Consider the following 144,179-nt stretch of genomic DNA (forward strand, 5'->3'; position numbering starts at 1 on the left):
TGAGGAAGACGAGTACGCGTGCCCGGCTGAGGGCGGCTGGTGTGTATTTGTTGGTGCAGTTACTGCATGCAGCTGGCTTGCGTGGACAGAAGGGGGACAGGAAATGTGCACATCGCGTGTGTCTGTACGTGCATGTTCACGGGCGCGTTCACCTTTCCAGTCCGTCTTGCGCATGCACATCTCCTGTCTCCCTTCCGAAGCAAGTCAGTAACAATAGATCTCGCTGGCGACAGCGCTTTCACGCTGGGTCGCAAGGCGAGACCTAAAAAGGATGTCACTAAGGCAGGAGTGGGCAGTGAGGACAAAGGGCGGGGTTGTGAAAACCCGGAATATGCTGAAAACGACAGGTCGGAGGAGACGCTGTTGGAGAACAGGAAAAGACACCGACTGCGGAGATCAATCAGGATGGTGGGTAGACCGAAGACACCGAGGCCCCAGAGGACTGGAGAGAGAAGTGATGAAATCCAACAGGAGATGCTCATACGCCACCGCATGTAGGCTTTTGCTGTTAATGCTCCTGACGGGGGAAGGGAGTTAGAGGGACGACCTGGTTAAATACGAGACAGGGTGAGGGTTGTGGGACGCAAGGGGACCTGCATACAGAAGTTTGTTTTATTTCCTTTTTTGGCAGTCATACTGAAGTTTATTAGTAGTTTATTTTTTTTCTTCTTTTGGGCCTTATTTATTATGCAATGTGCTCTCACTTCTTTGACGTAGCCCGGGGGAGTAGTGAAGATGAACTACTCTTGCAGCGTGCTTGCCAGATACCCCGCATAGTGTACGGGGGTGTCAGTATCAGTACTATCGATGCATTGGAAGGGAGTGAACTACATATCCTTGCTACTGATAAACTTGAACCCGCATCATTATTTTTTGGGTGTGTGTGTGCTAACCGGGAGAGCATATCTTGACAAGTATACTTTAAGGGCTGTTATTTTTTTGGGTTGTCCTGTAAATTATTTCTCGTGCCTACTCATTTGGTTTCCTTTTCCTCCCCTTTTTTCCTACCTTTTGGAAATTCCAGAAATCAGGAAAATAGGACTAGGACCACCAAAAAACCTGTAGAGTTATCTTGCCTATGAGGCACCATGCTTAAGTCTAGGTATCTATTTTTCTTTTACTCCTGGGTGTGGTGTAGGATGCTATCCTAAATCTCCCTGTACCAATTAAAGATACTTACCGCCACCTTCTTCTCAAAGAAGAAGACGACCTAGAAGAAAAGAAGAAAGGGAAATTTAACTCAGGGAAAGAAAACCTCCCATTTTGATTACCGCTTATCTATCCTGACTTCCAATAAAATACGCCATGATTGAGAAATACATCCAGCCTCCTCATTTCTTCTTCGAAACATTCCTCCCACAACCTGTCTTCTGAACAGGCTTTGGTCAATGGTTGACATCCACCACCCTTAATTTTCTCCTATGTACATGCTTCACCCATCATCCTCTGTCCTGCTTCTCACAATCTCTAAGTGTTGAAACATATGCAGCAAAAAAGGAGATCATTTGTTTTCACCAAGGTGACAAGAGTAGAACTGGCTAGCCAGTAAGGCATGAACTCCTGGGTGGTTGGGCAGTATTATTAGTAAGGCTAGGGGACTGCTTTCGGATCTAGATGGTCTGAACCTCCAGCCGTGACAATGTCTAATCTGGCTTGAGCCCTACGTATGCCAGTCAGCTGTTCAGATTTTTATCTAAGTCACTGGATAAAAAGCAACACAGTTTGACACTGTCATATAGCTACTTCTTTTCTACATACTGTGTTAAGTTAGCATGAGTTTATTAAATGTTTGCACGCCGTTTTTCATTCTTGCTTCACTTTTGCACACAACACATAATTGTTGTTTTAGCTTTCAACCCAGAAGAGCTTCGTGATTTACTAGAGAAATAATATGTTATTGCTCTGATATCAGTTTTGTTCTGCACTCTGTCTGCACAGCGAGTACTGAAGGCTACACGGATAACTTAACCCAGTGTTGTTGTAAGGTCTGATGTTCGCACCCCTATAGACATAACACACATGCTGCTGCCAAAATCTGGCTCTAGGCGAGTTTTATATTGTTGTGCTGAACGCACAAAATCACACTTAATATGCTTCGCATGCAGAGAGCTGGTGGAAGGTGATGTGATCGTCCTGCCACTGAGATTTTAAGGTAAGGGCCCGCCCTGCTAAAACCCAAATGAGACCTTCATAGATATAAATTACTATACTGAATAGGGAGGGTGTGAATTAGACATTGTTAATTTCTATTCATTTCAGCATATTAGTATGCTCTCACCATTCGCCTTTTATGGACTGATAATTATGCTGATAACTTTGTTGCTTATAATATGTTTGCTAGTATTACACAAGATACTGCGTTTGAGAACCTTGCATTAGTATATAAATATTTCAAACATGCACATGTCCTCTTTTACTCCACGTTCTGGTTTGTGATGATTATATAATGAAAGAGTGTTCATGTGTTCCACGATTCCTGAGGTACTCTAAGTTCATGTTCTGGTCTGTCTAAGCATTGGGAGTTTGTTATGACCAATGAGACACTGTAGCTAGCTCGGTAAGGGGATTTTGGGTACTGAGGTGAGTTTTGGGCCATCCTAATTCACTGAGGTTCCAGGTCTCTATGCACAGTTCTGTAGGAGAACGGAATTCCCGCTACATGGCGCCCATACATTGTTGGCCTTATATTATGACACTTGAGTAGTATATCATTCAATCCTTAACCCCTTCACTGACGTTTCCGGTAAACGGTGGTGTCGGAAAAACCTACCTATTTTTGAGATAGGTCTTTTCAAGCTTGAATCTTTCTATAAACGGTTTCCTTGAATTACTACCCAGTGGTGCTACAAAGTTTACTTTGTTTTTTCTCGTTCCTGTGCTGTCATGGCCCAACCCATGGACATTCCGCAGCATAGTCACATTGCGGTGCGGGATCATTTGCGGGCTTACAATGTGCCTTTGGAGGGCTTGGCTGTGGATATGGTGGAGAGTGCGGAACATGCTTACCCTTACAAGCTCTTTTATTCGTGGGTGACATTTCCGGCGGTGGACGCTAATTCAGGCGTATTCCACACATTCACTCCCACAGTTGTACCTAATGAGTATACTCCGTACAGAGCACAGGAAGTACCTATTGATGTTTGGCAGCATGGAGTTTGGTTTGGTGGCGCCCTACCCCATTCTTTAACCGCTCCGAGGTTGGGTCCTTTGTCCATTCCAGGCGCTAGTTGGCCTGTTTTGGCTGGATTTACTCCTCATCCTTTACACGGCAATTGTAATGTGGCTGAACTACGACGACTACATGTAGTCGCGATTGCCGTGATTAGAGCCTTAGTGCATTACATGGGCCGTAATCTTCCGGGTGGAACCCCGGGGGGTGCGGCGCTTCCGGCAGGGCAGGGTGGTTTGAAAATCAGTCCTGTCATGGTCAATGCCGTTATGGGCAAGAAGCCCCAAGAAAAGGATGATTTTCCTTTCCGGCTTGCCGAGAAATTTGACCAGCTGGAAGCTGTATTTCCTAATACGACTCCTGGTGAAAAACACTGGATTCTTACGCTTAGTTTGCCGAAGGATTTGGACCCTGAGCTTGTTGACTGTGAGACCTGGGGGAAGACTTTTGCGGTGGTCTATGCTCGGTGCTACGGCACCCCGTCTATGTCCGTGCTGTCTTCGGTCCTTAAGCGTGTTCAAGATGATCACGGACCGGAATCTGCGGTCGAGTTGGGAATGCGCCTGTGTGGCACCTTTGACGTAGTTTGCGATCTGATCCTTGCTAATGTCAAGGGGGATGCAGTGAACTTTCAGGTTGCTAACGCGTTAGCAGCGCTTACCGAGGCTGAGAAACCCCGTCAGTTAGCGAGGATTATTGTGGCGGCTTATAAAACCGTTGGTCGCAATAGATGGGGCGTTAAGCCTTTTTCTGTTAAAGATAAAAAGCAGCCCCAGGGACAAACTTCGGAGACTGAGGTTCAGCCCAAGTCCAAAAAACAAAATTGGCCTAAAAAACAGAAACAGGGAAAGCAACCACAACAACAAACATAGGTTTCTCGCCCTGCGTCTCTGTTACCTACGCAGTCGGAACGTGTTTATTACTTGCGCGACCGCGCGACGATTAAGACTCCGGATCGATTTCAGGCTTCTGACCAACGCTCTCCTCGTTCCTTTCAGGACTCATCGGCTCCGACGACCGGTGGTGGAGGGAGCGGCAGGGGTCGGGGTGGCCAGCAAGGACGTGACCAGCCCCGCCCGAGGAACGGTGCAGAAAAGCAGGAAGGCTCTACACCTAGGAGACCACAGTTTGCAAAGAAGAAAGTCGCAGCCTTAACAGCGCATCGATATGCCCCAGATAGTGAGAACGCTGCTTCGGAATCTGACGTGGGCTCTGACCTTGCTGGACAGCGCGGCGGAGATTACCATAGTGAGAGAGGCGCTCCGTCCACTACTGAAGGTGACAGCGACTGATACTTATGTTGTCATTGAAACAGCTGACACCAGAGTTGCTCCCCCTGATAGACTTTTTGAAATTGTCCTGTTAATTGAGGGTGACATACAACGAACCATTAAAGGGGTATTTTGGGAAAATATTTCGTCTACATATGACATTTTGCTTTCGGAGGCTGACTGGCCCCCACCTTTTGTGCTCGCAGCTCCGCGAGGGGAGGAGGTGATCCTCCCCAGTTTCCCGAACACGGTCTCGAAAGAGGATGCGCAGCATTTTGCAGAAGAGTGGGCTCTAAATCTGGCGCCGGCTGTGTACCGCAATCAATGTGGGTGGGATAAATTGTCCCCACGCCACGGGATACCTTTACGGTGTCAGCCGCAGCCTCAACCTCAATATCCCATAAGACATGAAGCAAAAGCTTCCGTCGCGTCAATCCTTGAACAATTGGAATATCAAGGTGTAATTGAAACGTGTGTGTCACCAATGAATAACCCTCTTTTTACTGTAAACAAGCATGACGGTTCGTATCGTTTGGTTTTGGATTACCGGCATTTAAACTCGCATTGCCGTAACTGTGCAGTACAGAATACTCACGGCTCTGCTCTTGTGAATAGTCTTGTGCGTAAGTGGTTTAAAACCACGCATGACATTTATAATGGTTTCTATGCCCACCAATTGGATGCTATGAGTTCCCAATGGACCAGTTTTACATGCGGCGGGGTCCAGAAACACTGTCAGCGTCTCCCTCTGGGCTATAAGAATAGTCCTGGGTTTTTCCCCGCCCGCATAGTCTCTCTTTTGGAGAGAATCGACCCGGATGCTTGTTCGTATGTGGATGACATCTATCTCACAGACGACGAACTTTGGGAGCATCTGTGTCGTGTAAACGGAATTGTTTGTACCTTTGCAAATTTAGGGTACAAATTCAACTTTGCAAAATCGCACATTGCAGAGTACACAGTGTTGTTTCTGGGCTACGAGCTTAACAATGAAGAAAAGGGATTGGCTCCACACTTCCTGGAGAAATGCGCACAATTGCGCACTCCGACAACACTGAAAAAATTACAATCTTTACTGGGCTTTTTGAATTTCGGGAGAACATACATTCCAGAATATGCCCAGCGTATCAATCATGCTGGCTGCCTGAGCATTCGGCTATACTGCAGTCTTTGCAGGCTGATCTGCTCGCTTCTAAATTCTTACTGACTCATGTTAATCAGACCAACCTGGTGATAAGAATTATCCCTGGGATGGTAGGTTTCATGTACCTGACTTTTAATGAAGGAGACACAGTACCTATTGCTTACAAGTCACACTTGTACACTTCGGCTGAATTGCGCTTTTCCACTGTGGAGAAATTTTTGACGGCTGTGCAGATGGCAATTCTTAAGGAACGTGCCCTGTCACAGGGAAAACGCATGTTGGTTGTTACCCCGTTTCCTGCCTTGGAGGCAGTCACAAAAGCCAGTGTGCCTAATTCTAAGGCTTTGCACCCTCGGTTGATTCAATGGGCAGCGTCCTTGTCATCTCAGGATGTCACGTTTATTTTTGACGCCACATTAAGGTCGCAGGAGTACTTACAGTATGAATTCGTTCATCCTGCTCCTTTAGCAATGCGACCCCTGGAGGATTTCCATTGCATCCTTTACACTGATGGTTCGGCGCAGGTTACGCATGGCTCTAAACACGCCTACGTTTCCGCTTGCGCCATTGTGGTCGGTGCCATGGTGAACGATGAGTTCAAGTCCAGTGTCGTGCACACGCAGACACTCGGAGACTGCACTGCACAATTGGCAGAGCTTCGTGCTTTGATGCTTGCATTGGAGTACGCAGATCCTAGGGTGACTACTCTAATCGTAAGTGATTCTTACTACTGTGTCCAGTCTTACAATGAGAACTTAACCTACTGGATTCAGAATTAATTTCGTGATTCCAAGGGTAGCACAATAAAACATAAAATGATCTGGGTCCGAGTGGCTGAGCTTAAAGAGCAGTTGCCACTTGTGTTTGTGATTCATACTCTCGGCCATCAGCACGAGGGAGTCCACGCTGTCGGTAATTCGCTTGCTGATGAAGCAGCGAAATCAGCAGTATCTAAATATTTAGTTGCAGCAGTTACACGGTCCAAAAGTAAAATAGATGATGACATCTTGGCGGCTGTTGCTGCCACTGAGAAGGGAGGTAAATATCCTGCGGGGTTCCCTTCCAAGTACACATACCACTTAAGTCCTGATAAGGTTCCTTACGTAAAAATTCCTGATGTTGGGGAACGTTTGATTCCCAACTCGGATCGCAGAGCTACTTTGATTACAGCGGCTCATGAAGGAGTGGCGTCTGCGCATGCGGGCGTCTCGGCCACTATAACTCAGCTACAACAGAGGTTCTGGTGGCGGGGACTGTACAAACAGACGCGTGATTATGTCCTTCAATGTGACATTTGCCAGCAGATCAAGCCTTCCACTGCTGCGAGTCCGCCACAGACACAGTTGTACATTTCTAATAAAGCACTAGGATGCGTTTATTTAGATCGCTGCGGTCCTTTCTCTTCTGATACTGCATATAAGTACATCTTAGTAGCAGTTGATTCATGCACACGCTTTGTGTGGGTATGGCCCCATCCAGCGCTGATTCACGGACTGTCATAAGAGATTTGCATGTCTTTGTAGGGATTTTTGCCTGTGGTACCTGCCATTCGGATCAGGGTCCGGCTTTCGCCTCTAAGGCGTATAAGGATGCTATGGTTTCGTTGGGGGTCCAAGTCAAGTTTTCGTCTCCGTACAGACCTGAGGGTAATAGTGTAGTGGAACGAATGAACCGTGACTTAAAGCAATCTTTGACAGCTCGAGTTATAGGCACTGGCAGAAACTGTCTGGCCCACCTCAATGGCGTGCAGCGTGCTCTTAATAATCTCCCTAGAAGGTCTCTGGGTGGGCGGACCCCGTACGAAATGCTCTTTGGTATCAAGATGTACATCCCTGACCTCGACGGTCTAGACTGCGTGGCTCAAGCCACGGCCTTTGACGTAGATGAACATTGTGCTGTTTTACAGGACCTACAAAAGACCAGAGACAGTCTTGCAAAAGAACATTTGCCCTCCACATCGGATGATGCGTTGCAGATCCCGGTAGTTGGCTGGCTACCCAAAGTTGCTGGCTACCCAAAGTTGGAGAACTGGTTCGAGAGAAGATCGATAACAAGAAAGAATTTGGTCCTTCCTATCGAGCACCGGTCCCCGTTCTTGGAGAGAAGGGCACAAGAACAGTCATTTTACCACCACTTCCAGGTCGTAAGGAAAACAGGTTTATCTCAATTGACAATGTCAAAATACACAGGGTGGCGGATTCTTCATAGCATGACACCGGCAGTCTTCTGTCCTTCGATTGTGAGAAATTCTGTTTTGGCCATTACTGCAGCTGCTGAGCCAGAAGTGGCCCTAGAGATGCCTGTCATTTCCAATCCTTTAGTGAACACTTTCCCAGTTAATAACATTGATGACCTCGATTATTCCTTTCCTGCTGATTTATCGATGCCTGACTTACAAACACGTTTGGCCACAGACTCTAGATTCTCATTTGACTCTGCTTCAGTGACTTCGACAAAACCCTCACGTTGTGCAATTTATGCCTCTTTGTTCAAGAAACATTTTTTGGTTCCCCCGTGGACATATATTTGGCAAATGCTTTTTTCAGTATACCTTTTTATGTCAATTGGTTTTGTGTTTTATTTTTTCCGTATCATGGATGGACACTATGTCGAGGAGAGAACATGCATTCGGCATCTTAATGGAACTTTGGCCCCCTTATCCTCTTCACATTCTGCACACAGACTGAAAAGAGACTTGAACTTTGTTAACATCACAGCTTGGCCGGTTCTTGATGGGATTGTGTGGGATGCAGTTAAATTTCAAATTCATGGCCCAACTGAAGTGGTTAATGTCCCAAATGTACTAAGAGTGAACATGGGGGATATGGTTAAACAAAACATACGTTCTGATGATTGGAATGTTCAGGCCGTAGAATCATTATTTACTGATTTAAAATATTATGCTGCCTTTGATGCTGAAGATTTATATTTAGAATCTGCTAATTATGGTGACTTATTTTGCTTTCAACATTTTGGTAACCATTTTCTGCATAAAACAAGTTCCAGAAGGAGTACTGTAAATTACACACAGTGGGAACATTGCCCAGCACCATTACAAGGCAGCTCCAGTACATTTTTGAAGAAGTACACTTCCTTTACCGACTTTAATCAATCAAGTCCTGAGTCCTTTTATTTTAAGATGACACAGAAGCCCATGTCCAAAGTTAGACTTACCGATACTAAATTGTTGTATTCGAAGTCCTTTCTAGACAAATTAGCTGTAGAAGGCTATGAGCTATGGAAGGAAACCATTGACCTTAAATCGGTTTGGGGTTCTAAAAGTTGGCAGGTACAAGGCACTGAGGCTTTGCACCGTGCATGTCTCATCCCGAATCACATGTTGTTTTTGAATTCTACTATTTCACAGACAACGTGCTTTGGATTGGCTACTTCAAAAAAGTTAAATACCCCTGCTGTCCCTGATTTGGAAGAATATTCTGGTTGGGAATATTACACAAAGTTTTCCATTAGAGAATTGCAAACATTACTAGGTAATGCATCCTTTAATGTGTCCAGTTTTGATCCAAAGGGTTGGCTGCTATGGCATAGAAGCTCTGACTCTTGCCAGCATCGCTTTCTGGGTTTAACTGAAGGTTTTACACAAATTAGGCCTGATCCACGTTTTGATCCTGACCACACGGTTACAACATACTCAGTTGGCAAATTATGTCAAAATTGGTTACAACATTCTACATTAGCTGCTATTAAATTACATCTATCTAAGCTGACTGATGAGGTGGAGATTAATGATTTCATTAAAGGCCCGGCAAGTGGTAGATCTAAACGTTGGACTTATGCTGCTTACAAAGAAATTTGGAAGCAATCACAGATTGAAGCTGCTGAGCGCCTGAGAGCAATTGATCAAGCAAATTTAGAAAAGGTGCTTGCAGTTGTGGATAACAGTATTAACATGCTTTCTTCCCGCATATACACGTTGAATAACATTGTTTCTTCAGTAGTTGATATTGTAAATGATGAGGTGTCTGTTTTATACCATGGCCAAAATCAACTGCGTTCTGTAATGCAGTTTGCATGGACTCTGCAGACTCTCAAATCTGGCCGTGTGCCCTGGAATTACATGAACGTTTCCTCTCTCTTTGCCCTATTTAATTTGACTGACAAACAGCGCATGCTTTCAATGCGAGATGCATCATTTTCCATGTTATACATTGAGAGGTTGGAATCTTTACCGTTCTCTGTTGCTGAGGCCACTGATGCAACGTGGCTTATCCATGGATTAATTACATTGCCATTCGCGTTGTACAAATTCACTAGTTGTATGCGACATGTTGCAATAGGACGTTATGAACCGCTAGGAGGTGCCTTCCTCCATGAAGCATGGTCTCTTCCCTTCACATATAGGTGCCTGAAAGACGGCAGAGAAGTTTATCTGAATGGGGAAGAATGCACAGAGTCCCCTGACCATTCATTAATATGCAGACACATTCAATTGCATGGTTCCTGCAACCAGGAACGGCCTAATCTGGCCTGTGTTTTAAAAGGGACTCCTGTACCCGCAATTGTTCCCACTTTTACACTTTTGGCAAATGGTAGTTATTTGCTGTTGAATAACGAGGAGTGTTGTGGTTTAATTGTCGGTATCGCTAATGTGGTAACTGTATCTGAACGTAATGTGTGCTGCAAAAACGTTATGTATCCCCCTACGCATGGGAATTCAGATGTTTCCATCTGGCCACGCATCCCAACCTTGAAAGCAGAGTTCAGTGGTATGACTAGAATAAGAGCCCTTTTGTCTCAGAAAGAGGTGGCGCTGAGTTCGGCCCGAGAAACATTCGTCCTTCAAATAGCTAACACACGCACAGAAGTGCAAGCGCTTTTAAATACTGATTTACCGTTACATTTCAGCGAGTTGGTTCATCAAATCTTTAATGCCTCCTCCACTTCCGGCCTGGCTCACTTTTTTAAATTAGTTTGCAGCAGTCTCGTGACTTCATTTGAAAAAATATTTGGGGTCATCCCTGCCTTTTTTCATTCTATTTTTCCGAGTTTGTTCGGAGGCTTCCCTGTCTTGCTGGCTTTAGCTGCAGGCGTTTTGGTGATATTTTGCTTTATTACAAATGGATGCCCATCCTGCATTAGGAGCAGAAGATCTCCTCCTGTCACTGTTGTGCAATTGGATGCTTGATTACTATGGCACCCTGCCGCTTGCGACTTTAAGCACGGCGTTTGGATTATTGTTTCGATCTTCCTATTTCACATGTGTCCAGCCTGTGTTTCATTGCCTGAGCTGCGATTTCCACTGGGCCCTTGATTTGTGTCTCTGCTTGACGGTGTCTCCTGATGTCGACTTTAATCATCTGATGAGCCCCGTAGTTGCTCACGAGTTGGTTTGTTCTGGCGAAAGGATTATGGCCTTGGCAGCGATGCATGGACTAATGGGTCGTTGGGATGTAATCGCAGCAGCACATGAGTTCTTGGCAAGAAGCTTTCTTGAGAACCCACTGAGTTGTCCTCTGATGTTAATAGAGGATCCAGTGACGGAGCAGCACGTATGTTCCTTCCCACTACTTAATTGGATGGCTGAACTGTTTTCGGATGATGACAGTGATTTCATATTGGAGGCTGTGGCTGCATATTTTGCTTATGCAATTCTATCGTGAGATGCCATGGAGTTTATTTTACTAATTTCGGCACATGCTTTTTATATTTTTGGACAGTGCCTTTTTTATGTGTGAACATTTTTTTATATACGCCCCAGACCTATTGACTTATATTTTCAAAGGTTGGAACAATTGCGCTTGGCCACTATAGGCCGTCATATATACTTTTGGAGAATAGATTAGTTCATTATTATTGAACTCTGTTTTCAGGTTACACCCCTTCGAGGTTCTGCCTTTACATGATTTTTGACAGTGCTCTGATCATTGGGGGGGGGGTGTCATATAGCTACTTCTTTTCTACATACTGTGTTAAGTTAGCATGAGTTTATTAAATGTTTGCACGCTGTTTTTCATTCTTGCTTCACTTTTGCACACGACACATAATTGTTGTTTTAGCTTTCAACCCAGAAGAGCTTCGTGATTTACTAGAGAAATAATATGTTATTGCTCTGATATCAGTTTTGTTCTGCACTCTGTCTGCACAGCGAGTGCTGAAGGCTACACGGATAACTTAACCCAGTGTTGTTGTAAGGTCTGATCTTCGCACCCCTATAGACATAACACACATGCTGCTGCCTAAATCTGGCTCTAGGCGAGTTTTATATTGTTGTGCTGAACGCACAAAATCACACTTGATATGCTTCGCATGCAGAGAGCTGGTGGAATGTGATGTGATCGTCCTGCCACTGAGATTTTAAGGTATGGGCCCGCCCTGCTAAAACCCAAATGAGACCTTCATAGATATAAATGACTATACTGAATAGGGAGGGTGTGAATTAGACATTGTTAATTTCTATTCATTTCAGCATATTAGTATGCTCTCACCATTCGCCTTTTATGGACTGATAATTATGCTGATAACTTTGTTGCTTATAATATGTTTGCTAGTATTATACAAGATACTGCGTTTGAGAACCTTGCATTAGTAAATAAATATTTCAAATATGCACGTGTCCTCTTTTACTCCACGTTCTGGTTTGTGGTGATTATATAACGAAAGAGTGTTCATGTGTTCCACGATTCTTGAGGTACTCTAAGTTCATGTTCTGGTCTGTCTAAGCATTGGGAGTTTGTTATGACCAATGAGACACTGTAGCTAGCTCGGTAAGGGGATTTTGGGCACTGAGGTGAGTTTTGGGCCATCCTAATTCACCGAGGTTCCAGGTCTTTATGCACAGTTCTGTAGGAGAACTGAATTCCCGCTACAACACTATTTGCTGTGTACCTTTGTATTCTTAGGTGGACTAATAAATTACCTCTGGACATCTGCTCCAGCAGTTTATGTTAACTTAATTCCCATGTCACAGACTTGAATGGGAAGCACACAGTAGGTAGTTATAGTTTGGACCTAGTTTCCATTGAAAGGGCATTTTTTGTTTTGCTTATAACTTTGGCGTTGTTTGATGAATCTTAATGAAATTTCCCAAACAAATTCTATGTTGATATCAGCTCCTGTGTTGAAAGTATGGGGGTGATTCGTCAAGGGGGGGCAAGAATAAAGGGGGGGTCCCAAAACGTGTTTTCTCCATGTTAATTTTCATGGGAAACTTTAGACAAGGCTACAGGTCGAACGGTTGAAAGGAATTACCCCAAATTTGGCAGGGATAATGGCCTTGGGCTAGAAAGCACGCTTTTGTTTATTTGGTGTAAATCCATTCTGTAGTTTTTGAGGAATTTGAAATTTACAGATATTAGATATTTGGGAATTCTGCCATCTGATTGGCTGAGGCGCGCTTGCTGCTTATTGGATGCGAGCCCTGCGAGCGGTTTCAAATAGGAAGTGTTGGCTGCCATTTTGTGATTCAGTTGAAGCGAGTAAGGGGAAAAAAGGGTGAAAAAATAGGAAAGAGAAGGGTAGGAGCGCTATGAGCTCTGTAGGTTGGTTAGGGTGTGCTATAGAGGGAGTGTGAAGCGAAGTATTTACCCTTAGCGGTGTGAAATTGGTGTTTTTCCCAGAGTGAAATGGTGATGAGGTAAGGTGCCGGTAAACTCGGAGATGAAAGAGTGCGCCTAAACCATGAGCTGAGTGCTGTAAACTGATGTGCTGAAGTATTTACCCCTACCGCTGTGAAAGTGCTGTTTTGACTAGAGTGCGATGGTGCTGAGGTGGGGTGCCGGTACACTCGGGGATGAAAGCGTGCGCCTAAACCATGAGCTGAGTGCTGTAAACTGATTTGCTGAAGTATTTACCCCTACTGGTGTGAAAGTGCTGTTTTGTCCACTGTGAGATGGTGCTGATGTGAGGGGTTGGTACACTCGGGGGATGAAAGTGTGCGCCTAAACAGTGAGCTGAGGGCTGTAAACTGATGTGCTCTGGGCACTGTAGCATAGTGGCCGCTGTAGCATCGATGTGCAGGTGGTGTTAGTATGCGTTTACACTATAGAAGGAGTGGGACGCAAACTACTCACTGTTACCTCTCTGAAGACTTGGGAATTAAACCGTGAGCTTAAGCCGTGAGCTGATTTCTGTAAAATTTTGTGCTGTGGGCACTGTAGAATACTAGCCGCAGTACCATACCTGTGTAAGTAGTGTTAGTATGCGTTTATACTATACAGGGAGTGGGAAGCAAACTACTCACCCCTACCTGTCTGAAGACTTGAATGCAGTGTTTTAGCAAGCAGGAATAAAGAAATAATCATGAAGAATATAATGCAGAATGTGGCAATGCCACAGAAGACAAATGGTGAAATCAGGTGTGTGTAAGAAAGTACCTGTGTGTAATAAAGCGATGGAGTTTGAAAGTTATATAACAAGTGTCTTAATTTAAGTGCCATAAATGGACCCACTAGTGCAATAGCTAAGGCATCCAGCTGAGGAAAATTGTAAGCTGTTTTGCTAGATTCAAACATAAGCTCCTGTATCACTGAATTCCACATTACATGTTACAGTTCCATGTGACATCAATACCCATTAGAGTTGAATGACTCTAAATTCTATAAGGAAAATAAAGGTAGGATTAGATTACCACATATATCCTTTAAGAAAACTAAGAAAAATAAGATTTTGTAAAATGTAATCATCACACTTTTTAGGTACCCTGGTACTGATTTCTTGTAACACAAAATTATCAACAGAAGAACAGTCAGGAATCTGTTGCACAGTAGATTCTATCTGGAGCGTGTCAAAATTGGTAATAGTTACCCCCACATTGGAACTTTTAGGAGGCATGCAAACATTGTGCTTCTGAGAAGCACATTCGGTACCCTTCTGGTCAAACCATACATTATTGTCTTCAGCTCTTTCAAAAAATAATTCTTGTGCAGAGAGCTAAGGCATGGAGCTGAGGCTAACACCAACCTCTTCTGCTGTATTGAAACCGAAGCTCCTGCATCAGTGAATTCCACATTACATGTTACAGTTCCATGTGACATGAATAATAGCTATTAGACATGGATGACTAAATTGTATAATGAAAATAAGGGTAGGATACGATTACCACACTGTGGCAACCAGTTCCTAAACACTGTTGTGTTGTTTGATCAAGATAGCCAGCTTGTGAGCACAGGCTGAAGAAAAGTGAATTTATGTGAAAGGGCTTTGTGGATAACAGGCAGGCAGAGAGAGAGACATATGCACAAAGAATAGACATGATTTCAAAATGGATGTTGGGTTTAGGCTAATTTAGCAAGTAGATAGCGTATTTGCATAGGCCATACATCACAGATCCCTGGTTAGAGTGGAGACGTAAGGGGTAATAATGAAACCAAAGTTCAAATACCTGAGCATACTTAGAAAGTTATTATATGAAAATAATTCAATTTAAGTGTATTAAAAAAATGTAAAGGAAAAAGTAAAACAAGTTGGAAAAAATCAATCCAAGAATAACGTGAATTTCTTACAAGTCTTGGAGACTGCAGTCCGGATGTTCTTCAGCGACTTGAGATGCATAATGTTTCAAGTGGTCATTGTTGCCATCATTCGAGTAATGCAAAGTGATCCAATTCATATCCTCGAAAGGACAGTAATGTTCCTCGAATGTTGGAGCGGCAATTTGAATTCACAGGCAATCTGAAATGTTGTCAAAGGTCGCACTTTGCAGGAGATCTTTAATGGCTGCGCAGAAATCCCATTCCGCCACAATACTTTTTGTGTTGCATTCGCCATTTCTCCACTGCCTGATCAATCAAGTTCATGGTTTTCAAGATACTCAATTACATGCTGGATATCGGGAGCGATTGTTGGGATGTTGGCAAGACATAGATCCATTCGCTAGTCAATTGGGAAAGTTTTGCAATAAAAAGATAGTTGTATGCAAATTGCATATGTGTACTTAAATGTCATGTTGTAGCTGGCTCCGATATTAGGGAGAAACAGGCAGCCGAAAAGTTGTTCAATTTTTTGACAGTATTGATGTAGCTTCACGTAGAGGCGTATTCTGTCGGACATTGTTGTTAGCACAGGGAGCGCAGCAATTCTTTAGAAGCAAAAATAGGAGTAGGATGGCCACAAAGAGAGCCAGAATTATGGGCAGTTTCCTGTTATTCCATAGATAATTGAATAAATGAAGTCTGGTAATATATTAAAAACGGTTTGAAAGAGTGTGAGAAGGCCGGGGGAGACCGTATTAAAAAAAAGTGTGCTAGACTTTGAGTGTGAGATGTGTTGAAAATTGGGTAAATATTTACAAAGTGTAATGGTAGGTTCATATTTAAAAGGGACTGTATTTTACCTGAAGTTCATGTTATCTGCAGTTGATAAATTTATTTTGCAGAAGTGAGGGACACTATTGTTCTGAACAAAATCTGTTTCAGTTTGGTTAGTTTAATGAAATCTGTTTTCAAAGTAGGTTTTGAAGGTCAAGTTGAAGTTTGGGAGTTGTTTTGTGTGGCTGGGAATAGACATTGCCACAGAAATTTACTTAGTTTGAAACAGTAAGGACAGACAGTATGCCAGCTCATATTATGTAGGAGTGCATGTTATTGAGAAGCAGATAAGTGCTGTTAGAAAGCTGTGTGAATGTTGGGCTGATTGTGAGAGTTGGCGTGGTTTTAAGAAAGCACGCGAGATTGGGGGCTGTAAACTTAGAAGCGTCGTGCAGTTGGACATTCTTGGATAGTGATGAACGAGTGCCATTGTGGTCGCACTTTTCACCTGTGAGAAAAAGTTCTGCATCCTCTTTAAGACACAATATGTAAATGGGAGAAACCACTGCTCGTGAATAAACGTGGTACCTTATATAATGACCTGCAATATGACAAACAACATGTACACCTAGCAGACACAACAATAGTAAGTACTGTGTGAACCGTGGCTAGCCATGTATACAAAGCAAACATGGCATGGCACCTCTGCCACACAATGCAGAATGCGGGGAGGGATGGGAGCAAAGTATGTGCAAAGGTGGAAAGTGATTCTCTATTAATAAAGTATACAATGCAACGTGTTGAGGGGATGTGGCCAGACAGACTTGAGTATGCAGAGCACAGACATGTACATGTGAACACACACTTATGGTCTATTGAGTGAAGTAGACAGTGGAAGCAACCATGATAGTACAGTCAGCAGGGAAGATTATGAAAACATAGCGCATACGTGCCCCCTCCCTCCCCAAATCTTTAGCGTACTGGGTTGGCTCGGCATACGCAAGGCTAGCGTAGGGGTATGAATAAAAGGCACGTTTGTGTGGGTGTGGTTTTGCTCAGGAATGGCGGACGTGTCTGCCAGGTCTGCGCAGCTTACACTGCCATGAGGTTGAACCCGTGAGGGAAGGTGGCTGCGTGAATGATGCTCTGAGCCTGCTGGCATTCAGAAATCGTCATGGCCGTTGCGATGCACATATGCCCCACAGTTCACCTTTTGCTACCACTATGTGAAAGAGGGCCCACCATGTGCCGGCGGAAGCTACTGGGCTGAGGTCTGGGAGGTCGTAAGGTTCCTGAGATCAACGCTGGCTACCGTGACACAGGTACACAGCGCCCAGCCTGAGGCCCAGCACTGTGGAGTGCTCTGTATACTACTAACACAGTAGTCCAACAGGTACGAACAGTGTCAGTCAGTCAGTCAAAACCACTTTATTCGATTAATTAACATCATAAAAGTACACATAAAAGCACATATCATAAACTACATTGGGGTGAGACAAGAATATTAAAAAACAAATAAATATCTCAATTAAAACAATTTCATGATTATTTAAAAATCCAATAAAATTCATATTTCAATCATTACTGGGCATATTGACTTCCTAATCCGTACAGCAGCTACAAGAAAATGTGCAATATTAAAAATGTTCCAGGGGTTATCCAATAATTTCAAGTACAATTAGGCTGGTTTGAAGTGCATAGTGTCCTGAATTGAGCTGCAATCACAGTTACCGAGTGCTGCATCCTCTGGTTTGCTCCAGCCTTGAAAATCCCCCAATAAAAAGTAAATCTGGTTGAAACGAAATCTAGTCAATAACCAGCAGTGGAAGGGCTTTGTAACTATTCTTAGGTAGGGTTTTATAGATGGTGATATATTTAATAAAAAGTGGGCCCTAACCAGAGGTTTTTTTAGTTCCTCACCCTCTCGTTCCTGCTCTCTTAAACTCAAGAAATGTGTTTTAACCCACTTGACATCAGCTTTCACGATTCCTTCCGGTGCTTGAAAAATTTATGGTCACCCAAATTTCATGAATATTCCCTTAATATAGGACAGCCACTGTATGTCATTAGCTCGTTCTAAGGTGACACAATCTTTTAAAAACTGGTGGTTTAACGATAGTTCAGGGTTCAACCATGTTTTTATCCAACAAATTAGGGGGGCCAGGGTCACCATATCAGACACATATCCCATCCCCAGCTCCTGATGAGTAGCAAAAGTTGGAGTCGATTGGGGGATGGACAAGAGTGAGCGAAAACATTTATTTTCAACCTTCTTGACCCCTTCCACTTGCTTGTACCCCCAAATTGCTGAGCCATATGTTGCAATTGCCAGACATTTCACCTTATAGATGGAAAGGATGGCTTCACAGGGTTTACCTCCTAATCGCCGTGCAAAACTGAGTTGGGCTGATGAAGATCTTCCTACAGCATTTTATTTTGCTTATAAGCTGGGGAGCCCAGGAGCATTTATCATCAAACAGGACCCCCAGATATGTAAAAACCTTCACCCTCATGACCTCGGCCCCATTACAATAAAAGGACCTGACTTTATTTTACGTGGTCCTATAGTCATAGCATGCGATTTAGCAATATTAACTACCAAATCCAGGGAGTTCATAAACTCCCCAAAGGAGTTCAGTAGTCTCTGGAGACCCAACCGGGTACGCGCTAGTAGGACAGCATCGTCCGTGTATAGGAGAACCGGAATGGTGTTGTTCCCTACACGCGGGACGTCCAAACTAGCATTCTCCAAGGTTTTATCTATGGCATTTATATATAGAATTAAAAGTAAAGGGGCCAGGACACACCCTTGACGGACCCCTCTACCGGATTTAAAGTGTCTTGTGCAATTGCCCTCCTGGGTCACCCTGACGGACGCAAACAAATCCCGGTGCAAATCCGCTAAAAAATATACCAAACAAGGATCAATACCTAAGTCAAGCAAAATGGACCATAGCCTCGATCTGTTCACCAGATCAAAGGCTGTAGATAGATCCATAAATCCCAAATAAATGGACCCCTTGGAAGCTACTGTATACTTGTTTATTAATAAATACAGATTGAGGCACTGGTCCTGGGTGCTCCTGCCTGATCTAAAACCGTATTGGAGGTTGGACAAGATCTCATGTTCTGTGACCCACGCTGGCACCTTAGCCAGGATCACTTTGCCCAACGTTTTAACGGAAGAGTTTATTAATGAAATGGGTCTATATCACCTAGGATCCCCTCTCTGCCCTTTTTTACAAACAGGGATGATGATAGAATGGGACCATGAAACATGAAATCCCTGGACAACTGTGGAGTTAAAAACATTAGTTAAACTTTTGGCCCAGAGTTTAACATTGCCCTTATAAAAGTCGTCAGGAACGCCGTCTGGACCAGGAGCCTTATTGCTTGCGGATTCATTTATTGCCCTCTCAACATCGACCTCATTAAAAACAAGTGGGGGCAAAAGAATACTGCTGTCGGGGTCCAGAAAATGTTCAAACACCTCGTTGCTCCCATAAATACCTTCAAAATGAGTCAACCACTCATCTTCTGGGATATTAATCTCCAATATACCATTCTCCTCCCCCGAAAGCAGTGGGCTATTAACAATAGTCCAAAACTTTGAACTATCCTTTAAGACTTCCTCAGACATTAAAGCATCCCATGCCTCTGTTTTGATTTCATTTTTACGAGTCTGGACCATTAATTTATATTCTTTTCTAAGCCTAGCTATAAGGCCCTTATCCCTAGGTTTAATTTTCAGTGCTTTTACTAAATTTTGATGGGCCCTAAAACATTTAGAGTCAAACCATCTTTTTCCTTGTTTTGGTTAAGGCTTAGAGGTAACTGTTAAGTCTGTGGCAACCTGTCTACAAATAGCTTCAAAAGCTGTAATTATAGAACCCTCCGGAGTAGAACAATCAACACATTTCAAGATGTCATCTTCAACCTTCGTACTAAGACTGGTAAGAAATTGTTCAGGGACTACTTTCGCCCATTTTAACCTCCTCCTTGATCTTTGGTTATCACGTTAATAGGCCCCCCGTATTAACTGAGGCATCTAAAAGGTTGAAGCCTTTATCTAACTCTAGTATAACGGTTTATGATCACTAAAGGGAGAGCATGTGGCATTATAAAAAAATACATGCCCTAAAAGTGCAGGGGATATAAATATATAATCAATGACCATCTCACTGTCCCTTGCCTTAAACGTTGCAACCCTCTCACTGGTGTCAAAAAAACCTGGCTCGCAAAGATCAGCACATAAAAGAAGTTCTTTAGAGGTATGTTCAAAGTGAGGTGGCGACGAGTAAGAAGGGCCATTGATTTCATTGATTCGACAATTAGAATTACACAAATGAATATTAAAATCGCCCATAAGAATGAAATGAACATAAGTGGTTTGCTGCACTTTATATGTTTCTAAAAACTGTGTCAAATAACAAAGGTGCTCATTGCTATACTCACTTTCCCCAGAATTGTAAAAATTAATTACCAATGTTTTAGGATGATTCAAAGTGGTAAATCTGGCTATTAGACAGTTAGGAGAAGGTGACTCTAATATCATTACTGAACCCTTTAATCTTACAGAAAAAAGGAACATCAGCCCTCCCTGAGCTCTGCCCGCTGATGTTGGGCGGGCGGGCAGAAAAAAGGATTTGAAGCCACCAACCCAAAAATTACTCTCCGTGTCCCATGTCTCTTGCAGAGCTATGATGTCACAATCTCTAATAAGCTTTAGCCAGTTCCGGTCATCCCTTTTAGACCAAAGCCCTGCGATATTCCAGCTCATTAGCCTAAATTTAACACCCACCTATGCAATGGCATTAGATAGATTAGGGATAGGGAGTCGAGAGGTAGTGGATATGGGCTCCAGTCAATCATTCTCATTTAACCGAGACAAAGGGGAAAACCTATTAGATAGGACTAGTGTCTCCTTTCTCCGGGTTATCTGAGTACATGGTGCATTGAGTGGTAAAGAGACTCTGGGGCTGACCCAACCAAAATGATGTTCTATGTCGTTATGGTTTGGGGTGCTGTAGGAGGCCCTAACTAAACTCCTACCTGTCTGTTCAGGATGAGATCTTACATCTACATTTGAATGTCTAGGAGTGGGTATAAGAAGCTCAGTGGTAGGGCCCTGATGCTTCCTTCCTCCCTCTTCAGATCTGAGGCATCCCACAACAAACGAACAGCAACACGGGGTTTATTAAAATTAACAATAACACAGTACCCTTTTAGTTCCTTTTGGGAGCTTCCCAACCACCCGACCCTCCTGGCCATTATGATACTAGAAGAAATTTCAGTGTTGCCGGAACAATTAAGATCACACCATTTTTTGGTTACTGCCATCAATGCTTCTGATGATTCTACCTCTCCAGCCACCAATGGAGGGACCCTTACAAGTATCGCAACCAGCGGGGCTGCTTCAGGGGGAGATTAATATTAGGTTGAGTCACTATTTTATTCCTAACCTGTAGGTCACTAGGGTTCCCTCTACCCCTAAGTTGAGCGGGATTACTTCGGGTCTCAGGGTTCCTTGCAGGGCTCCTCTGTAGCTCCCTATTCCCAGTACGACCAAGACATCCACTTGTTCTGGTGGGCCCAGGCTCGGGGTACTCTTCCATTGGGGGGTTTAGGATCGTGGTCCCTGCTCCCTCCCCCGTAATTATCCCAGTACCTGTTTTGGGTTTAGGGGACAGGGAAACCTGAACCGAACCGGGTACACAATTGGGCATTGTTAGAATCAAATTAATACGTTCACATTTTTCTAATATGCCGGCAATACAGATGTTCATCATGTCAATAATGTCTTTGGCAATACTGGTTAGAGCCGTCTCCAATCGAGAGGTAAAGATTTCCTCCACCAAGTCCCGTACAGTTGCCTCTAAAGAATTAGTTGTAACAGGCCCTTTGTTCAAAGGGATACCTTTTGTGACTTTATCCCGCTTATACAATCTCTTCTTTGCTTTCTCCTGGACACTGCCACTGCCAGTGAGTCACTTTCTGCCCCCCAATGCACGCTCGGCGCTCCGCGTTCTTCTAGCGCCTCCAGGCGAGGCGGGAGCGTCACGAGTGCGCCGGTCCCCGGTGCAGCTGGGTAATGTAGTTACCGCTGGCCGTTGCCCTCATGGCAGGAAGGATACGCTGGAAGCACGGCTGTTGCCTTCACGGCCTCCTAGACACTGCCACTGCCGGTGATTTTGTTTCTGCCCCCCCTGTCTAGATTCCACAATGGACGATGTTAGAACTGCATCTGAGACTGGAGATGAAGGTACTCCATTCGACCAGGTGTAACCAACTCTAGGTCCCAACAGTGGAACGGTGTCTTGATCCCACAATAGACAATGTCCGATATTACCTCCTGCTTGCTTTTCCCAGAACTCCCTCCATTGAGGTGCATCACACTCTGTGCTTTGGTAGTTAACTGCTGCAAATGATTATTGGCTGGGTTGATGGCAGTCGCTGGACTACACCGCGGTATAGAAGGTCCGAACAGTGAAACAGGGTCTTGATTCTATGATTGAGGATGTCAGAAGTTAAAGTCTGTGATCATTTTTATGTACCCCCTCTGACCAGGTGCAACCAACTGTAGTTCCCAACAGTGGAACAGTGTCTTGATCCCACAATGGACGATGTTAGAACTTCATTTGAGAGTGGAGATGAAGGTACCCCATTTGATGAGGTGCAACCTACTCTAGGTCACAACAATGGAACGGTGTATTGATCCCACAATGGAAGATGTCCGATATTACTTGTTGCTTGGTTTTCATAGAACTCCCTCCGTTGAGCTGCATCAGACTCTGTGCTTGCGTAGCTACCTGTTGCACATGATTAGTGGGCTTGGTTAACTGTAGTCGCTGGACTACACTGCGGTAGAGCAGGTCCGAACAGTGTAACGGGCTCTTGATTTTTATGATTGAGGATGTCAGAAGTTCAAGTCTGGGATTATTTCTGTGTACCTCGTCTGATCTGGGGCAACCAACTCCATGCTTTCGAATTCAACGGTACATGGCTGTGAGGCGGTAATGAATAGTGCCTCTGGCCTACACTGCGGTCAGCAGGGATCACAATTTAGATCAATTGGTGATTGTTCAATTACAGAATCCAGTAGTCAAGTAACTAGAACATCTATTGAAATATACACAATATCCTTTTAGTATACTTGCTTGAAGAAATTTTTTTAAATGACTTATAGGTTTACTACAATGACCAAATTCATCTTGCAAGTCCAAAGGAACACTGACTAGTCTACACTGTGGACAGCAGAAATCGATATTCAAATTGTTTCAATTCATTTACTGTAGAGTGTTCTGTAATTTATGTTGCTGTATTTTGTGAAGAGGAAGTGAGAAAAAGTATTCATGGTTGTCTGTGTGAGTACTGCCTTCAATTAACACTGCAGACAGCAGTGTTCACAATTCAGATCGCGTCGCTATTGTAGATGACGCAGTCCTGTAGGAAAAGACATTGCTCCAGTGCGCTCTGTCTGCACCATGCATATGTATCATTACAGGCTCCGCACACGCTTTTGTGGGGGTTTGTTGCTTTGCTTATGACAAACTGGGGAGCTCAAGTCATCGTTACGTAGCTGTGGGTCCTTGCTGACCGCTCTCTCTGGCCTACGCTGCAGACAGAAGTGTTCACAATTCAGATCGAGTGGTGATTGTTTAATTACAGAATCCAGTACTCAAGTAACTGCAACGTCTATTGAAATATACACATTATCCTTTTAGTATACTTGCTTGAAAACATTTTTTTAGATGACTTATAGGTTTAGTACAATGACCAAATTTATCTTGCGAATGAAAAGGAACACTGAAAGTCTACATTGTGGACAACAGAAATTGGAATTTGAATTGTTTTGATTTATTTATTGCAGAGTTTTCCGTAATTTATTTTGTTGTATCTTGTGAAGAGGAAGTGAGAAAAAATATTCATGGATGTCTATGTGAGTACAGCCTTCAATTAACACTGCAGACAGCAGTGTTCACAATTCAGGTCGAGTCAGTATTGTAGATGAGGCAGTCCTGTGGGAAAAGACATTGCTCCAGTGCGCTCTGTCTGCACCATGCATACGTATCATTACAGGCTCCGCACATGCTTTTTTTTGGGGTTGCGTATGAAAAACTTGGCAGCTCAAGTCAATGCCACGTGGCTGTAGGCCCTTGCTGAACGCTCTCTCTGGCCTAGACAGCAGTGTTCACATTTGAGATTGAGTGAGTATTGTAGATGACGCAGTCATGTAGGAAAAGACATTGCTGCTGTATACTCTGTCTGCACCACTCAAATGTATCATGGCTGGGTCCGCACATGATTTTTTGCTGCTCACAGTGTCACGACAAAGACTCCTTTTGAACTTATGAGTGGCAGGAAAGCAACCACAGAACTGTTTCCTTTTTGGACTACTAAGCTTTTCCCAAAGAACACAAATGTAAGTGAATCTTGGGATGTAGCAAGGTACAATTCTAATTTTTTTAACGCAAAGAGGTTAAACATTGGTGAAAACAGTATAAGCTGGCTGAGAGTAGGGGACTGGGTATGTGTCAAGAATCCTTGTCTAGCTGGGAAAGGTTGTTTCAAAAATCAAAGAACCAATAGCTCTTCATCGTGAGATCAGCCGATCTCATTATCCAAATGCGTTACTGTCTACACATAGTCTTTTTTGAATTTCTATGTTTAAAGGGCATGGATAGCCATCCTTGCTTGCTTGTGCTTTCTCTCCACTTTTAAGTCGATTATTCTCTCTGTATGGAGATGCAATATTGACCTGTGAGTGTTTATCAGACCGCTACGGATGGCTTCTTCAATTGCAATAAAGTTGGCGCCAAAGACAGAGCAAGCAAGCAAGGATGGCTATCCATGCCCTTTAAACATAGAAATCCCAAAAAGACTATGTGGAGACAGTAACTAATTTGGATAATGAGATCGGCTGATCTCACGATGAAGAGTTATTGGTCCTGATGAGAACCCCTCAATAATGTGGGTTTCAAACGCGTCGACCACGCATTATTCAACAACAAGTGCAGCAAAAAAGAAAAAGCCCCCGTATCTCGCTATAATGGCTGAATAAGATAGACTGTGCACTGAGATTCAGTCTTGGTGAGAAGAGGATGTCAGAACAATAGACACTGTTGTTTCTAGTGATTGCGTTTAGTGATATTACGAATAAGTATATTTTCTTATGTATTGTATATGTCATGTTTGTTTTATGTACATTGAATGTTTTTGCTTTTTATGTCATAAAGCCAATTGTGTTGTTTTTTGTATGCATGTGTAAAGAAGGGTGTGGGTTGTAAATATGAAATGTGTATAGCATACTGAGTATTTGTGATAAAAATCGATTGAAACATTTGAAAGAATAAATAAAAGAAAAAGAAGTGAATTCATCGTGTCACATTGAATCAGGGATGCGCACTATTTACAGAATAGGGAAGGAAATCAGTGACAGCATTGGCATTTCTAATGGTGTTTTGCCTTATGCACAAGGGCAGCGTACATAGGAGGCAGCACCAAAATTAAGACCAGTAATAACCTGGTCTTAAGTTGGCGAAACAAGGAAAAATGCATTATTTCTCCTTGTGTTCGCTTTTTCCATGAAAAATGTATTATTTCTCCTCGTGTTTGCTTTTTCCATGTGTGCTGCCTTGTGCAGCACACATGGAAAAAGCAAACTGCCATGATTTGTTTATGTGCAGGAAGTTCCCCCTTCCTGCACATAAACAATTTTTTTTTTTAAACGCTGTTTGCAACTTCTATGTGTGCTGCATTAAGCAGCACACATAGAAGTGACAAAATGGTATATCAGGATTGTTTATGTGCAGGAAGGGACACTTTGCTATACATAAACAATCCTCCCCTGCACACAGACATCCTTGTATAGTGCAAGGGTGCCTGCATTGGCGCTACACTGCTAAGTGTAGCGGCAGCGCAGGGGGAAGCAGAAGGCTACACCACATCCTTGTAAATATGGTGCAGCCTTGCGTTTCTGAACTGGCGGAGTCGGGCATTAAGCCATGACGTCTAATGCCTCACTCTACCACTTCCTCGTACAAATGCCCCTTAATGTGTAGGTGTATGAATCCGATTGCTAATGGACAAATATTCTCACTCGTCTGAAACATTGGGGCTTGGTCATGCCGCTACTGACCTGCACAAATAGTGCTCCATTGTGGTGTGGGCAGAATTGTAGGCAGTATGACATGGGCCCCAACAGAAGTAGGGAAATGGGTGGCCTGGCTCCTGTTTTAATTATAAAATACAACAATAATCAGGCGTCAGCGAGCCTCTTAGACCCCTGGACCCGGGGCCACAGCACATGCTGCACCAGGGGAATCTGCACCCCCTGGGTGTGGTCTCTGTAGTGATCCAGAATCACGGTCAGCAGTCTAGTGCTTTGTAAGCCAGCACACTGAACACCCACCCACCACTGATGTCACTGGTCAGGTGACATACCTTTAATAAAAGGGGCCGAGCGCACGTGCTCTGGGCCAGTTGCACTATGTAGCTGTTGGTGTCTGCGTCAGTCATTCTCTAGCATGAGGACCCAGGGCCCCCAACATTACATTGGCGACGAGGCGGTAACGAAATACCACGCGTGCCGCAGCTGAAGATCCCCGGAAAGAAGAAGGGAAGTGCCCATGTGCAGGGCACCCCTCTGGGGAAGCGCCGCCGGCCGCCGAGAGGCCTGCAGGGCGTAAGGCGAGCCCCAGGCCTGCCTGCGGACAAGAAGGTGACTGGGAGCCTACCCCACACCTTATGAGCCAAGCCTGAACCTTCCTGCATGAGCCGAAGGAAGAGCGGACCGACCGGAGCACACCCGCGTCGGCCGCGACTGCCCCCCTGCCTGGGGTGAAGAGAGAGAGCCGTGCAGAGCCCACCTGCATCGAGCGCCACTGAATCCGTGACGAGGAAGACCATCGCGGAGCCCACCAGCGGATCAAGAGAGGCCCGTCGGCCGAAGGTGAGCCCGTGACCTGCACACAAGCGGAGCCCACCCGCAACGGTCAAAACACTATAATGGCGGCTGCCAGCCGGCGCCGCCGAAAGCACGAAGCGGAGCTCACCCGCTATAAACACTAACTGTGTCCGTAATTAAAGCAAGGCTTGCGGAGCCCACCCGCGGCCTGCCTGCAGCGTTTCCCCCGCTGTGTGTGTGAAGGCGGCGGAGGGGTGAAAGACCGTGCCGAAGAGCACCCGCAGCGTGAGGGGAGCAGCCAGGTGCTTAATAGCCGAAGCGAAGCCCACCCGCATGCAACTGCGACCCACAATGAACAACTGAGCAAAGCAGCGCCAGTGGAGCCCACCCGCGGCCTGCCCGCAGAGTCCACCACCGCGTGTGAGAAGCTGCGGCAGCGGGGGGTGGATAAGCTAAAGAAGCACCCGCAGCGCGGTGAGAGCTGTCGGGCATGAGTATGGTAAAGCGGAGCCCACCCGCGGTAAACTTGAATGAAGCTCGCCCCCTTCTCCCACACAACGAGTGAGGCTGGAGACACTGCTGCGAAGGGGGGCTGTGTGGAGTGTTGGTGTGCGGCCCGCGGCCGCGAAGACAGAAGTGGCACGAAGGCAGCCGGTGTGTCCCCCCCTTCCCCAGCCCCAATCGACACAGATGTGTGAGGCCATAGCTCTACCCCCCACCCCGCGCACCGAGTGAACAGACTGAAGCTGCTGCGGGTGGGAGGAGAGCACAAGAGAGGACAGCGAGTGGCCCCCAGACACATGCCAGCCCCCCCCTGCGAGGCCGATCAGAGTGACTCCTCTCCCGCAGCCCGTGAACATTTTGCCTGCTGCGAGGGGCAGGGACCTGTGAAAAGTGACTGCCAACAGTGCCCCTTCACGCCCACAGAAATGTTTTTTCCCCGTGTGGCATTGCAAAGGAAATGCCTGTGCCGGCATGCCTCCTGAAAAGGAAAAAAAGGACCTACCTGTCGTCCACATAGCCCAGCACCGGCAGCTCAGCTCCATCTGAAAAAGATCCGAACGAAGCTCCAGAGCAGCACACAAAGACGCAGACTGCCAACAGGATCTATCCAGCCCTGCCACCTAGTGGCGAAATCGCAACACTGCATCCGCTGTACAAAATAATTGCACACAGTGTCTACACCCTGTCATGTCCCCAACACAGGCTCTGCCTCTAACAATAGACAGGGTCACAAGTGAAGCACCTTATCCAAGCCTGATTACCAGCAGTCACCCCAGGACTGTAACTACGCACGGTGCCAAGAGCCACCAGCCTTTTGCCACAGAAGCAACCTCAGGCTGCTGCGACCTACAGCAAGAGAATCAAGGCACCTCCACTGAAGCACAGTAGTGCACGAGTAAAAGCAAAACACGAAGTGACTGCGCATCAACACAAACCACAGTGTTCACAAACCCACCGTCACTGCCCAGTGACACAGGACAGCATAGAACTGCGCAGGAACTCCACACCTCAGGACCGAACAACACTGCGCAGGAACGGGCAAGGAGTGAAGGAACTCCACACCTCAGGACAGCACAGCATTGCGCAGGACCGCGCAAGGAGTGAAGGAACTCCACGCCACCACGACTGAGTGACGCAGGGATCGCGTCCTCTGAGACCTGTCAGTAGGTCACCGCGAAGATGACTTGCCAAAAAGTCACCGCCAGATGACCAGTCAGTTGGTCGACCGGAAAAGAAAAGGAGAAGATGACCAGTCAGTTGGTCGCCCGGAAAAGAAAAGGAGAAGATGACCAGTCAGTTGGTCGCCCGGAAAGAAAAGGAGAAGATGACCAGTCAGTTGGTCGCCCGGAAAGAAAAGGAGAAGATGACCAGTCAGATGGTCGCCCGGAAAGAGAAGGAGAAGATGACCAGTCAGATGGTCACCCGGAAGAAGAAAGGAGAAGCTGACAGTCAGAAGATCACGACTGCGATGACATGCCAGAATATCAAAGGCATAGTAACTGAACAGATCAAGAAGAGGGCCATGGACGGGACCCAGAAGAAGCCTGATGACACCGACCCGAAGTAAAGAAGGAGCGACAGGAAGAGAGGTGTGATGCCTGGTTTGGCCATCGGAAGAAGAGAAGGCGTGTCCTAAGGGTAGGACGCAACCAGGGAGATTCGTGTGGAGTGCACGCCACACGGAGATGGCCTGGGTGGTTGAAGATAAGAAATGGGACAGACCACGTCGTGAAAGGAATGGAGGAGAAGAAGGGTAGTGAGTGCCATGGTGCCACTAGAAGATCACAATAAGAGAAGAGATGTGACCAGCCAACTCACACAAACATCAGGAGAAGATGGCGACATGCACCAGAACACCGGAGTGCAGCGGAGAACAAGGCCTGGCATGAACACCGGCGGCACAAGTCAAAGATATCCACCTACAAACCATCCTTCAATGTGGCAATCGCAGAAGAGGGCAAGTTTGGACTGTTAACAACAATCTACCTTTGGGGTTGAGCGAAAGATTGGATGGCGAGAGTGCTCACACATCCGGCTGAGGAACTGACCACTCCACACCAACCCGTGGCAGCCCAAGAAGCAAAGGCCTCAAGGGACTCTGGTGGCAGCAAGTCCCACAAGAGAGAAGGATCCACGACGGTGCGTCTACAAGACCCACTGAGAGGGAAGCTTTGCGTGCAAGAAAAGAGTCAACAGCGTAACCTTCAGGTGGAACTAGGACACAACGGTGAAGATCGTGGAGCGCCCCGCTCATGGCACGAAGGCTATGGTGGAGCAACATGACCGACAACACCAGTCCAGTGGAAGCCTGGCAAAGAGGTCCTCCCGGACATCTTGTGAGAGAGGAATACCGGCGAAGAGGGGCATCCTAGTGAGAGGGATGTATGCTCCTACTCATTTCATCTGCCCAGAAATACTTTGAAGCCTGCCCAGAGACATCACCAAGGACCAGGAATGAAGAGGAGAACCGAGCAGACAAACAACACTCGGATCACGTCACCCTTTTATCTAAACTACCAACTGTCACCAGTAGTGCCAAGCAAAGGCAAGACCGAGAACAATGTCTAAGCGGCGCAGATAGAAGATAGGACCCGCTGAACAACGGCAAACCATGCCACAGTGACTCATGAGTCCTGGATGTAGCAACTACACCATCTGCGGCCTGCAATCCACCAAAGAGACTCACTTCAAAGTATAGAGTCCAGTGTTATTTTGTATGTACATTTTCTTTCCCACAGGTGGAACTTTGTCGTGTGGTTTTTGCGAACTACACCTTTCTCTCCCATAGGTTGGACTTTCTTTTGTTTTCAATTTTCCCCGAAGTTTGGGAGGGATGTAGTGATCCAGAATCACGGTCAGCAGTCTAGTGCTTTGTAAGCCAGCACACTGAACACCCACCCACCACTGATTTCACTGGTCAGGTGACACCGCTTTAATAAAAGGGGCCGAGCGCACGTGCTCTGGGCCAGTTGCACTATGTAGCTGTTGGTGTCTGGGTCAGTCATTCTCTAGCATGAGGGCCCAGGGCCCCCAACATTACAGTCTCGACGTCCTAGTACAACTTATGACCAGCATCCCTCTGTGGACACATTGTCTAGCAGCAGCAACCAAACATGTCAGAATATAGAAGATGAAAAGAAAGCGTCAACACTGGCTCCGCTGAAAAAAGAGGCCACAGAATAGAGGCCACCCTTTGGTTCACGAGGCACTCAGCTGACCTATTGCTTGGCCGCGAGCCCCAGTGGCCCCTCTTAAGTGGGTGCCCATGATTACGGTACACTTTTACACAAATGTTTGTTTTTTATAGTATACAGAGAAATATAACATGAGGGGAAAGTAAACAGCTGGAATCCACATTAAACAGACAATAAACATTATTGCCTGTGGTGAAGTAGTCACAGATCTGTTTCCCATGCATAAATGTCTCTTAACAATATTGATTGCTGCCGCATTTCCTGTGCATCTATGTGTCCCTTGTTTTCACTTTTGAAGTGTATTTCCAATAGTAAACGCTATGCTATTGCACAAACCAGACAGCAGAGGGCCTCAGTTAGTCATAATCGACAAAGATATATTTTTTTCGATAAACACAAGTTTCTCCATTCTGTGTACAAACCAGGAGGCGTCGGTGGTGGCAGAGCTATTTTAAAGCATGGAAACGGAACGAATTGATAAGCTGGTCAGGATACTCGGAAGACCTGCTGGAACAATGAGATGCGTAAAAACACAGATTGTTTTTAACCGAGAGCTGGGCATGCATGCCAATAGATTCATGTGCATGGCTAGCCAGCCCACAACGTACCCTCCGCACTCCCAGGGAGTCGGTAGCAATTACATTACACAGAAATAAATCTCTTGGTCTCGTGTCACTCTTTACTTCATCTCTTCTACCTCAATCATCCCTCTTTTCCCCTCGCTCTCTTGCCCAAGCACTACTTCTCCATGTACATTAATTAGTATTGCTCCATCCCAACTCTCTCTACCTCACCTATATCTCACCACCCTCATAATGCATCACTGCCCACCGTACCTCTCTCTCTCACACACCCTCACCTGTCTCTCTGCGACTCCCTGTACGTACCTCCCTTTACATCTCGGTCGTTGTATCCCCTCTCTACCTCACTCTTCTCTCTGTACATCACTTTTCTGTTTTCATCTCACTACACTGTATTTCTCTTCCATCTACTTCACCTCTTTTTCAACCTTATATCTCTCTTTACCTCACTTCTCTATACCTTATTTCTTTAGCTACCTCACTACCTCATCTTTTTAACTCCCCCTTTCTCTTTTATTCTACATCTCTTCTCTTTAACCCACTTCTCCTTTTACTTTACCCCTTTTCACTCTTCCATTTTTCAACATATACCTCATTTTTTGTGCCTTTGCAATTCTATATCTCTGTCTCATCTCATTGCATTTTCCTTTCTATTTTAACTCATGCTCCCAAACTCGACTCTCTCTCTTTCTACCTCTTCCTCTTTAAACAACTCCCCCACTCCTTTTTTTTACTCTTTCTCTCTCTCTCTACCTCACACCTCTCTCTCTTCTTCTGTATCAGCCTCACCTCACTGTCTTTACCTCATCCAAGTCTCTCCACCTCTGTGTTGAGCTCATCTCTTTTTCTCTACCCCATGTCAATCTCTTTATTTCACCTCTTTTCTTTCTATCCTTCACCATGCTCTCTCCCGAAATTCTCTTTGCCTCATACTCTCAACATGGCTTGTCTTTGTATAAACCTCTGTTTACCTTGTCTTTCTCCCTCTACCTTGCACCTCTCTACACTCTTCTCACTATCAGGGCTGAACTAGAATACAAAATCGCCCGTCACAGCAATTTAAATTAGCACCACACCATAGGGTGCTCTGACTGCTGTGACGAGGAAGGGTCAATTGCTACATTTTATCCTGCTCTGAAAGCAGACCGTTAAACTGTATCCCTGCAAGGTCAATGTGGGCAGTCGGGACAAACCCAAGGCTTTTATTTAGAATTGCCAGTTCGTCGGGGGCGTGGCTTGGACGGCACTGTGGACGGTCGTCTGAGTCCACTCGCTCCGCACCCTTGAGGCTAACTACGGCCATAACTACCCGCCAAACAAGTCTGACCAGATTAAGTGAACAAGTTTCACGCATGGGAAGAGCAAGGCTACAAGCGGAACGGAGAACTGCGCGACAGGAACAGTGCAAAACTGAGATATCGGACCTCGAAACTCCCGAGACCCAGTGAAGGAGCGGACTACAAAATGGCGCCCAGTGAGTAGGGAGGAGAAAAGCCACGGCGGACAACAAACAGAACGAGGCGGAGAAGCTGAAAGAAGAAGGAAAGGAGGCGAGCCAGGCACGGACACCCCCTACCCCCACCCCCCCACTCCCCCCCCCAGCGGGCTCTCAGGCACATCAGCCGGTCTGCACAAGAGCGGGAGACGGGAGGTGAGTGGGGGTAAGCGGCGGCGGATAACGGAGAAGCATCGCGGCAGCAAACAAGCGGTGAGGTTCGCAGAGAGGGTCGCCAAGCGGTGCAAGGGCTTACAGCGGCGGTTTGGTACTTACCGAAATAACCCATCGGAGCAAACGACGGACGAAAGCGAAACTAACACCATTCATGGGGGCCGCCATCACTGGAAACAGAGGGGGGTGTAAACAACAAGTGCCGGAAGCGGAGAACGCCCAATAGGACAAGGAAACGGGGAGAGGAGAAATAAGCACTGCGTCCACTATCAGCAGCCCAGCGCTGTGTGATAAAATGGCGGCAAGGTGGTAGAAAGAGCAGAACTCACCGCGACACCAACCCAGTGAGGAAGAGAAGGGGTGAGTCGCGCGCCTACACCAATATCCCCACCATCACCCAACCCCCCCCCCTTCGACCAGCTAAACACGCTAGCAGAGAGGAGCTGAGGGGCGAGGAAGGCAGTGAACAAGGAGCGGGGAAGCACGACCTGCGGCAGGTTCGGAAGAGGGAGTCTCTGAAGCGGTGGGCGCCCACAACAGGCCTCTATCACCGCTTACGGGAGACCACCGGCACCAACGAGCAGATGCCCACACTCACCAGCAGAGAGGCTTTTCAGTGGCGCGAGCGACGAGAGGTGAATGCAGGGTATGAAGGGGGCGGCAGAGGCGAGGGCGACACCCACCGCCACGACGCAGGAGGCAAAGCGCTAACGAGGTACAATCCAGTGCTTGAGAACACATCAAAGATGCGAATAAGGACCACAGAGGCAAACTAAGCGAGGTCCACTGCCGGCGAGCAGCAGTGTGCTCGGAGGGGGTGTTAACAAAGCTACCCTTGGAAGTGGAGGGGAACACCCAACATAACACAAGCCGCACAGCCACTCACAGCCACACACAAAAGTAGACGGCTTAAAAAGCCGCAAACGAGACAAAGCACACGCTGGCAGGTCCAAAAGCCAAGACCAGAACAAGACACATCAGAGAGCCAAGCAGATACAGATCTCAGGCATCTGCCCAGACCTCAAAAGCAACTCTAGCCGGTACCCCAACAGCAGCCCAAAAAGGAGGGCGCCTAGGCAGCATTCTGTCACGAAGAGGCATTGGAACAATGGCAAACAATGAGGGGAAAACTGCAGGAGACCAAAAGAAGCCAAAAATAGACAATCAAGGCTCCCCACTGAAGACTAAAAGCGAAACAGCCACCCTAGAGACTATCCTTAGGAAGATCAATAAAGGGAACGCGGTGGCGAAGGAAACAAAACTAAAGATTGAAAACATGCAACTAGAGTTGGCGGCAATAAGAGCCGATCTGCACAACACCAACACCCGAATGGAAGCAGCAGAAGGCCGCATAAGCTCTGTGGAGGATGCAACCGTGGAGAACACCAAAGCTATAGCAGAATGTCAGAAAGCCACGAAGGCCATACAGAGACAGCTGGCTGAGCAAGACGACAGGGCCAGAAGAGGCAATGTGAGGATCCTTGGTGTGCCAGAGGGAACAGAGGATAAAGCAGGCTCATGTGCAGCCATGCTGGAAGAAATGATCTCAAAGCTCACAGGCATCAACTTCGACAGGCGGTTCGAAGTACAAAAAGCGTACAGAGTACCGGCAGGGAAACCAATGACGGGTAGGGGACTCAGGCCAATAATATGCAACCCGCTGAGAACGAGCCATACTGATGCCATATTTGCATTCGCCAGGAAGAATCAGAACCTCACATGGGCAAGCAGCAAGATCGTGCTGACCCAAGATTACTCAAAACCAACGGTCGAGACCAGGAAAGGCTTCTTGGCCCTCAGGGAGACCCTGCGCAAAAGAGGCGTCAGTTTCAGTTTCGTTGGCCCGGCTCGTTTCAAGATCACGGACAAATGGAGAACAATGGTGTTTGATAACCCGGAAGACCTGAGACAGTACTTGCCCTTCTGACGAGGCCGCACAATCGGAGTAAGGAACACCACAAGCAGCAGGACAACACGATAGGCCCTTCTGACGAGGCCGCACAATCGGAGTAAGGAACACCACAAGCAGCAGGACAACACGTCTACCTCAAGCAAGCAACCTCTCCCAAGGGACAAACGGGAAATATGATCCATGGTCACAAAGAGAATGGACTAGTTTACATGCTCGGAAACAATCTACCTCAGTGCAGACAAGACCCTACATGGCGAAGAGTACCAAGCAAGTAGGAAGGCAGAGTACAGAGCTGCGGAGCATCAAAAGCCACGATTACATGTTTGTTCAAACCTACCTCAACACTGTGAAGGACTGTGAAGGACTAGATTGAAACCAAAACAAATAACCAAATGACAGTGACTGTGCCTTTTCTATTTTCAACGCTCTACCATCGAAAGAACACAAACTCTACCACAGGGATCATGCAGTGCAAAGGAACTTTGTCGTCGCACACCCACTCAGCAAGTAAGGGGGGAGGGGGAGGGGGGAGGGAGGGGTGGGGGGGCAGGGGAGGGAGGGGGGCGGGGAGCACATACATGGGGTTACTTTCTTTCACTATCTCTACTACTACTCTTTTTTCAAATTTTCCACACTTCCATCTAGGAGCAACAAGAGCAGGCGTTAGCACAAGCACCCACAAGCAAGCCAAGGGCTAGGGAGAGGCAGCCATAGCAATCCACACAGAGCGAGGCCACACAGATCGCAAGATGCACTCCACCACAGATGACACACAACAACCAAACAAACCTCTCAACTGATATTAAGATAGTATCCCTAAACGTCAAAGGTCTCAACAGCCCGGTGAAAAGAAGGAAAGTACTAGAACACCTAAGGAAACTTAAGAGCGATATCTATGTACTGCAAGAGACAAGACTAGAAGCTGAGGACATAGAGCGCCTCAAAGCCAGCTGGATAGGCGAAGTTAGAGGGTCAGCAGCACAGAACAAGAAAAATGGGGTGGTGACACTAACTAGCAAGAACTCCAAGCTAACAGTGGTGAACTCACAGGCAGACACCGAGGGTAGAACTCTAGTGACTAGCCTAAGAAGGGCCGGGGAAACCATTCATGTGGCCAACATCTACGGCCCAAACACTGACGATAGGCCCTTCTGGGACAAGGTAGGAGCACAACTACACACTCTACCACTAGGCGACCTTCTTGTCGTCGCTGGTGATATGAACCAGGTTCTAGACCCGGCGATTGACAAGCACCGGCACAGACCGAGCCAAGCAACACACAAAGGGAACATCCTGAAAAACCTGTGCTCCAAACTTAGCCTGAAGGACCCATGGCGCCTCCGAAACCCAGACGCAAGAGAATATACTTTTTACTCCAACCCACACAACTCCTACAGCAGAATAGATTACATCCTCATATCAGAAACACACACCCACCTCATAGACCACACGGAAATTGGGCCTCGGACCATCTCAGATCATTCGCACATAAGCCTAACCCTATCAGGGAAGCACAATGAGAAGCCTACTCGTAGATGGCGTTTTGACGACAATCTGCTCACCAACATCTCAGCGAAAGCAGAGATCGAAGCAGCCATAAAAGAGTACATGACAATTAACGACACCCCCGAGATAGACAGAGATCTGCTATGGGACGCCTTAAAAGCCACCATCAGAGGGACTGTTATGACAATCAAGGGCAGGCTGAACAAAGAAAGAAACAAAAAGATAGCCGACCTAGAAAAAGAAATTAAAAACCTAGAGAATGGCCACATAGCCAACTTAGAAGATAAGAACACCCTCACCAGCCTAACTAAACGGAAGTATGAACTGAATAGAATACTGAGTGAAAGAGCATGGACCTGGATAAATAAATACAAAGCTATTAACCTTTGCACCGCAAACAAAGCAGGGAAATACCTGGCATCCTACCTCAAGGGGAAACAGAAACTGCACTCGATAGAGGCCATCAAAGACAGACATAACAAGTCCCAGACTGCAAACAAAGAGATTCTGGAGGTCTTCAGAGACTTCTACGAGGAACTCTACACGAGGGACGAAACACTAAAAGAAGATGTGGGCAAAGAACTACTAGAACGCATATCCACACCAACGCTATCAGATAAGGAACGAGACATCCTCAACCTAAACATAACGGAGGACGAAATAGGGAGAGCCACTGCGAGCCTCAAGGACAACAAGGCACCAGGGCCAGACGGCTTCACGGCCGGCTTTTACAAGCAGTACCTGCACATTCTCAGACCCACAATGAAAGAAGTTTTCACGTAGTGTGTCCAGAATGGAGGCATGACACCGTCAATGGCGGAAGCAAACATAATAGTAATACCAAAGAAAGGCAAGGACACAAACCAGGCAAAGAACTTTAGACCAATTTCACTCATAAACGTAGACTGTAAAATCTACGCCAAAATACTAGCAACCAGACTCAACGAATACCTACCTAAGCTTATACACTGCTCCCAAGTAGGCTACCTTAAAAACCGCATGTCCCACGACAACACGAGGCTGCTATGCCACATAATAAACCACTCCTAAAAGAGCAGCAACGCAGCGGTCATGATAGCCTTAGAGGCTGAGAAAGCGTTTCACAGGGTGTCCTGGCCATTCCTAGACCAGTGCATGGTAAAATTCGGGCTCGGACCCAACTATAGGAAGATGGTACTGGCCCTCATCAACAACCCCAAAGCACGGGTGGTAGTAAACGGAGGGACATCAGAACTACTTCACCTAGGACGGGGGACCAGACAAGGGTGCCCGCTATCGCCAGCCCTGTTCCTGCTGGCGATAGAACCACTCCTAAACTGATCAGAACTAACAAAGACATAGCAGGGATACCAGTAGAGGGAGAAACTTTTAAGTTAGCGACATATGCAGACGACGTGCTAATAATCACTGAAGACCCAGAGAGATCAATCAAAGCGCTGATGGAAACGATAGAACAATATGCCCAGGTCTCGGGATACAAATTAAACAGGGACAAATCCTAGTGCAAACCGCTGAACGTCCATACAACAAAAACGGTGTTAGGCTCGTCCGGCCTTACATGGCAACAGAAACCCATCAAATACTTAGGCCTTCTCTTCGAGAGAGACCTAAGAGCCACCCTAGAACACAACGAGCAAGCCACTCTACAGAAAATAAAGGAAAGAGTAGAAGGATGGTCTCCCAAATTCACCATGTGGTGGGGGAGAGTGGAAGCGATCAAAATGATGCTCACACCAATAGTTAATTACATGCTGAGCATGCTGCCACTAATAAACACAGAAGACTTCCATAAGAGACTAGACAAAATGCTAAATAACTTTCTGTGGAGGGGGAAAAAGCCCACAATAAGCCTACACAAGCTCAGACTGTCGAAAGACCTAGGCAGCCTTAACATAACCAATTTCAAAACATTCCAAAAAGCGTGCATAGCCAGACAGGGTCTCCACTGGCTCACCCCGAGACCGGAATATACCCCAGCGTGGCTGACACTTGAGCGAGGACTACTAAAAGGAATGAACCCCATCGCCCTTCTCACCGCTACCCGACACCCAGCAATCAAGGACAACCCCGTCCTAAGGAACACAAAATCAGCGCTCCTAAGTGTTGATAAACTAATGGGAACAAGCATAAAAAAAAACAATTCGAGTCCATTTGGCACAACCCCACAATAAAATGCAAGGATAAGACTCTGAACATGCATTCATGGTATAGACACGGTATCTCCACTGCCAGCAACCTACAGAAACAAGGCACAAACTTAACTTTTGACACCCTTAAGGAAGAACACAACCTACAGAGCATGGAACTGTACAACTTTCTGAAGATCAAGGTAGCAATAAGGAAGGCAAACCTCAACGGTCTAACACCATCACTCATACAGTACGCCACCAACCTTAACATACTAGGACACCAAGTAGCACACCTTTACAAGGCCCTATGCCCCAAAACCACCAAACTCAACGACAAAGTCACGAACTTTTGGGGCACACTAGCGGGTAGGGTGCTAAGTGAGGACGAGAGATCCGAGCTATGGAGATCCACCTCCAGGAAAAAGGTCACGGCAGCTCTAAACCAGACCAAATTCTGGCTCGTGCATAAGGCATACTGGACACCCGCCCGCCTAGCATCCATGGGAATCCGCGACAGCGACTCCTGCTGGAATTGCGACAAGGGGAAGGGAGACCTCGCACACCTACTCTTCCGTTGCTCCAAGGTTAGGAAATTCTGGAACACAATTGGAACACTAATAAACGATATCACAGGGGTCACCATACACCTAGACTTCCACAGCCTGGCACTGGGTTTCACATCCCCCTCAATCGCTACTATAGAGGACCGCGACCTCATCGACCTACTACTGACAGCGGCAGTCAAAACAGTTCTGAGCAATTGGAAAGACACAGGGAAAGCCACGCCTAAAGCATGGCTCAACTGGATCACCTTCCTACGAGGGGCTGACAATATCACAGCGACACACTCACCCAAAACACACAGGCAGTCAAATATGTGGGAGTCCCTAGACAACTACCTATCGTCGCACAAACCCCCATAGGCGGTGCAGCTAGGCACAGAGCCTATAGACGCAGTGCACCTCACCTGTCTCTGTGCACACACCAGGAATGAAACCTGCAACGCTCCTTTCTTCTTCCTCTTCTTCTTCTCTCTCTCTCTCTATCTTCCGGGGCGTGGGACCAAGGATGACAACCACGCAAGACAAAGGGACGGAGGACCCCAAAGACAAGTAGAACTCGAAAGACTGGCAATCGGACTAACCCCAATAAGACTGGAAGCTGGAAGCGAAATTCGCCCCCCCCCCCCCCGGTGTTTTCTTTTTTCTCTCTTTCTCTTTCACCCCTTTTCTCTTTTCCCTCTTCCTCCACCCATGTATATGTTATGCTCCATGTAAATATATATTTTTCTACAATAAAAAATTACAGAAATAAAAAAGAAAGCTATTAAAAAAAAATTTAAAAATAAAAATAAAAAAATAAAAGAATTGCCAGTTCGTCAGTGTAGAAGGAAGTTATAGCCTCTCTACTTTACTCTAACAATCACTATGGGCTTGAATTTTAACCCCTTTACCGTGGCGCAAATTCCGCCGCGGTGCGGGCGTTTAATTGAGTGGGTGGGACCGCATCAGCCAACTGACATGCGCAGCACTACAGAGGTAGTGCCCACGATGGCCGTTGGCCGCCAAACGAACTTAACGGGTTAATAGGGGTGCCTGACACCTACTATCTAAGCACCTGACCTAGTATGATGAAATGCTGTTTTTATTATTTTTTTCGGTTAGATGGCACGAATGATTGAACTTCCCAAACTTCAAACTCTCATAACAAATCCTTTTGGTCACTTTGCATGTTGGGTTGTGGACGCTGTATTGTGTGTCTTATGAGATCGGGTGAGATATTGGTGCTTGACCCTAAATCTCTATAAATATGCGAGCTGAGCTGGGTTTAATTTTACCCACCAAGCATCACTAGGCTAGCCCTGTGCTGTCCCACTTCAAATTCTGAAAAGAGGGTGAGCACATAGCGCTAGGCACATTGACTCTCTCTTGTTATGGTCAATACACAATATTTTTGTGTTATGTTCTGTCTCCCTACAGGTTGGACGAGCCTTTGAACAAACGCCCCACTGAGGATAAATATATCCATACAGTGTATTTGATTGAACAGAGTTCTGTTTTTTTATCCTGTTGATATCTCTAGGGAGGGATTTATCATTGTGGTTTGCCCTGAACAAAGCCGTGGACCCATAGGGATGTTCACTGGCTGAAACATGTTAGCAATGAGTATAGGGTCAAAGGACTTTTATATCCTTGGGACACCCCACTATTTTTTTTTATATTCGCCATTACTCCATATTAAAGGGATACCTGGGGTATTTGAAGTATTTTTAATCATTAACCCCCGTGGCCTCTTCTCATAAGCGCTCCCTGAAACACGGTTGAGCTCACTTTGGCCTTTAGGAGCCAGGGTGAACCCGATGATGAAGCATGACACTATTAGAGTGTGTGAGGGTTACTATACAAAGAGGTATTGCTCCCAGTATTGGTAGTGGTATATGATCAGACCTCCTTAGTAGAGAATTGTGCCATTATTTTATATATACATTTTCTTTGGGCGGGATACTGCTTGTGATTGATGATTATTAAGGAGGACGTTTCCCCTTCCCCTGTTTGACTTCCAGTGTGTGGATGTACTTCTCCACCCTTCAGGCCTTTGGCCGGTATTGTATACGGCTTATAATATACCCATACTAATGAGACACATTGGTGTCAGTTGTTGGAGGGAGTTTCCACCTCAGGACTGCACTGGTGGAAATATGGTAAAAGATAAAACTAGGAGACATGTGCAGTCAGTTTTTTAGACCCTTTTTTTAGAATAGTTCAAGACGATCCAGTGAAATGTTTCGAGGTGGTGTCAGTCAGATATAATACATTTTTCTGTGTCAAATGCATTTACTAGTATGGACACCAAACTGAAGGCTCTCAGGGAAGGCAGCCCTGTTTTTCACGAGCAGGATCAAACCACATTTCTATTGAAAGTTGGGGCTCAGGCATAGGTTGGAGCAATTGCCAGTTACTTCCCCAAACAGATTTTCAGTGTTATCTGAGCAAGAGCCAGATGATGGTTGTATATTGAGATTTCTAAGGGTGGAGGTGGGTTTCTCTATCAGGAACAATCTAACAATCGAAATAAAGCCATTGAACTGAACTGAACTGAACTATCAGGAACTTAGCTTTTAGTACTTTCTGCCATTCAGTTAGCGTTGCACCAAGGGCTGATGGTAGACTCCAGAAGTTTGACGGAAGTCACATCACTTCTGGCTTTTTCTAACTCTTGTTGTTTCCTGAATCCAAACTCCCCTGTGATTCAGCAGAATTGACTAAAAAGACATCAAGCACAGATGACACAGATGATTGTTTTAAAGTGTTTCCTATGTTAATGTTAAATTTTCTCCAGTCAGGTTTTTTCCCTTCAATAATTTTTAACTCTTCTGTGGCTGGTAGACGTTCCTGATGGACCAATTGGTCTGTTTATGGCAATCTCTTGCCAATGACATTCCTGTCCTCCCTGACTTCTCTATTCCACTGTTGTTTTGTCCTGCTCACAACATGAACCTCAGAAATATACATTTTCTAGGATATATTGTGAGCTTATTTTTATGATACTTTGTAGAATCTAGTTCTTAGATGATATTACTGGCTTATTTTGAATTCAGTTAGTAGGTTTGTGTTCTTATTCAAATTGAGTGCTTGTCCTCCTCCTGAGTGAGGTAATGTTTAAGGGTAGTAGTTGAGGTGGTAATATAACATGTTTTGGGTATTTTGTCTATTTTATCACCTGACCGGTGGGAGGTATTTGTTTGTGGATATACCTTAGGTCTTGGCCGTATATTCTGCAGATAAATTAGCTTTTTCCATCACAATTGAGGTACTTGTCCCAGGTTGCAGCTCACCTGGGGAGTTCGATTGTCTCAATAATAATTTTTGCCTTGGGGAGAATTATTGTAGTGGGTAAGTAAAGATGGCTAGACATTAGTGTCAAGTGTGAGAAGTTGGCCTGGCATATGCTGTCCACTGTTCTAGGGGGTACCTTGCACCAGTCCAAACGACCCCTATTGATGGTAGGTTAAAGACAACCTTTATAGAAAGCTATCCTAGTGGTAGCTGTGGATAGCAGCCTTCAGGCTAAGTCTGGGAGGACTGTAAAGCAGCTTATTTTACCAGTCTATAATCTTGTGAATGATCAAATGAAAGGAAAAGCACACCAGGTATATATGTATAATAAATATATGTATTTATTCAAAACACATCCCTCTAGTCTCTTTATGAGGCTAGAGGCAAAAGTACATTCAGTACACTCAATAACACAGTAAATTAGCACAATATACGTTGAGCCCTAGGGGGCGTACCAAACCATATATTAAGAAAGTGGTATAAGATACAAGGCCTAGAGCCTTTAGAACTATTGGGCCACCAGGAACCACCCAAGGTAGTGACACAGAGGACCCACGGGGGACAGGTGCAGTGTCTAAACACAGCCGTGAATCACCATTAACTTCTTTGGGGAAAGTCTCGGTTTGAATTTTAAAGATAAAGGACACTTAGAAGAGGACTTGGAGCAAACCCCTTTAGAACTAGGAGGTTCTAGAATCAACACCCACTGGAGCACTGGAGTACTCAAATTACCTCACCCAGGGAAGCCGGGTGCATAGGTGTCTTTTCGTGTCTGGTTTCGTCGCCGTTTTCAATGGCGATCTGCTTGAAAGTGCTGCTGGCATCCAAGAGGACAGTGTCCATTGTGATCCAACCCTGGATCAAAGATGAGAAGAACCTGAAAGCAGAGGGGACAGAGTCTGGGTCACCTACCAGTGACCGGTAAAATGATAGGCAGATGCCCACCGATGTCAGTGATTTCAGATGAAGAAGGTGAAGCTTGACTCTTCAGCCAACAGGACCAGGAGGCGTTGACGATGACCAGGTTTGAAATCAAGCTGTACCATAAAGGATGTCAAGTGCTGCGTGTCGGTTTCCGGATTGGACTCAACAAGCCTTGGCAACAGCAGCCCATGCACTAAGCAGAGATAGGCTTTGGTGCAGACCAGCAAGGTCTGAGGGACTCACCACTTGGTAGGGAGTCAGGGCACATCTGGAGCAACCAGGGAATCCCCCAAAAAAGTAGACTTGCCTTCAAGGGGACCCACCATTCGATGGAGCAGGGATCGCAATGGAGCCTCAAGCGGAAATGCAAGAAGCAAGCTCACGGAACACTCGTGGAGTGTAGGCCCACAATCTTCGTTGCAGATGGTGCTCAGAGCTTGGGCTATGAGTAACCCAATGCACAACTTCACGAAAGCTCCGGAAGTTGATGTACTAGCAAATGTGCACGGTGTCCAGGAGTTCTGTTCCACGTCACTCGTGGGGGCTGTGGGTCTCAGCTTTGCTGGGGACTCGGGTTGGCCTTCACAAAGTCTGTAAATCCTCATCCTGTGCTGCATGTACTTTGGAGTCTGGCAGGAGCTTCAGAGATGCGGACTGGCAATTGCTTCATTGGTGCCTGTTTAAACAGGGAAGTCACTCCTTGACCCCAAGGGAGATTCTTCCATCCTCTAGTCTTTAGTGGAGCATCAAAGTTTCAGGATTCAGTTTCAGAGTTTCGTCCAGGTGCAATCTAAAGTCCTGTTGCCAGGGTTCCCTTACTTATACTAAGAATAGGGGCTGGACATACTCTGGAAACCCACCTATGGGAGGGCCTGGAAAGAAGGGAGGCTACACCCATTTCCTTTGTTCAGTTTCGCCCCAGAGCAGGGGCTGGTAGCCCCTGCATCCGGTTTGGACTGGACTATGCACAGGGACACCAAAGGTGCCCCCAGTGCAGACATCAAAGAACTCTCAGAGTGCACCCACCCAGCCCCAATACACTAAAGCCTGTCTGGGAGGTGGTTACACCTCCCTGTGACAGGAAACCTATTGTCCAGGCCTCCCTTGCCCTGAGTTTCGGTCAGCAGCAGGAGGCCAAACTTGTGTCTGTGGCTGTAGCATCCATTTTTTAATGCCAGGGCTCTTTTAAACTATTACCGGTTAGACCAGTGTGTACATGTTTCTCCCTCTAGAAGGGTAGAATTATATTCTATCCCCGCCGCCAGGACTGGTGGGGGGGGGGGGGGTAGGATTCCAAAGTGTTTGACACTAAACACAACATGTTTCTATGCGGCCATTCCAAAGTCATTTACCGCGAAGTAATAATGCACTTAAGAGTATATGGTCTGGCTGCATCACAGAACAGCCTCAGAGAATAGGCTCCGAAGGCTGCAGAGGGGTCCTGCTCATGCATGGGCACCCTCTCACACAAAACCAAGCACTTTGCCTTCAGGATTGATAAGGCCTGCCATAGGAGTGACTGATAGGCTTATATGTGTCAGTGATGAAAAGGAAAGATATAGGTAACCTATATCTTAGTAAGGGGTGCATGCACCACCTTATACAGGCTGCAGTAGCAGTCCTGTGGTGCCATTTTGGAAGTCTTCCAAGGGGTGGCATAATACATGCTTCAGCCCCTGGTAGGCCTCTGGGATACCTATGCCATGAGTACCTGGTAAACCATACACTAGGGACTGACAAGGATAACCCGGTAACCAATCTGGAGTGTACCTAATGTACATGCAATCAATTTAGAGAGGAAGCAGCTAGGCTGGGGTCCTGGATAGCAGGGCCCCAGCCAGACTAAAGTCGAAAAACAGTAAAACACCAGCAAAATGAGGGGTTAACCATAGTAAGCAGATCCTTCTCTCCTACATTAAGTGGCTAACGCACTCTTGAATACCTTCCGGATCTATAATGAGTACTGACAACTTTTATCTTTTCCTGTGATCCACTCATATATATTTTCCCAGTTTTTCACTCTATCTATTTGATGTGATCACAAAAAGTACCGACAACATCTATGTGTTCCTGTTATCTACTCATATATATGTTCATAATGATTCACTCTATCTATTTGATGTAACATTTGAAAAGCGCTCTGATACCTTTCCAGGGTGTAGTTTGCGCTATATAAAACTTTATAAATAAATACATTAGACTAAGGAATGTGAAATACGGGTAGAGTTCTCAAGGGAATCTTTTTTTTAGAGATTCAAAATTGCATCCCTTTCAGAGTGAAAACATGCACACACACCAACTCTTATTCAAGGTTTATCATTTTGCACTAGACACTCAGGTCAGTGTTCCTCTTGTTATTCAGATTGGAGACACCTCTTGTAGCCTTGTTAGTTAGAAAATTCAAGAATCTTAATTTTCTTAACAGGATGTCAACCTGCAGGAACCCCAGTGACACATCCCTCCCAGACGTCAAATTCTCTTCAGTCGCCGAACAAGGAGAGATTATTTAAGCTCTTACCAGGCTGCCCTTGCGGAACAGCAAAAGACGGAGCCAAGACGCTTCTGCAAGCTCCGGCTCAAACCGGGTTGCAGTGCAAAGCTTGCAGTTGTGTCTCTCGCAGACAATTGTTACACTCTCTTCATATCACCAGGTGAACTAGATCTGGTGGCTACTATACCCAAGGATAACTCTGACAACCTAGTTGGAGGTGAGAGTAATATTGTAATTTAAAATGAAGACCTTGCTGTTACTTAAATGGAGAACATGCTCAATTTGAGATATCTGATTTAATCAAAAGGTAGCACAGGCTAAATGCAATATACTGTAAAATGAAATAGACAATCCAGGCCAAATGAGCATAGCTATGAAAGACTGAATTAAACACGCTAAGCTTACTATTCTTGAAAATACTCAGGTCACTGGTGAGTTGAAAGGGTGAGAGAGGTACATGTTGGGATGACCGGAGAACCAGTCCAAAGGTCAAAGACTGACAATGTAAATGCTGAAGAGCTATTAGAAGGTTGAGATATAAAGGTGTTTGTAATTAAGTTACTTCAAGTGTCTGTTTTTCAAACCAATGAATGTCCACACCGACAAAACTAAACTCAGTGGATTTAAAAGGACCATTTTCACCATAACCCAAACAGGAAAAAGCCACATACCATTATCAAGTCAACTTTTAATCCTTTACAGCTAAAGAATAGATTTTATCAAGGCCCCTCAAAGTCGGTTCCTTGCAGAAACATGCTTCACGTTCCAAATTCAATCTGATATTGGCGGGCTTGCAGAAGATTGACAGTGGGAATTGGGCCAATGGATGAAAGAACTAAAATCTCCAGGTGCTAGGGTCCATCCTAAATTATCAGTAATGCTCTGCATAATGTGGGAAAATGTGATTCATAATCTGCAACTCGTGGAGGAGGTGGATGTGAGAAGTTGGCCTGATATAGGATGTCTCCAATTCTGGGGGCACCTTGTATCAGTCAAAACAATCCCTTATGGTGTCTGGTTGTAAGTCAACCTTATAGACAAGCTATCCTAAGGGTAGCATGGACTAAGCAGCCTTAAAGGCTTAACTCAAGAGGTCATGTTGCAAGCTGTTTTACCAATCACAATCCGGTAATATCAAATGAATGGACACCACACAAGTTATATATTATAAAAATATATGTATTTATTACTAGAATAATCCTCTATACTCTTTATGAGTCTAGAGGCAAAAGCGTTTAAACAAAAGCACAGTTAAACATATAAAAGTTGCACAATTATGGATGAGGCCCAGGGGCCACCCAAACCATATATTGAAAAAGTGGTATAAGTATCACTAATCGAACAGTGGTCAGGCCTAGGGCCTGAGGAATCACTGGGAGCAATCGGGACTAGCAATGCTGGAGTCGGGAAAAGCCCGCGGGATTCGGGTGCAGCGCTTAAAGCACACACATGCACCAATGCAAAGTCAATGGTGCGTAAAAGTTATTGAGTTACTGTTTTAAGAGTCTTCCGACTGACCTAGAAGGACAAAACTTTAGACTTAGATACTAGAGGTGTATACCAGTACAGGAGCACCGGCGTTCATGAGTTACCTCACCCACAGGAAGCGGGTGCACAGATGCAAAGTAGTATCAGCTTTCGTGGTGTAGATCTATGGAGCCTGGAGATGAAGATGCTGCAGGCGGCCAGAAGAGAAGTGTCCGGTGCGATCCAAGGGTGGATCGAAGCTGAAGGGAACCTGAAAGCAGAGGGGACAGAGTCTGGGTCACTCAGCAGTGACCAGGGTGGAACCAGGAAGGAACCAGGCAATGTCGGGCGCAATCAGGTGGTTGTCAAGAAGCTTGTGTCCGCTGCCACATGGACTCTGGGGCATCGAGGATGTCCAGGAGTGGATCACGAACTGTCCCACGCAGGCTCTCGCTGTCGGCAGTGTCGGCTTCCGGATTGGAGCAAACAAACCTCGGCAAGCGCAAGCCACGCAGGATTCGAAGATCGCTTCTTACCCGGACCGGGAAGGTCAGAGCAGGTACTCCTTTTCAGAGGAATGAGGGCCAGTCCACAGCAACCGGACTGGCAGGTCAAATTCAAAGGTTCGTCGGTACTGGGGCCGCTAGCCAACAGGCAAGCGACTGGACCAACACGTTGAGCCAAAAGATGCAGATGGGCCGCACGCAGCACTCGGTGAGTGTAGAGGGGTGAGCTTCGGTGCAAGAGTGGCTCACGGCTAGGACTTCTCAAACCCCAATGCACAGCTTCAAAGGACTCTCGGGAGCTACACGGTCAGCGCCTCGTAGTCTTTCCAAGATGGCCAGCCCCACGCTTCAGGTCGCCTCCACGGGTCTCAGCTCTGCAGGGACTGTGGATCGGGCTGTTAGAAGGCAGGCATGCTGGGTCTTGTTGATCTCTGTCACTCGAGTTCTGGCGGGAACTGCAACAAAGCAAACGTCGAGGTGCTGGATGGTGCCTGTTTGCACAGGGTGGTCACTCCTTGACCACAAGGGAGATTCTTCAGTCTTCTACGTCGAGTAGGATGTCGAAGGGTCCAGAGTTTTGTTTCATAAGTTTCAGTCATGATAATCTGAGTGCGTTGGCACTGCTCCAATTCTTATACTAATCTAGGGGGCTGGATTACCTGCTAGGTCCCTCCTATGGGTGGGACCCAGGAAGGGGGTGGTTACACCCCTTTCCCTTTGTCCAGGGTCTCGCTGTGACTGGGGCTGGTGTGCCCCAGAACCGGTTTGACTGGATTATGCAAGGGGAAGCCTTGTGCGCCCCAGGCACTGTCTAGTTTCTTTCAGCCCTCCCTGCCCCAATACACTATCTCCTGTCAGGGGTGGTGTAGCACCTCCCTGCGACAGGAAACCCTTTGTCCAGGCCTCCTCTGCCAAGTTTGGGTCAGCAGCAGGAGGTCAGACTTGTGTTGGTGGCAGCAGCATCCATTTTGTGATGCTGAGTCTCTGGTTAGGATTAACCATGTTTTAGTAAAGTAATATGTCTTCTCCCTCTAGAAGGGTGGAATGCTATCCCCGTTGCCAGGACTGGCGAGGGGATAATATTCCAAATCGTATGACACCTTACACGACATGTTTTGATAAAACCAAACCAAAGTTAGCACATTACCGCAATGGATTATAATGCACTTAAGAGTATATGGTATGGCATTATCCCGGAACAGCTAAGGGAGTTGTTCCCGACAGCAGCAGACAGGCTCAGCTCATTCTAGAGCACCATCTCACGTAAAACCAAGCACTCTGCCTCCAGTATTGATAAGGCCTGCCATAGCAGTGACTTACCGAATAGATATCCCCAACTCATGCCTAGATAGTATAGATGTGGGAGAAAAAGTAGGGTGTAGATGCTGTCAGTTTCCATTTACAACAGGTTCAGAGGGCAATTGCAAGCGAGCCAATCTGTCTTGTGGTCTGCTGAACGTGAGGTCATTGCGTAAGCACAGGCTTGATGTATTTGATCTGCTCACGGACAAGCAATTTGACCTGCTGTTCCTTACAGAAACATGGCTGGACACATACTCTGATTCGGACATTATTGAGGCAATGCCGCAAAATTATTCGATGGTGAAGCAAGAAAGGCCTATTGGGAGAGGAGGGGGGATTGAAATTATTTTTAAACAGAACCTGAGATGTCAAATGGAGCCAGTGTCGGTCCAGGACAGCGAGGCAGGCACTTTCACCATAAAAATCGATGGGGGCACCACGGTTAAGGGTTACCTTATTTACAGACCACCTGGGCCCTATACCAAGTTTACGGAGAGCCTGTTGGAGGGCGTAACTGAGGCTGCTTTGCGTAGGGATAAGTTCATGGTGTTGGGGGACCTCAAAATTCATTTGAACTGCCCGGCAAACAAAGGGGTCGAGGAGTTCCGCAGGGATATCCAGGCCTTGCAGCTGGAATTGAAAGTATTGACCCCCACCCATCAACAGGGCCATTTATTGGACCCTATATTTGCGAACTGGGGGGAGGTTGAGGTATTTCCGGTAGTACTGATTCCCTGGACGGACCATTTCCTTGTGCCGTTTGCGATATATATCTCAGACACTAAAGGGCCTAACCAGGCACCCATGAACCATCAGAGCAGGAAATGGGCTAAATTCTCCCGGGAAAGGTTCAACGAGGCACTGTTAGCAGGAGGTCAGCCAGGTGGGGAGGATGTTAAGACGGCTAATAGCAATTTCAATAAACGCATCACAGAGGCGTTAGACCGCACTGCCCACTCTATCAGACCACGGCTGGTAGCCGCACTAAGAGAACGGCGCCGTGGTTCGATGAAGAATTGCGGCTGACAAAAGCAGAATGCAAACGGGCGGAAAGGCAGTGGAGGGCATCCTTCGACAGTCAGGCTAGGGAGACTTATCTGGCAAAAAGGCGAATATACCATAGGATGATTAAGATGGCGAAAACGGCCTTCTACGCAGAGAGGATTATGGAGGCAGAGAATTCTGCTAAAGAGCTTTTCTGCATCTATAAGTCCCTTGCGACCATAAAATCATCGGCAGAATCGGAGATTTGCTCAGTAGAAACATGCAACCGTATAGCAGATTACTTCTCGGATAAGGTTGCAAAGATTTACTCATCTTTCCCGGGTCAACCCGCCACGGGGGCAGAGACCGCCGAAGCTCCGGGGGGAGCAGAGGACCAGTGCGCCTTAACCCTCTTCCTCACCCCCTCTCCTGAAGAGCTAATCGGGATATGTAGATCGGTGAAGTCAGGTTCTCCTCATGGCCCTGTGTCACCCAGGCAGCTTGGGGATAGTGTAGGGGCTCTGGAACCCTATATAAGGCATATTTTGGATGTCTCCTTTAGGACTAGTATGCTGCCTAGGGGCTGGAAACAAGCAGTCGTGCTCCCCCTCCGAAAAAAATCAAACATCAGTTTTGAGACACTAGAAAATCTTCGTCCAATATCTCTGTTGCCCTATATGTCCAAAGTGGCTGAGAAGGTTGTGAATGTCCAGCTGATGCAATATGTGGAGGAGGCAAATTTACTCCATGCCACTCAGTTTGGTTTTAGGCCCGCCACTCAACGGAGTCGGCCCTACTCACGGCAACTGAGACCTTGAGGCAGGGTGCAGATGAGGGACAAACTATGGCCTTGATCCTGTTGGATCTCAGCGCTGCCTTCGACACTGTAGCACATTACACCTTGCTACAGTGTCTGAATAAAGGGGGAATATCATGTGCAGCGCTGAGATGGATCCAGTCCTTTTTGGCAGAACGTGGATTTCAAGTCAGGCAAGGGGACTGTTATTCCAGAGTGGTCACTCTGGGCCAGGGCGTGCCCCAGGGCTCGTCCCTGAGCCCAACTTTATTCAACCTATATGTTGCCCCTGTTGCAACTATTGTTGAGAGCCACGGCTTACGAATAGTGTCCTACGCTGATGACACTCAGCTGGTCAACTCCCTATCGTGCACGCCCTGTCTTGCCCCGGACAATTTCAGAACATGCATGCAAGATCTTGCTGTCTGGATGTCCACTAATTGCCTGAAACTTAACGGCGGGAAGACGGAGGTGATCATAGTGGGGGGAGGACAGTCGGCGTGGTCGTCGGCGTGGGTGCCACCCTGCCTAGGGCTGGCACCGACGCCCTGCCAAGAAGCCAGGAACCTGGGAGTATGGTTTGATGCAGGCCTCACCTTTGGATCCCAAATCAATCGTGTGGTCGGTGTTTGCTTTGGTGTCTTGAAAAATCTGAGGAAAGTTATGGAGCTTCTACAACTGAAGCGCGCAAGACACTAGTGCATGCATTGGTGACCGCGAGATTGGACTATGGGAATCTGCTGTATCTGGGGGCACCAGGGAAGAGCATCGGTCGCCTTCAGGTATTGCAGAATGCCGCGGCACGCCTGATCCTGAGGCTACTCAAGAGAGCACCTTCAAAAATGGCACTTCAGACTCTTCACTGGCTCCCGGTGTGGAGCAAAGTGGAGTACAAGGCACTCTGTACCTGCCACCGCATTTTGAATTGCAGGGCGCCACAGCCCCTGCAGAGCCTGATAGCGCGCTATGAACCGTCCCGTGCCTTAAGATCTGCAGGCTCGGGATTGGTGAAAATTCCTACGGTAGCAAAAGCGCGCTTGGGGGGAAGATCGTTTAGGTATCTGGCAGCGCTTAACTGGAATAAATTACCGCTTGAACTGCGTCTTGAGCCCTCTGAGACCAGTTTCCGGTCTAAACTCAAAACCTACCTATATGTTAAGTAGTTGGTGCGTCACCCCTTTTTGGATCCTGCTGCAGCCATCACACCATAGCGCGGGGACACGCCGGTGCGCGTAACCAGGCGCTTTATAAGCTTCCCTATTATTATTATTATTATTATTATTATTATTATTATTATTATTATTATTATTATTATTATTATTATTATTATTATAGGTTTATATGTGTCCAGATATAGGTTTAGATATAGGTATACTATATCTAAGCAAGGGGTGATTACACCACCTTGCCCCAGCTGAGTGATCAGCCAGTTGTGTCAATTTAAGAACCAGCCAGGGGTGGCAAAAGATATGCTGCAGCCCTGGTAGGCCCTGGATGCACCTATGCCCTTGGCACCTATGGTGCACTGTATAGGGGCTGACAAGGTGTCCAGTACCAAATTGGTTATGCACCTAGGGTGCATGGAGTCCATTTTAAGGAGAGAGCAGATAGCCTGGGGCCCTGATTAGCAGGGAACCAGGCCAACTAAGTCGAAAACCAGCTAAACACAAGGCAAAAAATCTGGGGTAACCATAGTCAGGTATCCACCTTCCTACACAACCCCCCCCCAAACGAAAGGAGATAAGGCTATCCTTGACCAGGTAAGCCTATATTGCCTGAGTGGCCATATAAGGAAGTACCTGCACTAGCATGGTTACCCCCTGTCTCATGGTCCACTAAGCAATCCCTCACCCTTGGGGTATTAGAGGGTCTCCACCATAGGGAATCACTACCTTGGGTGTGTTTTTGCAAAGTAAAAGGCTGGGGTTGATATGGAGTACTGAAGTGAGGCTCCACTAATTTAGGGCTCAGCTTCCTCCAATTATCTTCCACCATGTGTGCCTTTCTTTCATCAACTGAGTTGCACTGGGATCTCAGGGTCAACCTCTGGCTACCTAAAGCTGGAGGCTGGGTCCCTTTTGTTGGCTTACTGGAGGGACAGTTCAGGTTTGGGCCATGTTCCACCTAGCAAACAACGTGACACACATGGTAACAGATGTGCCTCTCTGTTGGAAGAAAGATCATTGGGCGTGTTAAACCGACAAGTGACATCAGAGAGCCACCAAGCATATACCCGAGTAACGCAGAGAACATGCTCCATCATTGACTATTCATTATCAAACCTAGACCTTCTCCCCCACATCACAAACTTTGAAATAAAAGATAGGTCAGAAAGCGATCACCACCCACAAACCTTCACCTTACTCGTAAATATGGCCGACCCCGCAAAAGACAAAGAGATGTCCCAATTCACAAAATGTTACAATTTGAAACGTCTAATTTGGAAAAAGGAAAATATCGGTGACATCATGGCCACATGCATAACCCTTTCGGAGAGTTTTAAAGTCAATCCATCATGCATAAATGCTTGGGAAACCTTTGCTCAAGACCTAAACAAAGATTTCTCAAAAAATGGCCGCAAACCAGGCAGACCAGAAGGGATAGGGTGGTTCACCACCAGTTTAAGGAAACAAAAAAACCAATTGAATAAACATCTAAGGCATCTGCGAACTCGAGGCCCAGAATCTACTCAGGACATTCTCTCACTAATATCAAAAGCAAGAAAAGACCTCAAAAGAGACTCCAAGGCAGCCAAGAAAGCCTTCAGAGAAGAACTCTGGGCAAAACTCCTCCATGCCAGCAACCAAAAAGACTCAAAGCTCTTCTGGGATATAATCAACCAGCTATCGAACGGCAAGAACAGGCACTTCAACTCTGACGTAATGGAGGACACTTGGAAAGCACACATCGAGCAAACATATAATGACACCCTACCCTCAGGAGCTAAAAATCAGGAAATCCCCACTGCAGAAACAGTTGATGACATACCAACAATCGAACTGTCAGAACCACCTCTGCAGATTTCCCAAGATCGGGTCCTTAAAACCATAAAAAATCTAAGGCCTGAAGGAGCCCCAGGACCTAACGGATTGCCTAACGCATTATTCCGGCATGATCCCTTATTCTGGTCTGATATCCTTACTCCATTATTCACACATGCACTATTGTCAGGTACGATCCCAGACTCCTGGAGAGGAAGCATCCTTAATCCTATACATAAATCTGGTCCACGTTCAGATCCTGCCAATTACAGATTGATTGCACTCATCGATGTTGAAGCCAAAATCTACGCCTCCAACCTGCTGGCAGAGTTAGAAGACTGGGTGAGCCAAACAAACTTGATGCCAAACACACAAACAGGATTCCGGCCTGGAATGGGCACCCTCACCAACATCTCTGCTGTCACACTCCTTGCCAATCAAGCCATGGCCAAATCCTGCTCCCTCTATGCCTGCTTTATTGACCTTAAAGCAGCATTTGATGAAGTACAGAGGGCAAAGCTGTGGGCCAAAATGCAAAGCTTGGGCGCACCAACAAAACTCTTGGAGGCAATTATAAACCTTTACTCGGATACATGGGTCCAAATCAAAAAAGGAGACGGGCGCAGCATAACAAGTAAGATCCAAACTAAAAACGGGCTGAAACAGGGGTGCGTGCTGGCCCCCTGCCTCTTTAACATCTATACCGCCGACCTCGAGAAATACCTTCAACAAGTCCAAACCGACCCCCCAAAACTGGGCAAAATACCAATCACCAGCCTTCAATACGCAGATGATATCGTCCTTCTATCACAAACACCGATAGGCCTTCAACGATCAATGACCCAACTAGGAGCATACACCATTGCATCCCAATTAACAATCAACCACAAGAAAACTAAGGTGCTGTGCTTCTCAAAACATCATAAAAAAGGGTCAAAAGGCAAATTCATCTGGAACCTGGGTGACAAACCAATAACCCAGGTGGAATCTTACAAATATCTAGGGTTTCAACTTGACCAAAACCTTAACTTCAAACACCAGCTGAATCAAGTGAGAACGAAAGCAAAACAACTTCTCTACGCCTTTAAAACTTTACAAAGGAAATTAAAAGGCAGCTCAACAGGCCATGTGTTGAAGGTAATCGCAGCCAAATTTATACCAACCATATCATATGGGTCAGAAATAATGCATACAATAGACGCAGCCGCCCTTAATCAAGCCCAATCAAGCTTCTTCAAGAGGTTGTTCTTAATCCCCCAGCACATTTCTCAAGCTCAGATTCGACTGGAATACGGGCTAAAAAATCAGAAACCAGCCAGACAAGGGGCGGTCATCAAATACTACTGGCGGATGTGGCAAGCAGAAGATAACACATTAGCCCACTACTGCTGGGAAGAAATCGAAAAGCAAGCGATGTTAAATAATTCCATCGTCACGGTCCTAAAAGCTTCACTCAAGGACTTACACCTCGAAGGGGTATGGCACACAAACACCCCTTTTTCTGGCTTCAAAAAGGCAGTTAACAGCGCAACCAAACAAATTTCACAACTAATGGATAAAACGGCATTCTCAAAGAAAAAACACGCTTGGGCAGTGATTAGTTCTTACCAGTCGCTCAAACCACAACCATACTTGTTAGACCATTTTTCACAACATAAAAAACACTATCTGACCATGCTACGACTGGGGTCATTCCCTACGAAGGACCTAACCCCAAAATGGAAACAAGTATGGTCAACAAAAGAATGCCGGCTGTGCGGACAAGGAGAAGAGAGCCTCTTACATCTACTATGCATCTGCCCTACACTACTAGAAATTCGGAAAAGGGTCCTCCGCAAGTTGCTGATAAAAAATCAGCTACGGACATGCAGAGCGGCAGTTATATATTGTCTTGGAGGCCACTCCATTGAACTTTCTTGCAAAGCCATCATGCTTTGGAAAATGGCAGCCAAAGAATTAGACAACAAACAAGAATGAACTGGAGTGGTTCAGTTTAGACCACTTGGACCCTTGTTCATCCCCTGCATTAACACAAATTCTGGGCCCCCGGTGTACAGCATCGCCTCTCTCTGTTCAAAACTTCTTTCAACATGAAAGTTTTACTTAATGTATTTTCTATGGACGATTATTCAGGTCGTGACAGCATTGTGTTTTCATTTCTTTTTTGTTAGCTCCTTTTTAACCCTCAACATTTTATCCAATTAAGTAACCTCGTTTCTTTTTTTTTACATGTCTGTATCATTGAACTTTCTCCATTCTTTTATGATTTTTAACGAGATCAAATAAAAGTATTTTTGACTGACTGACTGACTGGGTCCCAGGTTTGGCTGTGCCCAACAGGATCCATCTGTGGGAGGTCCCTAACTAATTTTAAGGGGGTTCCCTCAGGAGTTTTTAAAGTTTTCACCTGGCTAGGGCTGCTAGCTTCAGTGCCGCTATATGGTGATGGGGGTGCTTTATTTGACGGGGGCCCTCTGGGGCTCAATGTCCTTCTTGTCCTCTGCAGCCCTGGGCTGAGTAAGGCAAGGTAGAAAGTGGCAGGTTACCTGCTCCAGACCGGGTCCAACCTGAGAAGGGTCCACTGCCATCAGGGGCTCTGTCAGGCCAGGCCTAACAACCTCTGGGACAGTTCCTTCATCAGAGGTAAGACCAGTTCCCTGAGGAGGCTGATCCTGTCCTAATGTCTGGTGGGAGGGAGAGTTCTCTTCCTCCTCAATGCTTTCTGTTTATGTGGAATGATCCATCATTTCAGGCTTCACAACACAGGAATCAGTTTGAGTTTGGGCTGTGGCCATCACAGCCCCACCAACCTTTTCAGGAGGAGACTCAGTTTGGGTATGGGCTGTTATCATAACAGCTCTGCTAACTTGTTCAGGAAGGGCTTCTGCTAAAGATGGGGCTGAGCTTTGTACAGCCCTACCAACCTTTTCAGGAAGGACATCTTGGATTGGGGCTGTGGCCAACACAGCCCCACTAACTTTTCCTTGGACATTTACCATTCTAGAATGGATTTCCTGTTCAACCTCAGCCCAGGCTGAGATTTCCAAATCATTTCCTAGTAGACAGTCCACAGGCAAGTTTGGTGACACTGCCACTCTCTCTGGGCCAATGACACCTCCCCAGCTGAGACTTACTACTGCCATGGGATGATTGGTTTCTATTCCATCAATATTGGTCACCTGGTATGTGGCACCAGGCAGGAGTTGCCTTGAGGGAACTAGACATTCAGCCACCATGGTGATGCTATCCCCTGTGTCTCTAAAGGCCTCAACTTTCAGACCATTGATGAGGGGCTCCTGTCTGTACTTGCTCAAAGTGTTTGGGCAAGCAGTGAAGTTGGCAAACCCCATGCCATTATCACAAACAAGAGTAGCTAAGTTAGGGGACATGGTTAGGCCAGAATCCACCTGGCTCCAAAAGTAAACCCAGCCAAATTCTTGGGGGTGCTCCCACCACCTGGAGGACCACTGCTAACAGTGACAGGAGGTGTTGGAGCTTTACTTGGAGGTATTTTCTCCTTATTACTATTCTTTGGACAACAGCTGTCTGTTTTCCAATGGCCAACCTGTTTGAAGGCATGGCAATAAGGCTCTTTCTGAGTAGATGAAGTGTCTTGGGACCCACCCCCATCCTTGGAGTTTTGGGGCCCTGGGGAAGTCTTCTCTTTAGATTTATCACCACCCTTATCTTGAGGTTTGGAAGACTCCTTCTTCTGGTCATTGCCCTGATTCTTAGGCCTAATCCTGGTTCGACCCATTTGTCTGCCCTCTTACCCAATTCTTGTGGAGAGGTCAGATCTGAGTCCACCAGGTACTGGTGTAAAAGCTGGTTCTGACAATTACTTAGGATCTGCTCCCTCATAATCAAATTATACAATCCTGTATAGTCATGTACTTTGCTGCCTTGTAGCCAACCTTCTGGAGCCTTAGTAGCACAATCTACAAAATCAGTCCAGTCCTGTGTCTGTGTCTTCTGGGTATCTCTGAACTTTAACCTGTATTGTTCAGTGGTTAGGCCAAACCCATCTATTAGAGCACTCTTCAGGACATTGTAATTTTTAGCATCCTCAGGTCTAACTGTGAGGAGCTTATCTCTCCCTTTTTCAGAAAATGAGTACCATAAGATTGCTGCCCCCTGTTCTTCAGGAACCTGCTGTACCATGCAGGCTCTCTCCAGAGCAGTCATCATTTGTGGATGTCATCCCCATCCCTGTAGGGGGGCACAATCTTTGTCAGGTTTCTAGTATCATAGGGCCTGTTTTTTCTCTAGGAATTATTTTGCTGCCACCAGTGGAATCTAATCCACTCAATTTTTGTTCCCTTGCTAAAGCAAGTTTAGCTTGGGCCAAGGCTCCCTCTTCCCTCTCTATCTGGAGTTGGACAGCCCTCATTCTGGCCTTATGCTCTCTTCTCTGGGGGGAAGTCATTCCCCTTTGAGATTATCTTGAGGCACTAGAAATGTGAGAGTCCCTTGAGGGAGATCTCAACCTTCTATTGCCTGGAACAATTCTAGTATGTACTCTGGGGAGGTGCTGGCCCTCTCCATTTCCAAGTAGGTCCAAGTTGGCTTGGCTAAGCCTCCCCACTTGTACCTGGATACCCCTCTGATTCTGATATGACTCTTCCTCTTCTGATTCAGGGTCCACCTCCACATCTTCTAAGTCTGGGGGGGTATTCTCATTCTCTGGGGGGTTCACTCCATCTCCTGACCCTAAGGGAGCTACACTAGCTTTCTCAAGGTCATCCTTCTTCAGGATGGCTATCAGGATGGGATTGGTAGGGCTGTAACCCTTTTTCAGCCCCCTTGAAGTGCACAAGGCACTCAAGTCTCTGTGGCTGAGGTTGTCATAGCTAGAGGGTGCCTTGGTAAGGTCAACCCTCACAGGTAGAGAGCTGGAAGCTTCACCTCTGCCAGACATGACTGCTAGTGAGGTGTAAGTGGTGCACTTACCTACACTAAGTGTTTTCCTACAGTACCTTGCTAGTGAGTTGTAAGCAGGGTGTGCTAAGCCCTTTGATCTACAACTACTAAGTTCAGCAGAACTTAAATATGCTAAGCTTTGTTTATATGTACCTAAGGTACTTGATGTGATCTTTCAATTTGAAAAAAAAGATTGCAATGGTAAAACAACAGCAAGCTCAAATCTGCACCACTGCGCACCAATGTGAGAAGTTGGCCTGATATATGATGTCTCCAATTCTGGGGGCACCTTGTATCAGTCCAAACAATCCTTATGGTGTCTGGTTGTAAGTCAACCTTATATACAAGCTATCCTAAGGGTAGCATGGACTAAGCAGCCTTAAAGGCTTAACTCAAGAGGTCGTGTTAAGCAAGCTGTTTTACCAATCACAATCCTGTAATATCAAATGAAAGGACACCACACAAGTTATATATTATAAAAATAAATGTATTTATTACTAGAATGATCCTCTATACTCTTTATGAGTCTAGAGGCACACGCGTTTAAACAAAAGCACAGTTAAACATATAAAAGTTGCACAATTATGGATGAGGCCCAGGGGCCACTCAAACCATATATTAAAAAAGTGGTATAAGTATCACTAATTGAACACTGGTCAGGCCTAGGGCCTGGGGAATCGCTGGGAGCAATCGGGACTAGCAATGCTGAAGTCGGGAAAAGCCCGCGGGATTCGGGTGCAGCGCTTAAAGCACACACATGCACCAATGCAAAGTCAATGGTGCGTAAAAGTTATCGAGTTACTGTTTTAAGAGTCTTCCGACTGACCTAGAAGGACAAAACATTAGACTTAGACACTAGAGGTGTATACCAGTACAGGAGCACCGGTGTTCATGAGTTACCTCACCCACAGGAAGCGGGTGCACAGATGCAAAGTAGTGTCAGCTTTCGTCATGTAGATCTATGGAGCCTGGAGAGGAAGATGCTGCAGGCGGCCAGAAGAGAAGTGTCCGGTGCGATCCAAGGGTGGATCGAAGCTGAAGGGAACCTGAAAGCAGAGGGGACAGAGTCTGGATCACTCAGCAGTGACCAGGGTGGAACCACGAAGGAACCAGGCAATGTCGGGCGCAATCAGGTGGTTGTTGAGAAGCTTGTCTCCACTGCCACGTGGACTCTGGGGCACCGAAGATGTCCAGGAGTGGATCACAAGCTGTTCCACGCAGGTTCTCGCTGTCGGCGGTGTCGGCTTCCAGATTGGAGCAAACATACCTTGGCAAGCGCAACCCACGCAGGATTCAAAGATCGCTTCTTACACGATCCGGAAAGGTCAGAGCGGGTGCTCCTTTTCAGGGGAGCGAGGGCCAGTCCAGAGCAACCAGACTTGCAGGTCAAATTCAAAGGTTCGTCGGTACTGGGGCCGCTAGCCAACGGGCAAGCGACCGGACCAATACATTGAGCCAAAAGATTCAGAAGGGGCCCACGTAGCACTCGGTGAGTGTAGAGGGGTGAGCTTCGGTGCAACAGTGGCTCAGGGCTAGGACTTCTCAAACCCGAATGCACAGCTTCGAGGAAGTCTCGGGAGCTGCACAGTCAGCGCCTCATGGTCTTTCCACGATGGTCGGCCCCACGCTTCAGGTCGCCTCCACGGGTCTCAGCTCTGCAGGGACTGTGGATCGGGCTGTTAGAAGGCAGGCACGCTGGATCTTGTTGATCTCTGTCGCTCGAGTTCCGGTGGGAACTGCAACAAAGCAAATGTCAAGGTGCTGGATGGTGCCTGTTTGCACAGGGTGGTCACTCCATGACCACAAGGGAGATTCTTCAGTCTTCTACGTCGAGTAGGATGTCGAAGGGTCCAGAGTTTTGTTTCATAAGTTTGTCAGGATAATCTGAGTGCGTTGGCACTGCTCCCATTCTTATACTAATCTAAGGGGCTGGATTACCTGCTAGGTCCCTCCTATGGGTGGGACCCAGGAAGGGGGTGGTTACACACCTTTCCCTTTGTCCAGAGTCGCGCTGGGGCTGGTGTGCCCCAGAACTGGTTTGACCGCATTATGCAAGGGGAGGCCTTGTGCACCCCAGGCACTGTCTAGATTAATTCAGCCCTCCCTGCCCCAATACACTATCTCCTGTCTGGGGTGGTGTAGAACCTCCCGGCGACAGGAAACCCTTTGTCCAGGCCTCCTCTGCCAAGTTTCTATCAGCAGCAGGAGGTCAGACTTGTGTCGGTAGCAGCAGCATCCATTTTGTGATGCTGAGGCTCTGGTTAGGATTAACCGCTTTTTAGTAAAGTAACATGTCTTCTCCCTCTAGAAGGGTGGAATGCTATCCCGGTCGCCAGGACTGGCGAGGGGATAGTATTCCAAATCGTCTGACACCGTACACGACATGTTTTGATAAAACCAAACCAAAGTTAGCACATAACCGCAATGGATTATAATGCACTTAAGAGTATATGGTATGGCATTATCCCGGAACAGCTAAGGGAGTTGTTCCCGACAGCTGCAGACAGGCTCAACTCATGCTAGAGCACCATCTCACGTAAAACCAAGCACTCTGCCTCCAGGATTGATAAGGCCTGCCATAGGAGTGACTTATAGGTTTTGTATGTGTCCAGATATAGGTTTAGATATAGGTATACTATATCTAAGCAAGGGGTGATTACACCACCTTGCCCCAGCTGAGTGATCAGCCAGTTGTGTCAATTTAAGAGCCAGCCAGGGGTGGCAAAAGATATGCTGCAGCCCCTGGTAGGCCTTGGATGCACCTATGCCCTTGGCACCTATGGTGCACTGTATAGGGCTGACAAGGTGTCCAGTATCAAATTGGTTATGCACCTAGGGTGCATGGAGTCCATTTTAAGGAGAGAGCATATAGCCTGGGGCCCTGATTAGCAGGGAACCAGGCAAACTAAGTCGAAAACCAGCTAAACACAAGGCAAAAAATCTGGGCTAAACATAGTCAGGTATCCACCTTCCTACAGTGGATGAATTAATTTTAAGTACAAAGAAGGATATGCATGCGACTCAGGACCGAGAGGACAGTGGGGATGGGTTACTCGAGCTCATATCAGCATGTAGCTCATCAGTGGAGATTCAGGGCCTGATTTAGATCTTGACAGTATTACCACTGTCCCACTGCTGTGGTGGTCCCAAGTACTCCATTGAGCTGACGGCGGTCCACACACCATATTTAGATTTTGCAGCTAGAGACATGAGACTGCCATGTCTGGGGTCTTCTCTGCCGGCTAACAGTACTCAGCCACTGTCTGCCCGACGGGATTGCGTCGAGCCGATTTAGATGTTCCCAATGTGCTGGCAGTATTCTAGCAGTGGATTCCTGGCAGGAGAGGCCATGGTGGTGTGTAGACAGGTAAGTACAACTCATTATACACATATATGTTGTGACCATGTTGATATATTTATATGGGTAATGTGTACTGCGCTTATTTATACATATGGCATTACACACCAACATCATACACACAACATTGAATGTACACCCACCACAAAAAACTACCTCGAGTCAGGGTGGCAACGGGGTGGCTGAGCATCGTGGTCAAGTAGCAGCAGCACAGGATGGACCTGGACAATGGTATTCAATACTGAATCGGTGGTGAGACTCTGGATAAAGGTGAGTTCTCATCTCTTTTCCTTCCATTCCACTGCCAGGAAGTAGGAGGGATTCCGCCACAGTTACCATGGTAGAAAGGCACATCATAATCTAGATGCCGGAAATATAGCCTGGAGTCCCACAGCAGCCGATTTTGCCTATCCCGCCTTCGAAGCGTTTGAGAATTCCAGGTGGAGTTGAAAGGAAAGCGGCAGTGATTCATCTAAGCAATCGCTAACCTCTAAATAGGGCAGGCGAACCTCAAAGCCGATGGCCCGGGAGACTGCTGAAAAAGAACTGAAGCAGCAAGGTATTTAACTCTTAACTAACAGTCCTTGTCCATCCAATATTGGAGCTGAGAACAAAATGATGTTTTTGAATGCTTTTTAATGGGATGAAATTCAAATGAAAAGTTACCTTAATGATTAACTCTTAATTTTAGTTTTCTCACACTTCAAAAGTGTCAGATTTACAAGAAGCAGGTCTCTTGCTCCCAGTGACCAGTGAATAATGTGCCATATTTAAAATGATAAATAGTCATTCTTTTCAAATGAGAGAAATTTAAAGTGAAGAAATCTTGTTCTATGAAACATTAAGTATTAATGTTGTTCATATTTTCAATCAAGCCAATTACGTTTTAATGTTTTATGAAGCAGGCTTCTTCACTTAAAATTCCTCCTATTTTAACAAATGTATTTTTCTGTTATAAATATGGCACCATGTCTACTGGACAAGGGAACCAAGATGCTTGGTGTCTTTAACTATGACGCTTGGAAATGACAGCAAATTTAAATTATGAATTTTATGGAATCCAAATAAAAAACAAAGTTAACTCCTCAGTTTAATTTTCTCAACACAGTGCCATATTTATAAGGGAAAACTACAGCCAATATTTCAAGTGGGAGAAATCTAAAGTGCAGAAAAGTGTTCATTATTTAAATATTTTTGCAGAACATTTTTCTGCACTTCGAATTTCTCCCATTTGTGTCATACATGTAACGGTGCCACATATGGCAAAAGGTATGTCCTGTGCCACAAGTACATTTGAAACAGTCTCTCAGTCACCCGTACACATATATCCCATTCATACGCACACTTGTTCATACATCCTCACAGAAAGCATTCTCACTGACGCACATTGCAGCCCTGTCATTGTGCCCCTAGTCAAAGTATTTTGTTCAAACCATAATATCTGGCTCTATGGACTTCAGGCTTAAAGTCAATTAAGTGGGGCATGGGGGCGTCCGGTAACAACATGGAAGTTGCTTAGCTTTCAGTAGCTCACAATGATTTTCAATGATCAGAAGTAGCTCTTACTACAGAAAAGTTTGGAGATCCCTGGTCTGAAGGATATTATATGGCAACACTTGTACCTTCAATACTGTTTGCTATATCACCTAGAGGTATATCACATAACAAAAGTGGGGACCTTTTCTTTAAAAAAAAAACTATTGTGCAACAAGAATAAAGTGTGTTTGGACTAATTTTGTTTTAACGAAATTCTGAGTAATAAGTTTGATGTGAACAAGTTTAGTAAAATGCTGAATTCAGATATGCACTTTGTTCTATGGGTGAGTTAGTATGTGTGCAACACTTAGCATTTGTATAATCGCTTCTGCCAAGTAATATGGCATGTCCAACAAGATGACATCATAGTTGACCAAGTAATATGTGAATTTATCCCTCCCAAGAACCCCTTATTGAGAAGATGTATGCAGTGTACATCTGAGTGGATAGCAGTCATGCACGGTGTACATGACTGTGATCATGCTGATGTGTCCAATAGTCATTAACAGCAGGCAATATTACAAGCATTTTAGTGCTGCAAACAGAACAAAGCTACCAGCAGTGCATATCCTGCAGCTACATGATGTATTATATGTATGATAGATTTAGCACATGGCCACATATTGCGTACAAAGTTGTGGCTGTTGTAGAATGCCTGTGTGACAATCATTAATTAAATATTCATATTGTTTATTCTCAAACTAACCATGAAATCTACTACAATAATCCATATTTAAAGGTGAGTTAACTTTGGTTTGCACGCTATGCTATTCAGAAATGTATAACATTATAAAAACGTTTGAAATTCATAAAACAAATAGTTGAGGTAACATTAATTCTATGTACTAAAACTCAAAACCAATGTAATTTGCAAGGTAAGGTGTTGGGCGACCTAAACTCATGTGATGCATTGCTCAGAGCTTCGCACATGACTTTAGGGATAAAAGTACAAATGGCTTACATGACATCACTGATGGCATCAGTCATGAAGTCAACAGCAACATCACAGAAAATATCACTGATATGGCATGTCTTTGGAATATGCTAAAACATTTTAAACATAATAAATCATATTTGGTGGACATGATGAAATTTGTATTACTCATATGGGATATGATTGCACTTTTATGGCATATGAGTTTGTTGAAGCAGGTTCTGATGACCAAAAATTAGAACAGCAAGGCTTGTCAATCAGGTACAGTCTACGTTTAATTAAACAATAACAGCCTGGAATAGTAGCTACATCTCTTACATTTGGATGCTGGAATTCAATTTGCATTAGGTACATGTCATGCTTTATACTGTACCTTGGGTGCAATAAAGTGAAGCTCGTCCCGCTTTGGGCAGGAAATACTGGTACAGTGGGTCATACCTTGTGTGCTTAGATGCTTGATCCCACTCTGATAGAAGTGTCCATAAATACCAATTGGAGGTCACTTTCTGAGGTGGTCCAGGGCGGCCGGGTATGTCATATGTGTTATCTAGGGTGATGCTTACTACTAGGCATTGTTTGGGCTTTATCTGATGAATGCAAATGACCAGCTGCTCAGGCATCATGTCCTTGGGCTGAATGGAGGCCCTATGCTGTGCATTTATTTTTGTTAATGCGTGTGTTCATCTAATCATTTCTTTAGGTATTACATCCATATGTGATTTACTGCTACAATCTTCCATTTGTGTTTTAGCCTTTTTCCATATCTGGTGTCTCCTTCACGAGAAGCAACAGGGGTAAACAGAGGGCTGTGTTATGTTGATCTCATAAAGCATGTTTCCCTTGGCACTGGGTGTCCTAACCAGGTGTATTCATACTATTGTTAGGGTAGATTTCTTCACACAGACACATATTAGTTGTAGGGTGCAGCCCAGCAAGAGCAAGATTACAACCACTGGTGAATAGGCCTTGCATAGGCCTGCAATCCACCTTGGCAACCAGGCAAACAAACCTGTGAACCATTCTATGTTTAGGACACCTCCTTTTTACATCATGACCTACTGTAAGTTGTGCAGTGCTTGGATGGTGATTGACAGTGTTCCATTGTCCAAACTTTTCATGGGGATAACAGTACAGCACTCTGTACCTATCTTGACACACATGTCCCCTTCCATTGTGGTTATCAATTTCAACGCATACTGGTGCTGCATCACCATGAGACGGATGATGTGCATTTCTTCTTTGATTGCATTGAGGTCATCTTTGGTGGTGTTCATCATTTTCAGCAGTTCCCACCTGGTGATCTGCAGCCACCAAGTGTTGACTTTGATTTATACGGTGAAGAAGAGGATTGAACCTCCTACACCTATTTGCACATTGGTGAACAGTCAGAACTCTTCATGAATGTCCTTGAATCTGTCCCAACCAAAGTACTTGGTTGACCTTCTTTTGCGTATTTGGTATAAAAACTTGGTGCTTTTCAGTGGTGGGGATGCAGTGCAGAACATTCTTCTCCGGGTATGACCAATGTGGGCATGTGAAGGGTGACCAGTGAGCAGACCCCCAGTTTGGGATGAGCTGGGTGTAGGCATGCTCACCACATTGTCAGTAGTAGTGCATCAAGGTAGAGGTGCCCCACTGCATATCATTATTACAGGTCATACTCTTGTAATTGCTGTTCACCTCGATGGGTATTGTCTACTTCTCCCTAAAACATAAGGAATACACAGGTAGCCTCCTGACTACTAAGGGATTCTCTTTACCCTCTTCCCATGTGTACCCTCCTGCCTCTGAGTTTCAGGTGTCTTAGCATTGAGTCAGCACAGTGTCATTCAACCCGCCCCCACAAGACCTATTGTCGCTTTTGTTACCCAAATTGATGGCTCTGCAGGTGAGCTGAATGTTGGGGTTTCACTTGTTGTTCATGAATATGTCTCTGTTACACTAAGGGTGAACCTTGGTCCACAGGTTTATACTTGTGCAGACATGTTATTGCACTGAACTTTCAGACTTGGTGAGCTCCACGAAACCCTGGCTTTAGGTCCTGTGTTCCAATACGATGCCTGTTCCTTTTTCTTGAGTGCGGACTGGATATCGTCATGGTCTGTCAGTATGTAAGGACTTAGGGTACAATATCGTACTTGGTTAGGTTCACTTTGACTTCCTGTGGTGCTATAGTGCTGGGCTGGAGTTTGGTTTTTATTTGGCATTGGTATAAGTGTATGATGCATGAGGTTTTGTTGGGCAGTACCTTCTGGGAAATGTATAGTCTATCTGAAGCTACTGCATGGGGTATCAATGAGCAAACATAGCAGGAGTTGGTAGATGCTTGGCTCCCCACTGATGTCATTTGCTGATATCAGGTGATGTGTAATAGTGCACTATGTAATGCCATTGATGTGTGTGGTAAAGTTGTATGTTAAATGGGTTTGATCCTGGAACTCACACTGGACCAGTTTATCTGGTGACCTTGGCTGAAACTTAACCTGTTCCTGTACGGTGACACATAGCTGAAAAAGCATCAAAGTACATAGGGCAAAAGACAATACACAGGTACATATTCTTAGTTGGGGTATGAAAGAGTTGATGTACATTCTGGGGGAGCCCTATAGGTGCTACTATCTGCAAAGTGTTCGCAAAGTTTGGGGAAAGCCCTACAGTTGCTTTTGTCTCCAAAGTGTTCATAGTTCACATTGGAAACTTCTGTGATGGTTACTCCTGGTGGGAGTGGTAGTGAGGAGTCTAAGTAAATATTTGACAAGTGGTGCCACTGCCCTTTCCCATTCAACATTGACAGCCGTAGAAGTTGAAAAGATTACTTTGAAGGAACCTTCAAACTTGCTGTCTCTCCACTGGCAATTAAATTTGCAGATATGGACTTGGTCGCCAGGCTGTGGGATGGTGTAGGGTAGGTCCACAGAGGTGTGCATCACCTTTCTTGGGCAACCTCTTTAGAGAGGAGTCTGCAAGTTTTGGTCAGTTCAGAGAGATATATATATATTTCCTTACCTAAGGCCTTGGAGCTGGACTCTGCCTTTAGTTTTGTGCCGAAGTATTGGTGTCTGACTTGACCTAGCAAGCTGATGGGGGGGTCAAGTGGGGGTCTCTGCTTGGGGTGTTCCTTAGAGCAAACATGACTAGGGGCTAGCAATGCAGCTATTTCTTACCCATGGTGGTGCACCGTTTGCTGAGCTTGTTTTTCTGCCGGCCATTGAGGTGTATCACAATGCCAATGCTTTGAGGTTGGTATGCTTAGACCAGCTTGTGGATTATCCCCATCATAGTGCAGATGGTTTTGAACATTTTGTTTATGAAATGCCACCCATTGCCTGATAGGATGACCTCTGGTAACCTCCACCTGGATTTGATTTCTCAAAACAGAAAGGTAGCTGCAGTTTCAGCATTGCAGTGTGTGCAGGGGCTTACTTCTATCCACCTGGAGAAGAGGCAGACCACCACGATTAGATATTGGTAAGTGGCACACCTGTCGATCATGTCTATGTGTAGTACCTGGAATGGCCCGAAGGTCTCGGAATAGATGAGGCTATGACCTGAAGTGTGGGTTTAGGTGAGTGCTGCTGAGATACTGTGCACTCATTTAGGTACATAGAGATAATTCCTGCTGCATAGGGAAGAAACCAGACTAGTTGCAGATGGGTGAGCATGCTCTCTTTAGGGGTGTATGCCAGGAGGTGTAGCTAGCTCAGGGTGGTGTAGAGTAGGCTTGGGGGCAATACAGATCTCCCTATAAAAGTGTCCTTGTAGTTGAGGTTGTAGGGGGGGTCTATGTGCATTCTCTAGATTACCAGAATATTTGCTCATGTTGGAGAGTCACTTCCTGTATTTCCCTGAGGTATAATCTATCCATCTTGGTGTGCAGTAGTTTAGAAGGTGGTGGGGAGTCCTCTGGGGGTTGTGAACTTGTGGATTGCTCCTGTGGTTCCAAAGGTCACCTCCTTTGTGGACCGGTTGGTGAGTACCTTGCCCCAGGATATAAAGTTGTGGCCTAATGTATGCGCGGTCCACTTGACGACTGCTACTCTTTTTGTCAGCGTCAATGTATTGATGAGGAGCTCTAACAGATCCCTGTGCATTACTGGTGTGCCATCAGATTTGAGGAAACCACTTCTCTTCCATCTTCTAATACTCTACTGTATGGTAGTTGTATAATAAAGGCTGAGTCGGAATATACTGCAATGATGTCCCCTGTGCCTTGAGTGAGGGCCTAAATGAGTGCCACCTATTCAGCTGCTTTTGCAGAGAGGCGTGGGAGCAATGCCAGCTGTCCTGGAATTTGTAGGAATTCTGAGGGTGGCTGACTATCTCCTGTGATCACTACTTTCCCTGTGTGCCTAACGCCGGTTTCTTGATCTATGACAGAGGAACCATCTATGAACATGAATTTACTATTGTGGATCTGGTCTTCTTCTGACCTGGTGTATTCGTCCGGTGCCTGCATCAGTCAGTCATGGACGTCCTGTCCTTCTTGTACTTCATGGGCAATGAAAGTGGCTGGGTTGATGATATGGCATCGCACTATGTTGAGCGCTAGTCTGGATAGCACAAGCTCATATCCTGAGACTCTGGTGTTCAGGGGGCCTTTCTCCACTGTGTGTTTGGTGTACAGTGTGGAGGGTGCACCCATGACAATTGAGATGCTTTTGTCCCCTGCAAAGGCTGCAGCAGCCTGGGTAGGAAAGGGGCTACGAGGGTGCTGTAGTCAAAGACCTATTGCACCATAACGGCAGAGCCCGAGGAAATTTTGCATCTCCTTCTTTGTCTGGGGTAGTGTCATTGCTCGAATGGTGTGTGTTCGCTCGGGTGTGAGAAATCTTCCTGAGGCTGAGATTAGCTGACCCAAATAACTGACCTCCTGTAGGATGTATTTTACTTACTCTTTGTCCACTTTGTTGCCTCTCTGTGCTAACGTAGTGAGGAGGGCTATAGTGTCTTGTCTGCATATCAGCTCAGTGGGGCTGCATATCAGGATATTGTCAGCATATTGTAACTGGGTGCTGTTACATTGGAAATTGAGCAGGTCAAGCCTCAGGATGCTATTAAAGATACTTTGTGACTCATAGGGCCCTTGAGGCAACCTTTGAAAGAGCAGTTGAGCTCCTCTAAATGAGGTAATTGGAATTTTTATGGTCAATTGTGTCCCCTAACGTAGACCCCAACGGCTCCATGTACGTGCTTCAAGTACATGTAATTTCCCTCCATGACCAGATATGAAGACGCAAATACATTTGCGTCCAACGTTAACATGTCCTCTTTCAGATCCGCCATGAATGGGCCGATAATTCCGTTCCTAAGTATGCCGTGCCACCGTCTTTACATGGTGCACTTTCACGTTTCCCTGACTCTGTTGAGTTAGGCCCTGATTTCTGCCATCGAGCCCTTTCTGCCTTCTGCCTCAGAAAACTGCAGCCTGGATCTGCATCCATGACCCTTACCCTACTCCCTGTGCGGCGAGCGGTGCCCGGCTCGGCCTGCTTGCCTGCCAAGACAATTCAGCCTTCAAGTTATCTGCTCCGCTCCTCGAAAATACATTCCTGTCTAGTGATTTAGGTAAACATCTCCCCAGCTGCAGAGCAAAGGGCCCGGCCTTTCTGTCTCCGTGCATGAAATTCATTGCTCCTGTTACCATGGTAGGCCCATGGCCCCTCGCATTACACGTAGACACGTAGACACATATGCACGCACTAGCAGTCAGTATAGAATAGCCTCTACCCGACAGACCTTTCCTTCTAGATAAAACAGTTCTACAACACAAGATATCAGATATGATTTGGGTTTAGGTTGTTCTGACACGCCAGACTTCTGTCTCCCCTTTTGGTGCTAAATGTCAAGTCCCCTTCACCCTCCAGTTCCACGTCAATCACACGTCATGTTGCCTGCGCGCGCATCCAGCCATATATTTCTGCTGACACTGCAGGATTCCTCTATGAATCCACCCACTTGTGACACTCTCATGTGACGTTTCCAGCACACACCTCCGTGTACGCCCTAGTGCACGCCTTCTGTTACGCACATGTGTTCTTATCTCGTTTCTTCCAGCTGTTACGCCTTCTGTATCCTCATCATTGTATGCATGTACTATATATAATGTGCACTGTTAATAAAGCATTGTCTATCCCTTCCTGAACCTTCGTGGTGATGGAACATGATACCATGGTTCGAACCATTCCATTACATGGAATAAAACCCTTATAAACTCAGCCTCCACGGACTCTGCCTCTCATTTTTGATTGAGCTATTTTATTGAACTTATACCGCATAGAAATTCAGTATACGGTAAATTTATTTACCACATAATTGGCGCCCGAACAGGGACCCCTCCCCCACCTTACACGCCGGCGATGCGTCGCAGGCCTTGCCCCCTGCCACAGCCGTGACAGACAACTACGCGTACCCGCAGGATTTCCTGTATCTCCCTCAGGCCTACGGAGGTGACGGAGACTGCGATCGACATCCAGACGAGGCGGTAAGGAGTGCGGAGGATCCCGACCAGAGCCCAGCCGAGAGAGCAAGGTCCGAGGTGTCTAGAGGCCCACCAGTTCTGAAGTACCTACGTCACGTGTCGAGTCGAGTCCAGTCCGGTCCAGTCCAGTCGAGTTTCCGAGGCCTTCTGTTCTGTGCTTCCCGGTGAGTACCGTTGCTGAGGACGCATCTAGACGGGTACATTAATTTGTGTTCGGTCAAGACGGGTTTGGGTACGCAGACCCGGTCTGCACTGTTTTAGCAGTGTATCTGTACTGTTTAGCAGTATATCCAGTATCCAGTTATTCAGTTATTGTTCGTTCTGAAATGTTTAAATGTATTTTAATGTCGTGGTATGAGTGATTGTTTGATCTTCATTCCTGTGTTTATTGTATTAGTTGTGTCCAAGTTCGAGTAAGTATCAAGTATCAAGTATCGAGTTACAGGATGCCTCTATTCTCTAAACTGAGACAGATAGGAACTAGAAAAGGGATACTTGAGGAGGCTGTTCCCATCCCACCCAGGGACACTCCCGGTCATTTTATGTACCACAAACACGGCTTAGACGCCGTATTATATCTCGACTTATGGGTGGATTACACTAAGGATTTAGCAGAGAATCAGAGATGGCCCGCTACAGGGACATGGGATGCCGAGTGCATCATGAGAGTAGAAGAAGCGTTGTGGAAAAAGAAAGCCAGACAGTCTCAGAAAGATGCCATCGAATTGTGGCGTAAAGAAGCACACAGACGGACAGAGAAAGCACTTAGAAAAGCAGAGAAAAGTAGAGAGGATTCTGAAAAAGCCAAAGAAAAAGAACTACTAGAAGAAGGAGAACGAGTTAGAATGGAACAACACGACAGACAGAGTAATGCCATTTTGACAGGATTGTATCCAGTCCTGGCCGAGGGCCTGCCCAAGGCGACCCAGGAAACACCGAAAAATCTGCCCCCTCCATTGGTTCCGACCAAATTACGTCATAAGACCGCAGCAGATATTTTTCTTTCATCCTATTTAGACGATGTAGCTCCCGCATATACCAATGTACCCGCTCATGTACCCCCTGCTGACCTTAACCTACCCCATGATCATCAGCCCCAGGTCCGCAACAGCAGACCCCTCCCGGTCCGCTTCCCGCACCCGTACCTGTTGGTCCCCCTATTAATCCGCTTAATCCTTTTGGGTCTGGCACGGTTCAGGTTCCAACCCAGTAACAGCAGGTACCGACCCTACAGCCAGGTTATGCCTCAGCCTCCGCATCAGGAGGTGCTACAGGAGGTTACCGCACCCCGCCCCAGATACATCGAGTGACGATGAGAGAATTCGCAATGTCGCGAACACCTAAAGGTGCCCCAGCCGAAAAGCTCAGAGAACAGCTCACAGATTGCAGATATGACACAGTGCCTGGTAAAACAGGGCCCATGTTGTTAGCGTCCGTACGTTTAAGACGTGTTACAGATTATTTGCAATTGCTACCAGAAATGCCAGACCATCTAGACAAAATGTATCATTTTATTAGAACAGGAGAAGGACCGGAGAGTGTTGGTGACGCCATGTCACGTCAGAAAGTTGAGAACAAAGGTTTGATCATGCGATTTTTGGTTAATTGTTTGATAAGAGAACAAGATCAGGCAGGTTTTCCACAAAATGAAATGGATAGATTGAACAGATGGAGCCAGAATATTGCTGATGGTAAACATGATAAAGAGAGATGTGTACATGCTATGGTCAGAAAGATCCGTAAAGAAATAGTAGTAATACATGCCCGTCGAGAGTCTGAAGAGCCACTCGAATCAGACGATCAGGACTCCTCACAGGAGGAGGATGAACCAGAGAAGACAGTAGAAACTTCGCAACTAGCAAGTGGAGACATGATGGCATATGTAGGTAGAGAGAAACATCCTAGACCCCACTCTTTTGATAGGCCCTTCGATAGACCCATTCGTAAACAAGAATCGTTCGAAAACAAGGAACGTTACCTCTGTCCGATACCAGAGCGATGTACCCTTGAGCATGTATTCCAAATGACTGACAAAGTACTAAAAGAAAGGGTAGGTTATCAAGAACTCAATACCCTACGTGATCAGGAACTAGCTCGGTCCGCAGTACAGTGGGCCGGAGATGACAGCATATATAAAGATGATTCGGTAGTGCAAACATTTTTAAGTCTTATTCCAGAAGAACAGCGATTAGCTGGTATATACATGACACAACACCTCATTATACAGTATGAAAATAGAGCATCTGACCCAGGTCCGTTATATAACTTACTACAGGACTTACTCCTGAGAAGATGGAGAGGTCTAGGTACTGAACTAATTGAAACAATTTTAGAACAACGCCACAAATATAGAGCAATCTTGGCACCACATCTTGTTTCTGTTCCACCCCCAGTCAGGAAACCATTTCACTTTGACTTTGACAAACAGAATCCTTTACGAGAAGTACATCCAGTCAGGAATGCTGATGATACCCTTACACGTGTTTACGTATACACGCCTATAACTAAAATGGAATTATTGGAAATGAAGAAAATAGTGCCCAGTCATGATAAAGACCCTGCAGGTTTCCACCGAGAAATAAAAGACATGTTACTCATGGGTGATTACACCTATCCCGACATTATGAAAATATTGAAAGTTTTACTGCCTGCCGGTATTTACGAGAAACTGAAAGAAAAAGAATGAGAGGTGGGAGATCAAAAGATTGATTGGGCTGCATTAGAAAATGAAGAAACGACTCGAACCCCAGGTTTGGGTCTTGGGGATAAAACTAAAGCATTACCAGCAGGGCACGATTCGGGGTACCACGCGGGTGGACGGCATCCCCCCACTTATTTCCGAGGGGTTTTCAGGGTGGACGCCGTCCACCCTGCTAAATCAAAACCGCGTCAGCCACCGGCTTGGTATGCTGAGACAGGGGCACACGAAAGCATTAAATCCGTTTCTAGCCAAAGATGCTACGTGCGATCTGCAAAGACTGGAATGCACAAAGCATTGCGCCTATGTTTAAAAGTAAGGCCGGGAGGAAACCGAGTCCAGTGCGCTGGAAACTTGAAAAGTTATAACGCAGAATGTGAGAAGCCTCTGCCCCCTGATGGGGCGCCTCGAACTGTTCCTCGAGGATAAGAGCAGCCCACCCCGCCCATTGTCATTCTGTCTGCGGCTGATTGCCCCATACAGAATGACAATGGGCCAGTTTAACTAAGCTGTTACACCCTGCTCTCTTTAGCTGTCCTTTTGCCCCCATTGGTCTGCCTTGGTCTTCTTCCTGTGAGTGTCATGATTACGGTCATTAGGCACATGCTGTGAAGACTGCCCTGGAGCAATCTGTTAAATGCCCAGTGTTTCACACCAGTTGACCCATGCTTGCAAGGTCGGCAGGAGCAGCGCTGATCAAATAATTTGACAAACCCTGCTCCCGCACAATTGGTGCCTGCTGCAGATTCACCAGGTCACCCACGTCCAGATTTGCCTCCAACACGCTTTCTCGATCCCAAAACGGCAGTTCTTTCCTTTGAAGATTATGCGCTCATGTTTTTAGCTTTAATAACTTTTTAATCAACGGAAACCACCTTAAGCCTGATGTGATCTGTGGTCTCATGGTTATTTTTTAGGAGATGTTAATTCATACTTCCCTGCCCCTCCAAACTGTTCCACACTTTCGATCTGTAAACAGTTAACCCCGTGCTCACCAGTTTCAATACACAGATGCCTAATAATTAATCTATCAATGGCTCGTAGTTAATAAACCCTAATGACGGATGCTCCCTAACTTTCTTGAAGTGTATTGTCTTAAAGGCAATTGGAAGCTTTGGGGTGAAGTTGGTGCTTCTGCGGGACGCTGTAGTTGGTAAACACCTTTGTTGGACTTGGCTGTCTCTTGCGCGTTAAATGATGCGTTAGTTTTAGGTTTGGCCCAACTCATGCTTTCTCAAAAGTTTATCATAAACATGAATTTATACATAGTGAGTGAAACCATAATGGAGCGAGAAAGGTAGGATATATGGACGGATGAGTTAAAGCATGGATGAATGATTGCAGAATGGATGGGGGGAATGGGTGTCTGGATGAGTGAAAGGAAGAATGTAAAGATGTATGTGTGAAAGAATGCATACATGAGTGAAAGGGGGTGGAGAACTGGGAGAAAGGATGGATGGATGGATGAGTGTAAAGTTGAATGGGTATATGGATGAGTGACTGGTTGATGGATAAGTAAGTGAAAGGATGGCTGAAAGGGCAAATGGGTGGATGGATGGATGAGTGAGTGGATGGATGGAAGAGTGGAAGGATGAGTGAAAGGTTGGCTTGGATGAAAGGGTAAATGGCTGGATGGATGAGTGGATGGATGGGTGTAAAAGTGGATGGATGAGTGAAAGGATAGATTGGGTGAAAGGGTGGATGGTGGATGGATGAGTGAAAGGGTGGATGGAGGGATGGATGAGTGAAATAATGGATGGAAGGATAGATGATGGATAAGTTTGCAAATGTTTGGATATGGATGGGCACACATATGGAAGGACAGAATGAATGGTGAAAGACTGAATTATGGATGAAAGAATTAATAGATGACAGAATATAAATTTGAAATGGTGGATATCAGGAGTTAGATGGAAGGATGAATGGCTAGATCCTTGGACAAGAGAGCTCTTCTGGGGAGGGCTGTGATGACTTATTTGCTTTCTTGGTGCCATAGGAGCTTTAGTTCAAAGTGGGAGGTATTTTAATTTTCTGGCTACTCCCTTGCTTATATGTTACTATTCAGTATTTGCTCTGTGCTTATGTGTGGGATCTATACATCATACATGTCACATTTGGAGTGACACCCAACTGCTACTTGAATGTTACACTAATAATTGTAAATGTTTGCATGTTTTGTTTTAGGGAAAGCCTCATAGTGCCATGAGCTGTGCTTGAGATGTATATTGTGCTTGTAGCAAAAGGCCAAGCGTCAAAAATAAACGAAGTAATAGTGTATCAACAGTGCCTTCTTTAAGAAAGCTGCAGGGAAAAGCACCTTTGTGACTTTGTCAGCTAATGCAACTCTCTGGAAGCCTACATAAGCAAAGTCAAATTCCATATTTTAATTTCAACTTGCTGAAACACCCATAATGCGTTCCCTATAGCGGGTTCATCACAGCAATCCTCCCTTTAGTTGGCCTATGCGTGCGCATTACATCTTACAATGGCACTTAGATATGAGATGCTAGTAACAGAGACTATCCAGGCAGATCTTCCTGACCACTTCTCTCACCAAACATGCCTGCTGAGGACCATGAGTTGTAAACAAAATATCGGACTGGACAACCCAGTTTAGTAACCATATAAATAGATTACTATCATATGAAGTACAACCAAAAAACGGCACAGTTGCTCAAAGCTGCACGCATACCGAAAAACCATAAAGTGCACGATCTAATCTAAACTTATTTTGACTTGTACTTAAATGGTTGTCTATTTACTCACTTTTATACTATTGTGCAACTTCCTCTGATGTGTCTGTAAAACGTACCTTTTTTCCTGAAGTTTTGTCCTGAATTTTGACCTTGTGTCCTGAATTTTTGTCCTGAATTTTGACCCTTTGTCCTGAATTTTTACACTTACCGTCCTGAATTTGCACCCATGCCAGTTGGTCACCCTAGCTGTGCAGGGGCAGGGTGAGGTCGAAAGCAGAGCCCACGAACCTCTGATTCCTACACAGAGAGTAACCCGTCTCAAGGGAGGGCCACTGGAATTATGCGGTTGTGCGGCCACGATGTTTTTTGCATATGTATGGATCTGCCGCATTTGCCACATAATTCAGCAACTGCTGCATAATCTGTAGATTTTAACAAGAAAAAAAATCTAGCTAACACAGTTCAAAAGTTACTAAAATGAAGGGACACGTGTTGCTGCGCGGTGAAAGGCCCTTTGCAAAGCTGGGCTGGTCGTCTTTCTGTTGCCTATTGCTATGTTTGGGTGTTAAACTGGGTACTAATGAGGTGCAGCCTATGCCCATACAGTGTAAACAAGTGTAAAAATGACAAAATAATGAAAAAATACTATCAGAAAATGTGCCGCGTTACACTGCATAATTTGCCAATTCTTGTCACATAATGTTGCCCTCCCTGCCGTCTAATTTTGCCCTCTCCTTCCGCATATTTCCAGTGGCCCTCTTTATAGCTGTTTAGAAGCATCCAAGCGGGTGAGTTTTTCCACAGGGCTGCTTTGTCTGAGGCCACTGAGGGCTTATTCATAACATAACATAGAACAGGAAAGTGATTTTTTTGAAGGCAGCACTTAAAATGGTCTGAAATCCTAGCCACCTTCAACTCACCAAATAATCGCATAATTCCGGTGGCCTTGACAGAGAGGCACTCGGGCACCAAACAGAGACCATGCTGTGCGATTCAGAGGATTTTAGTTTACATAGGCCACGCCTCTTCTATTGGCCAAACGCCTTGTAAAGACCCTCCACCTTTTTCATCCCACTTAATGCCCTGGTAACAGCACTTTGCATTGTGGATCTCTGAGTTAATACTAACCAAAAAACCAAACCATCTAAACTACAAGTCCCACATTGCAACCTGCTGTTCACTAAACAGCCAGGACTGGTAGGCAGCGGTAGAAGTGGGCGGGGACGGAAGGGCACGGCGTGCCCCTACTTCTAAAAATAATTTCAGCCCGTTCCCCTACTTCTTTCTTTGAAAAAAGCATCCCGGGACGGAGAGAACAGTCCTACTAAAAACGAGAACTTTTTTAGGTTTTGCCTGGCGAAAGATGTATCTTGTTGACCCAAGTTAATGCCCGGCAGCTCCATTGTCTTCAGCCAAGATTCCCAATGTTAGATTTATGTTCTGATTTGTTACCTTTGCTGCAAATTGTAAAGCGCTCTGATATCCTTCGGAATCAAGTTTGCGCTACATAAAACTTTATAAATAAAATAAATAAATCTAGCCACAGCTAGAGAGAGGCAGCTGGGACAAAACTATTTAATACAGAGTCGCTAGTTTACAATAGGTGGGGAGATAACATATAACACTCATCGATAGAATAACGTGAATATGGAGCCCTACTGTGTGTAATAGTCATTGTCGAGTGTGGGAAGCAGCCTCTCTGGGAACCTGTAATGTATAAAAAATCTTGCAGTCAAACTTTCCTGTAGCATTTTGAAAATGTGTTCATGTCACCTTCGCTCAATTAAGGCTACACTGCCATCCGGGACCACAGCACATTTTGTTTAAGGCTTTCAGTCTTGTACACTAGCCATCTTACCATAGTAAGGGTTTGTTTCGGAAAAATAAAAATGTCTCCTACCCACAGGGAGATTTTCCCCTACAAATGGTGGGCAGTGTTATTTTTTCCTGCCGGGCATGGCAGACACTGAGTGGTCTGCCTCAGCAAATCCGCCCCAAGTAGGCAGACCTTTTTAAATGACAATGAATTTTATTTGTGTGTTAATTATCAAAACAGAGTGATGTCACGTGATGTCATGTGATGTCACTTCCTGTCGTGATGTCACTTCCTGTCGTGATGTCACTTCCTGTCGTGATGTCACTTCCCACCATGATGTCACTTCCTGCCGTGATGTCACTTCCTGTGACCACGCCTACCTTGGAGAGTCCCCCCACTTCTTTTTTTAGGACTTGTGCCCTGATTACCAGGATTGTTAGTACAGGTTTTGCCACGTTTGTTAGCAACTAAAAAGGAGGACTGGGATGCAATCTCAGCCTGCAAACAGAAACCCGATGAAGACACTAGTGATTTTTATTCCCGATTTGAGAAATGTTTTATTATTAATAGTGGCCTAAAAGCAAGTAGCGAGTCGTACCCACACCTTTTCGTATCCAAATTAGTCGAGAATTCATTGCCCCAGGTTAAGAACCGTGTACTGAAAGTCGAGAGCACATGGCAAGCTAATTCGCCTTCACAAATGTTGCAAATGTTACAGTATCACCAGAATAGGATCAGGGAAGAACATGACCATGAACAGAGACGTATGAAAGACACGAAAATGAAAATGCTAGTTGCACAGTCAGTCCCAACAGACGGTCAGAAAAGGGGTACTACACAATCCAATAATTCAAATTCAGCAGCTCCTGTTAAAGGGATATGCAACTATTGTAAACAGCCAGGTCACTATGTAAACGATTGTACAGTTTTGAAACACAACATAGCCACAGGTAAAACTAAAGAGAGACCGCGTCCACCTAGACAGGATCAGGCCCCACAACACGTTCCACAGAATGTTCAGCCTATGCAGACTTCGCAACAGACTGTAGCGGTACCACAGCCACAACCCATTGCCGCAACACAACATGCAACCCAGCAGATGTACCAATATGCACAATCTGACTATCCCGATTATCAGCGATACACATGAAACAGCCTAGAGAGGGAGGTCGGCTTGCCTCTTATTGAGGTTCCTGTAGATCAAGAGGGTCCTTATGTACATAGTCAGGTATTAGAGAAAGATAGAAAGTTTTTGATTGACACAGGGGCAAGCAGGACAACAATCAGTCACGACGAGGTTCCAGGGGCACCCCTCTCAGGCTCACAGAATGTTTCCCTTGGATTTTCAGGATAGCCTATTGTTAATGAAGTATCGAAACCAGTCCCACTTGCAGTTGGTCCATTGTCCCGCACTACAGATTTATTACTCACGAAATCATGTCCAGAAAACTTACTTGGTATAAAGACCCTAAAAGCTCTAGGAGCTGTAATTTGTTGTTCTCCGGAAGGAGTAAGACTGTTTCTGCGTGATTTCAAAGGCCATTACGTATTGAGAGATTTTGACCCCAGGTTACAGAATGTTCCTGCACATTTATGGGCGAAAGGCCCCACAGATGTAGGTTGTATGCACATCACTCCATATCGCGTCACACTGAAGCCAGGAGTAGTACTACCACGCATTCGACAATACAAGTTACCACCAGATGCTGTAGTGGCTTTACTGAAAATCATTGACGAGCTCATTGCACAAGGAGTGGTTGTAGAAACCGACTCCAATCTATGTAATTCCCCTATCATTCCAATTCTTAAACGTACTGATCCAAATGCACCTCCAGTTTATCGATTAGTTATCCATTTACGAGAATTGAATAAATGCATTGTACCGCAATATCCCGTGGTCCCAGATATTTCATCCCTATTGACAGCTATTGATTCCGAAGCGACGTTCTTCACTGTAATTGACCTCAAGAACGCCTTCTTTAGTGTCCCTATAGACCCGGAAAGCCAATATCTATTCGGATTCTGTTTAAATGGCCGAAGCTTCAAATTTGCACGTGCACCTCAAGGATTCACAGAAAGCCCCAGTATCTACAGCCAAGCACTGAAGAGAGAACTTGACAGTATCCACATGCCTGACAACACTGCTCTACTCCAGTACGTCGATGATCTATTGATCACCGCCCGTAGTGAACCAGAATGTGAGCAAGCGTCACTGACAGTTTTGCATTTCCTGGCGGACAAGGGACACAAGGTGTCTCCTTCGAAGCTACAATTCTGTGCCCAGCAAGTGGTTTACCTTGGGCACTTGCTGTCCAAGTGGGGTAGGCAGCTGACACCTGACCGAATTCAGTTAATTGCACATCTTCCGCAACCTAAAACACAGAAAGAAGTACGAGCCTTTATTGGACTCACTTCCTATTGTAGACAATGGATTCCACAATATGCATTCCTAGCTAAGCCACTCATACAGTTGACAACACAGGAGGCAGCGTCTTCGACTGTCCTCCCTTGGACTCAGGAACATACACAAGCTTTTGACGAATTAAAGAAAGCCTTATGTCAAGCACCAGTTTTAGCAACACCATGTTACAGCAAACCTTTTACACTTTTTGTCACTGAACGCGAAGGTACTGCATTGTCAGTACTCACCCAGGATCAAGCAGGTTCACACAAACCGTGTGCTTATTTTTCTAGTACATTAGATCCAGTAGCCCAGGCTCTGCCTGCGTGCTTGAAATCTGTAGCAGCAACAGCTCTAGCGATCAGACAAAGTGATTCCATAGTGCTAGGACATCAATTGACAGTACAAGTTCCACATTCCGTGGAAGTCCTTTTGAACAGAACACAGACTCAACATCTGACTATAGCACGACTGACAGGGTATGAATTGACATTGTTTCAGCCACACATAGATATCAGACGCTGCAATACATTGAATCCTGCTACACTTTTACCATTAAGTGAGACAGACCCTTTGGCACATGATTGTGTTGAAGTCATTACCATTACGACGAAACCCAGACAAGACTTAACAGACACTGTATTACCAGATCCAGACCTGACACTTTATGTGGATGGTTCATGTATGAGAACAAGTACAGGAGAGTTAGTGGCCGCATATGCAGTGACTACGGAAACTGAAGTCATAGAAACACATCGCATTGACACACTGTCAGCCCAAGCAGCAGAGCTCATTGCTCTGACTCAAGCCTGTATACAAGCAAAGAACAAGAGAGTTAACATTTACACGGATTCACGTTATGCATTCGGAGTCGTACACGACTTCGGTGTACTCTGGCGAGAGAGAGGTTTCTTGACCTCTCACGGGGCCAAGATCCAGCACGGTCCCCTCATCCAAGCTCTGTTAGAAGCAATACATTTGCCTACAGCCATATTCATCATGAAGTGCACAGCACATACGAAAGTTACAGATGCCATTTCCCAGGGTAATGACCTGGCAGATCGAACAGCCAAGCATACAGCTCAGACTCATACTCACACAATCGATATGACAAAGACAGTAGTCCCGACACCGAGACATTGCATGACAGTTAGGGATCCCGCCCTAGATGTAATTGACATACAGACACATGCTACACCAGATGAAATCAAGAAATGGATTGAACTAGGAGGGATACAGACAGAACAGGGATGGATGACGAAGGGAAAAGCCACATGGTTTCTCCCCGACTCTATGGTTCAAGTTATCATTAACACAGCACATAGTCCTGCACATTTAGGAGAAAAAGCCATGTTAGACAGTATTCAAAACCTTTGGTTCAATAAGCATTTACGAGCAGCAGCAAAACAGAAAGTGCGTACTTGCATGATCTGTTGTCAGTTCAACCCAGGAAAAGGCATTCCCGTAGAGCAAGTTGGATTTCATCCTCCCGATCACCCTTTTGAAGTCCTCCAGATGGATTATATCCAGATGGAACGTTGTCGAGGATTCAAATATGTCCTCGTAGTTGTATGTGCACTCTCCCGATGGACAGAAGCATATCCAGTCCCAGATTACACTGCTCCGACCACTGCCAGGCAGCTGGTACGTGAATTCTTCCCCCGGTATGGTTTACCCCGTATCGTGTACTCAGACAATGGTCAGCCATTCTCGTCCAAGCTTATGAAGCAGGTATCACTCCTGCTAGGATATCAGTGGAAGTTCCACTGTGTCCGACATCCCGAGGCAGCAGGTCTCGTAGAGAGACACAATCAGACCCTGAAAACACGTCTCGCCAAAGTGTGTAAAGAGAAAGGCGTAGATTGGATAGTAGCTTTACCAGTTGCTCTTTTCTTTATGAGAATGGTAGCCCATTCGAGAACAGGGCTATCCCCGTACGAGGTGGTCTTTGGAAGGCCGCCGAATATGTGGGGGACGCCTCTGCCTCGTAAGATCACAGATGTTGACTGTAATATGCTGACAGATTACCTTGCCTCCTTGATGTCTGCACTACAATCATGTCGTTCACAGGTAGCTGCAGCCTTTCCCGACAACACCGAGGTGAAGCCACACGAGATCGTCCCTGGAGATCTAGTGCTTATCCGGAATTTCGATCGGAGGAATCCGCTGGAGCCCCGCTGACAGGAGCCGAAGCTTGTTCTTCTCACAACAAGGACCGCTGTTAAGGTGGAGGGCCGCAAAGGCTGGCTCCACTCGAGTCATATTAAGAAATACCATGGACTTCCGCCAAAAACAGACTCCCAGCCCTGCCCCGTTTCAGAGACTGATACTAAACTCCCCCTGGTAGAAAAAACTCCTCAGCAGGAGTACAAACTGAAATTGAGGTCTAGCAAGTCAGACAGTTTAATTGTTTAAGTCCTCCCCTAGGTGAAGCGGTTAGACAGGTTCCTGACATGTATCAGTTAGACCCCAATAGAGAGAGAGATAGACAGAAACAGATCAAGAAAGAGAAATATTGTAAATCTCTCCGTAGCCATTGCATCGTTGCATTATTGATTATGTTTTTTCTGAGTCTTACAATTATTGCTACAAGTTTATTATTACACATGTACTTTCCTATTTCCGTACGTGCACATTCTTCCTCAAATGACACTGTCGAGCATACTTTCAGTGAATTGCCCCCTCACGAGTTATCTTACCGACTTGCGCTGCGCAACAATACTTTCATCAGTATGTTACATCATTCTCATCAGACCAGCAACGCTACAAATTGTTGGATATGTGGCCGACTCCCTCCCTATCAGAAATACAAGGGAGTTCTACCCCTCTTTCCGTATCCGTTTACACACAATGGTTCCTGTGGTGCATGGTTTAGTTTAATAAATTCTTTAAATTCTGATTCCATAGTTTACCAGGGCAATTGGGTATGGGGGAATCTGAACACAGTTATGCATAACGCATGTTTCCCTGACAAGGAGGGTCTTCCACAAAGGACAGGGACTGATCTAGAAAACGAAGTGTACGGATTGGGTAATTTTACACTTAACCTCATGATTCTGAATGTACTGTCCGATACAAAACCAGACTTACCCGCTATGTCAGTGTTACCAGTCAAAGGTGAATTATGTGTCAGAAAGAATGGTTCAGTACACCTAGGTCATAGTGAATGTACTACCGTGATTGAATTCAGTGATAAAGGCAAGTCTACATTCAAAGCTTCCCGTCATTCCTATTTCATTTGTGGTCAGACAGCTTATGTACGCTTACCCCTAGATTGGGATGGTACTTGTTACATTGCATTCCTTCTGCCACCTGTTTTCCTAGCCCCACCTGATTATCATAGGGACTCCCATTTAGTACACAATAGACCCAAGAGAGATCTCCCGATTGTCGATTATACTGAAACAGCATGAGAGCAATACACAGACTTTAATAAAGGTTTCTTTCCCTATTTAGGCACTGTCTCGAATAGTAAACTGATACGTAGACTAACCAGAACCCTTGAAGCAGTAGTGAATGAAACTACTTCCGCCCTAGGCAACCTAACAGAGGAACAGTCTGCTATGAGACTTGTTGTTCTTCAGAATCGTCTTGTTCTTGACGTCATCCTGGCCGATAGGGGCGGAGCTTGTAGAGTCATCGGATCGAGCTGCTGTGTTTTCATTCCAGAAAATGCACCATCAGTATATAAAGCCATAACCCGTCTCCACAAGATTGCAAGTCAGATACACCAGAATCCAGGCACCTGGACTTGGTCCGGTTGGCTCTGGAGCGTGTTATCAGCCTGGGGATGGAAGGTCCTATCCTTCCTCGGAATAGCCCTTCTCATAGTACTCAGTTGTTGCCTATGTTTACAATGTGGGCCGGCGATTTGCGGCCTATGTGCCACATCATGTATTCCCCATCCAAGTCAACGTTCTAAATCCCGCCTGAAAAAGGAAGAGCAAATTATGTTATATGAACAAATAGATGGACTAATGAAGATTGATATATCATGAAGGGTCCGTAGGGGACAAGGAGGGAATGAGGTAATTGGAATTTTTATGGTCAATTGTGTCCCCTAACGTAGACCCCAACGGCTCCATGTACGTGCTTCAAGTACATGTAATTTCCCTCCATGACCAGATATGAAGACGCAAATACATTTGCGTCCAACGTTAACATGTCCTCTTTCAGATCCACCATGAATGGGCCGATAATTCCGTTCCTAAGTATGCCGTGCCACCGTCTTTACATGGTGCACTTTCACGTTTCCCTGACTCTGTTGAGTTAGGCCCTGATTTCTGCCATCGAGCCCTTTCTGCCTTCTGCCTCAGAAAACTGCAGCCTGGATCTGCATCCATGACCCTTACCCTACTCCCTGTGCGGCGAGCGGTGCCCGGCTCGGCCTGCTTGCCTGCCAAGACAATTCAGCCTTCAAGTTATCTGCTCCGCTCCTCGAAAATACATTCCTGTCTAGTGATTTAGGTAAACATCTCCCCAGCTGCAGAGCAAAGGGCCCGGCCTTTCTGTCTCCGTGCATGAAATTCATTGCTCCTGTTACCATGGTAGGCCCATGGCCCCTCGCATTACACGTAGACACGTAGACACATATGCACGCACTAGCAGTCAGTATAGAATAGCCTCTACCCGACAGACCTTTCCTTCTAGATAAAACAGTTCTACAACACAAGATATCAGATATGATTTGGGTTTAGGTTGTTCTGACACGCCAGACTTCTGTCTCCCCTTTTGGTGCTAAATGTCAAGTCCCCTTCACCCTCCAGTTCCACGTCAATCACACGTCATGTTGCCTGCGCGCGCATCCAGCCATATATTTCTGCTGACACTGCAGGATTCCTCTATGAATCCACCCACTTGTGACACTCTCATGTGACGTTTCCAGCACACACCTCCGTGTACGCCCTCGTGCACGCCTTCTGTTACGCACATGTGTTCTTATCTCGTTTCTTCCAGCTGTTACGCCTTCTGTATCCTCATCATTGTATGCATGTACTATATATAATGTGCACTGTTAATAAAGCATTGTCTATCCCTTCCTGAACCTTCGTGGTGATGGAACATGATACCATGGTTCGAACCATTCCATTACATGGAATAAAACCCTTATAAACTCAGCCTCCACGGACTCTGCCTCTCATTTTTGATTGAGCTATTTTATTGAACTTATACCGCATAGAAATTCAGTATACGGTAAATTTATTTGAATGCCATGAGGCTGTCCGGGAGAAGCAAAACGCGGAAGAAAGTATTTTTAACATCTATGACTGAGAAGTACACAGCGCTGATTGGGATGCTGATCAGATTGATGGAGGGGTCTCGTACCACAGGGAACTTGGGAACCACTATAATATTTAGGGGGCGTAGGTCCTGTACTAGGCACCAAGTTCACCCTTTTGCCTTCTTCGCAGGGTACATGGGGGTATTATAGGGTGATACCCCTGCACAGAGTACTCCTAGATCAATGAGGGCCTGTGTTGTGGGGGCTATGCCTGCCTCTGCTTCCCTGGACAGTGGGTACTGTTTCACTCTGGGGAGGATGACTCCTTCCCAGAGTGGGATCCTAACTGGTACAGCGGTGTTGATGAGTGCCACATCATGTTGACCAGCTGCCCATAGCTTTGGGGGCAACTGTTTGAAATCTTGATACCCGAGGGATGTTGCTGTGATGACAGGCACTGAGGTCCTGAGTTGCAATCTGACTCTGATGTCTATGGGAGCTTCAAAGACTATTGTTGAGGCTTCTGGGTAATCAGCGAACAGTTGTTTGTCTGATATGTCCCGTATGTGAAGACCAGGATCTAATAAAATGATGCATGCCCCTGTGATTTGATTATTGTCATAGGCTATCAAGACCCCGTAAGGGGGTCTGATCTCCTTTTTCACAACTGCTATTAGTTCCTCCTCCTAGGGCTCTCACTCTTGGTGTAATTTCTTATGGAATGATAATTTGTTGGGTAGCTGTACTTGTCTCCCCAGTAACGTTGTAGCATTGGCAATGAGGACTGTCTTGGAGAATGTGGCTCGGTCTATTGGTGAGGGCCAGAGTTGGGTCTCGGGGTCATTCGTCATAAGAGGGAGATCCCTGGGGTTCAGCAAGTTATGGCTCCATCTACTTAAAAGTGTATGGTCATGTTTAGTTTGGCCATTAGATCTATTCCCAGAAGGTTGGTAGGGGCTGAAGGATGGTACAATAGTTGATCTTGGAGTTGGTTCCCACCTATCTCCCAGTGAAGTATTTTGGTGAAGGGAACGCTTTTCACAGTCCCTGAAAATGTATGTGTGTCCATGGTGTTCCGTGCTAGGGGAACATTTGCTTCCTTGAGGTAAAATCTTGTTGCCACTATGTCCACTAGGAAGGTTTAAGTTATGGCAGTGTTGCCACTGTCACAGGGGATTCCTATTCTGACCTGTGCATGATTGCTAAAACAGGACACATGGAGTTTCCTGGGCACCTTCAATGGACCCGGTACGGGTTCTGAGACTGAAACATTGAGCTCCCTCCCCATATTGTTGCCCCTCGTTCTGCAACGGGCACCAGGGTGCTTTGCTGATGTTTGGGATGGGTTCCCTGCTATTTGCTGGACCTGTCATTGGTGTGGCCCATCCATCTGTGTTTGTGGTGAGGAGGGGGCTCCTAAATGCCCTCTTTGGAGTGGGGCCTACTGGGCGCAAAAGTGTTTTGCTCCTGAGGGTATTGTGGGTTGTTATTGGGCTGCGGCTGGGTCTTGTATGTATTCCTTGCCTCCCACCTGGTTCTCTGCAGCTCTTGATACATTCTGGTCCCGCAATCTCCAACAAGATATCTTACGGCAGTAGAAACATTCTTTACTGTCTTTCATTGGGCCTCCCTTCCTCTTTCATTGGAACTTTTTCTTGCCCTTTGATCATTAGTTTGGAATCCCTGGATATTCTGTGTGTGTCTCTTCCCATGGGGATTGCAGTGGTTTGTGTGGCTGCAGCAACAACTGTTACCTTCAACGCTGTCTTTTAAAATTTCTGCTGTAGCAGCTTGACTGTGTCCCTCGGTATTTGGTTCTGCCTATCTTTGTTTTTTTCTATTTTCTTCCTATAATAATGTATGATATGGGTCTGTATTTCGGGCCATGGTTTTGTGTCCAACCCAACTATGTTGTCTAATCTTTTTAGTACTTTGGTAGGCAGTCCATGTTTAAGAATATTGAAGAAAAAGGTGAGCTTCAGGCCTGCATTAACCCATGGCTGTCCTGTTTCCTGGCCCCATCTTTCCTTCATTTTGCTGATAATTTTGTTTATTCTTTCATCAGGCTTAATAGTCGGGCCATCAGTCGCCCTATGTCTGGGCAGTCAGGGAACATTTCTCTCAGGGCCATACAGATCTGATGTCTGTATATGTTATCTGCCCCATCTTGTTGGGTATTGGTCAGAGTTATTGCTTGTATATGGGCTGGGGCGAACATGACTGGTGTAGTTTCGTAGCCTATGAGGCTAATTAGTAGGCTTTTAATGTTGCTTAGAGCTGTGTTTTTTGCAAAGCCAGTTATCCACTTCCCTGCCCCTTCTAATAGGGATAGAAGTTTAGTCCTAAGCTCTTCCTTGTCCATTTGGGACCAAGGACATAAACAATCCTGTTGGCCCCCACTGGAGCAAGGGAAATAGCCTTTCTGCTGAAGGGGTGACAGGCCTGTCCTTGAGGTATTTTGCCCACTTTTCAAGAAATTGCTGCATTTAGAGGATGTCCCAATCTGAGTTTCCCCACACATGCCTGATACAATCCTTTGCCATGGCCATGACTTCTGGCTCAAATGGACCTTCATGTGGCCAGGGCCTAGTGTATTTGTCCTCTCCCCTAGTCAATTGGTCTAACAAACTACAAAAAGGATTCACATAAAATTCACCTTCCCTCAGGATCAGTTGTCCTTGCCTCCTGATCTCCTCATCTGTCCTATGTCTCAGGGATTTGGACATGGGTGATAGTCAGCTGAATGGTGACCCTAGGCTGGCGAGTAACTTCTCATTGTTCAATTCCTGCTCCCTTCACTCTCTGTTCCTGGCCTCACTTTTGTCTTCCTTTTCCAGAGCGCGGGTAGTTCTCCTCTCCACCCAAAGACTCCTATCCCTATCACTGCGTTCAGAACTGCCTATCTGTGCCCTAGACCTTCTTGTTTCCCGCACTGGGAATCTGGGCATCTCTTCTTCTGTCACTCTTATGCCCCCTACAGCTCCACCTTCTCTTTCTCACCCAGGGGAGCCAGAGCATCTTTCATTGCATGAGCTTCCAGGATCGCAATCTAGGATAGCTAAGAACTGCCCAGATAGCCACCCTGCCTCATCTGACCCCAAAGGAACTGAGGTCCGGCTCAGCTATGATGCACTGCGAGTTGGTTTCCTAAGTGGGATGGCCTTGGACTGGGGCAGGTCTAAGCTATCTGGTGTGGTTAGGGGTGAGGGTGTTTGGGAACCCCCTATGTCTGTGGCAACTCCATTTGCGCAGAATACTCTTTTTGTGGGTGGTTCCTCTGCTTCTACTATGGGGTAGATTGCAGTACAAGAAGGTAGTGTTGACGATTTAGGAAATGCCCCCTAAGCACAGCTCGGTAAATGGTGGAATGCGATATAGTAAGTCTGTTTTAAGGCTTTAAACTAGGGTATAACGCAAGTCTTCATATTGGTTGATGAAGCTTATTGCTGAGGCGATATTATATCAATCATATCGCAGCTCTGTGAGGTCAACTTAAATGCATCTGGACATGAATTTCCAATTTTCCCAATGCATTTTGGGCAACTCTTGCCCTTCGTCAGGGGAAGAAATCTGTACAAAAATAACAAAGCTTTGAAATTTTGAGAAACCAGCCGAAATGAGTAAGCGTCTCACCTTTGCCATGATGATTTAGGAAGGTTTTATAACATGCAGTGAGCAATGGACTGTGTTCGGTTCAAATCAAGGATGGTCATGAAGGTCCAAAGGTGTCAGTGCAAACATGCGGGGCTCTGCAACGGAGCATGTGAAAATAGTGGTAAGTATAAAGCATCCGGAACTGATGCAAGTGCAAAAATAGAGTGATCGTGGGTTAAAACCGAGCATATAGATTTGTGGATAACCACGGCTGCGCTCAGTTCACAAGTGTTCACAGTGCATGTCTTAAAACCGTAACTGACAGGTATGATATTGTTAAACCAATGAATAACCGAATGCATGACTCGGTGGATTACCACCGGTGAGCTGGATTAAAACTGTAGAACCCCAAGAGTTTAAAATGAGTGCCTTAAGTTTAAAGCTGGCTGGTGGGGTGTAATAAAACAAACTAAACGTGCTGTGAAACAAGCTGTGCATCGGTGTGCTGTATTACTTACTGGAACGCCTTTACAAGGATTCACGCAGGATGCCGACAATGAGCCAACAGTGTTGTGAGCAAGACACTGTTAAAAGAGTGCAGAGATAAACTACTGACTTTTCGCTTAGTGCGTGACCTTATGGCAGATACAGGCGCCGTGTTAGAAGGGCATGATGGGGCAGATAAACCCAATAGAAAAAATGTTAACAGGATAAACAGTGAATGTTTGTGGGTACTCAGTCTATAAAAGAACAACATATACAAGCAGATAACCCAAAAAAACAAGTGTTAACGGAATGAGCACAAAGTATGCCTGGGTTGAATACACAGTCTAATAAAGGAGCAATGTATGCAGGCAGAACTTAACTTTACTGATAAAGCATCTAGCAACATCAGTGATACATAAAAGTAGAAACTAACTCTGTTGGCAAGTAACAATAAAATGGTGTGTCTTATTAAAACAAAATGTGTGCCATCTCAACGTTTTAAGGGACAAGTTACTGATTACAGTAAGAGCAACCGCTGCTAGCTGCCTAAGGTGTTACTGTCTAAAGTGCCATGATGGAAATATTATCGGGTGTCAAAAAGTTGAGCTGTATAAAGATGAATAGATTCGAGTAAAAAAAATCGAATCATGTAAGGGACAGGTAATCACCAACTCAGGAAAAAAGAAACACCTACAAGTGTTGCATGAGAGTAGAAGGGTGCAAAGAAAAAGTTGTGTGGAGCATGATACAAGTGTGAAAGCAACCAATTCAGAGAGATAGGTTATTGTGTTCCCAATGAAAAGAGGAGGGATGTATCAGTGAGTCAACCTCAAGTAGAAAAAACCAATGTGTGTATGAATGTGTCAGTGTATGTGCCTGAACCAACTATGGACAAAATCCTAAAAAAGAGAATGCAACAATATGCTGACAATAAGTACATCATAAATAACATGATAATTCCATTCGGTCATTGAGACCACAAGGTTTCATAGAGTCCAAAAATGTGATCGAGTAGTTCTCTTTCTGAAGGAGGTGGTTGTTATTGTTTCTACGTTCCAGTTTTTCTACAACTTCCAAGATGGTGAATTGCAACTGGCTTATGTTGTGGTTGTTTTCAACAAAATGAGAAGCCACTACAGATATATGAGTTTTGATCTTTCGTTCTGTTTTGCCCACATAAACTTGGCCACATGGGCATTTCAGCAAATAAATGACATTAGTGGTGTCACAGTTAGCAGTAACGTGCAATCAAATAGTCGTACCTTTCAAGGGATGAGTTATTACAGAACCTTTGATTAAACTGTTGCAGTTGCTGCAATTGTAACACAGTGATGATCCTTTGAATGTTGATTGTAAGTCACTTTTGGGTTGTTGTGTGATCAATTCCTTAATGTTCTTGCCTCTGTTAAATGCAAAGATAGTAGTTTCACCAAAAAGGCCCTTGAAATCTGATTCCAAAGCTAAGATAGACCAGTGGTTTTTTATAGATTTTTTGAAACGCTGGCTCGTGGTGGAATGTTTGGAAATTACTACCATGCATGATTGTTCTCTCCTCTTGGTTTGTGTCATCAGGTCTTTTCGGTATTTAGCCATGCTTCTCGCTCTGTCTTCCTCAAGGATCTTGAGAGGTAACCACGTTGTTTGAATCTGTGTAACATGCCTTCAGTTTGTTCGTGCAGGTCAATGGGATCAGATAGAATTCTTTTTACTCTGAGGAGTTGTGAATATGGGAGGTGGTATATGAGGGAGTTTTGGTGAAAGCTTTGATAATGTAGTATGTTGTTCCTGTCCGTTGGCTTTCTGTACACAGTAGTCTCCAATCTCTCGTTGACTCTGTTTATTTGTACATCAAGTTATGAAATACTGCTTTGTTGGATGTCAAAAGTAAATTGAATACGATCAATGATAGAATTAAGCATGTTCAGAGCTGTCGTAAGGGTGGTGTGTGACCCTTTCCATAAGATGAATATATCGTCAATTTATCTCAAGAAGACGCTGGCATGTTCTTTCCAAGTTTCTGAGCTCAGGATAAACCTTTCTTTGAATTTGTGCATGAAGATATCTGCGTAGGCTGGAGCAGCACAATTGCCCATTGAAGTGCCAGTAAGTTGGAGAGAACACTGGTTTTCCCACTTAAAGTAGCTCTGATAGAGAGTGAAGTGAAGTAGTTTCATGAGGAACAGTAGAAAACCTTGGTCTAAGTTGGAATTGAGTAAGGTTTCTTCGATTGCTTCCAAACCTAAGTTGTGTTGAATGGAGGTGTAGAGAGATTTGACGTCCACAGTACACATCCATATATCTTCATCTGCCTTGAGTGTGACTTTGTTGATTTTATTGAGAAAGTCAGTCATATCTCTGATGTAGGTAACCATGCTGATGATAAATGGTTGCAAATGCTTATCAAGAAATGTGCCCACTGTTTCATGTAGACTCCCTCTGAAGAAATCAAAAACCCTTCTTAGGGGTCCCACTGATACTTGGTCCTTTTAAACCAACAAAGATGACATTGGCACAGAAGCTGAAATATAAAAGAACATCTTTATTAACCTCAAATGAGTGAGACTACGTCACACAGAAGCCTTAGCCACTGAATGAGGCAGTCTGAGGAGTGCAGAAAACTGGGGCCTTATATATGCTTAGGGTTACATAGTCATTATAAGACCAAGGGGCAGTCCTGGCTCATGTAAGCATGCAAAAATGACTAAGATTGGCCTACAAGATCTGCTTGCTCAACAAAGTGGGGGAAGAGTTCCTTCTCCATACAGCAGCAAAAATAGCCTGACAGTTATACTAGAGAAGCAGGTGCATTCTACTTGCTAGGCCCTTCGGGGCATGTGCCAAGGTGGAAGATGCTAAATATAGTTTGTTTATAGGCAGATTACAAGAGTAGTCAACACTGAGGGAGGACAGAGCAAACGGCGAGTACGTGGCAGCACATGGCAAACTAAAATGGCTGCCAGAAATACAAAATGGCTTTCACAAAACGGATAAGATAACTTCTAAATACAGGATGGCTTCTGCTAATGCTAACCCATTGCTGTCAATTTACAACACCTCTGGTGGAAACAATGGGGCGAAAATGGGCCTGTCGTAGATCCTTGTGTATTTTGGGAAGCATCTATATAGTTGGAGTTTTGGGATTAGTTTGCCTCAAATATTTGCGTACTTTTTTGTCGATGGTTGACCTCACAGAGTTGCAATATGATTGATATAATATTGCTTCATCAATAAACTTCATCAACCAACGTGAAGACTTGCGTTAATACCCTTGTTTAAAGCCTTAAAAAGACTTACTATATCGCATTCCACGATTTCCCCAACTGCGCTCAGGCGGACATTTCCTAAATCAGGCAATGCTACCTTCTTGTACTATTCATCACACTCAATGAGTAGAGAGTGATACATCTGAGGCAAGTGACAACTTAAACACCCTGTTCATTTTGTAGTGCGGGTTTCTATAACATTTGTCTTGCACCAAGATTGCAGTACCCCAAGGCTGGTGTTGCAAGGTTAACCACACTCATGCTCGTGTATGGATGGGGAGGTGCTGAAGCCTCAACAGGGGGATGGGCTGAGGGATCCTTTATTGCCCTTTCTTTGAACAGAGCTGAAGGGTTGCCTCACTTCTTTCCCTCTTATGTCTTTTGTGTTTGGTAATTGTGTGTGTTTTAGTATGCTCAATTATTTGGGGGTCAAATGTTCCCACCTGAGGCCACAAATACATGTGTGCTTTGGTTTGCAATTGCCATTCTTGGCAATGTTTACTAATGTAATTCTTTTTGTTGGGAAAGGATCCCCGCATGTGCTCCAGAGGATTGCACACTTTGATGGTTCGAGGAGCCATTAAAGATGCGTGGGATTGAACCTTGTTGGTGAGGTTGTCGGTGTTCAGTGGTGTCCTGGTGGTCTGAATGGGCAGGGCTCAGAGAGGGAAGATCCACTGGTGCGTGTCTTGTGAGGAGCTAGGGGCTAAAACTTGTGTCGAAAAAGAAGTTTGCTTTTCAACCTGATGCAATACAATCATAAAACTTCTAGACAGTAAAGAACTTTCTTTGAATTATGTTAGTAAGCCAGTAGGCAGAGGCTGGTGACAGGACAGAAAGGCGGGGATATAATGAAAGAACGGTCACACAAGAACATAGAGGGTGAGTATCAGCAGAACGCAGGAAGCAACCCTTGAGGAATCATGTGAACACAAGAGTGCTTGACTTGAAAGACCCAAGGTGGGCACGTGTTATAAAAATTAAGGGACATGAGGTCAATACATACATGGGAGCAGAGAGCGCGTGTATGACCATAATTCACATGTGAAGCTCCCGAAAAGATTAGGGCACATACAAAAGTGAGATCAGGGTGCACAGTATAACAAGAATCAACTTATGAACAAATAGTCAGTACATGCAGAAAAACAAAGAGTGCACATATGAGCAGAATTTGCATAAGAAGCACCCCCAAAGACTAACGCACACAGAAGAAAATGGACATTTTGAGAGCAAGGTGCACAGTAGAACAACAATCTAGTTATGAACAAGTAGTCAATATGCACAGCAAAAAAGGAAAAGAGTGCGCTTATGACCAGTATTCGCCTATTAAGCACCCCCAAAGTCTAACACAGACACACAATAATGCACATTTTCAGAGCGGGGTGTACAGAAGAGCAACAATCAAATGATGAAAACGTAGTCAATACGTGTAGGAAGAGTGTGCATATGACCAAAAATGTTATTTGTGAAGCACCTTCAAAGACCACCACACTCACGAGAAAATGTGTGTTTTGAGAGCGGGGTGCCGAGTGTAACTGTTTGTAGAGTGTTTGTTATGTCAGCTGAGTTGCACTCTTTCAGAGTGCATGCAAGGGCTTGGAGAGCAGCTGGCACATAAGAAGACATGGTCTACAAAGAGTGGGTTGCGCTACTTGGGCGTGCGTGAAGCAGTTTAAACAGATGATAAAGATAATAAAGCGAGACACAACGGAAATGCCAGCCTGCTAAACAGGCTCTTTTTGACCACAGACAATGATAATGCAACCAATGAGCTTCGGAAGCACAGGCTACTTTCACTCAGACTACAACAATGCAAACAATATCAATGTGTTCCTGTAGCACAGGCTTCCCTCACTCAGACACTAATACCTCATTCATATGGCATCTATGTACATACTTACCTTAACTCATTGACTCAATTGTTGTACAGTCCCTCCTGGGCTCTTCTAGCGTTAGGGCTGGTCTCCTAGGTGCACTGTCCCTGGTCCAAATTGAAAACAGCTTACGCTGTTTTTCCCCTCTCTCAACACTCCTTAATCCTCCTGCACTAAGCTCATGGGTAACTTAAACATATGAGATCAGGAATGCTGTGTAAAACTAATTTTACGCGTAGAGCACCTCCAGTTCATTCTGATCAGGAGTGCTGGGTAAAACTATGTTGATGCTTAAAAGTACCTCCAGGCCACTCTGATCAGGAGTTCTGGGTGACAAGTGCACAATAAATAATAGCACAATTGTATAAATAAAAATAACACTCCTAGGTCACTCGTATCTATGAGTGCTGGCTGAATCCATTTAAGCTCTTACAACTTCTGTTTGCCACGCTATGCTATTCGTATTGTTTAAAAATAAAAGCTAATAGTGGATCCTTACCCTTTCCAATGGCCGCCTGTGGATTGATCCAGGCCACCATGGGCTGGCAGGATTGCAGTTAAGAGAGGTGCCTTCCGCACTACTTTTTTCCGAAATGCATGGAGAGTGGGCTCAGGCAGCTGGATCCTCCTGCCCCCAGGCTACAGTCTGGGCATCTGCCGCGATTAGCTCCTATGCTGGCTTGGCAAATGTTTTTTTTTTTTTTTTTAAAACCTTTATTTATTGTAAACATAGTACACAGCGTCTGCCTACAACCACTGCGGGCCGGCCGCTATGACACTGTAAAATATTCCAGGTTACCTTGCGCTGCAATCAATGACAGAAGTAACAACACTACGATGTACTGGCAAGGAACTACAGGAAAAGGATAAAGAGGGTTTCATTTTGTAATTTTGGCGAATCGTCCTAAAGTCAGACCAGGTAGCTGAGAGGGCGAGCCACATAGCAGGGTATCCACAAGTGAAGCAGCGTTATTAAAATACTGGCGTAAGTCATTACAAACAGGATACACAAGCGCGGAAGTACATGTCGTCCCAGTTAGCGCCCGCCCAATCAATATATCACCTCAGGAGTTGCGATCTAACAAGTCTATGGTATACGAGGATGGACAAGGGTTCATTCTATAGCATCAATGAAAGGATCTGACGACCTATAAAAAGCATGTATTACGTGGGACAATTCGTAGGCAGGATATGCGCCCTCAAACAGAAGTTAGGAGGGAAGGAAAAGCGGAATATGCAATCATTCAGCGAATATGCAGTGAAATCGAGATCTTAGCCATAGAATCAATAAACCATGCGATAAAGACATAAACGGAAAGCGCAAAACTCGTCCCGGAGAGAACTAAACCCTGACCACCCGTCTGACCCAAGATATATAAGAAAGAAGAAGAGAAACAAGAGAAAGAACAAGAAAAGAAGAAGAAGATAGAAGGCCATGGAGACACAGAGGTACAAACAACACATCCCATCCCCCACCCTGCATACCAGCAGAAGGCCACGCCCCCCCCCCCCATTAGGCATGCCTGTCGCCCCAAGAAACCCCAAAAGAGGGAGAAACGGAGGAGGGCCATAGCACCAGCCCCTTGTGCACCCCCAACCCCAGAAGCAAGGGCCCACTGAAATAGTACGCGGGCATCAATATACAATCACCCAAGCCACCCGCGGTCACCAATGCAATCCATAATCCACTCCAGCATCCAATTCACGAATAAGCGACATGAGTGAGCAAGAGTCAGCCCTGGCCAGTACGGAAAAGAGTCAAAAATGAGTCACAGTTGCACACAGGTGGTATCAGCAAACACGTAGTACCCGGAGGGGCAATCTCAGATCGAGCCAAGAACCAAAGGAATAGTCCAGGAGGGTCCCCCCGAGGTAGAATCGCATTCCACACAAAGGCAGGGTGTTGGCATTCAGGCAGGCAGGCTGGCAATAGGAAGGAAAAGGGATAAACAGAGTCACTGATCTTGTCGTTGCGCTCCCCGGACCCTCCAACACGCTTCCTGCACGCCTGGGAGACCTCGGCTATGACAACCGGGGAGCATTCGGGCTCACAGTCCACAGTGCACGGTACCGTATCCAAGTCTTTCGCAGCAGGAGAGATAGTAGGGTGAGAAACATGTGCAGCCGCCCGCAGCTCTTGCCACTCAATGCGCCAGTCTCGGAGGGCCAGCCAAACATCCATTAGCGTGGGCGCCATGTTGTATCTCCAACGCCCAAGGTCTTCAAACCACCCACACCAAAGAAAGTCGTTCTTACCGGTGTCACGGCTACATCAGCAAATCGCGGTGTGTGGAGAAATAAAATGAGGCACGCGCAGGCTCCTTCAGATGTGCAGCGCTACACACCTCTCACCACGGTGTAATCAGAGTCCGGTGAGGCAAGCCAATCTGCTGTCCGATCATATGCGCGAGGTTGCTGGGGCCAGCAGAATGTGCACTCCGCGTTAGTCAGTGCTGCGTTGCGGCGACAGTCACAGGATCATAGAAGAGCGGTTTTGGTTTCACCACTCGGGTCGCCGGGTATCAATGGCCGATGGAGGCCGGTGTTGACGCTGTGCGGGACGGCTGCTTCGCTACGTGAGGTCCCGGCTCGTGCTGGAGGAAAGGCCAGAAACTTGTAGGCGGTCTTATTCGGCCGTCAGAGGCCGCAAAAAGATCAGAATAACGCGGTCAAGCTCCGCCGAGATTCCGCTGCACTGGGCCGTGGCTGGGTTGCAGGATCATCGCCAGGATAGTTCCGGAGGTGAGGGCGAGCTGCGGAGCCGGGCGTCTATGCGGCCATTTTGGCCGCCGTCTTGGCTCCTCCCCCGGCTTGGCAAATGTTGAAGCAAGTTCTGATTGTCAAAAAGGTGAACCGCGAGGCTTGGCAATCAGGAACAGTTTAAGTTTAATTAAACTATAACAGTTTGAAATAGCAGCGACATCTCTTACAGTTGCGTGCTGGAATTCAATTTGCATTAGGTATATGGCATGCTTTAGACTGTACAATAAAGGGAAACTCGTCCCCGTTTGGGCAGGAAATACTGATTTAGTGGGTCATAAATTGCATGCATAGATGCTTGATTCCACCCTGGTAGCAGGGGCCATAAAAACCAACTGTAGGTCACATTCTGAGATGGTCCAGGTGGCCAGTGTGCCTTGTGTGTTATCTAGGGTGATGCTTACTACTAGGTGATGTGTGGGCTTTGTCTGATGAATGCAACTGACCAACTGATCTGGCATCATGTCCTTCAGCTGAATGCAGGACCTATGCTGTGTAATTAGCTGTGTTTATGAGTGTGTGTGTTAGAAATGGTGGTCTCTAATTGGCAGAGGTAGGACCTTAGTCCAAATAGGGACCCTTGCTTCTAATCAGGTTGAGGGGAATACACTCCTAAAATAACCCCTGCTCACCCCCTTGGTAGTTTGGCAAGAGCAGACAGGCTTATCTCAGAGGCAGTGTGTAAAGTGTTTGCACATAACCTCAGTAATACAGTGAAAGAACTACAAAAGGACACCACATCAGTTTAGAAAAATATCCAATTTGTTTATATATCCAAAACAAGACCAAAACGATACAAATCTAACATACAGTACTTTAGAAATACATACTTTGCAAGATATCCTTAAAATTGCAGAAATACCTCAAAACCACAGTTTGTACGATTCAGTAGCTCCGTCCGTGGATACCGCGATGCTGAAAAGAACAGTCCAACAATTCCAGCCGACCGCGTAGGTACGGGCCAGCAAAAGCGTGGACAGACTCGGTAACAGTACCTTTCTCATTGTGGCTGGCATGGTGGTGCAAGCCAGTTGTGGCAACCATTGCAGTTGTGTTGCAAAATGGAAGCGATGCAGGGTGTGATGCCCTCTTGATGCGGTGCAGACAGCGGCTCGGTGACGATCGTCCAGACGGTGTAGGTGAGACCAAGGTTTACAGTGAAGGGTGAGGCAGTGCTCGATGAGGTACTGGCAGGTTGCGATGCAAGCGACAGAGCTGGTTAGCGGGAGCTAGCATCAGTCGGACCAGACTGCTGTGTGGGACAAGGCAGTGCGTAGTGAGACTTATGAGACATTTCCCCAGCCACGATGCGGTCACGGGTGTCGAAGTCAGCATCAGTGACTGCATCAGTGAGACCAGGATGGCGAAGTGAAGCAAAGCGGTGCAGAGTGCGGTGCCCACAGGTCACGGTGCAAGCAGCAGCTCTTGGGTGGTGGTATCAGTCGTCGGTGAGACCAAAGTTGCGGTACAAGATAAGGATTTTGCCTTCTGCGTTGCTGTCAGGACACAGAGCCAGCGTAGGAGTCGATGTTGGAATCGGTTGAGTTTGTCTTTTCTGTGGCAACTGAAACAGCGGTTCCAGAAGTGGTACCCAGAGGTTGGTGAAGTCTTTAGAAAAGGAGCAAAGCTCTACTTCAAGCCCTTGGAGATACTCAGCACAAGTAAAAGAAGAGTAGTCTCCTGCTAAGGAAGACTACAGGCTGATCTAGTCCCTCTTTGTTCTGTTGTGATAGCACTCCTTCCTACCATGCTCTGAAACGTCAGTCTGCATGGCAAATTCCTTACAGAAGTTGGGAGCCTTGAGCTGGGGCGCCGTCCACATGGCTGCCTTAAGTGCATCAAAAGCTTTCTGGCAGGACTCAGTCCAGATCACCTTCTTTGACTGCTTCCTGGAAGTCAACTCTGTTAAGGGGCAACAATGGTACCTTAGCTCTTAACAAATCTGTAGTAACCGGTGGGACCTAAAAAAAGCTCTCACCTCTGTCTTGGGGGATTCCCAAGCCAGAATAGTGTCAATCACGGGCTGCTGGGCACCACCTGGCCACTTCCTTCCTGGTGTCCCAAGTACACCACAGAGCCCTGCCTGATCTGGCACTTACTGGCCTTGATTATGAAGCCCTCTGCAGATCCTTCAGAAATTCCCAGAGGTGCTGTAAGTGTTCTTCCCAGCTGGAACTGAACACCGTGATATCATCCAAGTAGGCAACACTGAAATTCTCCATTCCAGCCAATACTTGATTGACCAACCTCTGAAAGGTGGCAGGGGCATTCTTCAACCCAAAGGGCATCAACCCTAATTGATAATGCTCCTCTTGGGTTGAGTATACTGATCTGTCCTTGGCCCCATCGGTTAAGGCAATCTGCCAGTACACAGACGTCAAATCATATGTGCTGGGGAACTTGGCAGTTCCCAACCGACCAATGAGCTCATTAGCTCTGGGGAAGGTGTGTGCGCCAGTCCTGGATGACGGAATTGAGCCCATAGTAATCTACACAAAACTGCAATTCTGGAGTGTCACTGGGTGCAGCAGCCTTTTCGACCAAGACCACTGGGTGGGCCCAAAGCCTGTTGGAGGGCTCTAACACCCCTAATGCCAACATCGTAGAGACCCCCTCTTTGATGCTGGCCGTAACCCGGTTAATCAACCTGTAAATCTTGTGTTTTAAGGGAGGGCTGTCACCAGTGTCCAAGTCATGGGTACACCAGTGAGTAACACCTGGGGCCAGAGAGAAAAGTGTGGTGAACTGTTCCAACAACTGGCGACAGTCACCCCGCTGCTCTGGGGTCAGTGTAGTGGAGAGGATCACACCAACCACTGACACATTGTGCTACTTGATGGACAGGAGGTTAGGGAGAGGTTCACTCTCCTCTAACACCCCGTCATCTGTCACCAAGAGCATGCTCACTTCGGACCTCTCAAAGTGAGGCTTGAGGCGGTTCACATGGAGGACACTCAAAGGGTTCCTGGGAGTCTGCAAATTCACCAGATAGGTGACATCACTTTTGCGCTCCACCACTTCAAAAGGCCTAGTTTACTTATCCTGCAAGGCACAATGTTCCACTGGGGCCATGACCCGCACTTTCTGGCCAGGCTGAAACTCTACCAGAGTGGCATTCTGGCCGTACCAGCGTTTCATCTTCTCCTGGCTTGCTTCCAGTTTCGCCTGAGCAAGTTTCCTGAAGCAGGCAGTGTGGTTCCTGAATGTCAGCAAGTAGCTAAATACATCCTGGAGAGTTTTCCTGGGAGCTGTCTGCCAGCCTTCCTTGACCAAACTCAGAGGTCCTCTCACAGGGTACACGTACAGAAGCTCAAAGGGACTGAACCCTAGACACTGCTCTGCTGTACCTCCCTGTATGCAAAGAGAAGGCAGGGCAAGAGGACGTCCCACTTATGCCTCATGGGTTCTGTTAGACCTTTGATCATGCCCTTCAAGGTTTGGTTGAATCTCTCCACCAAACCGTTACCTTGTGGGTGGTAAGGAGTGCTGAACTTGTAGGTTACACCATACTCCTTCCACAGGGGTGTCATATACTTAGATATGAAATTGGTCCCATGGTCAGAAACCACCTCTCTGGGAAAACCTATGCAGGAAAAGATCCCCATTAATGCTCGGTCCACCACTGGCACCGCCGTTGTCCTGAGAGGTATTGCCCCCGGGTACAGGGTGGCATGGTCCTCCAACACCAGGATGTACCTGTTGCCCATGGCTATCTAGGGATCCAGTGGCCCCACAATGTCTAGCCCAACCCTTTCAAAAGGGGTTCCACCAACTGGGAAAGGTTGGAGAGGAGCCTTACACTTCCTGCCACTTTTACCACTTGCCTGGCAAGATCGGCAAGACCTGCAATGTCCATCTGACTGCCTTTGCATTTGGGGCCAAAAGAAGTGGGTGACAGTAGGATGGTCCTGAAGCGCTGGGGTACCACCAGCACACAGGCTGACCCAGGCTTATATCCAATGTGATCCAGACTGATCACCAGCTGACTGGTTTGCAGCCTGCTGTCCCAAACTCTCCAGAGAAGGCCATTTTTCTGCTCACTGCAGAATTCCTTCCTAGAAGGACCATCTTCTTGCTGCCAACGAGTCAGCTCAGATAAGTCCCACAGTTCAACTACGTGCTCCCCTGAAGGTACCGGAGAGTCCCACTCAAGATCAGCCTCCTCCCTGGACAGTGGGAACCTCAGGGGTGGGATTCCCATACCCCCTGCCCTTTGTCGTGACAGGAACCTGGGCCACTGTTTCAGGCTCCAGGTCCTTCTGATCACCCTTTCCGCCCACCATTGACCGACTGGTCACATATGCCCACTCTGGCAGCCCAAGCATCTGCAAGTGAGATGTGAGGCCAACATCCTTCCACAAGGACTGCTCCAGGTCAATACCTAGCAGACAATCTACAGGCACGGTAGGGCTCACAACCACCCTCAATGGAGCTGAGACCCCCCCCCCCATTCAAAGGGAAACTGTGCAACCATACACTGGCACCCTGAATTGTCCACAGCACCTACTTGGTGGAATGCCCTGGGGACTACTTGCTCCTCAGAGAGCAGGTGACACCAGACTGAGGTCACAATGGCTCCACTATCTCTGTGAGGCTCTACCCTTTCCACATTGATGGTCATCCAGGTGCTGTATTTTTTAGTGTTAGCAGGTACCTGGTTTACTGAGACCATCTCACTGTCCCCTAGTGGGACAAGGGTCATTTCTGTGGGATCCCCACCCTCAGGTGGGCACCCATCCTCCCCAAGTGCTACACTAGACCACACCTTGGTCTGCCCACCCGTGGGTAGCTGTACCCTCTTTCAAGTGACCCACCTTCTCATAGGCATAGCACTTGCAGGGCCCGGTCCCTGCAGGCTTTCCTTGAGAGACCACTGCTTTCTTGTCTCCTGGGGGATGGGTACCCTTACCCTGGGTATTAGTTTGGGGCCCTTTAGAGAACTCCTGTGCTTTACCTTGGTCCCCCTCACTCTTCTGCTGGGGACCCTGCGCATCTTTGGCTTAGTTCCCCCCAAACACTTTCTTGTGGACCCTGGTCCACTTCCGCTCGTTTTACCACCGGAGGCACCGACGGACAGAGCGGGGCCTCATACTCCCGAGCGGTTGCCGGGTGAGGTGAGGTCTTCACCCACACAAAGCTGGGAAGAAGATGTTCTCCTTTCCTTCCAGTGGGCATTCAAATGTGATGGTTCCTGGTAGATATGTACCTATTTCTTAGTACATTGTCTGTTGTTGATGTAACATTTCACTCATAGTTGCAGTAGCATTTCTGGTTATGGTCCTGAAGAAAGCCGGGGCAAAGCCCCATGGGCTGAAACATGTCGACCGATTTGCACAACGCCATAGGGTAATCTTATTACTCGGCGGGTTTTTAACTCTTGACACATGGAGTGCGGCTTGAATACTTTACAACGCCCGTGTAGTCAATTTTATCTCACTACTTTCACATAGGCACTGCACTTTAGTATATATCACTTCATGATGAATATCACGGCTAGTTTCCTGACATCCATTCCCATATCGGCACTACTAGGTCGGTTGTGTTTTGGAATGATCAGTAATATCCCACATGACGTAAACTCCACCATAATGGGTGGTCTGATGGGATTCATCTAGTCAGTGATTTTCAGCATCATTGGTTCATACATGCATCCATGTTTTGCACCTTCGCCAGTACATTGACACACTTTTTCTAGACCTGGTCTGCTCTGTTGTGTGTTGTATAACGTATATAGGGGTATGAGCAGACAGGTCATTAAATATTCCCCTTGACCCTCCACATACTTGTTTTGTTTTTTAGACCCTGGTACTCACCCAGCGGTCAGCCTTCATAGTAAGCTTCCTGGGGTATGTCAGCTTACTATCAACCAAGTGCTGGCACAGATCTGCAAAATGTAAAGTAGACAAGTGCTCCCATGCAATCAAATTGTAGATCCCCTGAAAATCTGTCACTTTACTGCCCTTCACCCAGCGCCCTAGTGACCTGCAAAACAAATCCACACATTCCAACCAAAGTTTTTACATATTTCCAGGTTTTTATGGGTATACACTCTAGACCATATGTTAAGATGGGGGGATTTGCATAAAATAGACCTCCAACAGAAGTTGAAAATGTCTATTCCCAGAAGAGGAATATATGTTCAGCATTGCTCCTATATGGGCTTCTGCCTTACAACATATATGATGTAAATGGGAACGATTCTGTAGAGATTGGGAGAAAAAGCAACCAAGATAAGTATATTTATTGACAGATTCTAAAGATTTTACCCCCAATGTTCAATTTTATGATTGTGGTCGCTTTTTCCCCTAAAGGGTACATTTTAGTTTTTGAGATATTTGGGGTTAAGAATTTGTCATCTGCATAGCTACTTAGTGCATTTAGGTGTCTTTGGAGCTCTATCAGTGTAAGGTCTAAGATCACAATATTGTCCGCATATATTAAAATGTGTATGTCACTCGATGCCGGTTTCGGAGGGAAATTTTTGACTTGAATAAAATGCTCCAGTAAATCGCTCAAATAAAGGGAAAAAACAAGTGAGCAAGGAGACAACCTTGTTTGAGACCGTTTAGCTTGGAAATAGGCATAGTTAAGCCCTTACATCCCCCCATTAGAACTCTGCACCACGTTTCTGTATGGAAGGATATAGTTATTGTAAGTAAATCTTGTGGGATTCCCATCCTTAGCAAATTCTTCCAGAGTGTTGGCCTGTCTACCCTATCATATACTGTAGTGAAATCAATAAAAGCACAATATAACATTTGTGATTTTGACAAGACAAATTTGTCAAGTATTGTTTGTAGAATTGCACTTTGTCTGTTACTGAATGTTTTGGGCGAAATCCTGCCTGGGACATAGGAATTACTCTGCTGTAAAAGGCCCAGTCTTTAAGGTGGTCCAAGACATAGGCTGCAAATAACTTTTGTGTTGCATCAAGTAGGGCTTTTTGCTGATCGTTCTCTGAATCTGTTCTGGAGCCTTTTTTTAGAATGGGAACCACTATACTCCCCTGTCAAGATTTTGTTGGAAAACAGTGAAGGAATATGGAGGATAGGAATTTGCTCCACTTCTCCGGATTTGATTGAAGAACCTTAATCTGGATCTCATCCGGTCCCATAGCTACCGTGGATCTTGCAGCCTTTATAAGGTAAGCTATTTGTTTGGTTGTTGAGGCTATAACATCAGTATTTGTCCGACCCTTCCCTTGAGGCTGCTAGTACCATTTTTCCACCTTCTGTGTATTAGTTTTATACAGGTTTGAGATGTGTTTTTCCCAGACCAATGCTGTCACTGGAAGGGCTTGTGTTGTTTTCCTCATACCCTTTTGTTTGGCAGCTAGGCTCCAAAATGATTTGCTGTTTTTACTTTTTACTGCCTGATGTATGTCTATCCAGTTTTTATCTGTTTTGTCCTGTTGTTTTTTCGCTTTTTTACGTTGGCGTAATTTTTTCAACTTTTTAATTTCTTCCTGTCTTATCCCTGAATGGTTCAGAAACTATCTAATCAGGGTATTCCTTGTTTTTTTCCTTTTTGAATGCTCCTTCTCTTTTCCTGCCTGTTAGAGTATTCCTGAAGCGTCTCAACTACAGTGGTTACTGTCTCTTCATAGTTTGTTATCGGGTTTATTTCTTTGTCAAGCAGATCTACAGGCTTAGCTGAGATTATGATGTTCATTTTCTCTTTTGCTTTAGAGTTCCAGATGATTCTACCATCTTTATGATCTATATTGGCATGACCATTCAAGGAGCCTAATGACCACAGAGTAGTAGATTGGAGTAAGAGCACTATTTCCAAAGATAAGGGGGCATGATTACTTTCGTAAATACCCTGTGCATTCAGTGTTTGCACTTTCTGAAAAAGGTCAATGCTACAGATTACGTAGCCTAAAATAGATGAACTATTTATGCCTGATCTAGTGTATGCAACAAGGGGTGGTGAGGGACAGAGTCTCTGAATTAAACAGAATACTCTCACCCAGTCAAGAGATCAGGGCTAGATCCAACACCGTTTTTTAGCTCACTGCACCATCCCAGTTTCAGAACCTGGCTGTATGCAAATTAGTCTGTTCCTGTCCCAGTGCATGATGGGAACAGGGCAAACCAAACTACAAAAGCCAATTCTTACACTGGGAAGGAAACAGGCTACCGGGGACCGGTTTCTGGCATTTCAGCCGTCTTCGGCCCGGCTTGCTTGAATCCTGATGGTGCAATGAGCAAGGGACTCACATCTGAGTATACCCTTCCACGCTTAGGGTGGACAAAAATATTTACAACAAGGGGTGGTGAGGGACAGAGTCTCTGAATTAAACAGAATACTCTCACCCAGTCAAGAGATCAGGGCTAGATCCAACACCGTTTTTTAGCTCACTGCACCATCCCAGTTTCAGAACCTGGCTGTATGCAAATTAGTCTGTTCCTGTCCCAGTGCATGATGGGAACAGGGCAAACCAAACTACAAAAGCCAATTCTTACACTGGGAAGGAAACAGGCTACCGGGGACCGGTTTCTGGCATTTCAGCCGTCTTCGGCCCGGCTTGCTTGAATCCTGATGGTGCAATGAGCAAGGGACTCACATCTGAGTATACCCTTCCACGCTTAGGGTGGACAAAAATATTTACAACAAGGGGTGGTGAGGGACAGAGTCTCTGAATTAAACAGAATACTCTCACCCAGTCAAGAGATCAGGGCTAGATCCAACACCGTTTTTTAGCTCACTGCACCATCCCAGTTTCAGAACCTGGCTGTATGCAAATTAGTCTGTTCCTGTCCCAGTGCATGATGGGAACAGGGCAAACCAAACTACAAAAGCCAATTCTTACACTGGGAAGGAAACAGGCTACCGGGGACCGGTTTCTGGCATTTCAGCCGTCTTCGGCCCGGCTTGCTTGAATCCTGATGGTGCAATGAGCAAGGGACTCACATCTGAGTATACCCTTCCACGCTTAGGGTGGACAAAAATATTTACAACAAGGGGTGGTGAGGGACAGAGTCTCTGAATTAAACAGAATACTCTCACCCAGTCAAGAGATCAGGGCTAGATCCAACACCGTTTTTTAGCTCACTGCACCATCCCAGTTTCAGAACCTGGCTGTATGCAAATTAGTCTGTTCCTGTCCCAATGCATGATGGGAACAGGGCAAACCAAACTACAAAAGCCAATTCTTACACTGGGAAGGAAACAGGCTACCGGGGACCGGTTTCTGGCATTTCAGCCGTCTTCGGCCCGGCTTGCTTGAATCCTGATGGTGCAATGAGCAAGGGACTCACATCTGAGTATACCCTTCCACGCTTAGGGTGGACAAAAATATTTACAACAAGGGGTGGTGAGGGACAGAGTCTCTGAATTAAACAGAATACTCTCACCCAGTCAAGAGATCAGGGCTAGATCCAACACCGTTTTTTAGCTCACTGCACCATCCCAGTTTCAGAACCTGGCTGTATGCAAATTAGTCTGTTCCTGTCCCAGTGCATGATGGGAACAGGGCAAACCAAACTACAAAAGCCAATTCTTACACTGGGAAGGAAACAGGCTACCGGGGACCGGTTTCTGGCATTTCAGCCGTCTTCGGCCCGGCTTGCTTGAATCCTGATGGTGCAATGAGCAAGGGACTCACATCTGAGTATACCCTTCCACGCTTAGGGTGGACAAAAATATTTACAACAAGGGGTGGTGAGGGACAGAGTCTCTGAATTAAACAGAATACTCTCACCCAGTCAAGAGATCAGGGCTAGATCCAACACCGTTTTTTAGCTCACTGCACCATCCCAGTTTCAGAACCTGGCTGTATGCAAATTAGTCGGTTCCTGTCCCAGTGCATAATGGGAACAGGGCAAACCAAACTACAAAAGCCAATTCTTACACTGGGAAGGAAACAGGCTACCGGGGACCGGTTTCTGGCATTTCAGCCGTCTTCGGCCCGGCTTGCTTGAATCCTGATGGTGCAATGAGCAAGGGACTCACTGGGTATACTCAGACATGAGTCCCTTTCTCACTGCTCCATCAGGATTCAAGCAAGCCGGGCCGAAGACGGCTGAAATGCCAGAACCGGTCCCCGGTAGCTTGTCTCCTTTCTGGTGAAGAATTGGCTTGGTAGTTTAGTCTGCCCTGTTCCCATGATGCACTGGGCCAGGGACAGACTGATTTGCATATAGCCAGGTTCTGAGCTGGGATGGGGCAGTGAGATAAATAACGGTGATGGATCAAGCCCTGATCTTTGGACTGGGTAAGAGTGGTCTGCTTAATTCAGACACTCTGTTCATCACCACCCCCTTTTCTGAATTGTTTTTGGGCACTATAGGTGTGGCAGGGTATACTCAGACATGAGTCCCTTTCTCACTGCTCCATCAGGATTCAAGCAAGCCGGGCCGAAGACGGCTGAAATGCCAGAAACCGGTCCCCGGTAGCTTGTCTCCTTTCTGGTGAAGAATTGGCTTTGTAGTTTAGTCTGCCCTGTTCCCATGATGCACTGGGCCAGGGACAGACTGATTTGCATATAGCCAGGTTCTGAGCTGGGATGGGGCAGTGAGATAAATAACGGTGATGGATCAAGCCCTGATCTTTGGACTGGGTAAGAGTGGTCTGCTTAATTCAGACACTCTGTTCATCACCACCCCCTTTTCTGAATCGTTTTTGGGCACTATAGGTGTGGCAGGGTATACTCAGACATGAGTCCCTTTCTCACTGCTCCATCAGGATTCAAGCAAGCCGGGCCGAAGACGGCTGAAATGCCAGAAACCGGTCCCCGGTAGCTTGTCTCCTTTCTGGTGAAGAATTGGCTTGGTAGTTTAGTCTGCCCTGTTCCCATGATGCACTGGGCCAGGGACAGACTGATTTGCATATAGCCAGGTTCTGAGCTGGGATGGGGCAGTGAGATAAATAACGGTGATGGATCAAGCCCTGATCTTTGGACTGGGTAAGAGTGGTCTGCTTAATTCAGACACTCTGTTCATCACCACCCCCTTTTCTGAATCGTTTTTGGCCACTATAGGTGTGGCAGGGTATACTCAGACATGAGTCCCTTTCTCACTGCTCCATCAGGATTCAAGCAAGCCGGGCGGAAGACGGCTGAAATGCCAGAAACCGGTCCCCGGTAGCTTGTCTCCTTTCTGGTGAAGAATTGGCTTGGTAGTTTAGTCTGCCCTGTTCCCATGATGCACTGGGCCAGGGACAGACTGATTTGCATATAGCCAGGTTCTGAGCTGGGATGGGGCAGTGAGATAAATAACGGTGATGGATCAAGCCCTGATCTTTGGACTGGGTAAGAGTGGTCTGCTTAATTCAGACACTCTGTTCATCACCACCCCCTTTTCTGAATCGTGATCTAGTGTATGCGGCTGGGATATCCCCTTCTATTCTACCATTTAAAATTACTCCATTCATTGCATCAATAAGAGAGTGTAGTAATTTATCTCATTTAATTGCTTTTATCTTTGTTGGAAATAGTGGCTTTGGAATAGAACATGCAAAAACCACAGGTGATGGACAGGATGCAGAACAATGTCATACATTCACCCCGGTACAGAGATCTGGGCCCAAATCCATCGGTTTTTTGCACTCCACACCACCCCAGTTCAGACATGGCCATATGCAAATCAGTCTGACCCTGTGCCTCATAGGAAAAGTCCAGCCCGAACTGCCAAGTCATGCCTTCCCTGGACCGGAAACAAGCTTCCGAGGACCGGTTTCTGGCATTCCAGCCGTCTTCAGCCCGAATCCAGTGGTGTGGAGTGCATGGGACTCACGTCTGAGCATACCCATCCCACTCGGGGTGACAAATGCAAAAACCACAGGTGATGGACAGAATGCAGAACAATGTCATACATTCACCCCAGTACAGAGATCTGGGCATAAATCCATCGTTTTTTTGCACTCCATACCACCCCAGTTCAGACATGGCCATATGCAAATCAGTCTGACCCTGTGCCTCATGGGAACAGTCCAGCCCGAACTGCCAAGCCATGCCTTCCCTTGACCGGAAACAAGCTTCCGAGGACCGGTTTCTGGCATTCCAGCCGTCTTCAACCCGGCTTGCTTGAATCCAGTGGTGTGGAGTGCATGGGACTCATGTCTGAGCATACCCATCCCACTCGGGGTGACAAATGCAAAAACAACAGGTGATGGACAGAATGCAGAACAATGTCAGACATTCACCCCAGTACAGAGATCTGGGCCCAAATCCATCGTTTTTTTGCACTACACACCACAAGCAAGCCGGGCTGAAGACGGCTGGAATGCCAGAAACCGGTCCTCGGAAGCTTGTTTCTGGTCCGGGGAAGGCATGGCTTGGCAGTTCGGGCTGGACTGTTCCCATGAGGCACAGGGTCAGACTGATTTGCATATGGCCATGTCTGAACTGGGGTGGTGTGGAGTGCAAAAAAACGATGGATTTAGGCCCAGATCTCTGTACTGGGATGAATGTATGACATTGTTCTGCATTCTGTCCATCACCTGTGGTTTTTGCATTTGGAATAAAACAGGCATTCTCTTTTTCGTGATTTCTCTCTTTTTCCAGTTATGCATTCAAGATTTTTCCATTAAAGTCTCTAGCAATTATTGCTGGTGGGAACCCTTTTTGGGACGTTATTATTTTAATCGTCTCAATTATTTTTTTCAACCGAGAGTCGTAGCGGAAGCCCAGTGGTATATAAACATTGAAAATTAGCAAATCATGGATGATGTGCAAACGTTTGTTTAAATATTTAATCTTAATGCACTGAGCATTTTGAAGATGCAAGACAATCATTTCTAGGTCCCAGTAGATTTCTTCTTTTAGTAAAATTGCAAGGTCTCCTTTTGCATGTCCTCTTTTTGTTGCCTCGGCTATGATGCAATACAAAATAGTTTTTTTAAGTGAAGGTATCTACAGACCATGTTTACTGTAATAAAAGAATCGATGGAGATTTTTCAAGAAAATGGGCTAACTTTACTTGGCTTTTCCCAGCGATATTCCAGGAGATAACTGTTAAATGTTTGTTAAAAAAGAAGTGTTGGTGAATTACCCTGCTTATTGCTGTTCAGATTACTAGAGATCGAGGACCAGAAATTGTTTTTTAGTTGTCGCTCAGTTTTTGTAGATTCCTGATTCCAGGTTCGACGTTCCCCTCAACTTATTGATATTACTATAGATCCTTCCAGTTTAGTTGTTTGAGTTTTTGAGGACCAATCCTCATAACTACAGGAAGGGTAGTTCTTACTCTCATTATAGTCCCTAAACCTATTAAACTTTGTTACCTTTGTTTTAACATTTATCACATCAAAACCGTTTTTGTGAAGAATATCTCTTTCATGTAAGATGATAGATGAAATGACGTTGGACCAGAAATCTTTGGTTGCTACCATTAGGTTGGATTTATTTTGAAATGCTACTAATTTTATTTCTAAAGTTGTGAGTGCATGGAGTTGAGGAATCTTATGAAATAGGCTTATTATTTTCCTGTGATTTAGAGGCGTCGTGTCGTAGAGAAATAGGTCGATCAATTCTAAGACACAGGAGGCTGTCAGATCTTCCTTTCCATGACTATTTCTAATAGAGGGGTACATTTCCCTTTCTTCCAGATTTATTTCATCCTGGCATTCCTTTGTCTGTATTGCTGAAAGGTTTTCCGCCAGAGGATTCAATTTTTCCCTGTGCCCCTTTGGTTTCATATGGAAAGGGAAGATCGTCTATAGTTCCAATTATCTCTTGATTTTTCTTGATTAGTTCATTACTCTGATCTATATGTTCTGGTGTCTGTTGATATTTTACTTTCCTAGATGATCGTCTTGAGATTTTCCGCTTTGTTCTTTTTTTGCTTTTCTTCTCCTTTATAAAAAGGGTCTTCTCCTTTGACTTTATTGTATGGTTAAATTATTTCGGTGTTAGGAGATTTTTGGAAACATTTTCCAAATGCTTTGATATTTGAATTAAAATTCCTTCCTGTTTCTTTTGTTTAAAAGTTGGAAACAAGGGTATCACAGGTTATGGGGTTCTTTCTGTTTTGTGTTCCTCGAATAATTTTTATAAAGAGTAAACTTCAGCATTTATGAACATATTTTTCACTTTTTGCCAAGTGTTGGCATCAGATTTCTTACTGGACCTCAACTGATCCCTGTGTCGCACCAAGAACTAACATTCTTATGAATACCCACGGGAGCAAGGATGTTCCTCCCACCATCTATGAAACACAACCTGCAAGTTAGTAGTATACACTATAACAAGTTAATTTCCCCAGAAGGCAGAAGGAGGGATAACAACGGGACCACGTCTTGTGATTTTCAAGGTAAGAGGGAATCTTATTCAGGGATATCTTCACTGTCAATAAAGCTTGCCAGGAATCTCTAAAATGCATAGGAAAAAACAACAGAGAAGAAAGGAACCTATTAGTAGAATACTCTCATATGTATGTCTGTCGCAGAAAGAAAAACAGACCGCCAGGTATGAGATTAAAGGATTTAATAAGTTAGTGTATAAATAACGAAGACTCACTGGAGCACGGGGAATACAGCAGTAACGGGCAGAGTGGTACATCAAGTGACAGCGGGGAATGCGTGACGTCACATAAGAAGCCTTACACAACGTTCTAAACAAGAACATATGGCTCACGCTATAGTAGAAATAGAAAAGGCACACAGGTGCCGGCAACTTGTACATAACTTACATTCTCAACATCTCCTTTTCCTAGCAAGGTAAAACAACTCTATTCTAATACATAACTGTCAAAACGTTTAGATACATGTATTTCTCTCCCACATCTCGTCTTGACACCCAGATTGCATTGAATGTCATTTCCAACCTCAGCATTTTCAGTAGAAACATTTCTACTATTCTGCTTGTGCTGTCCATAGTCTTTGTTCACTTAATTTCCTTTTTCACCTTCTGCCCTTCCGTCTATACTTCTCTCATCTTCCAAAACAATAGTTTCAAAACTGTCATTTGCACCAGCAGGATTCTGCCTGACTCTCATTCTAGCACGCTATCACCAAGTCCATTTTTCACTCTACTACTTCCTCTCATGATGATTTTCTCCTGTCCTTTTTTTTATTTCCCAACGTCATCCTTACTTCGCCAACCTCTTCCTTCAACACAAACTGCACCTTTAGATGTGTCACATACTTGCACTGGCTCACTAAAAATTGATTCACCCTTGACTACTTTGAATGGCTTCTTTACTAATATCCAATCACCCTTCTTAATATCCTTTTCCTTGGCCTTGTTGGATACATCAGCATATTTCTTATTTTTCTCTTGTTTGGCAACAATGCATTCTTTCACCCTTAAAGAATCATCTCTTATTGCTTCATATTCCATATCCTCTTTGTACCATTCAAGAAACTTAGGAGTAAGTTTGTTGTTGCATCTTCTTCCTCTCATTAAGAAAAAGGGGGTATGTTTGGTTGTCTCGTTTGGTGTATTGTTGTACGTGTTGATTTATTCCTGATAGATTCTTTTACATTCAAGTTCGATGCAATAGCCAACTACATACCTTCTTTTATGAACTTATTCATCCTCTCAACTTGACCATTACTTTTAGAATTGTACAGTGGTGTTTTCTCTTGACGGATTCCAATCTGCTTCAAGAACTCAGTCATTTGTTTAGATACAAGCTGTGTTCCGTTGTCGGAGACAATAGTTTTAGGCTGCCCTTCTATGGCAAATGTCTTTTTGAGAAACTCAATCACATTTTCAGTTGTGACAGCACGGACAAATTTGTAATGGACCCACTATGAGTAGTAATCACATAACATTATGATGTGCCTGCAGTTCTCTTCTAGCGCTCTAAATGGTCCTGCAAAGTCTATCGCCACATTAACCCATTGCCCGTTGGGCATTTCTACCATTTTTAATTCACATTTGCTGACTTTCCAATGCTTGTCTGCTTTCAAACATGTCTCACACTTGTCAATGAAACTATTTACTTCTCCATCTATTCCAGGCCAGCAATAATGCATTTTCAGAATGTTCTTTGTGGCACTGCTTCCTGGATGTCCTTTGTGTGCCAAACTTATTAATTTTGATCTTAACTTTGCTGGAGGTACAAATTGTTCACACCTCTTTAAAAACCCACTCTCAATAGTTAATTTATTTCCAAGTTGTTGGTAGCTCCTCAATTCGTTTTGCAAATTTCTAATGGGTGGCCATTTACTCTTACATGATGCATTACCTTTTCAAGAGTTTTATCCTCCTTCATGCATCCTAGCCACTCCTCCTCAGTTACTGATCCACTGCACATTACAATGGCATCTACCCAAGCCACTACGTATTCAGTTTTGTCAAGGGTATTTTCTGTTGCTTCACTCACAGGCAGTCGAGACAAGCAGTCAGTTCTGCAGTTTTTACCACCTTTTATATGTTTAATACTGAAGTTGTACTCCAGCCTTATAAGTCTCGAGCTTGCCTTGCTATTTCACGCCCTTCTCCATTCATCATATATATAAGGGGTTTGTGGTGTGTGATGATCTCAAAACTTTTTCCCCACAAATAGTTTTTCAGTTTCTGTACAGCCCAAACACAGGCCAGGGTTTTGCGTTCAATAGTGATGTAGTTGGTTTCTGTTTCACTTAGCCTCCTGGATATGAATGCTATTGTGTTTTCATCCTTCCCTTTCCTTTGACAGAATACTGCCCCTATTCCTTTGGCACTGGCATCTACTGTGATACAATTTTCTAGATCTGGATCATAAGGCTTCAATGCTGGTGCCTTCGAAATTTCCTCCTTTATAGAGTTAAAAGCATGGCATAGTTCATCTGCCCATTTGTAGTTCACATTTTTCCTCAAGAGTTTCCTCAACGGTTCAACCTTATCTGCATAGGCTTGTACAAATTTAGAATAATATTCACTTAACCCTAGGAAGGATTTCATTGTCTCTTTATCTTGCAGTTGTGGTGCGTCTCTGATGGCTTCTACCAGATCATCCTTTGGAGTTATTCCTTCAGATATTAATACATGTCCCAGATACTCAATCTTTTCTTCCAAGAACTTACACTTGTCTCGGGACACTGTTATACCCCTGTTTTTAAAAATTCTTAACACTTTACTTAAAATTTCTAGATGCTCTTCTTTGTCTTTGGAATGAATTAAAATATTGTCCTGGAACGCCTCGACTCCTTTTATCTCACCAAACAGGACATCCATTAGCTTTTGAAACACTCCAGATGAGGAAGCTAGACCAAAAGGTAGTCTTATGTACTTGTAGGCGCCAAATGGGGTTATAAATGTGGTAAGCTTTATAGAATTTTCTGTCAAGCAAACCTGATGATAGGCAGCTTTTAAGTCAATCAAGGTGGAATATTTGGACCCTGCAATAGATTACAATATTTCTTGTATTTCTGGAAGTGGGTGACAATTCATTAGGATGTTTTTGTTTAGTGATCTGAGGTCTACACACAATCTTATTTCACTTGTTCTTTTCTTTTTGGAAACGACTATAGCTGATACCCATTCAGAAGCATCTGTCTCTTCAATCACCCCTTCTTTACTTATTTTCTCAAGTACTTTCTTCAGTTCATGTTTTACAGATAGCGGTACAGATCTCACTTTGTGATTGGTTGGTATGGCTCCTTCTTTCAATTTTATTTCATGAGTTAATCCTTTCACACATCCTATTTCGTTCTTGAACACCTCTTTGTTTTCGTTTATTATTTTTTCCACTTCATCTTGACTTCCTCTCAGTTCTACGCTGTTCACAAATTCTTCTCTCAACATAACTGGATTTTTGGAACCTGGTTGGAGGATCACACCTAATTTGGTTAAGTCCTTCCAGTCTACTAAAATCCTACCTCTGACAGCTACATAGATTTTAGTGTTGATCACTCTACCTTTAAAAGATAGTGTGTCCCAAAAGTAACCCACCAAATCAATATCCTGTTCTCCATACGCTTTTGGATTTATGTCAGTCTCATTTAACTCTATATTTTGCCATTTTTCCTCAAATATCTTATCAGATATAATCGTTATTGCAGATCCTGAATCTGCTGTAAATTCTAACACAAGATTTCCAATTTTTACTTCATCTATAGGACCTCTTATTCTACCATCAACCACATCTACATACAAAATAATATTTGCACACATTTCTTCATCAAATTCCCCCACAGCATTAATTTTCGTGTTACCAGTCAACTTCTTTGTTTTACATAACACAGTAAAATGTCCATACTTTTTACATTTGGTACATTTTCTTCCTATTGCAGGACATGTTTTGTAGTCAGCTAAATGTTCTTGAGAGCCACATCTGAAACAACTAATATTTCTTACTCCTACCTTTTTATCGCTCCAAGATCTTTCATTGCCTTTATACTCTCCTTTTCTTTTATACTGCAAATGAAATACATTAGAATTACTACTAGTGCTTGCCAGTTCTTTGGTAGAAATAAGAGACCTTTCTATCCCTTTAGCAATATCTATCACTTCTTCTAATGTGGGTTTCCTGCACGCTAATAACCGTTCTTGGACCTTCTTTGAGTAGCAGTAAAATACCACTTGGTCTCTTATATAGGTATCAGTCAAATCATCATATTCACAGTCTCTTGCTAATACTCTCAGACACGCTATATATTCCTCTATGGTTTCCCCTTCTTCTTGCTTCCTTAAGGCAAACTTATGCCTTCCTACCATTATGTTGCTTTCTTCAGCAAATTGTTTTTCCAGCCTCTTCAGAGCTTCTTGGTATTCATTCATAGGTATGAAAACTCCTGGTGGGTACCCAAATTCTGGCAAGCTGTCAAAAATCTCCTGCCCTACTTTACCCAATAAACCAAATAACAATGACTTCTTCCTTTCTGCGTCATATCCTTTTCCATCTATTGACACTATATAGTTTTCAAAAGCCCTCAGCCAGCTCTTCCATTTCATACTTGGTTTCCCTGGTTCATCAAGAAATAGTGGTGGCACACATATATTGTTACTTTGGGCCATGATTTTCCTTTATTCCTTGTCGCTTTTCACCTGTTACTGTTCCTTTAAGCACTGCACCTTCCTGTTATTATGTACTTTTTATGTCATACAGAGTATTAATCCTGAGATTATTATTATTCCTTCTTATTATTTACTTCCATATCATATATTCTCTTCTTTCATAAATTATCTGAGGTTTTACTTTCAGCCATTTGTGACAACAATGCTTAAAAGCGCTTAAAAACACTCCATTATCACTGAGTTATAGTTTGCCGGTAATTTCTGTCACTGTGAGTTATTATCAAATATGGCCGCCAGCTTGTTATTGCTGATGATGTCGTGAGCACTGAGCCAACCAAATTTCTGCTCCATGCTCATTTCCTTCCCAGCATGCCTCATGCGTGCCTGCAGCTGACTGACTGACTGACTGGAATCCTTCGTGCAGCTCTCTCCTCATCGGACAACAGGCGCTCAACCAGATGCACTTACTTTTTCCACTCCGTATTTCTCCTGTTTACTTGTAGATGGACTTATGTTTCTACAAGTATTTCGGCAGCTCTTTTCATAAGTTCCACCGCTAATTCCTCCGAACGTCTCTTTACCATGAGCCTTCATCCTTGTAGTTTCCCTCGTCGCATATTGTCGCAGAAAGAGGAACAGACCGCCAGGTATGAGATTAAAGGATTTAATAAGTTAGTATATAAATAACGAAGACTCACAGGAGCACGGGGAATACAGCTGTAATGGGCAGAGGGGTACATCAAGTGACAGCGGGGAATGTGTGACGTCACATGAGAACCCTTACACATCGTTCTAAACAAGAACATATGGCTCGCGCTACAGTAGAAATAGAAAAGGCGCACAGGTGCCGGCAACTTCTACATATCTTACATTCTCAACAAAGTCCCCTTCGCTTCTGCTTCTAATGCAGTTTTAGATAAATAATCAAGAGAGTACTCACCAACAAAACAGATGTACACTCCCGTAGAGTTAACATCACTCTTGTATCCCAATAAAGTACTTATTGTGTGGGGAGTTTCCTTAATAGTTCATAGGCCCTCTCTTTGTCCAGAAATCATTTGAAATAATAATCACAACAAAAATATTAAATGTGACTATGTTCATCAGTTCACTGACCTTTAGCAGCTTCAAAAAGTCTCAGAGGGCACCATGCAAATCCATGATGGTCTTGTACCTTTAAATCCAAAAACAAATCTTTACGAGAAAATAATGCGGGACAGAGCGTGTAGCAGCTTTCTCTCCAGCTGACACCATGACTTGCCAGCAACAAGATGGGAGAAAAGCGGAGCAGAGCTTGTAGAGGCCTTCCCACTGGCCGACACCAAAAGTCAGCAGCGGGATGTGAGAAAACCGAAAGTAAATGTGAAGGCAGCAGAGACTAGACCGCAGGGGGAATAGCCTCAAAGTTCAAATGCGGAAGCTGAACAAGGATTGGGAAAGGAGGATCCGGGGTGTGGTCCAGATGTCATCAGGGAACAACAAAACCAAGCACCGAAACCGTTTTGCAGGGAGTTTATATGCCACATCTCATGTGGTAACGGAATTTTTGTTTGTCTGCAGCTGTGTTGCAGGCGAGCCGGTGAGTACGGTAGGCTCTATACACACAAGCTGTCTATTTGTAAAAAAGGAAGAAAAAGGAAGGAAAAGATCCCTGTCTTGGGGAATGCATTTACTCTGGCACACCATAACCCAGAATATATGAACCTTAAGCATGAGCTGTGACACCCTGTACTTTTCAGGAGTGAGACCATACCTGGTGAGAAGGGCCTCCATGTCAGCAAAGGTAAGGTTACAACCCTTACCCAATGCCACTAAAGTGTCTCTTGCTTCTTCCGGGACAAGAGGCCACAATCCTGCCCCCAAATTCTTCTCAGGGACCCCATTCATTTAGATAGATGCCTCATAACCCGGAAACCACCTTTTCATGTCATCCCCCTTCTTGAATTCTTTACCTACATTCTTGGGGATGTGCACAATTCTGTCTGTCTGCACTGAAGAGTTGCTGCCACCATCAGTGTTTGATTTGCTTTTCAACTCCAGCTCCTTGAGCCCATGAACATCTAATAAAATCCTCTGTGACTCCATCTTGAGCCACTCTAGCTGTGTCTTATGCCTTTTAGCTTCCCTTCTTTCCTCCATCTCCTCTGGGGACAAAGCACTGCTGCCTGGCCTGGAAGGACACCCCCTCCCAACAGCACAGGAGTAGGCTCCTCCGTCCCCCCACTAAGATATCCAGACTGCCCACTGGCCTGTCTGGTTGCTACCCGGGCCCTCAGCCCTTTTTGTAGCTCCCCCTTCCTGGTGAGGCCTCTGACTTGGACCCTTAGGTTTTTGCAAATAGCCTTCAACCCCTTGACGTTGTAGGTTTCCAGCATTTCTTCCCCAAAGGCCACCTCTGGGGATGCAATTGATGATGCTGCTGTACCAGGCATCATGCAGTAGGAAGTTTAAGTTCCAAAATTATAGGATCACAAAGATAGACCAACAAAGCAGTATGTGGTACATAATGGTCTGTGATATGGTAGTAGTGCACACCAATTACTGTAAGTCAAGTGCAAACACAAGTCCAATCCTCACCGCTGACAGCCAATGTTTTAGTCAGGGTAAGGGGGATACACTCCTAAAATAACCCCTGCTCACCCTCTTGATAGCTTGGCACAAGCAGACATGCTTAACTCAGAGGCAGTGTGTGAAGCATTTGCATATAACCAGCAGTGATAAAGTGAAAGCACTACAAAAGGACACCACACCAGTTTAGAGAAATATCCAATATGTATATCCAAACAAGCCTGAAACGATAAAAATCCAACATACAGTACTTTAGAAATATATACTTTGCACAAAGTCCTTAAAATTGCAGAAATACCTCCAAATCACAGTTCGTAAAAGTCGGTAGCTCTGTCGAGGGCTAATGTGAAGCTGAAAACAACAGTCTTACAGTTCCAGCCGCCCACATTGGGGCAAATGTTGGTTTAATCAATTGTGTTTTAATATGCTTTAGCGTTGTCGCAATCGCCGTTTCTTTCCTCTTGATGGCCTTAAGCTGATTCCCGAATTGGCCCCCCTTGTCAATCATTACACCTAGGTACTTATACATCCCACCACTCCATAACTTATAAAGGATGAGGGCGGCATTCACAAATATATCACAACAGGTCACGCTTGTGCAAAATGGCAAATAAAAATAAAAATATATTGGTCTAAGCCTTGATAAGGTGCATTAGATACAGTACTCATATGAAATATAAATCAGTGCTTCCTACAAAATTACAGTACCAGTCCCGGCTCAATGGCTTATCAAATTTTTCCTTCTATATAAGGCCTCTGATAAGAAACTTGCAACCCCATAACATATCATGGGTGATTACAACATTTGCAAATATATCAAGACAGGTCTTACTTGAGCAAAGTGGTAATTTTAAAAAAGAGGTAAGATATATTTTTACCAGAGATCCCTATAAAAGCCAAAGAAAAAACATAAATTATCACAGATCTTGGTGCAAAAATTCATCACAAGAGCAAGGCTTTAGGGTCCTTGTCTTAGAGAAAGCCTTAGGGGCCGAGAGACAAATGAATCTAATTAAGAGAAAACAATGATGCAGATTTTTGATAAAAAAACAAAAAGGCTGATCCAAAATACCAGAACTTAAATCCATGTATTGTCTAATCATGGGTTTACTAAGTTTTCCTTTCCCATCCCCCTCCTAGTTAAAAATGTACTTTCAATATCTTTCACCTCTCCAAGGTGCAACTGTCTAGCGTGCCTAAAAAGCTCAGGGCTCCCCAGTTCAGCTAGTTGTTGTGAGATATAACCTAACCACAGATATCTACGGCCCTATCTAGCCTCATGCAATCTACTAAAATAATTTGATTTAAGCATGGTGTGGCCCTAGACCATATATTTAGCCACCATATACTATCGAATCTGAAATATAACCCATCCCTAGTTCTTCATGCACCATAAAGTCGGGGATTATAGGAGGTACAGCTAAATGTGTCAGTGGGTATTTATTTTCAGCCCCTTGAAAAACCTTGACCTTCTTATAGCCCCAAACCTTGCTACCACACATAGCCATAGGGGCACAATTCTCATTGTATACCTTCAATAGTGGCCGTAATGGTTTGCCCCCCAGTCTCCTGGCAAAATCCGTTGTTGCTCCTGCTGCTCTAGATAAGGTATACGCTGAGCGACCCATGACCCCTTTTCGTCAAATAAAATACCCATATATGGAAAAGTTGCAATATTGGTCCATTCCCCAACTTTACATGTAAGCATACGCTTATCATGTTTTATATTACCAGAAGACATTACATGGGATTTTGTAATATGGATGGCAAGGTTGAGCGCAACCATAAAATCAATAAAAGTGTTTACAAGACGTTTCAGTCCTATTGGTGTTCTAGCTAATAAAACTGCATCATCAGCATATATAAGGACAGGAATGGGTTTAGAGCCTACCCTTGAGGTATCCTTGCTGGCGGTGGATAGCACAGCCCCAGATTGTTATTGTATAGTGTGAATAAGACCAGAGCCATTATATACATCCCTGCCTCACCCCCCTCTTGACCTCCCATGATTTTTTAAGGAGCCATTTGCATCATATCTGGCAGAGGCAGTTAAATTAGGGTGAGACCAATGCAGGAAGGCCACCAAGTCAACATCCATGCCTATTTCACTCTATAAAAAGCAGAAGTTAAATCCATGACTGCCATTAACATGCATCCCTTTTTGGCAACTGTATATTTGCTGGTTATCATAAGCAGGTTTATACATTGATCCACTGTGCCCATGCCTTTTCTGAAACAATGTCAATGCCATTACTGAGTCTCCATAGGCGTAGAAGGGAGGCGGACTAGTGGCGCAAGGTGCAGACCCGGAGGGACTCCTATGAGAATGGAATCTTCTGCAATGCAGAGTGCCACTAGTCCGCCTCCCTTCTACACCTATGGAGCCTCAACAGGTTACTGGGAAGGTAAGGACATAGTGTCCTTATAACCTCCATTGAGGGAGAACTTCTATAATCAGGGAAAATATCCTGACTGGTCCCAGAAAGGGATCCGAAAGCCAATGACCCAAGAGTGCACAAGTAGCCTGAAACATCTTGACCAATTTTTTCTTGGTATGGTGTGTGGGGCACCTAATTTTCTCCCAACAGACATCCTGTACATATTTTTAATCTTGACACTACTCCCTACGTTTTGTAAATAAACTCAAGATTTGGAGGTAGGAGATCATTTTAAGCACATTGTTTTATATCAAGTCTCCCAAAAATGTCTCTGGTATGAGAGCCATCTCCTCCTGGTGGATCATAGACCCAATTATGTCACTATCAGTCATCAGTACATCAGGGGAAAACATGCTACTGACAGAACTTCTCTATTGAGGGTCCTACAAGAATTTCCATTAGGGATCCTCGATTTGATACAGTGCTCTTCCACTCTCTTTGATTCTATAGACATTTGTGACATACCCAGCCTTTCTTAATCATACAATGGCACCATCAGGGCATATTGTGGTGCTTCTGGGACACTTTCTTGTCCACCCCATTTACTGACTCACTAACTGGGTTTCTAGTTAGTTCTGTGATCAATGAACTCACTCAAACAGTCATCTATTTCCCTCCCCCTCACGGACACATTTATTCACATACACTCCCATTCCTATACTAAGTCACTCAATGTCATATTTACTCACTCTCACGCACCTAAGCACTTTGTTGTAATATATTTTTGTTGAGAAAATTTAAATCCTGCGCATATTGTGTTCCTATAAACCAATGTAGTACAATGTTAATCACAAGGCATATAATCAAGAAGGTAACAATATTTAATAATCTAATATGGATGTTGTTTTTTGTAGTTTGAAGCTTCTTTTGGCATTTAAAATGCATGCTAATTTTCATGACTCAAAGATATCCAGAAGGGAAAAGGTTCAGACTTGTACATTTGCACACTTTCTAGAAGCCAACCTTGCTTTCGCGCCTGGCAAGTTGAAGCAGGATTTTTATTTGCATGAATGATATCTCCTTAAGGATATCTAGCATTTTCTCAGGAAGATCTTGGCACATGCTCATTAGATACATTTTTACAGAAAGTAAAAAGTTTCTGTTACATGTTTAAGCTCCATTGACTTGTGATGATAGAAAGCATCTATACTGTTCTAAATTAATACATAATTTAGCTCTATGCTGACCATTTTATAGCAGAGCCCATGTCAATTGAAATGTCAAATGTCTTTTATATTTTGCTGTGCTGCTTGCTATTTGCATTAAACGCTATTTGGACTCTAGCTTCGTGACTTCTTGTGTTCTATTTTTTTTTTTTAAGTTATCTTTATTGAGTTTTTTCCAGTGTATATTACCCCCCCCCCCCCTCCCCCCAGGTCATACAGGTTCGGCAAAGAATATTTCACATATAAACACAGAAAAATTAGAGAATTCGTACATTGTACAATAATGGCTAAGTAAATTAATCAAACAACCAAGAAAGCATTTCCCTTCTTTTTGAGGAGATACACATAACATCTAGATAATTTTAGATTTCAAATAATATGCATCTTTAACCATTTAAGTTTTTGTGGTATTTAAATCCCGCAGAATATGGCTTTATGTTACAGAGAATTACTTTGAGATTGGGACCACTCAATCAAAGGATTCCAAATTTTCAATCCCCTGACCCTCCTTCTTCTGCCTGTTCTTTTATATATAGCCATTTCCAAATTAAATATAGCTAGCAATCTAGAAAACCATTGTTGAAAGGATGGTGGGTTAGGGTCTAGCCAGGCAGAAGCAATACATATTCTTAGAACCGCCATGGCAATAAATATTAGTTCATGTCCAAGTGATGATTCATTGAGATTGGTTACTCCAAGCAAAATCCTTTCATTAGAGAGGATTATTCTGGTTTTTAGAATCTCAGTTAAAAACTGTTCAATACTCAGTTTTAATGGGGATAAATTTACACAGGAAGAAAATACGTGTATGCTATCCGACTCAGATAATGTACATCTAAAGCAGCATGTACCCCTCCCACTTCCCCATTTAGCGATTCTATCTGGGGTATAATACAAGAAAAAGCATGTTTTATAAAATTGTGTTTGCAATTTGGTTGACATAAGGATGGTTTGGGATAAATCATAGGCATGATTGAATTCTTCCATAGTCATTGTTAATTTTCCCTGCCACTTCTGAAATGCCTTCTCGAGATTGTCCGGAAGAAGGGATACCAAGTGGGAATACATCTCACCAATCGTAAATTTTTTTGTTTTTATTAATGTTTCTGCTGTCGGTATTTTATTAAACGAGGTATTTTCTCTAATTCTTTGGGTTAAAAAATCTCTAATTTGTAGATATTTAAAAAAGTCCCTCCATTCCAAATGATATGTTTCCCTCAAGGTTTCAAACGAGTGTAACCCCTCATTTACGAAAAGACATCCAAAGTGTGTAATTCCAGTCATGGTCCATCTCTTAATGCAGGCTCCACTAAAGATTTCAGGTAGAGCTGGATTATTGCTTAGTGGAGAATAAAGCGAGAGTTGTCCGATGCCCAATAATTTCCTCACAGCTTTCCACGCTTTAAACCCTCCGAGTAAGGTCTTTAGGCGGACCTTTTTGTGATAGCTATCATAAAGAAATCGCCACAGATAACCCTTGCTCCCATTACCTAATACCAGCTGATGGATTGATGGTAGGTCTTCCCCTAAGATTATCTCATTATTATCTAATAAAAAAAAGAGTTCATGATTATATGAGAGCATACAAGCTCAATAATATAATTTGAGGTTAGGGAGGGCTAAGCCTCCTTTTTCTCTAGGAAGAGTCAAGAGCTTATAGGCTCTACGTGATTGTGAATAGGACCAAATAAAACTTGAGAAAGTACGCTCCATCAATTTGAACCAATATTCAGAGATTTCCAGATTGATTGCTCTGAACATATAAAGCAGTTTAGGGAAGTATACCATTTTTAAGGCGTTCACACGGCCAATCAAAGATAAGTGTAGGTTATTTAAACGATGAAGATCTTTCTGCATTTTATCTAGCAGAGGGCTCAAATTTAATGCGACCAATTTATCGAGGTTGGAGGAGATACATACCCCTAAGTAGGTCGCCTTTATTGTCACTCGAGGATCTATCATGATGCATTTATCATTTAAGACTACTTGGGTTTTACTTTGATTGAGAATGTAGCCGGCCATATTACCAAAGTTTTTGGCCTCGGTTTCGATTATAGGTAGGGCTAATACTGGATCTGATGTTACTATGGCTATGTCATCAGCATATGCAAGAGTTTTTGTTATATAGCCTTGGGTCCGAATAGGGATAATACTGGCATTAGATTCCAAACTGCGAATAAAGGGATCAATGTAGATGGCAAACAGTAATGGAGAGCATGGGCATCCCTGTCGAGTTCCCCTTGATATTGTTAATTCTTTAGATAGATTCCCATTTATCATCACTACTGCTTTAGGGCTGGTATATAGTTTTGTACTGCCTGAATGAATCCTTGTTTAAATCCCAGGTGACCCATTGCCAGCCACAGAAATGACCAGGAGACCCGATCAAAGGCTTTTTCAGCGTCTAAAAGAATAAGCGCCATTGGGTCTCCTGTCACCTCTGTGCTGTCAAAGAGGGTGATCACTCTATGGATATGATCTGTGGTTCCTCTTCCAGGTATAAACCCATGCTGGGAGTGTGAGACAAGTTTGTGGATTAGTGGTGCCATACGATTCGCTATTAACTTGGAATATATTTTTGAATCCACATTAATTAAAGTGATAGGGCGCTAAGAGCCCATCTGATTAGGAGGTTTATCTTTCTTCAGGAATACTACTATTTTCGCTTTTGACCATGATCTTGGTGGTAATCCCCCGTTAAATATGTGCACACATACTTCCAAGAGAATCCCTTTGATTTGATCTAAGAAGGTGATATAGAACTCTAGGGGGATCGAGTCTAGGCCAGTTGCTTTTCCTCTAGGTAAAGTTTTCACTGTCTCTAGGATTTCTTCCAGAACTGGTATCTTCTCTAGATCATCTCGATCTTCTTCGGCGAGTCTGCTGGGTGTTCCTTGATTTAAGTATTCTCTTATACTGTCTATATCGGCACCTCCTTCCTCTTTGTATAAAGTGCTATAGAAGTGCCAAAATGCCTCTCTAATTTTGTTACTTTCTGAGATTAAGCCGTCCACTGGATCTGATATTTCACGTATGAAGTTCTGAGATGTTTCTTGCCTCATACGTATGGCGAGTTGATGACCAACTGATTCGCTTACTTCGTAGATTTTCTCGCTATGTGCAGTGGCTTTTTTAACTGCCTTGGTAATAAATGTATTCATAATAGCAGCCTTATCAATTGCTACTTGATATTGAATTTTAGTGAGCTCTTCTACAGTTAAAGAATTATGGGTTGCCCTGATGAGTTCTTCTTCAGAGCCCTGTAGTTTTTCCAATAACAATTTATATTGGTCTCTGGCCAATTTATTAACCCTTATTGAGTATTGTGTAGTTTCCCCTCGGATTCCAGCTTTTAAAGCATCCCACACTATCTCTATAGAGGTACTCCCTATATTATTTTCTAAAAAGGTGGGTATCCATGCTCGCATATGATTACAATAATCTTCTTCAAGAAGCAGGGATTTCTCGAAGGTCCAAAATCTTGGCTTCTGGCCCATTTGTATTAGCTCTAGGGTGCATACTAGAGGATTGTGTGTTCTATTTTTAACACTGTCTTTTTACTCCCTTGAGGTACTGCCCTTGATCTGGGTTCACCTTGTACTTACGGTAGCAAGAGTAAAACAGGGAAGTTGGAGAACATTTACAGCCGTCAAATACAAGTGTGATACTGTAGAGAAGATGGAAAAGACAGCACTTTTTTTGACATGGTGAATATTATTGAAGATATCATTCATGATTTCATGTGTGATGTCACAAATGAGTCAGTTGGCCAGATTTTTAAAAACAAAAACTAGGACACTTCACAAAAATAAAAGTAGGACTACAATGTCACATTCACTGAGGGATGCAGGCTGACTTGAAAAAAATACAGAGTCCGCTAATGTAGCAAACACAGACACAAAGGCACTAAGGGTTATAAATTAAATACAACTTTTACACAGTTTATTTAAGTGCTAATCAGATTGATTTCAGAAAGGGCAGGTGCATAATCCCGCACTGGAACACACAAAAGTGTGTCCACCTGACCCGATCGATAAAACTGGGTCAAGTGCTGAATTTGGTAAAATCTGCTGGGACAAGAGTCCAAAACCCAGGACTGTCAACCTACATATGAGACCACAAGCAAGGAAAAGGAGGAGTTGAGGTTCCGCAGCTGCATGACTGACAACCTTCAGAGGTGTTATCATTTTGAGTAGTAGCCTTTTGGTTACTTCAACTACAATTTATTATGCAAACGCCTAAGGTTTTTACAAGTACTTTACATACTGAGCACATGAATGGTACATTGTTACCAGTTACATAAACTTTACCACTTCTAACACAATCGTAATTCCAGCTAAATTCAGTGAAAGTAAACTTACCTGCACTCTGGTATGCCTATACAAGCTAAAAACTATTCGCTGACAATTATGTTGGCGCTAAGAGCTAGTGCAGGTTGAACTCGTGTAAACGCAGGAGCTCCCCCAATCATTTCACTGCAGTGGTTAAGTTGCCATAGGCTAACGAGATTGGCTACTTCAATATCAGACTGCTGCTCTCTTTCTAGGAAACCTATATTGTTTGTTAAGAAGCATATTTGAACAATGCTAAATCTGGCCAAACAAAGATAGACGTTCAGTCAGATAAAGTCTTCAAATAAAAAGGAAAGGCGGAAGGCAGGGCTGCAGTCTAATCTGGATACTTTCGACGACAAATACACTGGGATTTACCTATGCGCCCTGTTTCCTCACTCACAATAACAGTTCAGGTGGCAGGATACAGCAAACACAAAGCAGAGATTTGGACATGAGAAAGCTTTAGATCTTATGGGTTTGGTAAACACGCCGACAGATGTCTATCGCCGCAGGTGCATTGTTCACAGATGACCTCTTCGTTCTTAGCCAATCGCAAACATTTATCTCAAGTGGTCGAAACCTAAACTCCCATCCGTACAAACACGACGCACAACAACTCAGATTGTTGTTATCTTGACAAATAATTGCGCGTGTTTGATCTCAAACAAACACACAATTCCTGAAGGCCGCGGATTCGCGCACATTTCTGAAGTAGACGTGGATGGTTTTCAGCTCTCTTTACATAGCACGTCAGACCTACAGAATCCTGAGTGTCGGACATGAAAAAACAAACTTGAAAGGCAAAGTAAGCGGAGCACACAGAACACAACATAAACTAAATGTAATGAAGCCTGCTCTCTGTGCTTCAGTGCTACAAAGTATTCCAAAAAGCACTATAGATACATGCTACCTATTGTTGCTATTATTCAAATAGTGTATTGAAAAGTTAATCCAACGTTTTTCCTACTTTTTAATACGTTTTTCGATGAACATTTTATTTTAATGTCCTTGCTTGCTAAGTGTTCTACATTCCATGAAGAATTCGTTGTTCCTGTCAAATATTCTAAATATATGGCAAGTGGCTGCAAAACAACAGAGCACAGTAGTCTATGGGGTTAAAGTGCAGGTAGCGCTGCTGAAGGGGGTTAGGGGAATGGAGGGCGTAGGGACACATAATCAAGATTTAGCACCAGACTCCGTCCATGTTTCATCCTCTGCGTCACGATCCTTGTCTCGGGATCTAGAAGTTGCAACAGACACTGTAATTCATGCATCTCCTCAATTTCCTCTCAGCTATCTTTACAGACTCAAGCTCATACAGCATTTCTAACCTAAGATCATGCTTTGCACATTTGTCTGCATTTTTATTTTTAGATACAATAACATAACATGTGTATTTGTAAAGCACACCTTCATCCAAGGATATCTTGGTGCTAAACAACAGATACTTATTGTTACCCAACTCAATGGTACTAATGTTGTCAACCTCAGAAGGATGAAAGGCTGAGTTGACCCACCAAGATTCGAACCTGTGCCCATGAGGCTGAACACCAGCCCCTACACTTAATGCAGTAGTCCACTAAGCCACCAGACCTGGTCTAGCCACCAGACCTGGTACATAAAGTGCATATAGATACAATAAGCACAGCAATTATTTTTTCCTTTGAAATGTGTGTTTTCTGTGAGACATTGCGCATGCTCCCTTTATCATTAAACAAGTACAATGTGACTTATAAGTGGTGAATAAATTAAGTCAGCGATAGTATAAAACAGTTAGGCTAACATCACTTTGGGAAAAGCTTTAGGACCAAGGAAAGAGCAACTTTTTGTTGATAGTTCAAATGATCATTTAAGTTATCTAAAGCATCTTTTACATGTGCATTCGAGCATGGGATGGTGGTAGACAGGGGATTACATCTATACTCAGTATTGCAAGATTAGTTAGCGCCTAGATATTCTTCCCCCGTATAGTCTTTGTGTGTTGACCCAATAAGTGAGTACATGTTTCACAGGGTATAGCTCAGGAATGTACCCGTAGAGAATGTGTAATGTATATAATATTTAGATTGGCAGGAGGCACTGGGCCTATCATATCATATCTTTATTTTAATAGGAACTCTGCCGCTAAGTGGTATTCCACCAGCATGTATCACCTGCTACGAGCAGGCAAATTCTCCTACTAGGGTACAGGGAAAAACATGCAGAAATTGGGACAAAGTCTAAATTTTACACGCTGTTCCATAGAAACCAATGATCCTCATCATTTGCCCCTTTCCAAATACTTGAACTTCCTTTAATTGTATTTTTTTATTTTATTTTTATTTGAGTAGTTTTATACAGTGCGAACATGATCCGTCAGGGTATCAGAGAGCTCTACTTATAGCAGTCAAGTCAAACACACAGAGAAAAATGTACGAAGGAACAAGCAGGAAGCAATACAGCTAAATATGCCAACCTGCATAGCAAATATAAGTTCACAGGAAAATAGTCAGGCTGAGTGACCTGAGGATTAGTGTTGAATGAATCTATTCATCAGAAGCATTTTCACTTCTTTTTTGAAGAAGGTAGTCAATGGGTTAGTCCTGGTTTTAGGAGGTAGTCCATTCCATATTCTTGGGACTAGACTGTGGAAGGAGCGGTTGTTAGTTATCTTTTTTTGAATTTCGGTGGTTTCAATAATATGGAGTTAGTGCTTCTTGAGGAATGAGTACCGATAGTTTGAGTTTTTTGGCTAGGTATATTGGAGTGTTATGGTGAAGGGCCTTGTGTGTCATGCAAGCTATCTTCAACTGGATTCTTGCGTCAAATGGGAGCCATTTTAGTATTTACGGTCTGGTGTAATGTGGTCGAATCTTCTGGATCTCGCTATGAGCCTAGCTGCTGAGTTCAATGTGGCCCTTAACCCCTTCAGTGCTGATGACAAAGCCAGCTCGTCATGGGTTTTACCTGCGCTGTGCTTATGACGAGCTGGCTTTGTCATGAACAATGAGAATCTGAAGAATGCAGCACAGGACGGGAAAACACCTTAGCAGCCAAGGTGTTAATGAAGCCAGCTTTACTTTGAGTTAACCTGCAAAAGTAGCACTCCTATAATCTAATCAGGTGATGACTGGGGATTGGACTGCTAACTGAAATCATCAGGGGGCAAGAAGGGTTTGACTTTCCTAAGTGTGTTCAATTGGTAATTGTTCCCCCTGGTGATTTCACCGACATGCTCTTGTATATTCAGGTATTTGTCCAACATTATACCTAATAATTGAGTAAAGTCAATAACATAGGGGGGTGCATTGAGAGCTGTGAGTTGTTTAAGCCATTCATCTATGGGGCAGGGAGATCAAGAGGAATTCCGTTTTGAGTGTGTCGAGCAGATAGTGATTGTGGGTCAACCATTGTTGGGTTTTCATTAGGGTGCAGTTGAGAGCTTTGATATTTTTGGGTGAGAACATTTCAAATACAGTTGTGTATCATCAGCATACATGTGGTATTGAATATTTGAGAACTTCAGAATTTCGGTAAGAGGTCCCACAAACAAGTTGAATAATGTGGTTGAGAGTGTGGATCCTTTAGCAACTCAAATCGTGACCAGAGTAATGTCAGATAGAGTTTGATTGAGTTTGATTGTTTGAGCTCTATTATGAAGGAATGAAGCAAACCAGTTTAAAACGGATCTTGATAGCCCCATCCTATTCTCAGGGAAGTCAATCATAATGTCATGTTTGACTGTGCTGTATGCAGAGGAGAGATCAAGAAGAATAAGGAGGCAGAGTTAAATCTGATCTAGCAATCTCAGGGTGACAATGTGTATAAGAGCCGTTTCAGTGCAATGTCCTGTTCTGAAGCCAGATTGGCAAAGGCCTAGGAGTTGGAACTGCTTAATCTGGTTGCAGAGTTGCAGATATACACATTTCTCTTGTAGCTTTGCTAGAGTTGGGATGTTGGTAATTGGATGGAAATTGTTCAGGTCTGCATTTGTTTCTTTTGGAATTGGGTGGCTGTCCTATCTTTAGGCAATCAGGAAGCATGCCCTGAGAGAGAGATGCATTGATAGTCTTACACCATTGAGGAAGTATGAAAGATCTAAGCTTTAATGAGCTTGGCGGGGAGAGGATCATTGAAGTGGTTGGAAGATTTTATTGATATTGTTGTGAATATATCTGGTTCATCCGGGATTTTGAGGGTATTCCAAGTAGCATTATTTTTTGTAGTATAACCAGAATGAGGGGATCTCAACAAATGTTGCAACAGGAGGAGACTGGGCCGGATCTGGTTTAGCAGATGCTGAGAGGCAAGTTGCAGTACTGATTCAATGTTTGTGGTCTTTTCAATTAAATTGGTGAGGTATGGATTCAAGTTGTATGGCATTATCCTTAGCGATGACTAGATCGAGGGTGAAGCCTCTAGAGTGTAGTGTGTGTTGGCTCATTACATGTCTGGATAAGGTTGAGGTCTGTAAGGAAGGTCTTGAAGTGTCCAGTATGGGGTAATTTGAGTCATTGCAGTGAACGTTGAAATCCCCAAGGAATACTTGGTCTATGTAAGAGTAGATGGTCTCCATTATTTGTACTTTGAACAGTAGGTTACTTCCCAGGTGGTGGTAAATCGTCTGGAGTTTGCATGCAATCTTGTCATTGTTCCATATTTCTATACCTAGTTGCTCACAGGAGAGTTTGTGCATGTTTTAAAGTGATGATGGAGCAGTAAATGCATGCTACGCTACCCCCAACTCTTCCGGTTCTATGTAATGTGATGATGTCATGGTTGAGTGGAACTAGAATGTAGAGAATGGGTGAGGAGATATCATAGAGCCACATTTCAGCGAGGAACAGGAGGTTATGGTCGTGTGTGAGAATGAGAACAGCTATGTCTGCTGTGTGTCTAACCGCCAACTTACAGTTAAGAAGCATAGACCCGAGATAAGATTTGGTTACTAATGCTTCTTGGTGTGGTTTAGGGACATATAGCAGATTGACATTGTTCATGGTTCTATAGTTGAGGCTTGGCTCTCTAAGCGGATTGGAGGGAATGGTCTGGATAGTGACCAGTGAGGGTGATGAATGCTTAGGTGTAATAGTATAGGATAACAGAAGGGAATGAATGTCCTTTAATGAACTGAAAGTCTTGACTACGTTTTGCCTCCGGGGGTCATTAATACATATGGGTATGTGGTTTGGCCTAGGGAAGAAGACATGTGTGAGCCCTCCAGAACAAAGGGAGTGGTCCACAAACTTGAAGGGTCAAACGTGGTGATGGATGTTAGATGGGGGGAAATGATTCAAGGGAGAGGGCCCGGAGAGGGTCTACTAGAAGTGATAGTTGGAAGAAGGGTAAGAAAAAGTCTCATAGGAGCACCAGCAATGGGCATCACATGTTGTCTGGAAATCGCTGCATATAGGTTAGAGTTGATCAAGTGGGTAACCTATTGGGTAGAAGATGGGGAAGGAGAAGGGGTGTCCTTGATGGAGGGAGGAGGATTAGTAGCCATGAGAATGACTGGGTTAAGGCTGCTGACAGTTCCCAATAGGGGCAGGTCAGATTAGCACATTGTGGGGGAAGGGTAAGGGTTCTTGCTTGGAGTAGGTGATCTGGAGCCATCAATGATGGTTCCAGTGTTGAAATAGAGAGAAAGGCCGTGAGAAGGCATGGGTGATAAGGTGGGGGTGGGTCTGGATGATGCTTGAGTTTCAGTCGTGGAGCAGGAGTCGAGACATTGACTAATAGAGGTGGTGGGGACATTGAACATCACCACATTTTTGATTCTCATGAAAATGTTACCAGACCACTCTAGGTTCTGGTCAGATGATTAGATGAGAATGTTTCCATTGTTAAAAACAGAGATAGTTGTTTCAGCCTTGAAGACCGGTGAGGGTATTTTGGAGATTTGTAAACCAAGTGGGGTTTTCTTAGATGTGTTAATCTGGAACGTTGAGGCTTTAGCTCTTCTTCATTGTGCTCATCTATTGGTGAAGAAGATTAAGGGTACTAATTTAGATCTTGGCGGGAATGGTTCTACCATTGATTTTTCATCAGATTCCCCACCTCCTACTAGGCGGTCCGCCCGCTCTATTTAGATGCTGGCGGTTCAACGAAAGACTGTCTGAGTGTGCTGACTCTGCCATGTATGTTCACCCGCATCAACTGCACCATATACAACATTAGTTGTCGAAGGGAGGACAGCCAGTTAGTTCGCCAGGTCAATCACGATGCGCCTTTCCGCCGATGTGACTGTGGCGGTAAAACCTCCACACCCGAGTAGACAGATTGAAACAGATATAAGGCAGAAACTCACTTTTTCTCACTTTCACACTTTCTTTTCTGCCATTGACCCGATCTTCAAAGTCCGACCTCTGCTGTTGCTGCCTGATGACAAACAAAATTGGCACCGTCATGGCCAGAATCGAAGGTAAGCTGCACTTTTACTTGTTACCTTTTGACTTGTTCGTTTACAACAGCTACGGACTCGTGCATTTTTAATCTCCCGCACAAGCAGTGGCATACCTAGGTGCAATGCACATGTATCTGATGTTGATGTTTAAGAAATTTAACAAAACACACCTGCATAATAACGTCATATTTCTAAATTTGGTTCAAGCTGCCTTAAAAAAAATGGATGCTTACACAAAAGAGAACATCAATCAAAAAATGAAAAAGTGACCATACAGGTGTGTTAAAATAATTTTTGTAAATTGTCAAATTAAAATCATAAATGGTGCACATCATTGTGATAAGTCAAGTGTAACAGTATGTAGAAATTGCACTAGACACAGTGTATTGTTTACTTTTTAAATACCTGGAAAATCAATGTCAGTCACAAACCTGAATCTGTTAACATATTAATCCAAGTAACCTTTCCCCTTATCTAGTCTAATTCCTGTATTTTATCAAATGTCAATTGTCATATTATGTTTTAATGTGTAATGCATATTTCTTTATTGTCATCACTTATCAAGTTAAAAAAATAAACACATCTGTATTAAAATGTTAAAAAATGATAAAAGCTGCTATCTGTGGATGCAAGTGTCTATTATCATGATGAATTATTGCACCCCAATCTAAAAGACCATCACATAAAGTTTTTAACCAGTGTATGCACTTCACAAAGTTGACCTTTAAAAAACCTGTTGCATTTTCTGCCATAATGGTAATTAAAAACATGTACTTCACATTTTAGTCATAGACATTTCTAGGAATCAAACAATTGCAAATGAAAATTAATATCAGGACAAACTTGTTGAAAATAAAATAGTGGTTTTATTATCTGCATGAGATACTTCTCTCAATAAAAAATGTTAAACAAACAAATAAATAGAAAGAGAACCAAGTATCTCAGTGTTGTGCCCAAAGTGAAAACGTGCCTCCTATCTAACTGCCATGGGGAACCTCCTCAAGAAGGGGCATCTAGTGGGCACTGAGCAGGCACCTCAATGGTCTTTCTTGGGAGGAGTTTTTTTGAAGGGGTAGGTTTGAGTTTGGGAGGTGTGGGTTTTGAAGTGGTGGGAGGTCTTGATTTGGGTTTTGGGGGTTGGGTTTGTGTTTGGGAGGGGTCGTTTTGCATTTGGAAGGGTTGAAGGTCATGACAGAAATTTAAGCTGAACGAGAATAAAGGGCAGGAGGGGTGGGAGAGGACTATGTTTTGAAGGTAGCGGGAGCTAGAATGTGTGGTGTGTGTGTGTCTGTTGTGTAGGTGTTTGTGTTTGGGGGTGTTCCTTTGCATGTAATTTATTGTATTGTTATTGCATTTATATAGGCCTGACGAGGGATTGAAGAACTTTTTTTGTGAGTAGCACGCTACTCCAGAACTTATAAGATAAGTGTTGAATTAGTATAGTGAAATATGAAAGAATTTTGAGTGGTTGATAGGTTAGTCAGTTATTTGGATTGTGAAGGATAGCGGAGGGATAGAAGAGGGAAAGAGGTTGCATTTATATATCGCTTGTTACTGCTTATGGGGTGTTGGAACACTTTTCTGGTGAGTAGCACGCTACTCCGGCACCCATAAAGGATTAGTGTTGAATTAGAATAGTGAAATATGAAAGTAATTTGAGTGGTGGATAGGTTAGTCAGTTATTTGAGTTGAGAAGGACAGCGGAGGGACAGAAGAAGGAAAAAGGTTTGCATTTATATAGAGCTTGTTATCCCTGATGGGGTGTTGAAGTGCTTTTTTGTCGAGTAGCACGCTATTCCCGAACCCATAAAGCATTAGTGGTGAATTAGTATTGTGAAATATGAAAGTATTTTGAATGGTGGATATTAGTCAGTTGTTTGGATTGAGAAGGATAGGGATGGATAAAAGAGGAAAAAAAACGTTTGCATTTATATAGCGCTTGTTACCCCTGATGGGGTATTGTAGCGCTTTTTTGATGAGTAGTACACTACTCTGGAACCTATGAAGGATTAGTGTTGAATTAGTATAGAGAAATATGAAAGGAATTTGAGTGGTGGATATGTTAGTCAGTTATTTGGATTGAGAAGGGTAGCGGAGTGATACGAGAGGGAAAAAGGTTTGCATTTATATAGTGCTGACTACCCCTGATGAGTTGTTGAAGTGTTTTTCAGTGAGTAGCACACTACTCTGGGACCCACAGAGGATTAGTGATGAATTAGTATAGTGAAATATGAAATTTGAGAAGTGGACATGTTAGTCTGTTATTTTAATTGAAAGGATAGTGGAGGGATAGAAGAGTGAAGGATTTAGATTTTGTTGTTGTTTTGGAAGTCATATATGTATTTGGATGAGTGGGCTGTTGAGGTGGTTGGTGTAGTTGTGGTGCTTGAGCATGTGTGGTTGTTGTGTGTGTGGTGGTTGGTATGGTGGTGCTTGTTGGTGTGGTGGTGGTATTTGTGGGTCTGGGTGTTGTGGTGGTGATGGTTGTGGGTATGGTTGTTGTGGTAGGTGTGGTGGTGGGTGTGGTGGTGGTTGTGGTGCGTGTGGGCTCTGTATGGTGTTTGGGTGTGTGCTTGTGTTTTTGGTGTGTGTGTGTTTATGTGCGTGTGCTGCTTGTGTCTGTTGTAGTGGGTATGTGCAAAGGAGTGAATGTTCCTGGGACAGGACTGGGAATTGGGATGGGGAAGGTCCCTGAGTTGGGGCACACAGATAAGTAGTTGGGAGGCGACAGTCAGTTAGAAGGCTAAGTCTGTAATATCCCCTCTGCAGGCCAGACATAGCACTATGAATGGCTTCCAGGTATGCTTCCATTTGTGGCATGTGACAATTTAGCTCTGAATGGCGTCCAGGAGTACAGTCTGGCTTCCAAGCATATTTCGTAGGAGGATAATAATCTCCTCACTCAGCACAGATGGGGGGACAGGAGGTGAGGTGTCTGCAGTGAAAAAGCCTTAGTTTAAAAAAAACCAGACAGATTTACTTATACATTTTAAACATGTACCTGTTCCTCTGGTAAGCCACAGAGCTGACTCTAAAGGTACAGGACCTCTGTTACCAGCAACTCCAGCTCCTCTGGCGAGAAGGCTGGGGCCCTGTCACCTACTCTTCCTGGCATCCTGGATCCCAGAGTTGGGAAACAGCAGCAAAACAGAGAAGATCTTGTTGGCTGCAGTGTTAGGAGGCAAATTAGCTTTTGAGGTGTACTTGTACATGACGTTCTCGATCATTAATGGAGACGGACACAGCCATTGGCTTTCGTACAATGCTTTCACACATGTTACCCTATGGCAGTGTCCATCGTGGTGTTTCCCACACACCACCCGGCCGATCATCTAATTCTAAATGTACTGATGGTGAGGTCAGCCATCAGCCATTTTAAATAGTCAAATAGCGTGTTTTTTAATGTTTAGTGCCAGTGGCGTCACTAGGGTTGGTGTCACCCAGTGCGGTAGCTCATGGTGTCACCCCCTCACGACTTACTCCATGGACCTCCTCCGAGTACACCAGTGTGAGAGAGTTCAGAGCTTTATTGCTCTCATAAATTAGAAGGCGGGCTCCCGCACTGAGCACCTTTCAATAAACGGCTAATGGAAGGAACGCTCCTGCATAATTATTAATAGCTTTTCATATTGCGGCCTACTCAGCGGTGATACTTCTCTCTTTTCCCAGCAAAGGGCCACCTCTGCGCAGGCCCGCGCCACCCTAAGTCCCGCGTGGCCTCCAGTCACCAGGAATGGTGCTGCCTTTGTGTTAATTGCTGGGCCCGTTTCGCCGGCTGAATGCTAAAAGCACCGGGAGAGAAGGGACAGGTGTGTAGAGTGCCAGCCCAGGGACAGCTTTATGTGACATGCACAGTTTCAATTTGTGCCCTTCCTTTCAGCTTCCGAAGTACAGAAACATAGTACCCAAGAATTAATAAACGCTCTTTGGGAATGGAGGATTAAGTAAAACACGTGCAACATAAACAGAAGCTAAATCACAGATTTGGATTACATTCATTGGTCAGAAATTAATTGAGCAGTGCTTTTGACTGCAAATTAGGGACATGATTATTAGGCCCAAAAGTGACACCAGTTGCAATGCTAACTTTTAATTACAACCTGATCTGAGACCCGGAGGGACCACCCACTTAAACCATTGCTTTAGCAGTCTTGGGGCTTGTTTACAAGCCCCTTGCGCCATTGGTACATCGCTTTTCCTATATTAAAATTGGCGCGGCGCAAGGGGCTTGTAATTTAGCCCTATTGAAGTCTTGCTCCCACCAAAATCACTGGAGTCATATTTATGACACTCCACACAGAGGCCAAAGATTGAATGAACATACATACATACAGCCTGTTCGAAATACACAGCTGCTCAAGTATGTTGACCCCAACTGCGTCCTGAGCACTATCTACAATACTAGTTTGTGCTTCCGATACATTCCCTTTCACAGGCGCTAAGTTCAGGGCCCGAGCTAAATCCGTTTGCTCGCAGAATGCACTGACAAAAAAATACTCACCCTTTAAAATATACACTCGACCCTGTCATTGATTACAAAGGTGCAATGTTTTAGGAAAAGCTAGTATTTGTTTACTCCTGCTGCTTAGTAAAACCATTGCATCTTGAAGGCTAATAAATATACAGTCTGAACTTTAGCATTAGATAACTACACGTAAAGCACTGTAGTGCATAATACTTCATGCCGAATTTTAAAACAAACCCAATGTCACGATAGTTATAGAACAGCGTGAGTGTCGGTGTTTACCTTGATGCAGAGTGGGGTGAGAGACTGCGACTTTACATTATATCGAGAATCGCTGCTCAGGCTCTTCATGCAGTGACTCTGTTGTTGGAGAGCTCATCGGAATGTGTTTTCTCGCAGACGATCTCACGTTTCATGCTCCAACTTGTCAGTTGTCACCTGTGCACTGGAAGTTGTTCCCTCCGAGTTACCCACCGCGGCTGCCCACACAGCGCTACCTCCGCAAGAGTCATGTTCTTCGAAAGGAAACTTAGACAGTTCCCACCATCTGTTAGGCTCGAACCTCTGAGGTCCTGCCTCACAACAGGTTGCAGCGTCAGTAGGGCTCCCTGTAACTTTGGAGGCACTCACCTACTTTGAGGATGCCAGCGGCCATTCAAAAGGTCTGTCTCATGGCCGCAACTACTCCCACAGCAAATGCCATCCTGGAACCATGAGGCACAGCAGGTGCACAGATAGTGTCTGTGCCAGTCGAGTCCGACCCCAGCTTCGGCCCGCCGGGACGCCACAGAGCCTGCAACGCAAGCAACGACTCTGCTGAGGTCAGGGCCCGCCCGAGTCTCCAGGTTTAGAGGATATATTGTAAGATTGTAGCACCGCACAGAGAGATTTTTAACTGTTATTGAGCCTGAGCTGGCAAGTGAAGTCTGCCGGCCCGGGCGCAAGCACAGGTGTCAGATGTGCCAGAAAGAAATGCGTTGGCGTCACCCCTGTGGTGATACTTGGCAGCTTGCACGGTTTCACCCCATGTGAGGGTGTCACCCGGTGCGGTCCACATCCCCCGCACCCCCCTAGTAACGCCCCTGTTTAGTGCATCACCACCACTCAAAATGGCGGCTGTCTGTTTACATATGCAAAATGCTAATGTCACTCGGTGGTGTTTACACTTCTCTTGATGGCACTTTGGTTAGAAAAAATAATAAAAAAATAGATTGTGTAAATAATACATTTAACATGGATGATTTATACATTATTCTTTATGTAATTAATAGACAGGTAAAACATGTTTTGTAAAATAAATGTCAATATAACATGTTGTGTTCATTTATGTTGAGAAAACATATATATTTTTAACAAAACATTAAGGGCCAGATGTACGACTGTTTTTACAGTCGCAAATGGGAAATCGGTTGGTTTGCATCTGCAAAAAAGGGTCCTGGCATGTACAAATGCTATTTTGTGAGTCGGTGATTCACCAAACAGCGTTTGCGACTCTCGCTATTTGGAAGGGACGTCCCTTCCTAATAGCGAGTCATAATGCAATTTATCACTGCTTAGCGGCCGCATTTGCAGCCGCAAAACACCCGCAGTTTGCCACCTACTTCAATTAGGTGGTAAGCCACTCGGAAACAGGAAGGGGTCCTCAAGGGACCCCTTCCCCTTTGTGAATGGATGCAAAAATATTTTTTAAGAGCAGGCAGTGGTCCCAGGGATCACTGCCTACCCTTAAAAAAATTAAACAGAACCATTTCATTTTTCTTTTTTTAAATGCATCAACAGGCTACATTTAAAAAAAGAAAAAACTGCTTTATTTAAATGCAATCACAGACATGGTGGTCTGCTGACCCCAGCAGGCCACCATCCCTGGGAGTTCTAGCCATGCCTAATGGGGTCACAAATTGTACCTGCCTCATAATGAGGCATGCAATTTGTGACCCCATTAGGAATCGCAACCAGTGCCTGAGACACTGTTGTATATTCCGATTTGTGAGTCGCAATACAATACAATTTTCGACTTGCAAATTGGTAGGGTCGTACATCTGGCCCTAAATGTGTAGTTTATTTCAATAAAAAAATGTGTTCATGTTTTAATATGTTGCCTTTTTTATAATTGCTGACATATGAGCACAGGGAGAGTTAGGAGATGATAGCCTCAAGTATTGCACCCATTTCCAGACCTTGCCATCATGGAAGAAAGGCATATTATAAGAAAATTCAATGTTCTGTCTCACAATAGCAATCCCTCATCTATTACACCAAATATCAAACTCATGGCAGTAATTCTTTTTAGGGCCACAAGTTCATTCCAACACACAGTGGCAGTATCTGGTGGAAAGTCACAACCATCTGTTAATGGTGTGCTACAAGAAGTTCTTTCTTAAATGATGAGACACATCAACAGCTTCACCCAGTTTTCACAACCTGAGGATTTGGAAAATGAGGAGGGAGAATTTTATGCTTTGGGTCTCGCACCAAATGTGGTTGGAGCAATTGATGACATACACATTGCCTTAGTCCCTCCACATGCCAGTAAGCAAGTCTACCAGAATAGGAATGACTTCCATTCAATCAATCTGCCAGTTGTCTGTTTCCTTGATTTGTACATCACAAGTGTCTGTGCGTGCCTACCTGAATCAGCCTATGATTCCTTTGTACTATGGAACAGCAGCATACCCCTGAAAATGTCATAACCTGGACCTGAGAGGGCCTGGCTTATTGGTAAGTACAATCTGTCAATATATGTTTTTGAGTTAATTTCAATTTTCATTATCAACAATATCAATATTTTTGAGCTTTTTTGTCATATAGGAGACTCAGCTTATTCTAACTAACCATGGTTGTTGGCACCACTGAGGAATCCAACAGCGCCTGGGGAAGTCCACTTCAATGAGGCCCGGAGAAGAACACAGAGGCCATGTAGCTGACATTTAGCTCCTAATGGCCACATTTAGCTGTTTGGATAAGACTGCTGGAGCCCTCCTCTACTCACCCAATAGTGTCTGCCAAATCACCATGGCCTACTGCATGTTGCACAACAGCTACGACAGAACATCCTATACATCACAGAGAATGAAGACCATGTAGAGCCACCGGGTGAGGATATTTAAAAGCCAAATGAGGAGGATGGTGGTGAAGAGGAAGTAATTGACTTACGTCAAGATGTTATTGACAACTTCTTCACCAGAGTGTGAGTATATATTTACAGTTTTATAAAATGAATGTTAAATCCAGCTTTAAATGTAATGAGGATGACAGTTTGGGCTGGTCATTTTGTAGAAAGGACAAGTTAAGGGCAAAGCTGTTTGTCGATCCAAGTTTTGACACCTTGACTACTGTGTTCATTTACATTGTTTAACGTTGAATGCCCTTCGAAAATGTGTCCTAAAAATAGTTAATTAGTAATGTGTCTTTTTTGTGATGTAATTCAAAGAAAGATTGGTCCTGTTTTAGGTTCCTTCATCATGTCAACTTCTTTTAGACATGTCAAAGTTGTGACATTTGCTGTGATATGCTGCTGTTGGGAAGTACAAAGGGAATATTAATTAATCCTGTGAACGACACAGACTTGTGGGGTACATATCTTGTAGGCAGACAACTTGCTCTGAAATCGAATGGAAGTTTTGAAGGTGTCATTAGACTTGTTTTCTGTTGAATGTTTCCACCAAGGCAGTATGTGCTGCTACATTTCTCTAACTAGATGTGGTAGTCAAGCCAAAGCATACTAATCTTCATTTACACTGACAAAAACCTCTTATTGTGGTAAGTGCATGAAGCAGTTGATATGTCTCATCATTGTAGAAAGTAATTCTTGTAGCACACCACTGAAAGTTGATTTTGACATTTTACCGGATACTGCAACAGCGTATAGGAATGATCCTGTGTCCTCAAAATGCATTAATGGCATAGATATTTGGTGTAATTGATGTGGGATTCCTATTGTGAGCCAGAAGACATGGCTTCAGCTGATGCCATAAATCAATCATTATTTGCCTATTGATTCTGATTTTTAAAATGATATCCTGTCATTCCATAGTGGCAAGGTCTGGAACTGTGAATGTAAAATTGGCACTGAGTGTTTGGGTTATGCATATATAGTATTGTTTTTGGTAAACTAGGACAAACAGTTATTTATCACATTTTCATAAAATACTAGTTGTTGATTTGTGGTTTCTGTTCTTTATTGTCATTTCTGACAGATGTGAGTAACATTTCCAGCATGGAAATTATTTATGAATGAACATTCCGTTTTTTATTTACATTAAAAAAGTATGATGACTTGTAAAGGCAATTCAAAACATGTAACTGAAATGTGGATTACTGAGCATGTTTAGTAACAAGAATGTTTAAAAAAAAAGTATGATGAAAGAAAAAAAATCAAGTAATTGAGAAAAGTAATACAGCACCAGTATTTGACTTAGTTAGATTTGCATTTATTAAGCCAAACCAAATAAATTGAAACTGGATGAAAACAAAGAAGCACACAAAAAATAAACAGTCAGTCATGATGAATACAACTATTGTTGAAGAGCCAGATTTGTTTGAAGTACAATTTACAATATACACTGGCATCAGAATGGTAAATGCGTCCAGAAAATAGTACACAGAGTGAATAGTAGTCACCAAATCTAAACAAGCGTTTGCAATGCAATAGCTATCGCATTTGCGAGTGTTTAAGCTATTGGCATTGTCAATGACAATGCCTTTTATTTATCTGTTTTGATAATTAACACATAAATAAAAGGCATTGTCATTTACTGTGCCAATAGCTCAAATGCTTGTATTTCAAAGAAGCAGCCACCATTGTGGCTTCTTGGAAAGTGAAAGTGCGCTGGAACTTTATCGTTGCCGGAAAGCATGTCATGCCTGCAGTAGGAGAAACTCATTAAAGAAAATAGTGCTTACAGACTAAATAAGTCTCATTGTGTACAAATCGAAGTAAAAGGGTCAGTTCTCAGGGAGGTTACAAATGAAGACAAGGCGGTACTAAGGAGGGACTAACAAGCTTATTAACTCATCAGAAGCCAGCATTTACAAAGGACAATGACAAAAGCCAATGATAAATATGGGCGGAGAGTGGGTGGGTCTTCAAGTCCGAACTCGAATACAACATGCCTCACAGAGCAGCGCCTGCGCCACCCAAGCTCGACCTAACAAAAACGGGAGAGCATCTGTAATACTACACCTGATAGGTAAAGCACAAGAAAAGAACTCTGGTGCCAGTTTCTCCCAGATGAGAAAGAACACAATAACTCTACAAAAGACCCTGCAACCTTGACTACTGACTTCAAATGGTACAATAGGAAAAGCAATAACCATTGTGTTAAATATAGTATATAAGCTGAGGCAAGTAGTCTTGAACACCAAACTCAAACTTTTCAAACAAAAAAGCAGGCAATGAGTGAGGCCCACAGACTATGAGAAGGATGAAACAAAAACACTGCTAAGATGGCAACTTTGGTCTGAAATGAAGCAACATCCAACAGCAAACAGCACTGAAAGAATATTTTTCCTCCAAAAACAAATAATAAGAAAAAATACAACACAAATTGCTAATTTGGTAGTGATTGCAAAGTACTACACTCTCAACAGAATGTAAAGAACGAATAAGAAATACTGAGGCTAGCATTGTCACCTTGGAAAAATCATTCACTCAATGTGTACTGATGAAGTACAACTAAGTAAGGGACTGGCAAAGAACCATTTAAGCACCAAATGCAACTCTGGGATGAAATGCAATATTTGGTGCGCAGGCAAAGAAAAAAACAGAACCTTACAGGTCTGCGTAAAGATTTCGTTAGTGAAACAATGTCAAACCTCTTAAGCAAGGAGGCTCTTTATTCTTGATTGACCTTCAGGTAATTCTTCAGATAGCAAAGGACTAATTCTAAACAAATGGTGAACCCCAGGAGTAAGACAACGTTAAGTTGAGAATCATAAGTGAAGGAGCGCTCTAAATAGGTTTCCTGGTGTTTATGTTTGTTTGCTGCAGACATACAGACTACACTTTAGAGGGATAAGAAAGAGCCTTGCATGTCACTTAATTCCTTCACATTATGCAGAGATGGGGTAGGAGGAATACATCTACAAAGGTTTAAAGAAGGCCTTTAAACATAGTCCTTTTGCTAGAGTTTTATCTCGTTGTCTTTTCTGTAGGTCAAAGGCTGTCAATTACCAAATAAGGCAAAATTATCTTGCATGCTACCTGCAACCAGATCTCTGCACTTTTACAACTTACTTTTGTCACATGAGAAAAAGGTGCCACCTACTGAAATAATTTTAGATCTGGGATAAGATGGAAAACATAAACAAAACACAGCATCGCACACAATCCGTATTTCTTCTTTTATAGTTCAAAGTGCTTTGTGTACTGACCAAAGACGAATTCTGACAATTTATAGCTGATACATTTATAAAGTTTTTATTTA

This window comes from Lissotriton vulgaris, chromosome 12 (assembly GCF_964263255.1).
Source record: "Lissotriton vulgaris chromosome 12, aLisVul1.2, whole genome shotgun sequence".
NCBI classification, from domain to species: Eukaryota; Metazoa; Chordata; class Amphibia; order Caudata; family Salamandridae; genus Lissotriton; species Lissotriton vulgaris.